This window comes from Sinohyriopsis cumingii, unplaced genomic scaffold, assembly GCF_028554795.1.
Source record: "Sinohyriopsis cumingii isolate HCF-2022 unplaced genomic scaffold, ASM2855479v2 utg002228l, whole genome shotgun sequence".
Lineage (NCBI taxonomy): Eukaryota > Metazoa > Mollusca > Bivalvia > Unionida > Unionidae > Sinohyriopsis > Sinohyriopsis cumingii.
Window position 1 is genome coordinate 256,076 of NW_028316164.1, and position 144,179 is coordinate 400,254.

Sequence of the window (144,179 nt, forward strand, 5' to 3'; positions counted from 1 at the left end):
TATAAGCCAGGTCATGGACAGTGTTATCATAAGATCCCTAATTAAAAATCATAATAACTGTTAACACATGACACTTGTATGGCTCCAATGAATAGTGTTATAAAGATTATAGATAGCAAATAAGTCTATTATTATATTATGTTGAGGGGGAGCATATTGCCTTACGTGTCACCACGCATTTTTAGTATCATTAATCCACATTATGCTTTCTACTGCAAGCTAGAAAAAGTTATGATTCACTTTCAGCAGAAGTTTTAAGTTGTCTTCTTTGCTTTGACAGAAACAGTTTGGTATGGAAGGTATTAGTGGACAACTATAAGCTGCAAATTAACAAAATGTAGCCATTGTACAGTCATATATATATATATATATATATATATATATATATATATATATATATATATATATATATATATATATATATATATATATATATATATATATATATATATATATTACTATAGGACTGTAAGGTGGCCTAGTGGTTAGAGCGTCCGCTTCGGATGCAGGAGGTCGTGGGTTCGATCAAAGACAAAAGACTTACAAAAATGGTACTAAAAGCTGCCTCGCTTGGCGCTCAGAATTAAGCGTTTAGTGTTAGGACTGGTGAGTCTGGTGTCAGGATAATGTGACTGGGTGGGACATCATGCTACACGTCTGCTGCTTGATGCCCCAGTCCTATACATCACTATTAACTGCCACATTGCAGACATCGTAGCGATGTGACTGAATTGTTTATAAAGTTACGTTAAAAATCCAAAATCACCTCACATAACATATATATAACCATAAACATTATCATTCTGGATTATCTGCATTGAAATGAATATATATATATATATATATATATATATATATATATATATATATATATATATATATATATATATATATATATATATATATATATATATATATATAATTTCTGTAATTGTAGCCGTTGCAATATTGACATATTTATCCCTATAAAAATGAACAAAACATGTCTGTATCAACATCCTCCATTGTAAACTCACTTAGAATTTGATTGTATTGAAAGTCTCCCTTTTACATTACATCGAATCTCGCCTTTTCAGGTTCTTTATCATAAGTCTTTATATTGGAGTGATACTCCGGGGTATTTGTCTGAGATCTGGCTCTCTATGATTTTACAGATTTCTGTCCCAGCTGGATACCGTCTCACTTCTTGGTTGTTCTCGGCAACCTTCACCCACCCCGGACGCCAGATAGATCGTTGACTGGTCCCCTTCTGGATCGTATTCTGAGTCGTCATGATCTATAGAGAGACGAATAGGGACAAAATAATGAAATAAGAGAGATCTTCGAATACTATATGCATTCTTACAAGTTCGTGATAAACGAGGTTCCCATGCTTTTTGAACGGGCCTTGAAGTTTATATATTCAAGGCGACAAAAAACCATTTCTGAGATTTCCCAGTCTTGCTTTTTCCTGGTTGTCGAAATACTGCCAAATGTGCTGGATCCAGCCCTGGGTGGTTACTCGAAAGGGACGTCCACACCTCTTCGCATCATACCACGTCACATTTGCAATGATGCGTTGTTTTGAATCAACGTCGCTTATCGACTTGTAAGAATGTACTACCCTTTAAAATTGTTCCCATTTGGGCACTGTTTAATTTTAATTAATTTTAAGATGACCCGTTTATTTTTCAAGAAGCCCAAGCAAACCAAAGGAAGAAAAGGAGCAAGCAGGACCGATTGTCTTGGCAGAAAAAAGGATCCCCACGGATGTGGCCTTCTCTGCCTTATAAATCTGACTTCTGGTCTTCCTCTATCCAACCTTCTGTTACATTCCGCGGCCTTGCGCATGAAATATTTATGGGTTGTCAATTTGCATAACACGTAGTCTGTTTTTGTGTACGGAGAGTACATGTTGTTTTCCCTAAATGTGTAAACGATGTTGGCTCATAGCAGCCATATAATGTTTGCGATCTTAATTTGACTTTCGTGTCTTATTTAGTTCATGATAAAAGCAGCATGTTACTTTGGTTCTTTGCAGGGCTGCCAGTTTCGTCTGGAGAGGATATCTAGTGTCAGAATGGAAGCCCTATTCGACAATTGTGTTTTGTTTGCTAAACTTTGTTTTGCTGGGGGGGGGGGGGGCTTGAACTGATATTTTTACATGTAGATGCTATGTGTGTAGGCTGTAGACGTGAATGTTTCTGTTTTTTGTGGCTCCAATGTTTTTTACGCACTACTGTATGTGTGCCATAGAAGAGTATGTTTCTATTGTGTTCCAGTTAGGAGGTATTTCCCTTGATATTTGGGTTTGGTGCTAGTTTTATTAATTTGTTTAATTAATGTATTTTCAGGTTTACTTCTAGGGAGGAATATTGTCTCTCCGTCCCTGATGTTGTCTTTCTAGATGAAAAAAGTTGTCTTCTTTATTTGATGTCTTCTCTCTTCTTTTTCCACGGTGGTTTATTGTTCTATGCTATTTTTGGTATTGGTGGTATCTTTGTCTTTTGCTTCTTTTTTACGTGATCTTCCTGATTTCTGCTATTTGTCCTCTGCGTTAATCTTTTTTCTCTGCATTGCTATTGACGTAATCCGATTGTTCCTTTGGTTATATATCGCTTAATATTAATATTGGTTTCTTCCTTTTCCCTATTTGTTATCTTGTTTGTTATCTGAATGTGCAATTTTAATGGTTAACCCTTGTTTTTATATTTTTTAACTAACCATTAATATAATTATTATGTATTTGTATTATAATTATTGTTATTATTGTTACGTCATTTGACCCTTACCCCCTTTTTAACTCGACATTTTGTCTATTTCTTTGTCATGGTGTACCTTGTGTGTACGTGTATATAGACGGATGAGTGCTAGTGTATTTCTTAAGCACTAGTTATCACTGTGGGGGAATAATACATCTACTTTCCTTCTCCTCGGATATGCTGATATACAAGGTATGGTGATTAGGTTTTATTGAGATGGCTCTATATGGGGATCGAGTTAATGATTTTTCCATGTTTGATGGTATTTTGTAACTATTCATGTATTATTTGCCTCTCTGTGTATGCACGTGAGTGTGTGTTTGTCTTTTATTTCCCCTGCTCACTTGACGATCGATCTATCTCGATACTTTCGTGTTTGCTTTTGTTTGTTGCATCTGTTGTTTTATATTTATCCTCTTTTATCTACTTTATTAATGAATTCCAGGATTACACACACACACACACACACACACACACACACACACACATATATATATATATATATATATATATATATATATATATATATATATATATATATATATATATATATATATATATATATATATCAACTAAGCAGGGGCACTTGACCTAAAACTAACATGCGAGATGGCGCTATAAAATCCACTAAAGTTAATAATGAAACCCTTAAGCTTTATTGGAAAAACAAATTACTGTCCATGTGTTTCCTCAATTATATCTCTTCGCAAGGTCACGCCATTTTTTGAGAAAGCGCATAAATACTCAGGATTCTGAATTGTTGCGTTATTCCAAGTTGGAGACCAACACTGATGCTGACATGGTTTACAGCGATGCGTAATCAGCCATCTTTAACCTTGATCGTGAGTACGCCTTTTTTTAGCTTATTATCAAACATAATCACGAAAACAAATCTGACGAATTACAATACTTAATGCCTTGTTTACTATAGAGTGTAACTTGACTTTCAGACTTTGAATGACGTTAGTGTGGAGGTAAGTTCGCTTTTGAAAAATGTGGTTTAGCACTGAAAAATATGAAGATCTGAACGTAAACATGATTGAGATGGATGCCCTGTTGTATTGTACAATTAATTTGGAAAGATCTAGATGGTTTAATGTTCCTGTCTCCAAACACCGGATGCGATATTCAACAGTTTTCAAAATTTCTGTCTTAAGAAATCATTACTTGCATTCCAAACTAAGGTAATGACAGAATATTCATAAAAAATGACATTCGCAAGTGACTTATTAAGGTGAGGAATTTGAAATCTTATAGCGTAGCCTTAACCCGTTAAAGCAAGTCTGATATTTAATTAGACCTTTCGGTACAGATAGTAGTACATACATTTCCGGTAGAAAATTTAATTTGTCGCCATTTTTACGTGATGTTAACCACAGCCAGGTAAAATGTTTTTTGGGGGTTTCCGTCCTTGATATTCAACTCTAGAGTATGACCCAGGGAAAAAGTAACATTTTTCTTAGGTTATTTATCTCCAATATTGAGATAGAATTATGTCTAAATATGGGCTTTCAGTTTTCTGGGTGGCATAACTAAACACAAAAATATCATATATATATACGTCACAAATGTACAGGCATTACCTTTCCTCACGATATATGGGTTCGATCCCCGGCCGAGTCATACCAAAGACTTACAAAAACGGTACTAACAGCTGCCTCGCTTGGCGCTCAGCATTAAGAGGTTAGTGTTAGGACTGGTCGGCCCGGTGTCAGGATAATGTAAATGGGTGGGACATCATGCTACATGTCTGCGGCATGATGCCCTAGTGCTAGACATCACTTTAAACTGCCACACTGCAGTCATCGTAGCGATATGACTGAAAAATTGTTAAAGCTACGTTAAAAATCAAAATCACATCACATCACATCCTCACGATATTTTATAGCACATCACTGATACATGTCAACGGGCAATTACAGTCAATTATGTTGTAATCGTCTCTTAAGTGTATGTTGTCATTATGGAAAACAGAATCTATGGTAACTTGACTCCATAGGAAATATATCTTGGATACAGTCTTCATGTGGGAATATCTACTCTAGGTTAATTTTTTTCCCATGGGAAATCAGCTATAGAGAAAAAGACCTCACAAGATGGATATAGATAGCTTTATATGTATTTGCATGTAATTGGTGAGATCCACCTTAACCATAAGTGTAGAAAGACAATCCCAATTAATTTTGCAAGGTTTAAACGTGAAAATTGCCAAGTTTAGTGTCATGTATGTAAACGTTCAAACATTCAGTAACCGCATAAAAAGAACATATATTAACGTTGTAAATGTCACTTACAGTTAAAGGATGTAGTTCCACATCTATGCTTAATGCCATTGTTTATGACCTTAAGTAAATTAATTTGTAAAGTATGTAGAACATGGCTCCGCTTGAAATCAGGCTAAGTCAACTAGAATTGTTTGTATCACCAATTACACATTAGGTTATTTTTTTACAGATAAGGTAAACTGAAATATTTATCTTCACATTAACAAGACCTTCGATGTGTAGCACTTACTGAAAAAAAAGTATATGTCAAACTTTAAATGACATTGCACAGTTCCATTGTCACTGTGCATTTTATGACATAGTTCAGTCTACTCAAACTGTGCTGGCTATATGGGTGAACGATTTTCTTGTGCAACGTGTTGAAATGATTCGATATGGATTTCTCACCCATGCGACAGAGAAATCTAGCTGTTTTGCTAACCTTACTTTTCTTATCTCAGTCTTGTCATCTCAGACCTGTCGTCTCAGTCAAGGTGTCCACGCGCTCAGAACTACTTTTAGAAATAGAAACCCTTGTTGTCTTATATTGTGCCTGACGTAGTTGTACTAAAATCAAACAACAACAACAACAACAACAACAACAGCAACAAATATATAATAAAAGCGTAGTAACTTAAGGTAAATCCATCTTTGAGAACACACCATAAAAACAGTTCGAGAGAGACAAAGACACAAATGCATACGATGTCGAACGTTTTTGGTATTATGCTATTTTGGTTCCACAAAGCATGGTCAATTGTATCTATATGCAGGCTATGCTCAGTACATGTTTCAGGTCAGCGTCATTAAATTTAGCTAAAGCTACCTGACTAGTTTTAAATACTTTGTGCGAAATAAATTATATTATGTTACCTACATTTAATGACGTTGACCTGAAAACTGACTGTGCTACAGTTAGGATAAAATTCTCATTGCTGTGTGGAATGAACTTTAACAAAAAACACTGATCCACGCACATAGACTTCAGACCTGTACACTTAATAGCCTCTCAACTCTCTTAACAACTACGGAAAACTTAGTAACAGCCAGAAATGTGTTACATAAAACATGCTTTATAATAATTTTATTAAGCATCATCGTTGTGCCCCGGTTGAATAAAAAAATATACCTACACTATTTAATGACAAATGTACTTACCAGATAGAAGGAATCATTTATCCGTTAACGCATTAATCCATAAGCAAATTTCACTGTTAGCACTTGCCATATTTCCAGAACAGAAACATAAATGTTCAAAGAACCGTGAACTTGAAAGTTTAGCACATATTTATCTACTAGAGTCCGTTTTTGGATGGTCTGATATGCACGGGGGTAATTTTATAATCAATATTAAGGTCAACTCATGTATGGCACACACCGTTTCACCTCCTCCAAAGAACAGAATAGTTAAATACGATGATGACACTGATCTCTAATTACCCATGAATAATCTACAGAAAGATATTACTCTTCTTTACTGCTTGTACTAAGTGTAACTACAGTAGAGCTGAGTAGCCAATATCGTTCTATTATTTACAATATAACATTTCAAAATTGGAACTGATGAAAATAGAACAGTATCTTGTAATAAATATTAACTATTTATTGTCACTTTTATGTAACATCAGTTTATTAAATGTGATAATACCTCATTAGTATGCGATTTTTTATGTTGTTATTTTTCTTTTCTCACTAGCATAAACTGTGTACTTCGGACGCAACGGTCACACCACAGCCCTCATTAACATATTTATATTCATGCGCCGCATGTAAACATCGGACTTGAACACTAGTGAAGAATACTTTTTTACTTTAAAGGAAACTATTGGGTGAGAAATATAATCTACGTTGGGGTTCGGACCGAGACAACGAAATCCCAGTCGCGGGTATATAATATATGTCTCCCCTCTCGGCAAATAATATACACTCTTGACTGGGATTTCCTTGTCTCGGTCCAAACCCCAACCTAGATTCTGTATATACAGATCAACCTGATGACTTGTTCATCTTAAGATGATATGTCTGTGGTCGAGTGATGTGTTTTTATGTGCTTAAAAATTGGCTGTACTTCTTATATTCAGATTACAGACAGCGATAAACTTATCATACGTTAATATGCCATTTCCTTCCATGACTGGCTTAATATATCGTCAGACAGACTACTGCTAATTGTTAGTGATTTTAATGTAACCTTTTGGATGTTTTCAAGCTTCTCTATTTGATCAGATGTATGACTCTTTTCGGTCACTACACATATTGTGCTGCACTGCATGAATACTTTAAGAAACAATTGCATGTCGTCACATATTAGGAAGGCATTACGATCGTATGTTCAAAACAGAATAAACAGTACAATTTGCTCGCGAAAGTAAAATATTATCTTGAACATGGCCAAGTGTAGGTGCGAACAAGACTAACAAATCCAGCACGCTGTACTAAATATAGTTGCCAGACAACTGCATCGGATACAGACACTCTTTGCTGTCAGTGAAAATGGAAATTATTCACAACACTCACCACTAACACCTTATAGAAATTAAAATGGTGACAATAACTCAAGCTGTATGTAATCACCTTCCTCTCTAATTTTGGGCTATTTTGTTTACCATTTTAGATCTTTCAGTAGCTCATTACATATAACAAAGTAAAAAGAGAAATTCCAGACTTGTTACCCATGTATGACTTAAATACCTTACAGATTACCTTATAGTCGCTTTTGCATAAAGCTAATATATTTTTTTAATCGTTTTGAATTGTGTTTTGATGAAATTATTTTGGTGTGTCATGCAATAAATAACCTACACTTTGTTTTGATTGTCGGTTATTGTGTTTCCGTGCCTTTGCGAAATAATTGAGATTGATTTCTCTGAAATAGACGTATGTTTCTGTGTACTTAATTCTTGTCATTCAAAAGCGGATTAACATCATCGTATCCTAATTAGGTATTTGAACCATCTTAAGGCACATCAAACAATTTTGGTCTTGTTTGGCTCAGTAATGCATTCCACAAAGGCCTTATTCACTACCTCAAATTAGAAGAAAAAAAAAACAGGTTACCGATGTAAAATATAATACAGAGTGGAGACTTTACAAATTGGTGATACACATCACCATTTATGACGCATAATTAGCGGGTCCGTTTCACGAGGTCAAGCTATTCGGAACAAGTACAGAGGGGCAACTATTTATATTAAGCCATTGCTTGATCAGCATTACATTGAAACGTTGATACCTATCCAGTTTCCATGTTTCCAATTAGCATTCACGTTTCATTGCAAGTGAATAAGGAAAGAAAAAATTCAACTGAATTACTTGTAGAACCTGCCAAGAATTAGTGTAGCATGAATGACTAGGCGAATATATTCGTTGTCACCCTTAATAGGTCACAAAAGACGATGACATAGTTTGTGATATTTCATTTAAAAAATTTACAAGACGTATGAGGTCAATGAGCACAGTTTCCTCGACTAATTCATTTTGATGGCATATCAGTATTTTATTCCGATTGTGGGTGATGCATGGTTTATTAATAAATATATTTGCCTTTGGATTTAAAAATAATTCAGACTTTGTCTATAGCTTGCAAAACAGTCAAGTCACCATAACCGAAAAAATATATTTTCAACAAGCAATGACGTCTTCACCATATATGCACGTATAATAAGAATTATAATGGACACAAAAGTTGTAAAATGAAATTCGATCCTTGGGTGAAAATAAACACTATTTAGTCATTCCATAACAAATCACCAACACATTTGCCCAGGTAACCATCTCTTATTTTCATGTTTTGTTCCAGGTATACATATATACAAATAACACATGCATGCATAATTGATGTAATACATTGGGAGGGGTGTAGCTTAGTTTTTATTTTGCACATGCACATTCATCAGCTTGCAATGGATAGGTTTCAAATGCTTGTAACTTTTTATTATATTAGTCCCATACTGAAATGTACCATACTACGTTTATGTGATCATGAAAATTTGAATCTGAGCTCCGATTTTCAATATATCAGATATTTGCATATATAATCACTCTAAAATTAACATTTATCAAATTATTTTCTAGCATAAACTGGAGGTTATGTTCGGCTATAAAGTTGGAAAATAGTGTCAAGGTGCATATAACTTTATCTACATTTTACGCAGAGTCCATGAACATGGATTTCTGTGATGGGATATTTGTTATCGCGGTTAATATATTCCTATGTGGTGAGGTTTCTGCATAACGCGTGATTTCATTCTTGTTACCGTAGCATACTTTAAAATCAGCTCTATACCAAGAGCAAAATGCATATTTATGTCCTTTTGATGTTGATTGTAGACACCGAAATTCCCGTTTCCAATCTAAACTGCTTTTCTTGTGATATTTCTGCTGCGTGTATTTTCTGTATTGACATTGGCATTTTTTAGCATACTGACACACTTTAAACACAGAAGTCAAACGGCATACTGACACACTTTAAACACAGAAGTCAAACGAACCCATTTAAGGCCACTAAAGTTCTTAAATAAAACAAACACTGTAAATTAACATATTTTAGTATGCCTAAGTTACTGTTAATCATACAGGTAAAATAAATGTAATCAATCTCGTCAACTTTAAGCACCAAAACAGAACATACCTTGTGGAGACAATCAAAATAATGTTAAATGTTTATGCTGATTGAGCTCTTTAATAACTTAGCCATAATTAGTTAATCCTTTCGAATTGCTTCTCACGAATAGTATAATCCAACCCCACGTTTACTGATTAACTGACTCCTAGATATCATGTGCTTGTATAAGACAGTTACATTTTCATACTTTCTTCTTAACTGAATCGAAGACCGTCTCCTCTGGTCTTATGTTAAGCGAGCTATTTTGTTGATCTGTAGTTTAATTGATTCAGTGATGTAAATATTTTTTATTACCTCAAAACTGATAATAATATGCCTATTACAAGAAATGTTCCCAAACATACTCAACTGGTACTATAAAACAGGGAGTAGTGATACGTGAAGTATACATTTATGCGCCAAATCCGAAGTAAATACTTATGACAGCATGTGAATGTATGAAAAATAAACGGGAGGGTTAAAATGCTGACGATAATGGAATAAAGCAAGAGAAAATATAATAGTATTATATGGTGGTGTTTAGGAAAGCCCAGAAGATGAACCGTATGATGCTAAAACAGTCATGGCAACTGATTCAAGGCTCGGAGCAGAAGCTGTAAATACAATCCTTTTTATAATTTACATAGGTTACCATACATATATTCAAACATAAAGGCATCCACAGCAATCAATGTGAAATGTTGCAATTATGCTAATATGGTGTTAGTGTTGTCAAGGTCGGACAATCTTGGAGGTACCAGAAAGTGGATTCTTCTAAGAGTTCCAGCCTATATAAAACTGGGTTGGGGACGCAATATTTACAAAATTGTTTACCTGATTCGACAGGATCCATGGGCGTAGTCACGAGAATCAGACACATTTTTTTTTTTTACCATGGTTCTGGAAACAAGAGACGGAAAGGGATCACCCAGGTAGAGAAGATAGAAAGAACATGGCTTGAAATGCCTAACTCAAATTGCTTTTATGACTTTTAGCCCATTTTTTGAATAACTTAATCTGACTATGTTCCACTGAATGCTTTAATATGGATTTAAGACATATTTATCTGTATGAATATTCCCTTATGAAAATGGATTTCTGACGGTACATGATAAATGATTTAATGTGGCTGATATATTTGTCACTTACCTTAAATATAAGGGCTTGTTGATATGGATAGTGTTGAACTGGGTCAAATATTGATATATTTCCTAACATTTATTTGAATGTTTTATGTGCTGATATTAGATACAAAGTTCCAAAATTATATTCTGTGTTTTCTTTAGAGAAACGAAGATTTTGGTGCGCATTCCCTAACTTCAGAAGATGAGCGTAAGTATTGATAATTTCTTGTGAACTTTTAGAAGTGTGTTTTAATGAATCTATTTGTTATTAGTTTTTCTTCCTTACGCTTTTGTCTGCCGTTAGTTTTTATTTGCAGAAATACTTAGTTCCATATTTTGTTTCATTGCCTATCAGTTCTTTTTTCTGAAATGCTGCCATGGTTTATGTAAAGCAACGCCATTTTTTATTTCAAAGTAAAAACAATTTTAATGGACTTTTGATATTTAACAACTAATTAATTATATTTAGTTCCATATTTCGAAATTCATTTTTTAGATGAGTATAACGGTACAATATTGCAAAAAATAATTTGCAAAGACGAAAGCATACAGTGTACCAGTATGAAGTTCTTGCGTTATTAATGCTTGATTTTTGAACATTGTTTTCCTTTTTTATATAAATTTGGACCTTTTATATCAACAGATATTTCCTCATGAATGCTTGTTTCTGAATTAGGTTTGATATTTTATAACCAGTTCATTTGCTAACTGCATGCTTAAATATGATATATTTAATATAAAGATTTTCCATTTTCGGAATCAAAACCTCTAATTCTTTTGCCATTTTTACACTTTCACTAGTCAGTGTTCATGTTCTTTATTCTATACGAGGTGCTGGTTATTGCATTCTCCGATGACTCTTTATCCCCGAATGAATCGATTATGTATTATTTGGTAGTAACCGGTTCCGAGCTATGTGCCGTCAACATATTTCACGACACTCTACATTCGGTGGTATTAGAGTAAATGAAATATATGTTTTTATATCGTGAGTCTAAATAATGTAGATGTTCTACTTACGTTAAAATATACAAAAGGAAAATCTTCAGTTTTGATATCAGATATTTGTATACTCAAAATTACCGGTGTCAAAACTAGAGTTCGTATCTGGAGTTTACACGTTTTGCTGTTATTTCTAAAGACTGACTGTAACTTCGCATCAACAGACACGATGCTGGTCTTTCGAATTAGAATGCGAGATTCGTTAGTAACATTGCTGACATATCTGAATGGGCGAGTTCAAAAGCAAGAGATGTTATGAAGTTTGCTGCCTTTGTTAAGCTGAGAAATTCTATAAATTAAGGAATTATGTATATGTCCATATAAGAGTTCCTTCTTGGTATTTATTTAATTCGTTTAAGAAACTGGATACAAATGACACAGTTTTTATTGAAAGAGATTGTTCTAAAACACAAAAAGGTACAGCCAGCTGTATGCGTGCTTGTTTACATCGAGAGCTTCCATTTGTTTTGAAATGCCGATACGTTGACAGTGTTAGGGACCGACTGGCCTTAAAATGGCGTTGCCCAGAACTCCTTTAAATAATTCACAATAGTTCTAGAGCAATAGCAAGTCTAAGTAACACTGTCTATTTCCACTGAATAATCCTAAGAAATGTTTTTCCTCAAATAATACCTAAGTATAATATAAAACACACCCGCAGACTTGATATCACAACAAAAACACAAGAAATAGGTATATGATAACTGCCCATTCCGAGCTGTTGGATACAGGCAAGGTATCAAGACAAGTAGATTATTACTACTACTAACTAGCTCACAAATCGCAAATGTCTAATATCGTAGAAGAACTCACTTCATTTAAAACATCCGATGGAAATTAACTTAATTTTCTAAGATAATATCCGACCGATTTGTCCAATGAGGAAAAGACCAAATCTCATTAACATGTCCCCATATAACATAATTATTAGTAACTGTCAGCACATGCGTAAGAATCTATATATAGATTATATGCGTTTTTTGTTTTATACAGCATTGTTATATCTATGGGGGGGGGGGGGTGCGCCGTTATATTTTGAGCTTATTTGTAACAACAATCAGCACTGAAACTCGTTGGTCGTGGCTGCAGCTAACTGTTACAAATACTTGTTTCTGCTACCTACCTTTTCTACTGTATATGCTTTTGAGCCACTTAGCGGAGATTGTTTTGTTAATGTTCGGTCTAATGCTCTGTTTGACCCTGTTGCGATGATCTCGCTAGGGTTTACTTCCGGATTATCGCAAGTTTTGCTTCCCGCTGCCAGTGATGCAAAGAAAAACGTGTAAACTAATTAATTGATAAAGCTAGAATCAAAGTTTTTCATTTGTCTGCTTATTCTGTTCCTTAAATCAGTCATGTAACCAAAGAAAATATTATGTTACTGAGGAGAGAGAGAGAGAAAGAAAAAGAGAGAGACAGGCAGACAGACAAACAGACAGAGAGAGAGACAGAGAAGATTAGTAATTTCAAATGGAAAAACGATTTTGCTCCAAGCTACTTACAAAGCTGTAATTGGACCATAAGTTGATAACATTGAGGCATTTATGTAGATCTACATTGCATCAGACTTAATTCAACAGTGGAACAATTTACCAACATAAGTTATGAGTAACCCATCTATAAAAAATTTCAAACCTTGCTTGAGCATATGAACATAATGCTAATTTGTATTATACTACTGATGATCGGTCATGCCAGGTCCGGCATTCTTTATTAGGGACCAAGATGCTGAGATTTACGTACCAATGTATTCTTAAATCATGTTTAAGCATATGTTGCGGACATATTGTAGCAGATGAACCATTTCTATTAGAATGACAATATACAGCTATAAGAGATCAAGTTCGTTTCCTTTTACCATTTTTTCCTTCAATTAAAAATATGTTAAGATGAAATTATTACGCATATATTCATGACAGTGTAAAGCTTCTTAAAGTGGTGGCAACGTTTTGTTTGTCTTCAAATTGATGAACAGAACACAACCAGTGCACCAGTGATGATCTGAACTTCATCATAGTATATATGAATAGGGAAAAGCTAATATCATTGGTTGCTGATAAATAGTTCGATGGTTGTGGTTATCAACAGGCTGCTAAATTGTTTCGTCCATTTTATGCCATATAATGTCGTATTTTTAACCGTTTGTTGTGTGCAAATACTGTGCATCCATTATGTACATGCATATGGATATAGTCAAGTACTTTTGATGAAATTAAGATTAAATTTTATCTTTTCTGTTCGTTTTCCTATTGCACATACTACAGAAGAATGAGACGAATCTGCTCTGCTTCTGGAACATTAACTATAAAGTTCGCCTCTCTTTCATAAAATATGAAATCCATATCATAACTTTGTGAGGTATTGTAATCAATTGCACGTAACAGTAAATTATTTTGTATACATGATCTGGGTCCAGTTTATGTATTCCTTGACTGCCTAGCTTTAGTCAGCATGCAGATTCATACATGTGTTAATGCTAAGAATGTTTTCATAGAGTTGGCATATGTTTGAAGAATGAGAGTTAAAAAAAAAATGCGCTAAATTGCTTATTTCCATTAAACAAATGTACGTTGTAAATGCTTGACATGTCGGCATTTTGTGCAAACTTTGGAATTAAAATATTTAAATTATTTCGAGTATAATTCCTTTTCCTTCATTGTTTCGGAACTCCAGTCGGGGTTTTATGTAATTGCAATAAATATTACCCCAGGAAAGAAAAAGGATACTGGATACACGGCCTAAACCGCTGAACCCGAGCGGTTTAAACCAAGGAGACCAAAAGAAAAAAAGAAAAAAACCCACACAGGCACAAAAAAATATTTTTTTTGAAGCCGATGCATTTTCGTTAAAATAATTACCTTAAGCTGCATATTAGTCACCCAAAATCCTATAATTACTACTATAACAATGACATATCCGGAATATAATTTGCGCATACATAAATTTACATAAGACAACAGATGTCGTTATGCCTCATCGATTTTTAGGTCAATATAAAACAATTCCAGCATCTGAACTAAGTTGAAGCAAACTACTTGAAGCATAATAAATTTAATGGTTTCAATCCTGTAGAAATAGACATATAAAGGTTTGCAAATACAACGGATGTTCTGTTTTATTTGTCTTCTCTGTTGTTTTTTTTTTTTGTCTATGAAAACACTCATTAGGAGTAGAACGGGTTTAGGCTAGTAAGATACTAATTTTGCAATGTTCTTTGTCAGTTTATTGCATGTACATATATGCGACAAACTGATGTTGGTAAGCATGTAGAAGAAGGGTGCATTGTCAGAAAGAACGTGAATGAAAACACAGAGGTCTGTATTATTAACTTGTTTGATGAGATTGTAAAATTAAATGTGTATGCATCAGCCTACTCTCTCCGATAGCGATAGAGTCGAAAGGAAGATAGAGCAAAGAGACAGAATTTCCAAAGTCAGTCGTGCAAATATTACAAAGTCAAGGTTTATGGTTATATAATTAAAACATAGACAAACGTTGTGTTTTTATGCTGGCCAGTTTGGTGACTTTATATTGAATATAAATGATATTAGTGAGCCAACAATTTGCTATGTATTTACAGCATAACATAACTATTTGGACAAAGTCGGTAGAGCAAACTTGCTAAGAAATTGAACAATGAGACATAACGTATAATACAGAAATTAGTTGATGCTGCAACCACCATAAACAGTGGGTAGGACAAAGAACAAAAATGTCCAGCATAAAAAGAAAGAAAATATCAATGTTCATCAATATTAAGCCGGTGAATGCTGTTGGTCTTCCGGAGCTGTTAGAGTACCCTCATACGTTCCTGGCGATCTACAAGACATGTAGACACAGATTAGTCCGGGTCGAGTGAATGATGTCCCATTAAAGCACGGTCGATACCCAGGGGTGTAAGCCTGTGAAAACCACGAGGCTGAAAGAGAAAGTAAAACACACGGTAGAATGGCGATCTTAGAACAAGAGATTGAAGTGTTTACAAAGCTGAGACCTTTCTGCCTAACCTTATGTATTTCTTAAATGCATCTGACAATCGGAAAAGAAATTTTGCCAGGCTCTTAAATCTTCTTTTACCGAGTCGCCTAAGAAAAGCCTATCCCTGCAATACTACTGCGCAAGCAAACTTAAGAGTACCTATGGTGGATTGCAACTCATTGGGAGTAAAAAAAAATTCGACCCACATACAAATTTATGAGCTTGTTACACTTTTATAGTTTGTCCGTGGGAAGGCGAACCTCTATTCTCACAGAATCCAGTTTGTATTCGAGGTACTTCATGGTTGTTGACGGGGATAATGATTTATCCGCAGCCCTAGGAACGCCGATGTCAGCACATACAGTCAGGAAGCGATCAAGCTTATGCGATATGCAACTTGAATAGCAAAATCGTCCAAAATGACTTCTGTGTTATAGATAACTTTGTGTTCGCTATCCATTGACCAGAATTGTCCAAGGTCTCAAATATCAGGCAGCTGAAACTACAAACCAAAGCGTTTGTCAAAATAGTACCTGTTCCGCCACAAAAAAACGAAAACAGTGATAGTACATGGGACAAATATAAAGAATGCAGAAAAAATTTGACATGTCTGTTTTTGCCATAAACAACCTCTACCCAGTTGTTTTTACATGTGATGGCATTATCAATGCTTCCGTAATGTACTGCTGATTGTTGATTTGAAATTCCATCGTTAACCGAATCACCTGGTGGAAAGGAATGGTGATGAATTAGTCAGAAAGCCCCAGGAATTTTCTTTTCGACTAGACACAAGGTCGAAATGTATAAATTCGGAAACGTTTTCGTTCGCAAAAGGCCATGCAGTTCTTTCCGTATCTTTTATTCAGTAAGTTTGGCTTTAGCTTATGCTGATTTCATATTTTTTTCATACTTGTGTTTGCAGTGTCCCCATAAACCCCGCATCGAACCCTTTTTGAAAACCTACAAGCCTGTATTCCTTTGTGGCACGATCAAAATCGTGGAGCCAATATTGCAAGGGTCATTTCTGGCAGGGATAAGGAAAGGATCACCACAATTTGTTGACAAGGTTTCTGTTGTTGTTCGGTTAGTGTTTCGACGTTGTTTTGATCGTTGAAAACGAACATGCTAGTTGTTAGGTCGCTGCTGTTGCTGGCGATATTGTGGAAGTATCTTAAAGGGCTGACAAATTGGTTTGGAACAGCAAATGAATGAGTGCCTCCTAAACAAATGAAGCATGTGTGCTGAAAATTGCATGAAAATCCCGAAGAACAGCGAGCGCTTTTGTCGTAGCTAAAACAAACTCCCTTCGGATACTTTCTGTTTGTAATTTGTGAGGGATTGTTGTGTGTTCTTGTTATGACCTGACTCTAACACAGCCTTCACTTAAAGTTCTAGTTGCGTGTTACACCATTTAGCCTCTCCCTTTGCAACAAATTGTCTAAAGATTTCATGATAGTACCTCCAATCAGCGCGTGTCTCCTGAAGTTTAAGGACAGTTTCCATGTAGTGGGGAAGAGAGGTACTAGCCACGGGATATTTGCCACATAGGACACTAGCGAGCAGTCTCCACGCAAGAATCAAAAGCCCTATTGTGAGTTAGACGGTCGTAATATTTGGAAAAATGCTAAGAAGTTAAGGAGTAGTATTGTGCGTATCCAACTGAAATTTGAAATTCGCATCCTGCTAGTTATTCAGCAGGGTAGAAAAATCAATGCATGAGCCCGCCCATATGTTTGCCTTAATTTCAGCAGGGATTAGAGTGGATGGGAAGTCCGACGAGCTTACAAGTTGTGATTGTGAAAGCCCCCCCACCACCCCGGCAGAAACGATCTGGACAACATTACCTGTATCCACAGCTGTGCTTGTAAGTGAAGCCGTGGTTTCCTCAATGCGCCGGAGACCATGGATGCTGCTGGTGTGTTGTCCATTGTAGCAAGTTGTACAAGTTGAAACCCAGTGTGATGACTATTTTCCGTTGACAACCTAAACATAGCTACCAGCTGATCATATTTGTTATGGTTCTCCTGTGTCACTTGGGTGGTGAGCCTGTCGGAGACCTATTGGGTTATAACATTCAGAAGATGGAGGTCTATCCAAGCTCCTTCACTGGATGTTCCAGGTTGAGGGTTGGCGGCCATTGGTGTTGACAATTGTGCCTTCTTTCTGGACCTATTTACCGTTTATTGGATGTTGGACCATGTTGGTCTGGCTCACTTTACTGCCATTTGCGACGCCGCCTCAGCTTTCTATGCAGGGTGCATTCTGTAAGGAATGCCACAAAAAGTGAAGAATTACATCAATATCAGTGTATTACAACATAGCAATCGTTGGAAATGCATACCCTTATTGTAATATTATGAACATCACTGTTCACTGTAGTGAGATGAGGCACGAACTTTGTAATAGTAAGAATGAAAATGAAACAAGGAACAAAATTTGACCATTTTGAAAAGTACGGATCATAGTTTTGGGATGTGGAATGCAGCATAAAACCAGTACGAACATAATAAGTACAGGCCAGTGGGCCTAAACGAGCTGGACATACAATAGCCCGTTAACAAAGGGCCAAGTGGTGGAAGCAGAAAGCGTAAATGACTAATCAAGTGTAAAGTAGTGGGTTGCGTAACACAAGCACGTCAAGCATGACACTGTTAGCAAACGTAAAGCGTACAGACCCAGCTGTTAAGCACATATGCCAGTGATACGGTTTTCCACCATTTTGCATCCACGGGTTCCAATTCGATAATGCTTGTGGTTTCAGTATTTAACACATTAATAGCTGATGAAAGCCATGTTGCGTAATAACCCGATCCCTTTGCATTCTGAGGTCACTATACAATACAAGTCTAGCGCTTTGGGTCCGCGATCACTCTGAAATTTGAGTACTAGGCATCCAAGGTCGTGTTAATGATTTGTTTGCATATTGATGACCGAATAACCGTTCCGTAAGTGTGTGATGACTTCGTTGAACAAAGACTTGGGCTCGATGTATATTGACATGCCCCAAACAGACTCACGCTTGATGTTTAGCTAATAATACAGCAAAAGGTCCGAAGCGTTATTTGGGCGAAAACGAAACGCCCAGAACACAGAATTTTTGGAACATACAATTTAGGCACATGTTGTTAATGGTTTTATTACGGTTGTGTCAGTAAGAAAGAGTAATTGATTAAAATTGCTTGGGTGTGCTGAATCCAGAGATCCTGTCAACGCGATTACGTTATTAATATAGGAACTTTGAAGGATCATATATGTTCTCGATGTGAAAAAAAATCGAAGTTAAAAAGATATTGCAGGATGAAATTACCAGGAAATCCATGTTAATCGTGAATAAAAAATGCGTGTGTTTGGGCGTGATTATATGTGCGGGCTTGCTGAAATAACTATTGAGGCTTTTGAGCATAACAGAACAGCTGAAATCGAGATTTCGAAAATGAAAGTCACCAAAACTCCGGGCAAAATAAGGAGCAGCGTGGTAGCTATTTACAGACAATACACATATATTAATTTTCCTTAAAATGCAACCGGAAAAAATGTTATGGTGATCACTTACTTCAATCAAACTAGTGATCGACTGGCTATGCGCTGATTTTCAGTTCTAGAAAACAATAAAAGTAAACTAATTATAGTTCGCTTTATTTTCTTTTTTGTTGTTGCCTAGCACCTATTATATTGTATTGTTCATTACCTGATGAGGCATACACTATCACGTGACAGTGACTTTAATAAATGATCACGTCATGGATAATAGAAGGTAATGATCTATACCAATACCCGAATTCCACACTTCTGTCATTGTATAAATTAATGCTGTATTTATCAAACATTCGGATATACATATATGAGCTTCCAAAACCAACAGAAATGTTCGACTTGGACTTTGACTTTTGCACAGCCATATCGACTGCAAAAAAAATGTTAAAGTTTACGGTTTGTTCTTTTGAAGGATGCTTGGTGTGCAAATTGTATCCTTTTGGCCCCTGACCTAGATTATAGTAGGAACAGAACATTTACACTTTTATGTTGATCTTATATTTCCTACAGGTACAACAACCACCATGTGTTGATTACAATCAAATCATCTAAAATTTATCAAGATGAATTACTATATGGATATATTTTGTGTGTTGAAAGCATGTACGAACGTCTGAAGGAATATATGTACGTATCAGTATTTCTCTCTCTGTCTCTCTCTCTGTCACTCTGTCTATCTCTGTCTGTGTCTGTCTGTCTGTCTGTCTGTCTGTCTCTCTCTCTCTCTCTCTCTCTCTCTCTCTATATATATATATATATATATATATATATATATACCGACTTACCTACCTACATACCTAGCTACCTACCTACCCCTCTCTCTATCTGTCTCTCTCTCTTTCTCTCTCTCTCTCTCTCTCTCTCTCTCTCTCTCTCTCTCTATATATATATATATATATATATATATATATATATATATATATATATATATATATATATATATATCGATCTATCTATGTATCTATCTATTAATCGATCTATCTAGCTATCTATCTATATATCTATATATTTATCTATCCATATATCTATCTAAAAGTATATATTTATCTATCTATCTAAATATCTATCTATCCATATATATGTATATATATATATATATATATATATATATATATATATATATATATATATATATATATATATATATATATATATATTAATCTATCTATATATCTATCTATCTATCTGTCTATTAATCTATCTATCTATCTGTCTATCTATATATCTATATATTTATCTATCCATATATCTATCTAAAAGTCTATATATTTATCTATCTATCTAAATATCTATCTATCCATATAACTATCTATATCTGTCTATCTATCCATCTGTCTATTAATCTATCCATCTATATATATATCCATCTATCTTTCCATCTATCTATCTATCTATCTATCTATCTATCTATCTATCTATCTATCTATCTCTATTTGTGTGTCTATGTATGTATGTATGTATGTATGTATGTATGTATGTATGTATGTATGTATGTAAGCATGTATGTATGTATGTATGTGTGTTTATGTATGTATGTATGTATGTATGTATGTATGTATGTATGCATGCATCCATGCATGCATGCATGTATGTATGTATGTATGTATGTATGTATGTATGTATGCATGCATCTGTCTCTCTGTATATTGATAGATTGATCATGTTCGGCAAACTTAATATGTTAGCAATAATATGCATTTATCAATATCATTACAAGAAGGAGGTAGTATTTACCGACTTGTGAAAGGGCAGTACTGATTTCAGTAAATTAATGCATCTAGTGACTATTAGTGGTGCATCTAGCGACTATTAGTGGTGCATCTAGCGACTATTAGTGGGAACTTCACGCATTTTAAGAAGATCATATTATGTTATTATATTGTCCATTGTTAGTTTCTTGGTGAGTACATGTCTCGTAACATTAAACGCCTTTGCTGTTGAGTAAACCTTGTCCAAAATTTATACAGCTGCTAGATATGCCAAGCATTATGTGACATAATGCACACTTCAAGGTAATAGGTAGGAACGTGCAAGTATGTCACTTCTTGTGTATCCATACTTTAACTTCTGAAAAAGGGACACAATATTATATTCAAATAAATCATTTTCCATGCCCAGAGTGGCTCTCGTGTAGTCAGGTTTTTAGATAAAATCTAGGTCTCGAAAAGAAAGAGTACAACTTTGCAGCCATGATGTTAAGGCTGTAACATTAAAAGCACATACAATATTACATAAACTCTGGACAAGATATACATACTGTGTAGGAAGTGTCTAGAAAAACATAGGCAGGCCGCTAGTTAAAATATTCAAGTGATTTTAGCCATCGGGAACACTAGCAAGGAGCAGTGGTATATATCTCGATCATATTAACTGCAATATTAATATTTGAAGAGACCAGACATATTTAATGTTTAGGCAAGTGCTTTATCTAATCATATACAAACAATGTCGATTATTTTCCTCGAAAAAGAAAATGGATGTGTAATATGGTAGCTCAGACAGAGAGACTTAAATGCTATTAAGAAAGCAATTCTAGTTTTTCCACCTCCACAACAAAAATTATATTTAAAACCGAAATCTCCACTTCTGATCCATTTTTGTTTGGTCCTTCATAATAAATAACATAATCAGACATATTTAGTTTGAAATTCTGCTGAAAAGGGCACCTCCCAATTGAGTGGCACAGCTCAGTATATTGTTGGGTGAATCTATGTGTGTTGATACGTTGGGAAATAGTACTCGCATAGCCTGGTTTAAAACACGTATCAGAGGCTATAATGCTATTTCAGGATGAAAGATGTGAGTAATTAGAAGATTATAGATAAATATTGCTGTCTGAGTAGTTGCATGCAGATTACACACGTTATACAGTTTTGAGTAGAAGATCCTTATTGGATACATGAATATTAGAGGACATCAGAAGTTTGGATGCACTTTTTGAAAACGGTCAGTATCAGCTTTGTCTGTACACAACGCAGATAACTTGAGTCTGATCAGATGTTAATGCACGAATAACTCAGAACGTTATTATCAACCGTTTTTACTGTTTGAGCTTATGAAATTTTTTAATAAGGCCTATGATGCATCCGCTGGGCCTGACGAAATACGTTATCGTTATTTGAAACACTTTCCACAAACATCTTTAACAGTTCTTCAGGAAATATTCAATGATTTATGGATTACTGGTAATGTACAAAAATTTGGAAAGAAGAAACAATAATACCAATTCCCAAAACAGGTAAAGATAGCGCAGATCCTATCAGCTATTGACACATTTCACGGACGAGTTGTGTGTGCAAAACAATGGAATGAATGATCAATTCCCTGTTCGTATGGTACTTGGAAACTAACAATATAATATTCCAAAGTAGCTATCGACATGGCCGGAGCACCATTGATCATCGGGTTAGACGGGAAACATTTATTCGCGAAGCATTTATCAAGAAGACACATTTAGTAATGCTTTTTCTTGATATAGAAAAGGTATATGACACGACATGGAGGTACGGGATACTAAATGACTTGCACGATCTGGGTCGAGAAGTCCGTCTGCCCTCTTTTCATATAAATTATTCTCTCAGACAGATTATTCAAGGTACGAATAAGATCCACCCTTTCTGATAAGCACGAGCAAGAGATGGGTGTTCCCCAGGACAGTATTTTATATGTGACGCTTTTCAAAATCGAAATCAATAGAATCACCAAGTGTTTAGCTCCTGGTGTGGATTGCTCGTTATAAGTTGATGATTTTCTATTATGTTATTGATCAAAACACATGCATACAATTGACAGACAACTACAACAAAATATCAACATAATTCAAAATTAGGCCAGTAGTAACGGTTTAAAATTCTCGAAATCTTAAACGGTATGCATGCATTTCAGTCTGGTACAAGGACACCATGATGAACCTAAACTGACGCTGGATGGAACACCTACACCCGTTGTAAGGAAACAATGCTTTTAGTTATTATCTTTGACAGAAAACTGACCATTATTCCACTCCTAAAGAACTTGAAAGCTAAATGCTTGAAATATCCAGATCTACATGAAGTACTAGCGCATACCGACTGGGAAGTTGATAGAGAAGTCATTCTCAATTTATATAGAACGTTTATTTGCTCCCAACGGGAGCATGGTTGCGTTCTTTATGGTTCAGCTAGAAAAGTCCTACTTGAAGAATGCTTGACCCATTTCATCATCAAGGACAAGTTTTCGCTCTAGGAGCACTGAATACATCCCCGTGTATAAGCCTTCTCGCTGGAGCAAATGAACCACCTTGATCACATCGTAGCGAAACGCTTGGAAGTCATATTTGAACGTTCAGCTAGGTAGTCATAGTTGAAGATACTTGATTCTATTTATCAAGTAATAAGACTCTCTCTGTGAGCATTTAAGACATCCCCTTGTGAAAGCATTCTCGCTGAAACGAACGAACCACCTTTATCACATCGTTGAGAATTGCTTTCTGTACAGCAAGCTCTCAAATTAGGATCAAACGCCCATAACCCCCATTTTCGTCTGTTTTCAACCCAAATACAGAACCTTATACGTAGATAAACCAAAAGCCATACGTCCTTTGGAATTAATATATAATCCGGCCTTGGCAGTACCAAAATTGATCTTTCTAAATTTTAGAAAACATTCATCTCCGAAACACCTTCCTGCCTACTCAAACAACTAAAAATACTTTTAGCGCTACACGATGGCAAAAAAATCTGAGAGAAACCCTTCCATCTTCCACAATTCTTATGATGAACTCCGCGCCAAATTTAAGAACTACACAAGAATTTATAGTGATGGATCAACGGATGAAAAGGCTGCTGCAGCCTTCGTTTGTGGAAAACACAGAATACAAGCTCGCATGCCAAATGCTACATTTATATTTTCAGCCGAAATCAGATCAATAGACCTTGCTCTGCAATATATCGAAAACCAACATATTTTAAACAGCATTATCTTCTCCGACTCACTATCAGTACTTCAGTCACTACACAATAGAAAACTGGAGAACCCATTATAGACCAATATTTTCGTCAAAAATACTGAGCTGAACATCTCTCACAATAAAGTATACTGTTGTTTACCCAGCCATATTTTTCGTAAAGCTAATGAAAGTGCAGATCGCACTGGTAAAATGGCCCTATCCCAAGAACCATCTGATTTTAAAATGCTTCATACTGATTTTAAACCTAGTATCAAAGAGTCTTTATGAATGATGTAGCGAATTACAAACTTTATGCGCCCAAGCTTTCCATAGAAGAATGAAATCCTTCCTACAGAACTATCCGTAGAGAGGAGGTAGTCATTGCAAGAATTCGAATTGGTCAGATTTATATAACCCACTCCCACATACTAAAAGGTGACGACCCACCAGAGTGCGTTACTTGCAATGAACCAGTAGGGTGTGTTTCGACCTAAAACCTACGCGAGCTCTGTACTACAACGTGCATGACATGAAGGAACATTTTGATACTATTGACCTGACTTGTATTTTAGAATTCCTGAAAGAACTAAACATTTACTGTAAACTCTAACTGTTATGCCATCACCTTGTTCTTATTTTTGAGCAGCCTTATGGAGTTTATATACCGTTCCTTATTTTCAATACCTTTTCATCTGTCCTTTTATCATACACAATTGCATTCCCCGTTGACCGGGATGCTTTATTTATTACCGTTACTATTTTATCGTTTTATATTCTACCCTTTGGTTTTATGTCGCTGGTCGATACAAAACCTTCTACCACTTTTAAATGATCATACATAGAACATTTTGTATGGCGCTAATAGGCCAATCGTGCTGATGCTCCGTAAAAATATAATCAATCATTCAATCAATCAATCAATCAGTCAATCATAGCCCTCTTAAAAAACGAATAATCTCCATAAAAAGGTTTACAGTATTTCTAAAACTTAAGCTATATTGATTTGTGCATCTAATTCAGTAAAGCTGTTTTCAATACTTGAATTATTTAGCACATTATATATAATATTTGGTTATTCTTAATACCTACCCAAATTTTAAATCACTGCATTAGGAAACACATACATGTTTGACCTTATGCTGTATGTTCATCAAAATCCAGATATTATTGTTCGTTTGTTTTAAAAACACAGTAATATGTAAACAAAGTCTTTCAATTGTATTAAATGAATGCAAAAATCAATAGAGATAATTCTCTGAGAAATAATAAATATAATTTTTTATATTGTATCGTAAATCCCAGATACAATATTTTGTCTACCCTAACATATGTTTATCGGCATTAATTAGGAAATATGGGCATGCTTATGATGTCATCAATTTAGTATTAGTATTAGCAAAACATACATACCTTGTTGTCTGAATCATAAATACAGTGGTTTCACATGTTGTGTAATGATCCTCTGAGCACTCTCATGTTAAATGTTATACATGAGGATGTCTTAATTATTACAGAATTTAGGTCATGAACTTATTTAATTTTATGTACACAGTTCGTGTAGTAGAACATATGCATATACATATACTTGTCTTAGATCAATGAATATGAATAATTCGTGTTGCTTTAAGCATTTCCAGATGAAATGAAAGGCCATTTTATTTTAAAATGTTCATGGGTCACAATATCATTCAATGTATTTTGATTTATGACCGGTCTGCTTTTAACATTCAGTGTTGGTACTATGAACAGATTTAAACAGAGTTCAAATAAACCTTCCATTATTATTTGATGAAGGTGCTATAGCTCTTTTCCTTAACATGTATCATACATGCTTTTAACCATTATCTTTTGTTCATCAGGTATATGTATGTATTTCAGCTTTGGTTTTGAGTTTGTTTCAGTTTAGTCTTGTAGATCTTTTTAATCATCCAAGCCTGTACACATGTAATTATCGACTTTCCAAAATGCACCATGAAATATGACATTGAGTTAAATTCAATTTGCCTCTGTGTTGCATGTGTACCGTGACTTTATTGATTTCTTTTTAAAAAAAATTGCCATTCAAGCAAGCATTGGTGTGCAATGGTAGTTTATACACGAAATGCCAAACGCTTAAAGCAACAATAAAATCTTAAATCCTGTTTCATCATATGGACTTTAATATTTGAAACGTGTACACTATTTCGATCATTAGTCTGTTAGATGTACACATAGAAGCCTGACTACGTGGTCTGTGTGATCATCTGATTTTTAATTATAATTAATGGTCTCAAGTAGGAACAATTTCCATTTTGTGTACTATATCTCAGTTGTAATGTTTGAAGTAACATTCAGAGTTAAACATATCTTTGTAGTGTGTTGCAGTTAGTGAGACTGCTAGCTCAAATGTCGGAAACGTTAGAACAAAAACTCTAGCTATGATCATTTTATTGCAATTGTGCTAGCATTAATTATCAGGGACTTTAGGCCGCATTTCCACTAACCTGCATATGGATGCTTTTTGTTTCTATCGTATACTACATAGTGAAGACATTGGATCAAAGATAAAACCCTGAAAAACACAGAATATATCCAAAACAAACCAGAATAACAAGCTTGTTACAATCTTGCGGCAGGCGTGCCACAAGCTGATTTATAATGTTAGCAACCAACATAGATTTGCAACATAGCAGTATGCTTGTGCAATTTATGTTGCGATCTCGGGCGTGCTTATTTTTCAAGATTGTGCGAGCAATTTTTAAAAGATTGTACATTAAGCATGAACAAGCTTACTTAAGAAGAAAAATGTATGAATGTACAAGTCTGTTACAGCCTATTACTAGCATGCAGAAAGTTTGCACAAAATTAATTCATCATTTCTAATGTCGCACTTTTATATTCTTTCAGGACGTCAAAGCCAAACAAGTGGTAAAGTATTAATATGTTTACGCTATGGTATTGATTAAAAATGCATGTTAACGGTTATTTTATTTTAAGACGGGTCCAAATGTTGCAGAATTTGATTCCATAAAATGTGCGTTATATCTCGGGAATACGTTGTTAAATTTGCAGTTATTCTAATTCGTCCATGTAATACTATTTTGAAACGCCAGATATTTGGATGTTCATTTCCATGTGAATGGACTTTCGCGCACATACTGTGTACAAATATCACCTACTGGGGTCCCAAAAGACAACATAATACAACAATGGAATATTTGTCTTACAGTATCCATAACATAACTGAAAATATCCAACTGATGTTGCGATTGTGTGAAATGGATTATCATCTACCTTTTATGTTTCAAGCTCCTTTTTTACATCAATGCATTGCGCTTTTATCGGAATAATATTCTTAATTTGTGCAATTTTGAATTGTATTGTTCTTGTTTTATCCGTGACACAATTTTATTTTTCACCAAATTATTGATTGACGATTTTTGTGATTATCTATTATGTACTAACATAATAAATTTAAAATCCTCTTCATTGTATTCGATAGCTCTCTTCTTTTTGATTTTGAAAAACTTGCCGTTATTATCAAAATTGCCTTTCATCTGCTACAAAAAGGAAAGGTTCAGAGTAATTCAGCACAAAATATGGTGCTTTGTTCTCAAGATTGTGCGAGCTATTTTAACATGATAGTACAGTAAGCATGCACAAGCATAAGGATATGTAAAGAAACTTTAAAAAAATACGCATGAATGTACCAGTTTGTTCAAACCTGCAGCTCGATGAACGTTCAAACGTTTGAATTCGCCGTTTAAAATATCACTGTATTATATTCTTTCAGACAGGCCTACCAATGGGAATGGTAAAGTATTAGCATGTCTGCTTTCAGCCGTTTAGTACAAAATTGCAGGTGATACGGTGATTAAATTTCTCAGACGGGCACAATAATTTAGTACATTATGATGTTAGCGTTTTTAAGTCTGTGTAAAAGTACGAAAATTTGGTTTAAATACAATTTTTTGCTTAAACCAGTTCTGACTTCTTTCCTTGGATGAATCCATAGAAGCTGGAGATAATTTGGGTCCTACTCAACAAATTTCAGCAATCACTATGCAAATATGCAACAAACCCGTATTTTACTAGATTTGAAGTATAAATGACACTTTTGTAAATATCACTGAGACTAGACAAGCCACAACTTACTTGTCTGCTAACAAGTAACCTTGCAAACGTTACTCGTCCGTAAGAGAAAAAATTCTGACTCGGACAATACGGTCAAAGGATTTCTGCGCCCATGATTATTTCCTAAATATGAACATAATATAGTTCAGTAAAGTTACGTTTACATTTTTATTCTGTAAATTGAAATAACATGCAAATTCATGTGAACATACATTAACAAAACATGTTTCTAGATACAATTTGTGAATTTGCACATGGTCATAAGTTTGATTTATATATTTTGGGAGAATCTTGAACATTACAGATCTTTTGACTTGCAAAAGATACGTTTACTAAACTAAATTTTCTGTAATTCCATTGAGTAATGTGATCCCAGAAACTATCTTTAAAAAGGCATGGGGACCTTGATATTAAAGATCTTCAGCCATTTTAAGTTATTAATATTCACTTTATCTTTTTTTATTTTGCTTGGAAACAATTGTTTAAATAAATATTATGCTCACCATGTAGATCATATTGTAACTACGTTGTGTTTTGAACCTTGAAACATGTAAAACCCTGACAAAAAACCTGAAAAACCTCAAATTTTAAAGTTTAATTTCCGTTCTAACCCTGTTGTGATTACTGATAGGTTTAAAATGAAACTCGTTTAACGATTTCAATTTGAAATATAGGCATCTGACAATTACCTTGGTGCTGTCAGTGCTATTATTATTATTATTATTATTATTATAGATAATTTATAAATTCCAAAGGTGTACTGATATCATTACCACATTGAATTGTCTGGTCCCATTTCGATGTAGCTCAACTGCGGAATTACATGTATTTTAAATTTATTCATGATGAAACAAATACCTAGAAAATTTAATAATAACATTTGAGATATTAAATGAAAGGCCATTAAGCTAATTAGAAACAAATGCAATTGACACCAAGAAATCAAAGTAGATAGAGAACGAACAACTGTTTTTCTTCATGTGCCTTGTCAGATCATAATATCTTTTGCAAACGACTACGAATTCACAAATCCAGCTCTCCCAGGTTTAAAATTTCATGCAATAAAACCACAAGATATATGCATACATTTGTCTTAGTCACACTGATCCCTATTTTTCTGTTCTTACTGTTGACAAAGACAAAGGTTCCAATTTGTCAGTGCTAATAACTTGCCGTCTTCACACAGATAGGTTCCTTTGGTATATAATTGCACTGGTCACGATGACGTTCCTCACAGCGATATAAATATCTTAATTAATGCAGGTCTAGTGCGTGACATAGAAAACTCATTTGATATTGCCGCTTAATTTGTGCTTTGACCGAATACATACTGATAAGCTTTCTTCATCATCTTGTCCACCACATAGGTACTTATGTGACACATTAATGATTTTTCCTGTATCGAACGTCATTTGGCCCTACTTAAGGGAATATTTTCTCACAGTGGATATAGTAGCATCTACTTCGTAAGTATCAATAATGACGTTTCAGTGCATTTTATGCACATGTTGTGCATATTATAAACAACTAATTTATACCAATTTATTGCCTCTGCCCTGGTGAAATACTTGCAGGAAAGTTTTCTATACATGGCTACTCATACCGTCAACATCATACATATAAGTGACACTTCAGAGATTTACTTTTACTTTTACTAGGTAGTCACATTAGCATCCACTTCGTTGGTATTAGAAGCTACGATCTTATTCTCTACCTGTGCATGCCACATGCGCCTCCTTATCAAATAGTGTAACTCTGTACGAACACTCATAAGTTCCTAAAGCAGCAGGTGTGTCACAAGACGTGTATTTTGTCGTACAGATTTAGATGTTGGGTAAAACCAGATTGATAACCACTGTATATGTGTAGTTATTTCTGGTTTTCATTCTTTGAATAACATCAGACTTGCAGATTGTGGACAGAAGTTGGTTTGCCGGCAAGTATATGGGTACTAAATGTATAGGCGCCGTAGCATACCTTGCGGAACGAATACATCATCAGCTTGCACACAAAAGTTCAAAGCCATACTTTGCTGTTAAAAGAGATAGAGAACAACAAATGCCAAATTTGCCATCTCAAAAAATAGAATGGAGCGCCCGATATGTAGATTAACATCCCGTACCCCACCCCAACCTCAAGAACTGGACAGGGCAATGACATATTAGATGGCAATATCCATACATTACTTGATTCGGCCATATAACTCAGATCGCATTGGGTCAACATCACAAATGCCCATACAATATCAGACACCAGGAAAATGAACTTGTCCAGTTCCATTTCTCGCATATTTCTGCTGGTCACTTTCTGTTTGTTATGTCCAGCTTAGTGTTCACTATCCAAGAACCAAGTTTATAAACCCAGTTATCACTGGCGGCTCATTCTTGGGATGCCATGTGAGTAGCGCCCTTGGCGTGTCGTCTGTCTCTGGGGTTTTGTCATCGTCTGCTTTGGCTGTGCAGGCCTATGCGCGAGTGACAGTCCCTATTACAGTTGATGCAGACGTGCTGAAAAGTCTGTGTTTTTGGATTTGCTGACACACTCCACTTTCTGTCACGTTTCTCTGCTGCCAGCTGGCCTCTCCTTGTACCAGCGACTGCTATGCCCTGGCGGACCGTCAGTCTCCAGGTGCCTTCGTCCTTGGCCTGCACTTCCCATCCGTCGGGTGAAATGTAGCATACCTTCATGTCACTCTTGCACACATCCTTGAAACTGGGTGAGGAGAAGTCGCTCTTCTTGTGCTAGTGGCCAGTTGGCCATATAGGATACACTTTGGCATATACCCCCCCCCCATCCTGCATGCGTCGGAAGTGTCCCAGACGTCGAAGGCGGCGTTTGCACAGCAGGGAGTACATGCTGATGATACTTGCACGCTGCAGGCTCTCACTGTGTGGGACACAGTCTTGCCAGCTGACTTTCGGGATGCGTTTAAGGCAAAGTATATGGAAGGAGTTGAGCCCACGCTTTTGCCTCATGTTTGTGCTCCAGGTCACACTTCCATATAGGAGGCTGCTGAAAACGAGGACCTGGTAGATTTTGATCTTGGTGTGCTCTGTCAGCGCGTTGTTTTACCACACCGCCTTCGATTAGTCGTGCCATGTCGGTATTTGCCTTTCCATGACTTCTATCCAGCTCCACATGGAACGAGAGATCTTGCTTATGGTTGATCCCAGTTAAGTAAAGTTGTTGACTACGTCCAGGGTGACTCCATGGAGTTTAATGGAAGGGCAGTGGTGGCATCTTTTGCGTCGACTTTGTCTTTATCAGGCTGATGTTGAGCCTGAACTGCTTACATACATCAGCAAAACGGTTTCCCAGTCTCTGGAGAGCATCCTCGTTGTGGGTCACAAGATTAGCGTCATCCGCAAAGAGTACCTCCTTCGTGAGCACCGAAATCACCTTGCGAGCAGTCGTACCAGATTGAAGTCTTCTGTCGGACTTAGTGCGCAGAAATACGCCATCAGGGGATGAGTAGAGGCGTAGGACAGGAGCGGGGAGATAAAGATCCCGAAAATGGTTGGCGCCAGCTAGCAGTCCTGCATCACGCCGCTGTTGATGGGAAATGAGTCTGAGTAGGATCCATCATACGGACTGTTCCCGTCTTATCAGCATGGAAAAAGATTATCATGCTGAGGAGATTTGGAGGGCAGCCGATCTTCCTGAGAAGTTCAAATCAGCCCTTCTTGCTGACTAAATCGAAGGAGATTGTGAGGACGATGAATATCATGTAGGGTGGATGACCTTGCTCTCTGCTCTTCTCTTGGATTTGTCGGAGGGAGAATAACATGTCTGTTGTCGACCTGGCTGCTCTGAAGCCGCACTGGGATTCCAGATACACACGGTCCGGCTGCAGCTGAGCCTGTTGAGTCGGATGCAGGCGTACACTTTGCCAACGGTGCTGGGGAGCGAGATCCCTCTGTAATTGTTACACTCACTGCGGTTGCCCTTGTGTTGGTAAAGGGTCACAATGGTGTCGTCTCGAATGTATTAAGGGACTGATTCTTCCTCCTAGCAGAGGCAGAGTAACTCATGCAGTAGATGAAGCAGTGTTGGTTCCCACGTTTGATAGCTTATGGTGGGATACTGTCGCTATCTGATGCTTGTCGTTTGGAAGGGAGTGGATGGCTTTGCTGAACTCCTGTAAGTTGGACACAATTTCGAGCTTCTCCATGGTAGGCAGTTTCTGTAAGCTGCTAAGGGCCGCATCAGTGGCTGATGTTTCTCGGTGTGTACAGCTCTGAGTAGTGCTTCACCCATCTGGATATATGTTGTTCACGGCTTGTGATCTTCTCTATTGTCAGAGATTTCGAGCGTGGGGTGGAGTGGGCGACCTCTTTTGCTGTAAGGACTAAGGCCTTTTTAATGTCACTGTCCTTACCTAGTATATTTCTTGATTCGGCACTGCGTTGGTTTCATTGACACAGTTGCTGCCAATACTCGTGCGGGCATTGTCTAAGGATGCGATGGTGTTAATTCGGTCATTTATGAGGTCAACAAGCGTAGGTTAATTTTTGGCATTTTTTTAAGCCCTGAATGTTTTTTGTTTTTGTTCTCGATGATTGGTTCCATCCTTGAAAGGCGTGCTTTGAACGAGTCTTGACTGGGCCGATCCTTCTTTCCGAACGTGGAAATGGCTCTCCTTTCGGTGGCATCATTCATTGCGTTCCACTTGGCTGTGGCATCGAGCTCTGGCAGCTCCTGGAGAGCCTGGTTCAGGGCGGACACATACTTCTCCACCTTGGAAGGGACAGACATCTGCGCAGATTTGATGCGAGGGCGACCTTTTGGATTGGAACTGTTTGGCTTGTGTGGCTGGAGGCAGACCCTGCTGATCACAAGATCATGGTCGCAGTGGCAGTCTACCCTGTGGTAGCGTTTGCTGGAGATAAAGCTATTCAGCGCATAGCGCCTGGTGATGACCAAGTCGAGTTGGTGCCACCAATGAGACCTGGGTTGTTTCCACAACACGTTTTCTTGTGGCTTACACTTAAAGCAGGTAATTGTAACAGATAGGTCATGGTAGGTGCAGAGCTCCTGCAATCTCTGACCATTTTATTTGGTATTTCCAGTGCCATGATGTATGAGGCATATAGGCTATGACTCGTGGTCCGCATCTACTCCGGCATTAAAGTTTCAGAGGAGGAATAGTGGCTCGTTTTTAGGGCATCATTTGGTCCGTTTGTCCAGCTACCTAAATAACTGATCATTTGGTCTTCTGAAGACATGAGGGTGGGGCTGTAGGCACTGAAGATGCCAACATGCCCTGTAGTACTGACAAGTAAGATGGACAAGAGACTCTCAGTGCCACCTGAATGTGGCTCAGACGAGGCCAGGATGGTATTTTATATGGCGAAGCCAACTCCGTGATAGCAGGGCTCCTCAGGTTCTCGACCCTTCCAGAAGAATGTGTACTGTTCATCTCTCTGGATGCGAGCCTGTTTTCCTGAGGGGCAGCTATGCAGACATTTAGTCTAGTGTGCCTCTTCCTGGTGTCGTCCAGTTCCCTAAGGTCGTCAGAGATGCCTGTGCACATGGTGCGCACGGTAAAGCTTGCGAATCAAATAACAGGAGTCTTCATTTTTGGTTTCTTGTTTCTGTATGCTGGTGCTGAGTTTCCGACCGATTGTCATTCTGAGCAACACACTGAGTTCCACTCTATCAGGCAGATGTTGGCGGGACAACACCTTACTGACCGAGGGCTTCTCGGCTTGAGGCGGGTGGTAGTCGACCGGTGGGATGCGATCATCCCTCCCACCGTCGAATCTGACCAATGAAATCCCTTCTCTACACCAATCGTGTGGTGTTTTTAACCCAAAGTCTGCTAGCTTCCGTGCTGTTTCCTCACCCAGGTGCGATGCTGGAGTGGCCCTACCAGGAAGCAAGCTTGGGCGTGGATTATGGATATTCTGGGCTCCCATGACGTTAGGATATCCCTCTCGTCCTTCCTGGTGGGGTCCAAAGTAATGCTGAGCATGATATTTGGCACCAATTTGGATGCAGGAGCTGCCGGAAGGAAGATGTGTTTAACACCCAGCCGCCTTAAAGGTTTCATTTCGAAGTGTTTGTTTGGTCTTACTCCCATAGCCTTTCCTTCCCCAGAAGATATACACAAGGCAGCGGTAGGAGATCAGAGTTTCTTTCACCTACACAATATGTACGAGAATGCTAACGGGATAGGAGGCAGTTTTCATTCCCTTAGACTGGCTCCCTACCAAGGCTAACGAGACCATTATGCACACCAAGTAATACCACCGGGTACTCGGTCGCGCCACACATCAGGCTCTGTGAAATCATGGGGCTCCGAATGAAGTTGATGCTTTTAAATTCAAATATATTCAAGCACACACTCTAATAAAGAAAAATCCTCTTACTTTTAATTATAGATACGATCTGTTAATGAACTATTTACTATGCAGTTTTTCTAATTATATTTTATCTCTGGAATAATTATAGATACTTGATCTTGACAGAAAATGGAGATACCATTTATTAATTAGCTTAGAAAGAAATGTTGAATGGTTTTTTTTTTGCATTCTACGCAGTAGACTAGGGCTCTCTACATTTTATCTGAGTAACTTAGACTTTTACATTAATATCATATTATGATTACTAATGTTTTAATGTACTACATACCAGAATGAAAGCTTTCTAGGACTGTTAATACTAATTTGTTTCTACGAACACGGCCGTTATCTTTGTTACGTACACCAGTGTCTGCTGTATAACATATAGGCTTAATACGAATGCTGCGCTTTTCTTTCTTTGTCTTACATACATCTTGAATACTTGAATAATTGGTTGCAAACTTCATATTATTTTCTTTTAAATTAGCAATTTCAATGAAATACAAAATTATTTAATTTTGCATATGCTGATAAAGAGTGACAATTTGGGACAATCAAAGTTCTTCCAAGCGAGAACTAAAAATAGTTACATTTCCCCATTGTATATTCTAATGATATAAAAATCCAAAGAAAATGATAAAAAACATATAAAACCATCGTAAGGATAGGAAGTCTGCTAAGTGAAAATATAGATTGTTCTGGACATAAAAAGCCTGGTCCTGAACATTTGCCCTCTTTATGTTTAGTTATGGCATGTTGGATCTCAGACAATCAGATCTGTTCAGTACGACTCGAAGTGATCATGAACACTGATAGAATCACTTAAAATTATTTGTAACACTGTTGAATAAGGCATCAGAATGATTTTCCACATGTTGCATATGCTATTTTGACCATGGTACCCTTCAATTCAAATTGGTAGCCGATTGGAGGTTGCCGTATTATTTAATTTAACTTTCTTCCAGAATTTATGTTGGTCTACATTTTAAAATTAATTTCCATCCTTGTATGCCTTGGGCTTTTATTCTTCTTACACAGTGTTAGAGGATACTTAAATTAAGCTCTAATTTGACGTATTCAGTTACTCAGAGGTCCATTACGAGGTTTACGCCACATCAGGTACGCATTCAGATCATAGTCATGCAGTTCTTTGATACAGCCATTCTAGACTGGTATACCCCGGTGATCAAGTTGCATTTACTAAGAATTTATCAGATTTGTAGCTTTTACTGCATCTGTTTATAATGGAATTATCAGTTTCATATACGTCTGATTATTACAGCCATGATCGCTTTGCTTAATATGAATGCAGATGTATGTATAATTCAGTTTTTAGTCGTCAATTAGGTCTCAGCAATTGTTGTTGTATTTCACATTTAACAGTTCACTGGAACAGGAATGAAATCCAGGAAGTAGATCAGCATTAATATTCATTAAGGTAGTACGTTGGTCGGAACCTACTAGGGTGTAATGAGCCCTGTTCGTGGCATAATTTTCAGTCTAACCTACCTGAGAACAAGGGTGTTCTACATAGGCGGAAAGCAATCCGGCGCTTACAGTATGCTAGAAAAGGACTATGCCGATTTGCATGTATTAGAACGTAATAACGTAAAAAGCAGAGACTGATAATTATGCGTATGATTTAATTATTATGACACATGCGGTATAAATGATTACTGCGTGTGATTTTACTCTTGTGACACATGCGCTATCAATGATTACTTCATTTACTAGTTTGTAGAGTACCTGAAAGGAATACGTCAATACTTTTACAGCATGTATGTGTCATATCATTTTCATAAATATTATAATAATGGAGTGAAGAAGCGAAGAAAAGAAGGAATGGGGAGAAAGATTGAAACAGATGAGTAGGAGGAACATCACAACAATAGTGACTCATCCTCTTGTAGATCGGGACATTCCGAATGATGAATCAACTTGTTAAACGGGAATTGCATTAATCAGGCCATTACTTTGTCAACTGCATTGAGCAGAAATTGAAGTTTTTGTGCTGAATATATTAGTTAATTTGGTTATTAATACTTTTTAATAATTTTTTTTTTCTATTGAATCTTGAGTTGTTGGGAGATCGAAATGTGTTAATGCGTATCTTTTTTGCAGTATATATATAAAGCAGTAGCTAGGCTGTGAAATAAGTGGCGTCTCTTCCATGATTGGAAGTAGGTATATATTTTGTTTTAGAGCAGGGAGTTGGTATTAGGTACTTATTATTATTAAACTACGAAGTGAGAGATTCAATCTGATCTTTGTATTTTGTATCTTCACATGTGCACTTAAAATAACCTTACAAGTTACCCAGAGTGCTCCTGAAGCAAACATTGGGCCATTATACATCTTGTCTGAGGCAAGTCAAGTATCTATAAAGCTGGGAAATTATTTAGTGATTGGCAGGGTTTAATAGCTCATTCCAGTCAACTCAGGTAACACTTACACAGTAGCATGACGATGGGTTTATAGTTAATTCAGAGTTGATCTGAACATACATCCATACCTTGTCTGTATTAGTTGTTAGGTTGTATGCATCTTATCTGCTAGGCAAGGAACGGCATTGGTAAGTAAGGAACACCTATTATCAAGGTTTTAAACCTACTTTCCAGGTACATTACGATAGTTGATTTAGAAAATAGAGAGTACTACGCTCGTATATGAGAATAGCAACGGAGGGACAGATGATTAAGGAATTAATTGCCATAAGCCGTTAGAATCTGTACTACGATGGAGAACGACTAGCAGAGTCTGTGGAAACCTGAATCTAAGAAAGGAAAACGGAACGGGAAGCAAAACAGGAAGTGCTAATGCAACAACAAGGAGAAAGCAAAGGGAAGCGATGCAAGAGCTAGCCAGAATAGAAGCTACTTCCAGAGAGAAGTAAAAGGTTGAGTTGACAAGGATAGAAGCTGCTTCCAGAGAGAACGAAAGAGAACGCTGTGCCACTCTCAAGATGGGTAAACTGTGGTTTGAAGCTAGGTCAGCAGATAGAGAAGATGCAAGTTCGAACCCGGAGGGTAAGGTTAGTCAGAATGCTGACCAACTTATTGTTCATTTTAAGACGTCGGGTTTTAATAAGCGAGAGAAATCGATCGATGATTTTCGCATTCAGTTTGAGAAACTCGCCGTCGGTATTCCCAAAACGCATTTGGTGATAAACGTATCTGTATTTCTGCAAGGTGCTGATACGAAAGTTTTCCACAACCTAGAAATGGATGAAGCAGATGATTTAGCTATTCCATCACTAGCTGACCACCGAGATGTATCAAAAACTTTTATTTAATCCACGAAGTCAGCTGAAGCTCACTAGCAGTGCCACGCGTTTGCGTTTTGCTCGATGATGTCCTTGGTTGTTCGAATATACGATGGCTTTCATGAAGCGAATTTCAAGGGGTATGCCTTGATTATATACCGACGAGAGTTAGCAGAAAGGGAGAACAAGATTCTATTTGAGACCGGAAGCATGACTGCGAGATAAGAGCAAGTGTATTCAGGGATTCGAACCTCCAAGAGAACAGACAGATCACGTCCCGATCAGTTGAGCCGCATGATAGAAGGAGAACATAGCCGTCCTTTTGAGAGAATGTTCTGGGGTGGCCCTATGGGGGAAGGACTCATCCCGCTCAAGAGGACGGACTCCAACCACAGAGCAGATGTTTCCAGGCTGGAGAGAACCACCAGTGTGTTATCACTGCAGTCGTCAAAGCCATTTTGCCAAGACTGTTTTAAGGGTAAACTCAATCATGTGAATGTCATTGCCAAGGAGACAGTTGGGTCCGCGGAGACCCGTAAAGTGGTCAACTGCGTGTTCTCCACCACAAATGGATGCATTCATCCGGCCCATGTCGACAAGTGAAACGGGAAGGCTAAACATGGTAGGTTATATAAGTACACTATGCCAACAATATGAGGGACTCGTTGCCAATCGCCATCATTGACACTAGATCACCATATATCAAAGGAAAAATTGAAGCCTCATGTTTGCCGTGATTCTCACACGATTTTGTATTGGGTTGTCATTATGTGTTACCACAGCCGAGACATTCACACTAGTACCAGTGAGCAATGTGGACACCTGGTCCTAGGATTGCTAGGAAGAGTCTACGCCCAATGAAGCTGCGACGTCGCTGGTTGGTAAGATACTGCTAAGTTGAGGAAAATGCAGCAGGAAGATGAAACATACGGAAACACGCATAGCAGAAAACGCATAAAAGAAGTGCAGATGAAGATGTGATGATTGTATAGGTATTAGGCACTGACACACAAAAAAGGGTTGCAGACAATTCAAGCAGGCTGTCGTACTTTAGGCGAAACGAGAGGTGTTAAAGCTCACGCGTTAAGTGATTTTATGGGATACATGGGATTTGCCAAGACTTATGACCGTCTTGTCAAATGATTCAACTGGCCGGCGGTCGAGGGAGATGTTCAGCGATTTTGTCTTTCGTGCGACAAGTGTCAGAGGATGGCGACAAAGACCTGTTTCTGACCCGTTCCTCTCGGAAGTACACAGCTCATCAATAAACCGTTCTGACGTTTTGCATTGGACTTAATCGGACCCATAAAACCCACATCAGCACGTGTTAATCGATATATTTTGGCTGTTACTGATTACACTACACGCTACCCTCAATCTGTCGTGAATCGTAATATCAACTTCGAAAGTGTCGTGGAGGTTCCAGTTGGAATGTGATCTCGATTCGGAATACCTGAGGAAATTCTTACCAATAAAGGAACTCAGTTTATTTGTAAAATGATAGTTGGAATGTAGCAGTCCCAATCCATCCGACAGGTGAATCATCTAATGTCGATTAAACATCTCATACAACACTACCAAGCTCTATCATCCCCAGTGCAACGGATTGGTCGAGTACTTAAACATGACCCTGAGACACACGCTCAAGAAGTTATGTTAATGCTTTCATACGGATTGGGACTGCTACATTCCAACCATGATATTCGCATATTGGTAGGTACTGCACATTCGAACTACAATTTGGGAGAACTATACAAGGACATATAGCCATGCTGAAACAGTTACGGACTTATGACCACGCTGTTGAAGAAGTACGCACTACCTACGAATATGTCACCGACCTACGTAACAAGCTGAAATAACTTTGTACATTGGTAGGGGAAAACCCTCAAGCTTGCGCGGCTTAGTCAAGCTACGTACTACAGCAAGAGAGCTAGACCTTAATAATATGAGATGGGACACAAGGTGTTGTTGCTGTCGCCTCAACAACTAAACAGACTGGAGAGAACTGTATATCGTCAACGAGAAGGTAGGAGGTCAGACCTACTGTCAGTATGTCTTCAGCAAAAGGAGATTTGTACCATACCAATTTGTTGAAGAGGTACTGGGAACGGGAGTCACTAGCTGAATTGATATTTGCCACAAGTGTTACGAAGGAAAGTGAGGGCTAGCGTGTTTGTAGCAAACATGCAACAATTGTAAAAGCAAATAGCCACCTCAAAATCGGCAACAAAATCTGCACGTGGTTTATTATAACGCAGTACAATGTGCTTTAGAAAATTTCTGACGCGCTTATCAAATGTGAGTCGAATTCATATCACATGATCAGTAGCTGACTTGTTGTATTTTATGGCGATACGTTTATTTGGCAAACGAGAATAGCTGGTAAAGACTTGTATGCGGACATGCTGATTGGGAAGAAGTGAACCAGTGGAATGTAGTTTCTTCATCGTATGTATCTTTGTTTCAATTCCTAAATCATAAGTAATAATATGATTTTCAACACAATGTTATATCCGTATTTATGGTGCGTTGATCATTGTAAACATGTTGTGCTATGGTGCAATGGAGAGATGAGTTCGCTAGAAACAGAGTTTATTACACTGTAAAAATACCGTAGCGTCAAAAGGGATGGGATTATACACTTTTGTCTTCTAAGTAATGCTAATTCCAATGACTGCCCATTTACTTAACACCTTTTTATTAAAACAGTATTTATTCACAACACCCACTTTGCAAAACGATGAAACTTGAAGACGTCCTCAAACATTTGCTTCACATTCTAGGTTATATGTTTGTTGTATAAGTATCTCTGTATTAGTAGTATTTCTTTATTGCTGACGTCAAATTAAGAGAAAAAAAAATAGCTTTACGTCTGCGTTTCATTCAGTCAATACTGCAGATAAGAGACACAAACATTTATTTTACCGCATTAAGTATCGTACTATATTTATTGTCTGAAATAACTATTTGCGGAATTTAAATCTTTTTCCACACAAAGTAGATTTTTCAGATTTTTTCTTTCTCATTTATTTTTATTATCATCTTGAAAGCTTGCAAAGTAGTTTTACTTTTATTAATGCACGTGTAAGATATGTTTAAATGTGTTAATTTATCCATAAAACCAATAAGGCCTTCTATAGTTCAGACGTTTCCCAATATCTCTCTCCCTGTGTGTATATATATATATATATATATATATATATATATATATATATATATATATATATATATATATATATATATATATATATATATATATATATATATATATATATATATATATATATATATGTGTGTGTGTGTGTGTGTGTGTGTGTGTGTGTGTGTGTGTGCGCGCGTTTTGCATGTATTATATTATTATCCAGAAAAGGAAATAGCTTTTTCCCAACTTGCAAGGGGAGGGGGATAATGCTTTTCGTATAAACGTAAAAAGGGTGCATTACATACATTATTGAACTTTTACCTTGAGCTATTTTATTACTACCGTTCCAAGTTTTGTTGAATTTAGTAAGGCATTAGGACATACGTTTTACCCATTTGCAAATCATCAATAGGAAATATTGTGTCACATGCCATATAGTTAAGTCCCTGGATAAAAGATTAAACTCTTAATACGAGGCAGTATCTCTATTTTTTTTCTTTCTTCCTGATCAATTTTGAGACATAGTAAAATTTATTTAGGAGCTAAAAGTGTATCTCTTACTTTAATGTGATAGGAAGAAGAGAAAGACACAATGGCTTATGGTTATTTGATTGAATATTTACTAATGTTTAATTTGACTTTATCATGATTTTGTGGCACAAAATGCAATTTAAGGAACATTTACCGTAGTGCTAAGCATGGTAAGTTGAAATTTCAAAATTACAAGAATGCAAAACAAGGACTTCTGTATAAATAAACAAAGATATGGCTCGTAGAGAGTACAGACTGTATGCGAAATTTGTCTCCAATATAATTTATATCCATTTATCTGTGTATCGGCCAATAGATAGATATGTTTTAAATACCATTATATATCTCTATCATACACTGTCAAGCATAATGTATTCTTACAGCTTCTTAACGTTCTTTTCTACAGGTAGGAGAACAACGTAAAAGTTGGGCTACCTAGATTTATACATGCTACAAGTTAACAATCCTTAATGTTAATTAGCTTAAAAGACTACTATTATGGAATTCTCTCTTCAGGGCATGACAGACACAAGTTTAAAATGTTTTTGTCTTGTTATTACAGAAACCTGCAAATCAGTTTGCTTTATGTCAGTTTCCTCTTACAATTTTCTAATCAAATCACAACTAGCCTCGATTAAATCTCGGAAACATTTTTAAAGCATTGTGTTCCTTTTGGTCCATATTATTGCACAATGTCATTTATCTGGTTCAGCATGCAATATGGTACAACTGGTTTTATAGTATATAAAAGATTAAAAGAGAAGGAAAATTTAAGAAGTTTATCACTGGCATAATAACTATGGAATACTAATATACCCTCGAAACTGTTTAGTTTCTCTAAATTGATGTAACATTTGAGCAACAAATAATGTTATTAAACGTGCACCTATTAACAGCCAAGTAGAAACTAGAAAATATTGACGTAGATGAATTTTGTTACCTACATAAGAAAATAAATATAATATCAATTGTGTTATTTGAAAATAAATGGATGCAAGTTGCATAATGTGACAGCACTGATGGTGACCGAAGTGTTAGTTAACTTCTTTACTGCCACAATACTGATATATTTAAAACTGAAAAAATCTTTTACATTTTTGTTAAGATAATGCATGACAAATAAATATAAATAGACAAACACGTTAGACAAACACGTTAGATATAATTAACAAGGCACCTTGTGCAAAAACTGTTATGGAATAATCACTTCAGATCATGATATACAGTGTAATTATATTTGGGAATATGTGTATGCTTATATTCATCGATTTAAAAAATCAAATGTAATGCACTTTTTCTAACATGGCTCTTTTAAATTGTTTCAGAACTGCGACACAGATGTAAGTATTATTACATCAGCTTTCAGTTTATAAATACAAAGAATATATAATGCAATGCGAATTGTAATATATATATATATATATATATATATATATATATATATATATATATATATATATATATATATATATATATATATATATATATATATATATACATACACACACACACACACATATATGACCATTCAGAGAATTAGTTCATCTTTGAAAACAGTGTGTAATACAATAAGAAATTATATTTTTATGCTCTTTTTTGATATATTAGCTGTTAAAGCCTGTAAGGTATCTTCACTGTAGTTATATTGTTTAGAACCTAAAGTATTTTCCAGAGCCTGCTTATATTATATGTGGGTCAATATGGTTGTACATTTGTTTTTTGGAGGGGTACTGTTACCTATACTATTACAATATTATACGTATTCAAAATGTTTACCAGGTATGCTACAACTATCTACACTACTCCAGTAACACTATAAACGTTTGATTTATTTGATCAGACTACAATATATGAGGAGACTGTTTTCTGTTCAGACAGAAATATTTGTATCTATATAAGATTAAATCCCTTTATATTCTTAAGCATCCTATATTTCCGAAATAAAAGACCTTGTACAGTTCACATAATCACAATTATGCTCTTGTTTCGAGATGGACATACTGTATTAAGACATTATAAGAACCGTCGCCTACCGTGTTACATACTGTGTCCAGCTCTTACAGTTTGAAAGATGTTGATGGAGGTTTTGCTGATAACACAATTACAATGGTTATTGCGGATCACGTGAAATTAAACATCCGCTTTTTGGAGCCTTGACTGTAACATTTTAAAATCAGTCAAGCGTTTGAGCATTTTTCAGAAATATTTCAATCATGATCACACTGTAATTAGAAGAATCAGTACTTAAGTAAATATACTAGGATTCAACAAGGTAAAAAGTTGAATTTTGTGTCTTTGATCCAGGCTGGAATGTTTGCAGTAATGATAGCTCATTTACCTATAATGACTACTCCTGTTTAGCAGAGTCAAACACCTAGCTCAATGTCTATGACAAAACAGTGATAATTTTACTATGGTCTATTCTGCTGTGTCATTTCAAAGTCATGTTGAATTTAAACGGTTATATTATAAAAATTCTACTCAGCTATAACTCATCAATAAAATATATTATGTCAAGTCCAGTTATCATAGATAAAGCTCTCAGCTATGTTCTTTCCTTCCCTTTTCTTGCGTGACTAGACTGAGATAGAGGTAATTTTAACAAAGGGAAATACAGTTATATGTATCTACTTATGCAATTTGTATAACTAGCCGTTGACTTCCTTGAAAAAGTTTAACACTTCTAACTTTAATAAATGCAATAAAAGGCATATATTTGAAGAACATACTTTTGGCACCCATATTTGATCACATAATAGTGGAATGTCAGCTGTGTAGTTACAAAAATGGATATCAAATGTTTAATTTCATTTGATGGAAATAGAGATGGACATGTTATACAATAGCAGTTTTGCATTACAACCAAAATAATGAACATAAAATTAGTTATGATCCATTCTTATGATATGCATAATAAATACCAAAAATATTTTGGGTTCTATTTATTTACAATTCTACGTTAATATTTGTATGGAAGAATCATCTGTGTGTGTGTGTGTGTGTGTGTGTGTGTGTGTGTGTGTGTGTGTGAGTGTGGAAATACCTGAATGGTATAGTGTCAAACACTGACGAAGGGAAAGTGCGAAAGTATAATTATACAAGTCTGAGTAATTTCATCAAATTTACTCATTTGACTTGGTTTCATGTACAATATCCTTAACTAATATTTTTTGAAACAGCTAATTTTAAACTCCTACATTAATAGCTTCGCCCAAATAGTTTTCTCTTACATTTTAATATGAAATATTACAATCAGCAGTGGATACGCTGTTGCATGTTTATCTCACGTTCATTTTTTACTTTGCTTTTATTGGGCAACTAATGTCGTGGAAAAGTGTACATTATTTAACGTACATACTTGGACACCATAAACTGGTATTTTTTTGTGCACAATCTCTTCTGGGACAGAGTTATTTTCTTATGTTATAGGTTTTAGACATCAGTCAGTCATATTATCTATTCTAATCTGGTGAAATGATTAATGAGGATATAAATTGTAAGATAACAAAATGAAATCATTTGAAAATTTCATCTTCAAAATATGCACTCAATCTTAAGTTTGCATAAAGAGTGCGTGATCTTATTTATCACGCTGTTCATTATACAATAATAATATTTGAGTTTATTTAAACTTAAATAATTTTAAATATTTAAGTTGATACTCAGTGGTGTAGAGTGGATTGTTCTTAAATGTTTTGTTCCGTCGCGTGCTTACAAGTAATACTATTGCTTCCATATTCATGCAAATTCAGACAACTAGTATTCTTATTATAACTGTTTTGCTGTAAACTTTGCTGTGTTCGATGCAAATTTTGCATTATATTGGCATTTGTGTATGCTCTTTGAAACTCAAACGTCATGCTACCATAGTTATCTGCCAATCATTATTAATGTATTAGCTAAACAATCAGACATTCTGTATGGTGGACGTTTACTTATAACTCATAAGCATTTAGACTTATATGATAATGTAATTCGATGGGACATGATGCTACATGTTTGTGGCATGATGCCCAATGCTTGACTTCACTATAACCTGCTACACTACAGACATCTAGCAATATGACTGAAACATTGTTAAGGCAACATTAAAAATCCAAATCACTCACACACATTAGGAAAAGCATATGTTGAGATTCAGCGGTTTAAGGATATTGCAACCCATACAGTACATTAGATTGAAAATATTGTGGAAAGGTCATTTCAAGTCATGATATAACACTGTGTTAATGTATTTGAAAATGCACATCCATATGGGTATTCTTAAGCATAACCTTGTATTTAACATTTTCTGTGTTTTATCTTGCTTCAGATACTTATCGCATTTGTAAGTGGATCTATCTATCTATCTATCACTACTAATCTTGTCTATGGTCTGAATCTAAATAATAGAAAAAGAAAGAAAGCCCGAAAGTTTTGAAAACTAAAATATTGTTCGCTTCCTGAGATTGAGAGTAAAAATTTATAAAGAAAGTTCTAATATTGAATTAAATCCGAACTGTCCTAAACGTTCTATCACATTTCCTAAGGTATAAAGTGTTCCGAATGAATTTCTTTGGTGATTAAATAAACTCCATTCATTAATCTAGTGTTGTTTCAAGGGTATTAACTATGCTGACGTTCTAAGATTCTTGTTGTATCACAAAGATAAATCTAAAATATCTTTGAATGAACTCAAAATAATCACTAAATGGTGATTTGGATCCTAAAGTGAAAGAGCAGTTTGTAATCCCAGTAAATAATCGAAAGATATAAGTTATATCCTCTCATATTATAAAAGAACTAAAATTGGTTACACTAATCTGTTTTTTAAGATTTGGAATGAATAATTATGTTGATCACTATCTGTGTAACAAATCCTAAGACGCTATATAGGAGCCATGATGAGGATGATTTTCTAAACAACTTCATCAAGATGAACACTTTTAAAAACTCTCAAGGGCAAATGCCAATTAAATATGTCTACCTATAAGTGACAAATATCTTAAAGTATAATATGCAATCATGCTAAAATTTAGCTGTGATCTATTTTGCTTACATAAAAAAATTAATTTGATAGTTGGCCCAAACGCGTACCCTCAATTACATGCAAAGTTCATTTTTACAATACAAGAATAATAGAAATAACACCTCCGCTGATAAATAAAAATGCTTGACACAATAACGTTTTCGTTTATATATTATTAGACTGTATATAATTAGGATAATAACTAAAACTATATAGGAAGATGTTTTCTTTTAAATTATAGAAGATATTTAAATTATAGAAGATATGCACCAAATAAAGCAATTTTGTTCATCTTTACATGTGAAAGTGAAACTGCAAGAATATTATCTTTATCCTGACATGCTTAAGGTCAAAGTTGTATTCCATCAGACTTCATCTTCACTGTCTCCAAAAAAATTGTATTTATTTAAGTAAGTGGGTTTCCGTCACTGTGTACAATGATCTGAGCATTGGCTGAAGTAATGTCCATTTCAAAATTTTGTAAAGGCAGCATCAAAGCAAAACAAATTTATCTCCTTTTTTAGCGCATAGTATAATGTTGGGAATTCTCAGTTTGTACTTATTCTTTTTTCGAAGTATACTTGTTGTTTTCCTTTTGTATAAACTTTTAGGTAGGCATATGCTTTCCTAACCAGACCTGTTTTCATACCTTATTTCCGTTTTGTTGGTGGAAACATGCCTTAGAAGAATGTATTCTTTGCGTAAAGTGACCGGTATTAATATGCTGCGTTACTTATCTAGTATTCTGCAACAAATTTTAAAGCTAAACATTTTTTTTTTCTAGGTATTATTTGCCAGTATATTTCAGGGTATATATTCTGCATATGTTACCTAAGCACGCATTCATATTGTATGGTGCACAATATAAATAGTTCATTAACATTTGTATCTTCTGGAATGAGAAAAAGAGTAATATTGAGATGCATATATTTATGAACGCTACAACCCATACATTAGATAAATTTAAAAGGCAAGTATCATAGAATACTCCGTTTAAAATATGGCATGCCCTGTATTTGTAGTGTTGGATATCCAATACATTACAATTGTCTCACGTCCACTAAAATTACTGTGTTATATCCTTTCAGAACAAGATGGAACATGTAAGTGTTTAGATGTCAACTCACAGCAAATAATTACATATCATGTGTACTTTAAAGTTATTGTTTGATTTATATTAATTTCTGACTAACTATTCATATAATCGAATTTGGTCACACGATGTACATTAAATAGTTCCCAGTTACTGTATTCCTATCAGCCATGTCAAAACTGTAAAGTAGTTTTATATTCAAATTAGATTCTAAGGAGACAAATCTTTTACCAGCCAGAGAATATATTGAAGGTTTGTGTTCCATTGTGGCAACCGTGCTTAGAAAATTGTTTTCCTTGGGTTCTCGGACCCATATTATGGTACTAGTCACTTACGCAATTGCGATACCTAGTATTCAACAGCTGGTGTTACATTATCATTTTTTTCTTTAGTGACCATTGCTTTTTTATCTCTGACTGGTGAATCAGCCATACAATCAACAGGACCGACCAGTCGTATGAAACTCATAGCGAAGCCATACGACGAATCAAAATCGGCCGAGGTTTTCTATAATGTGATCACTACTAACGGTATCGCCAATGGACAAACTGATGTATGCTAATGACACTTCATCATCATTTCCCATGAAGATGATGAAACGTAAATGGCTGAATATGCGGATCTGACAGTTGTAAGGATGATATAGTTTCCATTAAAATTATATCCTTCACTTTCGTTCAGTTTTTCATGTAAGGTCAATGCCTTGTTTGATGCAGACGATGTTGATTTTAGTTCATCATTCGGAATATTGTTATAATGTTTAAGGTTGGAACAAGTACTCGGTACCTTTTGGAGATTTTACAATCATGGTAATGTAATAACTTCTTTATTATACATCACTTGCTGTTGTCACCCCAGTAGAAGAAATTGCAATTAGAGATATTTTCCCCACATTTGCCTTGTATAGATATTGATAAAGTGTTACGATTCTATGGTCATAAACTAGATAACAAACAGACGCAAAACCAACCTGTTTGTAAAACTAAAACAATTGAATTATTATTGTTACAAAATGTATTAGGAACTTAAAGTATTATAATTGCAACCAAAACAATTCTTAAAAAGTTCTACTACAATCCAAACTAATTAAATGTTCCGTATAAATTTTATATCCAGGATTGTACTGGTCTTCAAGCAATGCTGACGTGTGAAGATGGCGTTGTCCAGAATTTATTTTGAATAATGTACCACTGTTACAGCATATTATACTCTCAATGAGCGGTTCCACTGAATAATATCAAAATACAACATCAAATATGTTTGCATCCTTGATGTTAAGTAAGAACACATTAAATAAGAATGGGAAAACTCCAGTCCTATGAATTGAAAGAGGTCAAACGCACATATAGTCACTTCTCTGCATGACAATTTGCAAAATCTAACATCGTAAAAGAATCTCACGGGATTTAACCCATCTAATGGGAAATAACTAATTATTTTATAAAACCTGACCGACTTTCCCAATGGGAAATACCACAAATTTTACTACTGCTGTTATTATTAGTAACAGTAAACACGTAAATAAACATATATTTTTCGATCCTATGCAATGTTACGTTCATGATATCTTAAATTAAAACCTATGCAAGGAAGAAATTTAGCTACAATCACTATAATTTACAGTCATGAATATACATTATAATAGTTATAAATATAAATAACACAGAAAAGTCTTTAATGCAAGGTCAAAGTTATTGTGTGAACTTCCTCTCTACCTGACTTCACTAATATGGTTTTATTTTGTCTACCCCAAAAAGCCACTAGCTATCGTGGATGTTGATATATACGGTAGAACCCTGTTAGTTTTTCGCTTCTGTCAGAAAGTGGAGTTGAGAAAGACATAAAGAAAGAAACACAAAAATAGCCTCATAACTTCCTCCTTGCTCAGCACGATGGTTATGGCCACATCCATCGCAGTGACATTTCTCGACAAGGGCAGGTTCTTATTGTCGATGATGGCATGGTTCAGCAAATTATAGACAATCATTTACTCCTATTTGTCCAAGTACACAAGACGGGTAGGATACTGAGCTTCTTTTTACGCCAGGACTACCGTCAATCATCATTAAAACATTCACACACTACCATTGGCGACCACATGAGGCTCCAAACTCAATACATTTTGCGAAACTTTGACAGACCACTGTTCCAAAACGATGGGTGAACCGTAGGGTCAATGGATTTCATTATCTGAAACCATCTACGTTTGACATCCCACCCTCATGTAAGAACTTATAAGCGATTTCATCAAGGGGAATAATTTGCCCTAGTAAATTCCGTTCTTACGGCTTACAGGGTGCAAACAAATAACGAGGCATCTGTTACGTACAATTTCTTGCTACAAAGTCCAATAGCAACTGAGACCATTGTTAGAGATGTGATGAGTACGCAATCAATATTGAATCCAATGCGTACTAACGTATACCTTTTCATTTGGCAGAATGTATTGTACTTGTTCCTTCCCTAAGAGTTTACAGCATATGTTGCAGAGACAGCGATGTTACAAACATCATTACACCACAACAATGTTCATTACGTTTAGTTTTTTGTATCAAGATATGAACAATCTTACTTCCCTTTTATGTGGTGGATACCCAGAGCAGAAAGTGGATCCGACTTTTGAAGCAAATGAGTCAAATTAGATTCCCATGTGCTGCAGTTAGAAGTTTTCTCCTATAGAATAAAGAATTATACTTTTCTTTGAAGATGGGTGCATCATGTTTTGGACTTATATACCCAGCCCTCAAGCGGGTTACATGTTGAGTCGTGGATAAAAGTACACTTATGAGAGATATTGATTTTGATATTTGCAGATACTTAACTTAAAAAGGCTTGGCTGTGCTATAGAAAAGAACAGAAAGGAATAGGGGCTCTTAGTTTCTTATTCAATGTCCAGATCGTTCGATGTAGCTTTGATCGATTATAATTTGTGTTGAATGTTGGTGGTTTATTGTGCAAATTAATCTCCAGTAAAAACAGCGTCAGTAATATATGATCTTGATAGCTACTGTATTGTTGTGTCTCTCAAACAGAGATGATTTAAACAAGATAAATATCTGCTTCATCCTTTTCTTTCCATGTGAAATGTTAAATGTCTATGGTTTCTTCAAATGTAAAAAAAAATAACCGCCAAATTCAACAAAAGAAACAAGACGTCTAGCATGTAACTGATAAAAATGAAAAGAAACAAATATTTCACTTTCAGGATGTTTATCTCAAATATCTCATGACAATTCAACTGGAACAGTCAATTGTTTTCTCATCATATTTCTTGGTCTGCTCACAGTAAAGGACAAGACGATACATATAGTTTTAGTGTATGTGTGCATGTGTGCATGCGGATATTTTTGGAAGGTACAATAACAGAATTTATTTACGATTCGTGTTAGACTTTCTAATTTCATTTTATGAGGCAAAGATGAAAGCTAACAATGGAAGAGTCAATACAATATATAACAAATATGTTGCGTCTGCGTTATTATGTACAGATTACACACTTGATACTGCTTTGAAGTGATAATCCTTAATTGAGCTATTAATATCAGAAGACAACGAGAATTAGTTCATTATTTCAAAACTGTTCATTTTAAAATATTAACTGATCATATCATTTTGTTGGGGGTTCTCTTGAATCTTAGAGGAAATGTTAATGCCAGCACTTTTCACAAGACACCATGCTGTGTTTATATTTTTTTTTTGGGACTTGGCTTGAAAGAGTCAAAAGGGAGAGAGACGGAAAAAATAAAGAGAGATTAATCAGAAGATTATATCAAGATGTTACTTTAAGCGAAATTCATGCAGTTTACACGCTTCACAAGACTTTGAGTGGCAGATCCGTAACGTATATGTGAAGATTATACGATAAAAAGATTTCATTACTTTATTACCATTGGCAACTACATGAGGCTCCAAACATATTGCATTTAGGGAGACCTTGACAGACTACCTTTCCAAAAGAATGGGTGATCAGTCAATGTATTTCATTATCTGAACCCATCTTCGTGTGACATCCCACCCTCATGTAACAACTTATAACCGATTCCATGAAGGGAAATAATTTGCACTAGTAACTTCCGTCTTTACGGCTTGTAAACGGGCCACGTAGAGAGTAAGAACAAAAAACAGGGCATCTGTTACATACAAATTCTTGTCACAAAGTCCAACAGTAGCTGAGAACTTTGAAAGAGATGTGATGAGTACGCTATCATGTCCAACGAGGACTAACGTATACCTTTTCATTTGGCAGAATTTATGTACTTGTTCCTTCTCTAAGAGTTTAGAATATAGGTTGCAGAGACGGTGATGTTACAAAAATCATTACATCACAACAAAATTCATTACGTTTGGTTTTTGTATCAATATATGAACAAACTTCCTTCCTGCATCGTGTGGTGGATACTCAGAGCACAAAAGTTGAATCTTTTCCAATCCAACACTTTGGTTTATGAGAGTATGGAACCATTAACACATATCAACTTTAAGTCTTTCTCCCAAGCGCATCTGAATAATTATCAATGTGCCGGAGAAGGCTTCAGTAAAAACGTTGAATTTGGAACTTCAGTGATATGATAGACAAAGTCTAAGTTCGGCTTTTGAATCACCAATTGAACCGTTTTGCATCTGTATTTCGCAGCTCAGGATATGCTAATTATTGTAGAAAAGTGTAACATTAACCCTTCTCTTAGCCAGGTAGATATGGAAACGTTCATCATCTTCATTTGGCACCATTCTCACAATCGCATTGTTTTTGGGGAATTATCAGAGTAGATATTGTTTAGGTGAGGAAGTTTCCTACAGCTCAGAGGCCTCTCATGCATCTGTATCCTCTTTCGGAAGCAAATTGTCATATTTATTTCACTTTTCCTCGTGTAGTATTCATTTATTCTTTCAGGAAAAAGAAATGCAAAGAGTAAGTATTAAGATATCTTAGCAAGTCAGTAACTACACAGGATGAATGGAACAATGTCGCTAAAGGATTTTTACTACTGTAAAACAATTACTGGCAATTACTTAAAATGGTACTTTTTAATTCAAACTGAGCTAAAGTAAATACAAAAAGTTTGAAAATAGATGGGTAATTAAAAGTAATTGCTGAAAATGCCAGGTTATGCGAAGCAAAAGAAAATTTGTGACTCAAAATACACAAAAATATATTGTTTCAATGAAATATTACTTAATAACAACAGTAATGTAATAATACTTTTTCAAAAAATATTAGAATTTAGTAACAACTATACTAATTAACATATTAGCAACAATTTTATGAAGTAAATTGTATAATGATCAAATACTTCCTAGTTTATAAGAGAAAAACATTTGGTTATTTGGTAATCAGGAGTTAAAGTTTTTTGGTAAAATAGTTCAAAGTTTACATCATGGGCAAACATACACAGTTGAATAATGTGAAATATTATTTGGAAAATAGACTGGTTTCGAAATTGTGAACACTTATAACCTTTCCATAGGCTTGAAATTTTCAATACATTTCCTAGAATCCAGAAAAATACAAAGTCTTAGAAAAGTATTAGTCATGTTGAACATTCACGTGCTCTTACTACAAAACAATAACACAAAATGAGTTGCCCTCGGACGATTCTAATTATGCAAAAGTCTGTTCCAACAGTAAAGTTGGTGTGTGAACAATAGAGTTCATTAACAGTAATAATAATAATAATAATAGGTCATTCCGAACATTAGCATAAAACTGGCAGTACTATTAAATTCAATAAAACAAAAATTACTGGAAATGAAAAGGTTTTCTTCGTTTTTCATTTAATAAATCAGAATGTATGTGTATATGTACATTTCAGGTAACTTTGCTGATATATAATTCCTAAGCTCAGACTCTTTGAGCTCGAGTTAGGTTATTCATGGTGGATTTCTCTCTAACAATTATATTTTTGTAATATTTCTTTTCAATATTTGCTGAAGTGTGAAATATAGAGACGTACGGGAAAAATAATTTTCATATCTTTTACTCCTATTTGATCACATGTGAAAATATATTCTTGTATTTTTGCATATTAAAAGATATTCGTGTATTTTCACATGTGAAAATATAAGATTTTCCATCAAACCATGCAACACTTAATTGTGTACCTGTAGTAATAAAAACGAGTACTTGGTGAACTAGGTAAAATAAATAGAAAGTGTCTTACATATATACATGGAAATTAGTCTTTGAGAAAAAAATGATCAGACACCAAATGCATATCTCTGAATTTAGTTCCACCTAACAACGATACACTGCCATAAAGACTCGCATTGTTTTCAGATAGGGTCAATTAGTTTCCATGATGAAAAAAATTAGTGTTACAGATTATGTCAGCCAATTATTATCACTATTTTCGGTTACGTTTCCAAATATAATCTTCCTATGAAAGCTATGTATATTTAAGAAATCGTGACCGTGTTGTGTTCATGAGGACCTTAATCTACTATATTTTTATTCTGGATAAAAATGAAATTTTCTTTTTTGATATTAATAAAGAATATCTTTCGTCGTATGGTACCAAACACGATATATTTTCACTTGGGGCTTTGCTACTGTTCAAACTATCAAATTTCTGGTACCACACGATGATATTGTTCCAGTATTAATACAGAAGATAAAGAAAATATGAGATTTATTCAATGACTTTTTACTAGAAATAATGACATGTTAACAGATGAGACAGATAGAAGCTTGAATACATTGAAAGAGAAAAGAAAGTATAAAGTTCTGAAGGCAGTAAATTTTACTCGTAATATTATTAGCATGCTAAATATCTACAAATCATCATATATCCGTCAGGTAAATACATGCAAAATCTATAAAACAAGATGCGAGGCTTCATGAGATGTCTCAAGCTGAATGAAGCAATATTAATATATTGATACCTCCTGATGAGAAATCTTGATCCTGAGTTTAGTATATATCATTATTATATTAAAGACAGGAATTGGCAGACAATGTTAACCCAAGATCTCACAAGATATGATTTCGATGTTTTTGTATATCCACAATATCTATTTGTGTAGGGTATTGCAATTAAAAGACACATTATTTGATACTGCTGAAGTAGCTACACGTTTTGTACAAGCGTAAAGTAATGTTTTTATATGAATGCTTATTTTAATATCAAAATAGCAAAATATAACCATTGTTATAAAACGGAACAACTATTGGTGAAACTGAACAACTATTGATGATATATATATATATATATATATATATATATATATATATATATATATATATATATATATATATATATATATATATATATATGTTCCATTCGAAACATTTCTTTAGTTTTATATCAATATAAAACATGCATTTAATTCTTCATTGAAATTCAAGCAATTGAATACAAACATTGATACATAAATACATAAATAGATACGTACATTGTTTTCATTCATTTTACTGAATTATGTTATACTGGTTGATGCTAAGTATCAAGAGAAAAACAAGCAATTTGTCTGTAATGCGTTTATTAGAATCAAGAAACCTACAGGAGAAAGTAAATTCTGAATTAATTGATGACTAACTATACATAGAGGTTATCTCCTCTTCTAGCACGAAATATTAATTTTGAAAATTTCGGTTACATGAATATCTTTATTTAATTTTAGGAATTGAAAGCCTGACAAGTAGGTTTTCTTTGGTATCAACTTGCTTTACGCATTTTTTTTTCTTTATCAAGATTAAAGCGAAATGAAAAAAACTGTTGTATCTCCTTCTCGTGGAATCATGATTAGAAAATCGATCTATTAGCTCATTTTGCCCCAGCTATTCTGAAGAATTTATTCCAGGCATGCCATTCACTGTATATAAATTTGGAAATAAATATATGTGTATGTAACCTCTTATCGCTGCTTCATTTTTCAGGATAAGATGGCTCACGTAAGTATTCTACAGCGTCTACTCTCAGCCGATAAGTACAACACACTTAGCGTCTACTCCCAGCCCTAAGTACAACGCATATATGCTAAAATTGAAAAAGGATGTTTTATTCTTTTCGAAACATTACCGTCAATATTCGCTTATAAGTCGACCTTTTAGATTCATAAAAATTGTATTGATGCAGGGTAGTAGTCATCTTATAAGAAATATATAGCTAAACATTTTCAAATTTGACTTTATCAGAATATCTTTTTCTTGGGACATTATAATCCTCTGTATGCCCTTAATTATTTTCAAACGTTATTTTGGTATGACGTTAAAATCTCAGGTCCAAAAAATAGTGTTATTGTTTCAATTAATAAGTTTTTGGACACCTGCGAAATGTTTTGTCAACTAATAGATCGATATATTATATCGATCGTAACGATACAAATAGAATGACTTCTTGGTTGTTAAGGGACTATCATCAATTAAGTTTTACATGGAAATTTTATAAAATAATATACTTTGTTGAAATATTTACTAAATGTATTTAATTTGTATCTCTTTTTTCAGCAACTGATAAAACTACTATTCCAGAATGAAAATAACGAACAACAAAACTGTTTGGTTCAACGCTCGAATTCATTGAGCATATTTATTCGTATTACGTCACCCCTGATGGAAGTATATCCGTTTGATTCCAGTCATAGACAACACTTCAAGAAACTAAGTTAACTCCCAAAAATGAAGACGTTACAGAAGTAATGCTGTAAAAATAATTGTAATACTGCATAAACTCAATTTTAATTAGACATTGTTGGCCATAAGCGCTAATACAGCTATGGTAATCGTGCAAATATTATTGAGTACCAGGGAATTAAACATAAAAGTACTTAGCATAAAGACAAAAGTCCCATTTACCAAGATAGTTTCGCCTTTAACACACTTTACTTGCGTGGATTGCTCTTCAGATCCGAAGCAGAATTTGCGAATTATAAACGTAGGACACGCAAAAATATTTTAACGTTTGAGAATTTATTTTGTTAACGAAATCACAAACTAAAATAGAACGATGATGACCTAGTTACATTTTAATTCTGAATTTTAGCTTTTCTTGATAATTAATTCATGGTTATGTGGCAGTCATGTGAATAAATGCTGATTATGTGCCCTATACAAACTGAATATGTGTGCTTTTTCGTAAAGATTACAAAAATATCGAGGATCGATTTTATCATTGAAAAGCTTGAACTCGTAAGCGCGTTTATCAGCTGTAGGTAGAATGCAATCTGGGACAATGCTATATTTTTAAAACATGAATAACGCGAAATCGGCATCTAAATATTTCCTGGAATAAATACTGATATGTAACACTAAGCACAAGTTGTACTGTGTATGTATTGTACAATATCCTGACAATACATCCTGGTATTCCGTGTAAACTATTAATTAAGTAGCCATTTATTACCGTTGTGTAATTTCAAGCGCGGGAAATTGAAAACTATGCACATGCAAAATAACAACAAAAACAAGCACAGTAATGTGAAATAGTTGACTGCACTACTTTGGTTTCTCTAGTGGACGATCCTTTGGTTGGGCATTGATACTTGTTCATCATTCAATGTCATGCTGAATCCCTTTGATTATAACTCTCATCAGAAACATGGTCAGTCGCGGCAATCATTTGATCTGACTCTAAAAGTCAATATGATCAAGTGTCTCTTACATACCCAAATGTCAACCTCAATATAAAGACTGGTCCACCTGTATGAATAGTTAGTGTTTTGTTAAAAATAATGTATTTCTGGACACAGTTAACAGACATCGTGAATTGCTAAGCTTAGCTACTTTTACTACCATAGGGAAAATAATATGTAAACGCAATGCGTACGATGGTGGATTTAAGGTAAAGGTTACATACTTTGCGGAGAAAAACAACAATAGTGTTGCAGAAAGTAAATTTGTGTATGTCCGAGAAATATATGCATGATTAACGGAAAAAAAAACATTTTAGTTGATAGTGCCACACATTGCAGAAAATTAGAATAATGGAAAGGCCTTATGCAAATTGGGTGCTAGGTTTTCACGTGTGGGTTCTACAGCAGCGTGGAAATTGGCAAGCATTCATCAGGAACGCCGTCAAATTGAAGGACATTTCTACTGCTAAGGCTAACGGCTATGCAAAAGTTGATAAACATAAATGATATAAAATTTAAAACGTGGATTTAAAAAATAAAAAATTCGATGAAACATTTCAAATATTATGAATTACATTACATGAATATGAAAAATTTAATGTTTTCAGTTTATTTGTACGTGATGTACTTAGTTATTCAAATGTATTTATTCTACACTGGTTTTGTCATTTATTTTTATGTCCGTTTCCATATAACTCTAACCAGTTTGACTTGTTAATTTACCTCCAAGGGCAAATTGCGGTCACTGACCACGTCATCCTTTGCAGACAGAATTCAATGCCAAACTGAAACCTTAAAATAGGAGAAATTGTCGTTTTGCAGCCGTAAATGGGTGCGGGTGACTTATATTCTAATCAACGTATGAACGGGTGTATTTGGTACATAATATCAAGGTAATCCGATCAGTGTACAAACGTTCGTTTGTATATATTGAAACATACAAGTGGAAATTGACTTCTGCAGGCCTTTCTGTCCAGAGCACCAATAGGCCTTGTCTAGTTCAGAAGGTACCCCAATTTTCCGTTGATATATATATATATATATATATATATATATATATATATATATTATATATATATATATATATATATATATATATATAGATAGATAGATAGATAGATAGATAGATAGATAGATAGATAGATAGATAGATAGATATACGTCATATATGCTTTCTTAATATGCTTCGAAAAGGTGACTCTCTTGGCGATTGTCCTTCGGAATTGTGGTAGTATCAATCACCTTACTGGACCTATGAGCTAATTAGAACTTTGTAGTCTTGTATTAAGTGGATCCGACTTTTGAAGCAAATGAGTCAAATATGATTCCCATGTGCTGCAGTTAAAAGTTTTCTCCTATAGAATAAAGAATTATACTTTTCTTTGAAGATGGGTGTATCATATTTTCGACTTATATACCAAGCCCTCAAGCGGGTTACATGTTGAGTCGTGGATAAAAGCAAAATTTTAAAAGATATTGATTGTGATATTTGCAGATACTTACCTTATATACTCTTGGCTATGTTATAGAAAATAATAGAAAGGAATACGTGTTCTTAGTTTCTTATTCGATGTCCATCGATGTAGTTTTTATCGATTACATTTTGTGTTGGATGTAGGAGGTTTATTGTGCAAATTAATCTCCAGTAAAAACAGCATCAGTAATATATGATCTTGTTAGCTAGTGTATTGTTGTGTCTCTCAAACAGAGATGGTTTAAACAAGATAATTATCTGCTTCATCCTTTTCCTTCCATGTGAAATGTTTAAATGTCTATGGTTTCTTCAAATATAAAAATAAAATTTTAACTGCCGAATTCAAGAAAAGAAATGAGGTCTACCATGTAACAGATAAAAATGAAAAGAAAGAAATATTTCACTTTCAGGATCTTTGTCTCAAATATCTCATGACAGAAGAAAGCAATGTCAATTTAGTACTCAGGGAAATCAAATATGTATAAGTTGGATAATTTGATTATTATGGCTATTATGATAAAATGTTCATTAGTCGAGATTTTAAGCGATGGCAGTTGCACTTTCCTTATCGACATAATACTAAATAGTGAAACTGGAAGACTCAGTTTTTTTCTCATCATATTTCTCGGTCTTCTCACAATAAAGGACAGGAAGATACATATAGTTTTAGTATATGTGTGCATATGTGCATGCGGATATTTTTGGAAGGTACACTAACAGAACTTACTTATAATTCGTGTTAGACTTTCTAATTTTATTTTATGTAGCAAAGATGAAAGGTAACAATGGAAGAGTCAATACAACATATAACAAATATGGTGCGTCTGGGTTATTATGTACAGATTACACACTTGAAATTGCTTTAAAGAGATAATACTTAATGGAGATATTAATATCAGAAGACAACAAGAATTAGTTCATTATTTCAAAGCTGTTCATTTTAAAACATTACCTCATCATATCATTTTGTTGGAGGTTCCCTTGAATCTTAGAGGAAATGCTGATGCCAGCACTTTTCACAAGACACCATGCTGTGTTTATATTATTTTGGACTTGGCTTGAGAGAATCACAAGGGAGAGAGAGATAAAGAGAAAGACTGAGTAATCAGAAAATTATCTCAAGCTGTTACTATATGAGAAATCCATGTAGTTTACACGCTTCAAAATACTTTGAGAGGCAGACCCGTAACGTATATGTGAAAATTATAAGATAAAAAGATTTCATTACTTTGTTACCATTGGCAACCACATGAAGCTCCAAACTTCATACATTTTGTGAGACCGCTCCGATGGCCGAGTAGCGTCCGCCTCGGATACTGGAGGTCGTGTGTTCGATCCCCGGCCGAGTCATACCAGAGACTTAAAAAATGGTACCAACAGATGCCTGGCTTGTCGTTCAGCAGTAAGAGGTTAGTGTTAGGACTGGTCGGCCTGGTGTCAGGATAATGTGACTGGGTGGGACATCATGCTACATGTCTGCGGCATGATGCCCCAGTGCTAGACATCACTATGAACTGCCACATTGCAGACATCGTAGGGATATGACTGAAAAATTGTTAAAGCTACCTTAAAAATCAAAATCACATTAGATCACATGACATTTTGTGAGACCTTGACAGACCAGTTTTCCAAAAGAATGGTGCTCCATAGAGTCAATGTATTTCATTATCAGAACCCATCTACGTTTGACATCCCACCCTCATGCAAGAACTTTCAAGCAATCCCATGAAACGGAATAATTTGCACTAGTAACTTCAGTCTTTACGGTTTGTAAAAGGGTGGCGTAGAGACTACGAACAAGTAACAGGGCATCTGTTACCTACACTTTCTTGTTACAAAGTCCAACATCAACTGAGACCTTTGAAAGAGTTATGATGAGTACGCTATCAATATTGACAAGTCCAAACAGGACTTACGTATACTTTTTCAACTGGCAGAATGTGTGTACTTGCTCCTTCTCTAAGAGTTCAGAATATAGGTTGCAGAGAGGGTGATGTTGCAAAAATCAATACACCACAACAATATTTATTACGTTTGGTTTTTGTATCAAGATATGAACAACCTTTCTACCCGCATTGTGTGGTGGATACTCGGAGCACAAAAGTTGAATCTTTTCCAATCGCAACGCTTTGGTCTATCATAGTATGGAACCCTTAACACATATCAACTGGGTGTCTGTCTCCCAAGCACATCTGAATAATTATCAATGTGCCGGAGAAGGCTTCAGTAAAAAACGTTGAATTTGGAATTTCATTGATATTTTAGACAAAGTCTAAGTTTGGCTTTTGATTTACTACATAAACCGCTTCGCTTCTGTATTTCGCAGCTCAGGAGATGCTAAGTATTGTAGAAAAGTCGTAACTTAACCCTTCTCAAGATATTAGCCACGTAGATATGGAAACGTTAATGATATTAGTCACCATTCTCAAAAACGCATTGTTTTTGGAGAATTATCAGAGTAGATATTGTTCAGGTGAGGAGGATTCGTACAGCTTGTGACCTTCTCATGCATCTGTATCCTCGTTCAGAAGCAAATAGTCATATTTATTTCACTTTTTCTCATGTAATATTCATTTATTCTTTCAGGAAAAAGAAATGCAAAGAGTAAGTATTAAGATAGCTTAGCAAGTCACTAACTACAGAGGATGAATGGAACAAAGTCGCTAAATGATTTTTACTACTCTAAAACAATTACTGGCAATTACTTAAAATGGTACCTTTTAATTCAAACTGAGCGAAAGCAAGTACAAATTGTTTGAAAATAGATGGGTAATTTAAAGTAATTGCTGAAAATGACAGGTTATGCGAAGTAAAAGAAAATTTGAAATTGTGACTCAAAGGACACAAATATATATTGTTTCATGACATATTACTTAATAATAATGATTCTAATTACAATAGTATTTTAATAATACTTTTTCTAAGTAAAATATTTGTATTTAGTAACAACTATACTAATTAATATATTAGTAACGATTTCATGAAGTAATGGCGGTGAGACATACAACTGATTTAAATATAATTAGTTAATCATTGTTGTACCAAATTAAATAAATGTATTCAATTAAATTCTGAGAAAAGAAAATTTGACTAAATAGGTGGATGTTTGAATTTTTATGTCAGTTCGTAAATTCTATAATGATTAAATACTTCCTAGTTTAAAAGAGTAAAACATTAGCTTATTTGTTAATCAGGATTTTAAATTGTATAAAGTTTTTTGGTAAAATAATTTCAAGTTTACATCATGGGCAAACATATACAGTTGTATAATGTGAAATATTATTTTGGAAAATAGACTGGTTTGCAAAATTGTGAACACTTAAAACCTTTCCATAGGCTTGACATTTTCAATAAATTTCCTCGAATCCTGGAAGATACAAAGTCTTAGAAAAGTATTAGTCATGTTGAACATTCACGTGCTCTTACTACAAAACAATGACACAAAATGAGTTGCCCTAGGACGATTCTAATTATGCAAAATTCTGTTCCAACAGGAAAGTTGGTGTGTGAATAATAGACTTCATGGATAATAATAATAATAATAATAATAGTAGGTCATTCAGAACATTAGCATAAAAGTGACAGTACTATTAAATTCAATAAAACTAAAATTGCTGGAAATGGAAAGTGTTTTCTTCATTTTTGATTTAATGAATCAGAATGTATGTGCATATGTACATTTTAGGTACCTTTGCTGATAGATAATTCCCAAGCTCAGACTCGTTGTATTCGAGTTAGGTTATTCATGGTGGATTTTTCTCTTACAATTATACTTTTGCAATAGTTCTTTTCATTATACACTAATGTGTGAAATATGGAGACGTACTGGCAAAATAATTTTCATATCTTTTAATCCTATATGTTCACATGTGAAAATATATTCTTGTAGTTTTGCATATAAAAAGATATTCGTGTATTTTCACATGTGAAAATATAAGATTTTCCATCAAGCCATGCAACACTTAATTGTGTGTGACCGCGAAAGGTGTACATGTAGTAATAAAAACGAGTACTGGGTGAACTGGGTAAACTAAATAGAAAGTGAATTACATACATACATGGAAATTAATGGAAAATAATCTTTGAGAAGAAAAGAAAATGATCAAACACCGAATGCATCTCTCTGAATTTAGTTCCCCCAACAACGATACACTGCCATAAAGACTCGCATTGTCTTCAGGAAAGGTCAGTTAGTTACCATGATGAAAAAAGTTAGTGTTACAGATTATGTTAGCCAGTTATTATCACTATCTTCGGCTACGTTTCACTATATGATCTTCCTATGAAACCTATTCATATTTAAGTAATCGTGACCGTGTTGCGTCGAAGAGTGAGTTTAATCTACTATATTTTTATTCTGGATAAAAATAAAATTTTCTTTTCCGATATTAATAAAGAATATCTTTCATCGTATGGTACCAAACACGATATATTTTCACTTGGGGCTTTGCTACTGGTTAAAATATCAAATTTCTGGTATCACACGATGATATATTTCCAGCATTAATACAAAAGATAACGAAAATATGATATCTATTGAATGACTTTTTACTAGCAATAATGCCTTGTTAACAGATGAGACAGATATAAGCTTAAATACAGTGGAAGAGAAAAGAAAAGTATAAAGTTCTGAAGGCAGGAAATTTTGACTCGTAATATTACTAGCATGCTAAATATCTACAAATTATCATATATCCATCAGGTCAATGCAGATCTATAAAACAAGTTTACAGGCTTCATGAGAGATGACTGAAGCTGAATGAAGCAATATTATTATATTGATAATTACTGATGAGAAATATTGATCCTGAGTTTAGGATATATCATTATTATATTAAATATCCGAATTGGCAGAGAGACAATGTTAACCCAAGATCTCACAAGATATGATTTCAATGTTTTTGTCTATCTACAATATCTATTTGTGTAGGGGTATTGCAATTAAAAGACACATTACTTGACGAAGCTGAGGTAGATACATGTTTTGCACAAGCATAAAGTAATGTTTTTATATGAAAGCTTATTTTAATAGCAAAATATAATCATTATTTTAAAACTGAACAACTATTGGTGAAACTACACAACTATAGATGAAATGTTCCATTCGAAACATTTCTTTAGTTTTGCAACAATATTAAACATTTGTTTACTTCCTCCTTGAAAATTCAAGAAACTGAATACATACATACATACATACATACATACATACATACATACATATATGCATACATACATATATACATACATACATACATACATCATGCATGCATGCATACATACATACATACATACATACATACAGTTTGTTTTCCTTTATTTTACTGAATTATATTATACTGGTTTTATGCTATGCATTACAGTGAAAAAGTAGCAATTGGTCTGTAAAGCTTTTATTAAAATCAAGAAACCAACAGGAGAAAGTAAATTCTGAATTAATTGATGACTAACTATACATAGAAGTTATCTCCTCTTCTAGCACGAAATATTAATTTTGAAAATTTCGGTCACATGAATATCTTTATTTAATTTTAGGAATTGAAAGACTGTAAAGTAGGTTTTCTTTGGTATCAACTTGCTTTACGCATTTTTTTTCTTTATCAAGATTAAAGCGAAATGTCAAAACTCTTGTATCATCTTCTCGTGGAATGATGATTAGAAAATCGATCTATTGGCTCATTTTGTCCCAGCTGTTCTGAAGAATTTATTCCAGGCATGCCATTCACTGTATATAAATTTGGAAATAAATATATGTATATGTAACCTCTTATCGCTCCTTCATTTTTCAGGAAAGGTTCAATCACGTAAGTATTCTACAGCGTCTACTCTCAGCCGATAAGTACAACACACTTAGCGTCTACTCCCAGCCCTAAGTACAACGCATATATGCTAAAATTAAAAAAGGATGTTTTATTCTTTTCGAAACATTAGCGTCAATATTAGCTGATTAGTCGACCTTTTGGTTTAATAGAAATTGTATTTATGCAGAGTAGTAGTCATATCATAAGAAATATATAGCTAAACATTTTCAAACTTGACTTTACCAGAATGTCTTTTTTTCGGAAACTATAATTATCTATATGTCCTTAACTATTTTCAAACGTTATTTTGGTATTACGTTTAAATATCAGGTCGAAAAAATTAGTGTTATTGTTTCAATTAATAAGTTTTTGGACACCTGCGAAATGTTTTGTCAACTAATAGATCGATATATTATATCGATCGTAACGATACAAATAGAATGACTTCTTGGTTGTTAAGGGACTATCATCAATTAAGTTTTACATGGAAATTTTATAAAATAATATACTTTGTTGAAATATTTACTAAATGTATTTAATTTGTATCTCTTTTTTCAGTAACTGATAAAACTACTATTCCAGAATGAAAATAACGAACAACAAAACTGTTTGGTTCAACGCTCGAATTCATTGAGCATATTTATTCGTATTACGTCACCCCTGATGGAAGTATATCCGTTTGATTCCAGTCATAGACAACACTTCAAGAAACTAAGTTAACTCCCAAAAATGAAGACGTTACAGAAGTAATGCTGTAAAAATAATTGTAATACTGCATAAACTCAATTTTAATTAGACATTGTTGGCCATAAGCGCTAATACAGGTACGGTAATCGTGCAAATATTATGGAGTACCAGGGAATTAAACATCAAAGTACTTAGCAATAAAGACAAAAGTCCCTCTTACCAAGATAGTTTCGCCTTTAACACACTTTACTGGCGTGGATTGCTCTTCAGATCCGAAGCAAAATTTGCGAATTATAAACGTAGGACACGCAAAAATATGTTAACGTTTGGGAATTTATTTTGTTAACGAAATCACAAACTAAAATAGAACGATGATGACCTAGTTACATTTTAATTCTGAATTTTAGCTTTTTTTGATAATTAATTCATGGTTATGTGGCAGTCATGTGAATAAATGCTGATTATGTGCCCTATACAAACTGAATATGTGTGCTTTTTCATAAAGATTACAAAAATTTGAAGGATCGATTTTATCACTGAAAAGCTTGAACTCGTAAGCGCGTTTATCAGCTGTAAGTAGAATGTAATCTGGGACAATGCTATATTTTCAAAACATGAATAAAGCGAAATCGGGATCTAAATATTTCCTGGAATAAATACTGATATGTAACACGAAGCACAAGTTGCACTGTGTATGTATTGTACAATATCCTGACAATACGTCCTGGTATTCCGTGTAAACTATATCTGCCGGTGAATTAAGTAGCCATTTATTACCGTTGTGTAATTTCAAGCGCGGGAAATTGAAAAATATGCACATGCAAAATAACAACAAAAACAACCACAGTAATGTGAAATAGTTGACTGCACTACTTTGGTTTCTCTAGTGGAAGATCCTTTGGTTGGGCATTGATACTTGTTCATCATTCAATGTCATGCTGAATCCCTTTGATTATAACTCATCAGAAACATGGTCAGTCGCGGCAATCATTTGATCTGACTCTAAAAGTCAATATGATCAAGTGTTTTTTACATACCCAAATGTCAACCTCAATATAAAGACTGGTCCACCTGTATGAATAGTCAGTGTTTTGTTAAAAATAATGTATTTCTGGACACAGTTAACAGACATCGTGAATTGCTAAGCTTAGCTACTTTTACTACCATAGGGAAAATAATATGTAAACGCAATGCGTACGATGGTGGATTTAAGGTAAAGGTTACATACTTTGCGGAGAAAAACAACAATAGTGTTGCAGAAAGTAAATTTGTGTATGTCCGAGAAACATATGCACGATTAACGGAAAAAGGAACATTTTAGTTGATAGTGCCACACATTGCAGAAAATTAGAATAATGGAAAGTCCTTATGCAAATTGGGTGCTAGGTTTTCACGTGTGGGTTCTACAGCAGCGTGGAAATTGGCAAGCATTCATCAGGAACGCCGTCAAATTGAAGGACCTTTCTACTGCTAAGGCTAACGGCTATGCAAAAGTTGATAAACATAAATGATATAAAATTTAAAACGTGGATTTAAAAAATAAAAAATTCGATGAAACATTTCAAATATTATGAATTACATTACATGAATATGAAAAATTTAATGTTTTCAGTTTATTTGTACGTGATGTACTTAGTTATTCAAATGTATTTATTCTACACTGGTTTTGTCATTTATTTTTATGTCCGTTTCCATATAACTCTAACCAGTTTGACTTGTTTATTTTACCTCCAAGGGCAAATTGCGGTCACTGACCACGTCATCCTTTGCAGACAGAATTCAATGCCAAACTAAAACCTTAAAATAGGAGAAATTCTCGTTTTGCAGCCGTAAATGGGTGCGGGTGACTTATATTCTAATCGACGTATGAACGGGTGTATTTGGTACATAATATCAAGGTAATTCGATCAGTTTACAAACGCTCGTTTGTATATATTGAAACATACAAGTGGAAATTGACTTCTGCAGGCCTTCTGACCAGAGCACCAATAGGTATTGTCTAGTTCAGAAGGTACCCCTATTTTCCGTTTATATATATATAAATAGATATACATATATATATATATATATATATATATATATATATATATATATATATATATATATATATATATATATATATATTGATATACGTCGTAGATGCGTTCTTAATATGCTTCGAAAAGGTGACTCTCTTGGCGATTGTCCTTTGGAATTGTAGTAGTATTAATCACCTTACTGGACCTATGAGCTAATTAGAACTTTGTAGTCTTGTATTAAGTGGATCCGACTTTTGAAGCAAATGAGTCAAATATGATTCCCATGTGCTGCAGTTAAAAGTTTTCTCCTATAGAATAAAGAATTATACTTTTCTTTGAAGGTGGGTATATCATATTTTCGACTTATATACCAAGCCCTCAAGCGGGTTACATGTTGAGTCGTGGATAAAAGCAAAATTTTAGAAAATATTGATTGTGATATTTGCAGATACTTACCTTATATACTCTTGGCTATGTTATAGAAAAGAATAGAAAGGAATACGTGTTCTTAGTTTCTTATTCGATGTCCAGATCGTCCGATGTATTTTTGATCGATTACATTTTGTGTTGGATGTAGGTTTATTGTGCAAATTAATCTCCAGTAAAAACAGCATCAGTAATATATGATCTTGTTAGCTAGTGTATTGTTGTGTCTCTCAAACAGAGATGGTTTAAACAAGATAATTATCTGCTTCATCCTTTTCCTTCCATGTGAAATGTTTAAATGTCTATGGTTTCTTCAAATATAAAAATAAAATTTTAACTGCCGAATTCAAGAAAAGAATTGAGGTCTACCATGTAACAGATAAAAATGAAAAGAAAGAAATATTTCACTTTCAGGATCTTTGTCTCAAATATCTCATGACAGAAGAAAGCAATGTCAATTTAGTACTCAGGGAAATCAAATATGTATAAGTTGTATAATTTGATTATTATGGCTATTATGATAAAATGTTCATTAGTCGAGATTTTAAGCGATGGCAGTTGCACTTTCCTTACCGACATAATGCAAAATAGTGAAACTGGAAGACTCAGTTTTTTCTCATCATATTTCTCGGTCTTCTCACAATAAAGGACAGGTAGATACATATAGTTTTAGTATATGTGTGTATATGTGCATGCGGATATTTTTGGAAGGTACACTAACAGAACTTACTTATAATTCGTGTTAGACTTTCTAATTTTATTTTATGTAACAAAGATGAAAGGTAACAATGGAAGAGTCAATACAACATATAACAAATATGGTGCGTCTGGGTTATTATGTACAGATTACACACTCGAAACTGCTTGAAAGAGATAATCCTTAATGGAGTTATCAATATCAGAAGACAACAAGAATTAGTTCATTATTTCAAAGCTGTTCATTTTAAAACATTACCTCATCATATCATTTTGTTCGAGGTTCTCTTGAATCTAAGAGGAGATGCTAATGCCAGCACTTTTCACAAGACACCATGCTGTGTTTTTATAATTTTGGACTTGGCTTGAGAGAATCACAAGGGAGAGAGAGAGATAAAGAGAAGGAGAGAGTAATCAGAAAATTATATCAAGCTGTTACTATATGAGAAATTCATGTAGTTTACATACTTTGAGAGGCAGATTGAGAGGCAGATCCGTAACGTATATGTAAAAATTATAAGATAAAAAGATTTCATTACTTTGTTACCATTGGCAACCACATGAAGCTCTAAACTTCATACATTTTGTGAGACCGCTCCGATGGCCTAGTGGTTATAGCGTCCGCCTCGGATACTGGAGGTCGTGTGTTCGATCCCCGGCCGAGTCATACCAGAGACTTAAAAAATGGTACCAACAGATGCCAGGCTTGTCGTTCAGCAGTAAGAGGTTAGTGTTAGGACTGGTCGGCCTGGTGTCAGGATAATGTGACTGGGTGGGACATCATGCTACATGTCTGCGGCATGATGCCCCAGTGCTAGACATCACTATGAACTGCCACATTGCAGACATCGTAGGGATATGACTGAAAAATTGTTAAAGCTACCTTAAAAATCAAAATCACATTAGATCACATGACATTTTGTGAGACCTTGACAGACCAGTTTTCCAAAAGAATGGTGCTCCATAGAGTCAATGTATTTCATTATCAGAACCCATCTGCGTTTGACATCCCACCCTCATGCAAGAACTTTCAAGCAATCCCATGAAACGGAATAATTTGCACTAGTAACTTCAGTCTTTACGGTTTGTAAAAGGGCGGCGTAGAGACTACGAACAAGTAACAGGGCATCTGTTACCTACACTTTCTTGTTACAAAGTCCAACATCAACTGAGACCTTTGAAAGAGTTATGATGAGTACGCTATCAATATTGACAAGTCCAAACAGGACTTACGTATACTTTTTCAATTGGCAGAATGTATGTACTTGTTCCTTCTGTAAGAGTTTAGAATATAGGTTGCAGAGAGGGTGATGTTGCAAAAATCAATACACCACAACAATATTCATTACGTTTGGCTTTTGTATCAAGATATGAACAACCTTTCTTCCCGCATTGTGTGGTGGATACTCGGAGCACAAAAGTTGAATCTTTTCCAATCGCAACGCTTTGGTCTATCATAGTATGGAACCCTTAACACATATCAACTGGGTGTCTGTCTCCCAAGCGCATCTGAATAATTATCAATGTGCCGGAGAAGGCTTCAGTAAAAAACGTTGAATTTGGAATTTCATTGATATGTTAGACATAGTCTAAGTTTGGCTTTTGATTTACTACATAAACTGCTTCGCTTCTGTATTTCGCAGCTCAGGAGATGCTAATTATTGTAGAAAAGTCGTAACTTAACCCTTCTCAAAATATTAGCCACGTAGATATGGAAACGTTAATGATATTAGTTAGGCACCATGCTCATAAACGCATTGTTTTTGGAGAATTATCAGAGGAGATATTGTTTAGGTGAGGAGGATTCGTACAGCTTGTGACCTTCTCATGCATCTGTATCCTCTTTCGGAAGCAAATTGTCATATTTATTTCACTTTTTCTCATGTAATATTCATTTATTCTTTCAGGAAAAAGAAATGCAAAAAGTAAGTATTAAGATATCTTAGCAAGTCACTAACTACAGAGGATGAATGGAACAAAGTCGCTAAATGATTTTTACTACTCTAAAACAATTACTGGCAATTACTTAAAATGGTACCTTTTAATCCAAACTGAGCGAAAGCAAGTACAAATTGTTTGAAAATAGATGGGTAATTTAAAGTAATTGCTGAAAATGACAGGTTATGCGAAGTAAAAGAAAATTTGAGATTGTGACTCAAAGGACACAAATATATATTGTTTCATGAAATATTACTTAATAACAATGATTCTAATTACAATAGTATATTAATAATACTTTTTCTAAGTAAAATATTAGTATTTAGTAGCAACTATACTAATTAACATATTAGTAACGATTTTATGCAGTAATGGCGGTGAGATATACAACTGATTTAAATATGATTAGTTAATCATTATTGTACCAAATTAAATAAATGTATTCAATTAAATTCTGAGAAAAGAAACTTTGACTAAATAGGTGGATGTTTGAATTTTTATGCCAGTTCGTAAATTCTATAATGATTAAATACTTCCTAGTTTATAAGAGTAAAACATTAGCTTATTTGTTAATCAGGATTTTAAATTGTATAAAGTTTTTTGGTAAAATAATTTCAAGTTTACATCATGGGCAAACATATACAGTTGTATAATGTGAAATATTATTTTGGAAAATAGACTGGTTTGCAAAATTGTGAACACTTAAAACCTTTCCATAGGCTTGACATTTTCAAAAAATTTCCTCGAATCCTGGAAGATACAAAGTCTTAGAAAAGTATTAGTCATGTTGAACATTCACGTGCTCTTACTACAAAACAATGACACAAAATGAGTTGCCCTCGGACGAGTCTAATTATGCAAAATTCTGTTCCAACAGGAAAGTTGGTGTGTGAACAATTTACTTCATGGATAATAATAATAATAATGATAATAATAGGTCATTGAGAACATAAGGATAAAAGTGACATTACTATTAAATTCAATAAAACTAAAATTGCTGGAAATGGAAAAGGTTTTCTTCGTTTTTGATTTAATGGATCAGAATGTATGTGCATATGTACATTTTAGGTACCTTTGCTGATAGATAATTCCCAAGCTCAGACTCGTTGTATTCGCGTTAGGTTATTCATGGTGGATTTCTCTCTTACAATTATATTTTTGCAATATTTCTTTTCATTATACACTAATGTGTGAAATATGGAGACGTACTGGCAAAATAATTTTCATATCTTTTAATCCTATATGTTCACATGTGAAAATATATTCTTGTAGTTTTGCATATAAAAAGATATTCGTGTATTTTCACATGTGAAAATATAAGATTTTCCATCAAGCCATGCAACACTTAATTGTGTGTGACCGCGAAAGGTGTACATGTAGTAATAAAAACGAGTACTGGGTGAACTAGGTAAAATAAATAGAAAGTGAATTACATACATACATGGAAATTAATGGAAAATAATCTTTGAGAAGAAAAGAAAATTATCAGACACCGAATGCATCTCTCTGAATTTAGTTCCCCCAACAACGATACACTGCCATAAAGACTCGCATTGTCTTCAGGAAAGGTCAATTAGTTACCATGATGAGAAAAGTTAGTGTTACTGATTATGTCAGCCAGTTATTATCACTATCTTCGGCTACGTTTCACTATATGATCTTCCTATGAAACCTATTCATATTTAAGTAATCGTGACCGTGTTGCGTCGAAGAGTGAGTTCAATCTACTTTATTTTTATTCTGGATAAAAATAAAATTTTCTTTTCCGATATTAATAAAGAATATCTTTCATCGTATGGTACCAAACACGATATATTTTCACTTGGGGCTTTGCTACTGGTTAAAATATCAAATTTCTGGTATCACACGATGATATATTTCCAGCATTAATACAGAAGATAACGAAAATATGATATCTATTGTATGACGTTTTACTAGCAATAATGCCTTGTTAACAGATGAGACAGATATAAGCTTAAATAAATTGGAAGAGAAAAGAAAAGTATAAAGTTCTGAAGGCAGGAAATTTTGACTCGTAATATTACTAGCATGCTAAATATCTACAAATTATCATATATCCATCAGGTCAATGCAGATCTATAAAACAAGTTTAGAGGTTTCATGAGAGGTGACTGAAGCCGAATGAAACAATATTACTATATTGATAACTACTGAAGAGAAATATTGTTCCTGAGTTTAGGATATATCATTATTATATTAAATATCCGAATTGGCAGAGAGACAATGTTAACCCAAGATCTCACAAGATATGATTTCAATGTTTTTGTCTATCTACAATATCTATTTGTGTAGGGGTATTGCAATTAAAAGACACATTATTTGATGATGCTGAGGTAGATACATGTTTTGCACAAGCATAAAGTAATGTTTTTATATGAAAGCTTATTTTAATAGCAAAATATAATCATTATTTTAAAACTGAACAACTATTGGTGAAACTACACAACTATAGATGAAATGTTCCATTCGAAACACTTCTTTAGTTTTACATCAATATTAAACGTTTATTTAATTCCTCCTTGAAATTCAAGAAACTGAATACATACATACATACATACATACATGCATACATGCATACATACATACATACATACATCATGCATGCATGCATGCATGCATACCTACATACATACATACATACATACATACATACATAATTACATACATACATACATACATACAGTTTGTTTTCCATCATTTTACTGAATCATATTATATTGGTTTTATGCTATGCATTAAAGTGAAAAAGTAGCGATTGGTCTGCAAAGCGTTTATTAAAATCAAGAAACCAACAGGAGAAAGTAAATTCTAAATTAATTGATGACTAACTATACATTGAAGTTATCTCCTCTTCTAGCACGAAATATTAATTTTGAAAATATCGGTTACATGAATATCTTTACTTAATTTTAGGAATTGAAAGACTGTAAAGTAGGTTTTCTTTGGTATCAACTTGCTTTACGCATTTTTCTTCTTTATCAAGATTAAAGCGAAATGTCAAAACTCTTGTATCATTTTCTCGTGGAATCATGATTAGAAAATCGATATATTTACTCATTTTGTCCCAGCTATTCTAAAGAATTTATTCAAGGCATGTCATTCACTGTATATAAATTTGGAAATAAATATATGTGTATGTAACCTCTTATCGCTGCTTCATTTTTCAGAAAAAGTTGGCTCACGTAAGTATTCTACAGCGTCTACTCTCAGCCGATAAGTACAACACACTTAGTGTCTACTCCCAGCCCTAAGTACAACGCATATATGCTAAAATTGAAAAAGGATGTTTCATTCTTTTCAAAACATTACCGTCAATATTCGCTTATAAGTCGACCTTTTGGTTTAATAGAAATTGTATCAATGCAGGGTAATAGTCATATTATAAGAAATATTTAGTTAAACATTTTCAAATTTGACTTTACAAGAATATCACTTTTTGGGGACACTATAATTCTCTATATGTCCTTAACTATTTTCAAACGTTATTTTGGTATTACGTTTAAATATCAGGTCGAAAAAATTAATGTTGTTGTTACATTTAATATAAGTTTTGAACACCTGCGAAATGTTTTGTCAACTAATAGATCGATATATTATATCGATCGTAACGATACAAATAGAATGACTTCTTGGTTGTTAAGGGACTATCATCAATTAAGTTTTACATGGAAATTTTATAAAATAATATACTTTGTTGAAATATTTACTAAATGTATTTAATTTGTATCTCTTTTCTTAGTACCTGATAAAAGTAATATTCCAGAATGATAATAATGAACAACAAAACTGTTTGGTTCAACTCTCGAATTCATTGAGCATATTTATTCGTATTACGTCACCGCTGATGGAAGTTTATCCGTTTGATTCCAGTCATAGACAACACTTCAAGAAACTAAGTTAACTCCCAAAAATGAAGACGTTACAGAAGTAATGCTGTAAAAATAATTGTAATACTGCATAAACTCAATTTTAATTAGACATTGTTGGCCATAAGCGCTAATACAGGTACGGTAATCGTGCAAATATTATTGAGTACCAGGGAATTAAACATCAAAGTACTTAGCATAAAGACAAAAGTCCCTCTTACCAAGATAGTATCGCCTTTAACACACTTTACTGGCGTGGATTGCTCTTCAGATCCGAAGCAAAATTTGCGAATTATAAACGTAGGACACACAAAAATATTTTAACGTTTGAGAATTTATTTTGTTAACGGAATCAGAAAATACAATAGAACGATGATGACCTAGTTACATTTTAATTCTGACTTTTAGCTTTTTTTGATAATTAATTCATGGTTATGTGGCAGTCATGTGAATAAATGCTGATTATGTGCCCTATACAAACTGAATATGTGTGCTTTTTCATAAAGATTACAAAAATTTGAAGGATCGATCTTATCACTGAAAAGCTTGAACTCGTAAGCGCGTTTATCAGCTGTAAGTAGAATGTAATCTGGGACAATGCTATATTTTCAAAACATGAATAAAGCGAAATCGGCATCTAAATATTTCCTGGAATAAATACTGATATGTAACACGAAGCACAAGTTGCACTGTGTATGTATTGTACAATATCCTGACAATACATCCTGGTATTCCGTGTAAACTATATCTGCCGGTGAATTAAGTAGCCATTTATTACCGTTGTGTAATTTCAAGCGCGGAAAATTGACAAATATGCACATGCAAAATGACAACAAAAACAACCACAGTAATGTGAAATAGTTGACTGCACTACTTTGGTTTCTCTAGTGGACGATCCTTTGGTTGGGCATTGATACTTGTTCATCATTCAATGTCATGCTGAATCCCTTTGATTATAACTCTCATCAGAAACATGGTCAGTCGCGGCAATCATTTGATCCGACTCTAAAAGTCAATATGATCAAGTGTCTCTTACATATCCGAACGTCAACCTCTATATAAACACTGGTCCACCTGTATGAATAGTCAGTGTTTTGTTAAAAATAATGCATTTCTGGACACAGTTAACAGACATCGTGAATTGCTAAGCTTAGCTACTTTTACTACCATAGGGAAAATAATATGTAAACGCAATGCGTACGATGGTGGATTTAAGGTAAAGGTTACATACTTTGCGGAGAAAAACAACAATAGTGTTGCAGAAAGTAAATTTGTGTATGCCCGAGAAACATATGCATGATTAACGGGAAACGAAACATTTTAGTTGATAGTGCCACACATTGCAGAAAATTAGAATAATGGAAAGTCCTTATGCAAATTGGGTGCTAGGTTTTCACGTGTGGGTTCTACAGCAGCGTGGAAATTGGCAAGCATTCATCAGGAACGCCGTCAAATTGAAGGACATTTCTACTGTTAAGGCTAACGGCTATGCAAAAGTTGATAAACATAAATCACATAAAATTTAATACGTGGATTTAAATAATAAAAATTTCGATGAAACATTTCAAATATTATGAATTACATTACATGAATATGAAAAATTTAATGTTTTCAGTTTATTTGTACGTGATGTACTTCGTTACTCAAATGTATTTATTCTACACTGGTTTTTTCATTTATTGTTTTGTCTGTTTACATCTAACTCAAACCAGTTTGACTTTATTTTTCCTCCAAGGGCAAATCGCGGTCACTGTCCACGTCATCCTTTGCAGACAGAATTCAATGCCAAACTAAAACCTTAAAATAGGAGAAATTCTCGTTTTGCAGCCGTAAATGGGTGCGGGTGACTTATATTCTAATCGACGTATGAACGGGTGTATTTGGTACATAATATCAAGGTAATTCGATCAGTGTCCAAACGTTCGTTTGTATATATTGAAACATGCAAGTGGAAATTGACTTGTGCAGGCCTTTCTGTCCAGATCACCAATAGGCCTTGTCGAGTTCGGAAGGTACCCCTATTTTCCGTATATATATATATATATATATAGATAGATAGATAGATAGATAGATAGATACATAGATACATAGATAGATAGAATGATATACGTCGTTTATGCGTTCTCAATATGCTTCGAAAAGGTGACTCTCTTGGCGATAGTCCTATGGAATTGTGGTAGTATTAATCCCCTTGCTGGACCTATGAGCTAATTAGAACTTTGTAGTCTTGTATTAAGTGGATCCGACGTTTGAAGCAAATGAGTCAAATATGATTCCCATGTGCTGCAGTTAAAAGTTTTCTCCTATTGAATAAAGAATTATACTTTTCTTTGAAGATGGATGTATCATATTTTCGACTTATATACCAAGCCCTCAAGCGGGTTACATGTTGAGTCGTGGATAAAAGTAAAATTTTAAGAGATATTGATTGTGATATTTGCAGATACTTACCTTATATACCCTTGGCTATGTTATAGAAAAGAATAGAAAGGAATAGGTGTTCTTAGTTTCTTATTCGATGTCCAGATCGTTCGATGCAGTTTTGATCGATTATAATTTGTGTTGGATGTAGGAGGTTTATTCTGCAAATTAATCTCCAGTAAACACAGCATCAGTAATATATGATCTTGTTAGCTAGTGTATTGTTGTGTCTCTCAAACAGAGATGGTTTAAACAAGATAATTATCTGCTTCATCCTTTTCCTTCCATATGAAATGTTTAAATGTCTATGGTTTCTTCAAATATAAAAATAAAATTTTAACTGCCGAATTCAAGAAAAGAAATGAGGTCTACCATGTAACAGATAAAAATGAAAAGAAAGAAATATTTCACTTTCAGGATCTTTGTCTCAAATATCTCATGACAGAAGAAACCAATGTCAATTTAGTACTCAGGGAAATCAAATATGTATAAGTTGCATAATTTGATTATTATGGCTATTATGATAGCATGTTCATTAGTCGAGATTTTAAGCGATGGCAGTTGCACTTTCCTTACCGACATTATACTAAATAGTGAAAGTGGAAGACTCAATTTTCTTCTCATCATATTTCTTGGTCTTCTCACAATAAAGGACAGGAAGATATATATAGTTCTAATGTATGTGTGCATATGTGCATGCTGATATTTTAGGAAGGTACACTAACAGAGCTTACTTATAATTCGTGTTAGACTTTCTAATTTTATTTTATGTAGCAAAGATGAAAGGTAACAATGGAAGAGTCAATACAACATATAATAAATATGGTGTCTGGGTTATTATGTACAGATTACACACTTGAAATTGCTTTATAGAAATAATCCTTAATGGAGATATTAATAACAGAAGACAGCAAGAATTAGTTCATTATTTCAAAGCTGTTCATTTTAAAACATTACCCCATCATATCATTTTGTTGGAGGTTCTCTTGCATATTAGAGGAAATGCTAATGCCAGCACTTTTCACAAGACACCATGCTGTGTTTATATTATTTTGGACTTGGCTTGAGAGAATCAAAAGGGAGAGAGAGTGATAAAGAGAAAGAGAGAGTAATCAGAAAATTATATCAAGTTGTTACTATATGAGAGATTCATGTAGTTTACACGCTTCAAAATTCTTTGAGAGGCAGATCCGTAACGTACATGTGAAGATTATAAGATAAAAAGATTTCATTACTTTGTTACCATTGGCAACCAAATGAAGCTCCAAACTTCATACATTTTGTGAGACCGCTCCGGTGGCCTAATGGTTAGAGCGTCCGCTTTGGATGCGGGAGATCGTGTGTCCGATCCCAGACCGCGTCATACCAGAGACTTAAAAAATGGTACCAACAGCTGCCCCGCTTGGCGTTCAGCATTAAGAGTTAGTGTTAGGACTGGTCAGCCTGGTGTCAGGATAATGTGACTGGGTGGGACATCATGCTACATGTCTGCGGCACGATGCCCCAGTGGTAGACATCACTATAAACTGCCACATTGCAGACATCGTAGCGATATGACTGAAGAATTGTTAAAGCTACCTTAAAAATCAAAATCACATTAGATCACATGACATTTTGTGAGACCTTGACAGACCAGTTTTCCAAAAGAATGGTGCTCCATAGAGTCAATGTATTTCATTATCAGAACCCATCTACGTTTGACATCCCTCCCTCATGCAAGAACTTTTAAGCAATCCCATGAAACGGAATAATTTGCACTAGTAACTTCAGTCTTTACGGTTTGTAAAAGGGCGGCGTAGAGAGTACGAACAAGTAACAGGGCATCTGTTACCTACAATTTCTTGTTACAAAGTCCAACAGCAACTGAGACCTTTGAAAGAGTTGTGATGAGTATGCTATCAATATTGACAAGTCCAACGAGGAATAACGTATACTTTTTCATTTGGCAGAATTTATGTACTTGTTCCTTCTGTAAGAGTTTAGAATATAGGTTGCAGAGAGGGTGATGTTGCAAAAATCAATACACTACAACAATATTCATTACGTTTGGTTTTTGTATCAAGATATGAACAACCTTTTTTCCCGCATTGTGTGGTGGATACTCAGAGCACAAAAGTTGAATCTTTTCCAATCGCAACGCTTTGGTCTATCATAGTATGGAACCCTTAACACATATCAACTGGGTGTCTGTCTCCCAAGCGCATCTGAATAATTATCAATGTGCCGGAGAAGGCTTCAGCAAAAACGTTGAATTTGGAATTTCAGTGATATGTTAGACAAAGTCTAAATTTGGCTTTTGATTTACTACATAAACTGCTTCGCTTCTGTATTTCGCAGCTCAGGAGATGCTAATTATTGTAGAAAAATCGTAACTTAACCTTTCTCAAAATATTAGCCACGTAGATATGGAAACGTTAATGATATTAGTTAGGCACCATTCTCACAAACGCATTGTTTTTGGAGAATTATCAGAGTAGATATTGTTTAGGTGAGGAGGATTCGTACAGCTTGTGACCTTCTCATGCATCTGTATCCTCTTTCGGAAGGAAATAGACATATTTATTTCACTTTTTCTCATGTAATATTCATTTATTCTTTCAGGAAAAAGAAATGCAAAGAGTAAGTATTAAGATATCTTAGCAAGTCACTAACTACTGTAAAGCGTTTATTGGAATCAAGAAACCAACAGGAGAAAGTAAATTCTGAATTAATTGATGACTATCTATACATAGAAGTTATCTCCTCTTCTAGCACGAAATATTAATTTTGAAAATTTTGGTTACATGAATATCTTTAATTGTAGGAATTGAAAGACTGTTAAGTAGGTTTTCTTTGGTATCAACTTGCTTTACGCATTTTTTTTTCTTCATCAAGATTAAAGCGAAATGTCAAAACTCTTGTATCATCTTCTCGTGGAATCATGATTAGAAAATCGATATATTTGCTCATTTTGTCCCAGCTATTCTTAAGAATTTACTCAAGGCATGCCATTCACTGTATATAAATTTGGAAATAAATATATGTGTATGTAACCTCTTATCGCTGCTTCATTTTTCAGGAAACGTTCGATCACGTAAGTATTCTACAGCGTCTACTCTCAGCCGATAAGTACAACACACTTAGTGTCTACTCCCAGCCCTAAGTACAACGCATATATGCTAAAATTAAAAAAGGATCTGTTATTCTTTTTGAAACATTACCGTCAATATTCGCTTATAAGTTGACCTTTTGCTTTAATAAAAATTGTATTAATGCAGGGTAGTAGTCATATTATAAGAAATATATAACTAAACATTTTCAAATTTGACTTTACCCTAATGTCTTTTTCTTGGGACATTATAATTCTCTGTATGCCTTTAATTATTTTCAAACGTTATTTTGGTATGACGTTAAAATCTCAGGTCGAAAAAATTAGTGCTGTTGTTTCATTTAATATAAGTTTTTGGACACCTGCGAAATGTTTTGTCAACTAATAAATCGATATATTATATCGATCGTAACGATACAAATAGAATGACTTCTTGGTTATTAAGGGACTCTCATCAATTATTTTTTACACAGAAATGTTATAAGATAATATACTTTGTTGAAATATTTACTGAATGTTTTTAATTTGTCTCTCTTTTCTCAGTAACTGTTAAAAATAATATTACAGAATTATAATAACGAAAAACAAAGCTGTTTGGTTCAACGCTCTAATTCATTGCGCATATTCATTCATATCACTTCACCGAGTGTACATTAAAAGTTGCATCACGTGCTGATGGAAGTATATCCGTTTGATTCCAGTCATAGACAACACTTCAAAAAACTAAGTTATCACCGATAATACGAAGACTTTACAGAAGTAATGCAGTAAAAGTAATTTTAATACTGCATAAACTCAATTTTAGTTACACATTAGTGGCAATAACCGCTGATACAGGTACGGTAATCGTGCAAATGTTATGGAGTATCAGGGTATTAAACATCAAAGTACTTAGCATAAAGACAAAAGTCCCTCTTACCAAGATAGTTTCGCCATTAACACACTTTACTGGCGTGGATTGCTCTTCAGAACCGAAGCAAAATTTGAGAATTATAAAAATAGGACACGCAAAAATATTTTAACGTCATAGAATTTATTTTCTGAACGAAATCACAAACTAAAATAGAACGATGATGACCTAGTTACATTTTAATTCTGACTTTTAGCTTTTTTTGATAATTAATTCATGGTTATGTGGCAGTCATGTGAATAAATGCTGGTTATGTGCCGTGTATAAACTAACTGTGTGCTTTTTCATAAATATTACAAAAATGTGAAGGATCTCATTTATCACTGAAAAGCTTGAACTCGTAAGCGCGTTTATCTGATGTAGGTGGAATGTAATCTGGGACAATGCTATATTTGTAATAAATGAATAATGCGAGATCGGTATCTAAATATTTCGTAGAATAAATACTGATATGTAACACTAAGCAAAAGTTGCACTGTGTATGTATTGTACAATATCCTGACAATACATCCTGGTATTCCGTGTAAACTATATCTGACCGTGAATTAAGTAGCCATTTATTACCGTTGTGTAATTTCATGCACGGGAAATTGAAAAATATGCACATGCAAAATACCAGCAAAAACAACCACAGTAATGTGAAATAGTTGACTGCACTGCTTTGGTTTCTCTAATGGACGATCCTTTGGTTGGGCATTGATACTTGTTCATCATTCAATGTCATGTTGAATACCTTTGATTATAACGCTCATCAGAAACATGGTCAGTCGCGGCAATCATTTGTTCTGACCCTAAAAGTCAATATGATCAAGTGTCTCTTACATACCCGAAGGTCAACCTCAATATAAATACTGGTCCACCTGTATGAACAGTCAGTGTTTTGTCAGTAATAATGTATTTCTGGACACAGTGAACAGACATCGTGAATTGCTAAGCTTAGCTACTTTTACTAACAGAGGGAAAAAAATATGTAAACGCAATGCGTACGATGGTGGGTTTAAGATAAAGGTTGTATACTTTGCGGAGAAAAACAACAATAGTGTTGCAGAAAGTAAATTTGGTGTGTCCAAGAAACCAATGCATGATTAAAGGAAGAAAAATAAGTTTTAGTTGATAGTGCCACACATTTGCAGAAAATTAGAACAATGGAAAGTCCTTATGCAAATTGGGAGTTTTGTTTTCACGTGTAGGTTCTGCAGCAGCGTGGAAATGTTCAATCAGTCATCAGAAATGCCATCAAATTGAAGGACCTTTCTACTGCTAAGGCTAAGAGCTGTGAAAAAGTTGATAAACATAAAAGATATAAAGTTTAATACGTAGATATAAATAATAAAAAAATCGATGAAACATTTCAAATATTATGAATTACATTACATGAATAAGAAAAATTTAATGTTATCAGTTTATTTGTACGTAATATACTTAGTTATTCAAATGTATTTATTCTACATTGGTTTTGTCAGTTATTGTTCTGCCTGTCTCCATATCACTCTAACCACTTTAACTTCTTTATATTTCCTCCATGGCAAATCGCGGTCACTGACCACGTCATCCTTTGCAGACAGAATTCAATGCCAAACTAAAACCTTAAAATAGGAGAAATTCTCGTTTTCCAGCCGTAAATGATTGCGGGTGACTTATATTCTAATTGACATATGAACGGGTGTATTTGGTACATAATATCAAGGTAATTCGATCAGCTTATTAACGTTCGTTTGTATATATTGAAACATGCAAGTGGAAATTAACTTGAGCAGGCCTTTCTGTCCATAGAACCAACAGGGCCTTGTCTAATTCAGAGAGTATCCCTATTTTCCGTTTATATATATATATATATATATATATATATATATATATATATATATATATATATATATATATATATATATATATATATATATATAGATAGATAGATAGATAGATAGATTGATTGATTGATATACGTCGTATATGAGTTCTTAATATGCGTCGAAAAGGTGACTCTCTTGGCGATTGTCCTTTGGAATTGTGGTAGTATTAATCCCCTTGCTGGACCTATGAGCTGATTAGAACTTTGTTGTCTTGTATTAAGTGGATCCGACTTTTGAAGCAAATGAGTCAAATATGATTCCCATGTGCTGCAGTTAAAAGTTTTCTCCTATTGAATAAAGAATTATACTTTTCTTTGAAGATGGATGTATCATATTTTCGACTTATATACCACGCCCTCAAGCGGGTCACATGTTGAGTCGTGGATAAAAGTGAAATTTTAAGAGATATTGATTGTGATATTTGCAGATACTTACCTTATTTAGTCTTGGCTATGTTATAGAAAAGAATAGAAAGGAATAGGTGTTCTTTGTTTCTTATTCAATGTCCAGATCGTTCGATGTAGTTTTGATCGATTATAGTTTGTGTTGGATGTATGGAGATTTATTGTGCAAATTAATCTCCAGTAAACACAGCATCAGTAATATATGATCTTGTTAGCTAGTGTATTGTTGTGTCTCTCAAACAGAGATGGTTTAAACAAGATAATTATCTTCTTCATCATTTTCCTTCCATGTGAAATGTTTAAATGTCTATGGTTTCTTCAAATATAAAAATAAAATTTTAACCGCCGAATTCAAGAAAAGAAATGAGGTCTACCATGTAACATATAAAAATGAAAATAAATAAATATTTCACTTTCAGGATCTTTGTCTCAAATATCTCATGACAGAAGAAACCAATGTCAATTTAGTACTCAGGGAAATCCAATATGTATAAGATGTATAATTTGATTAGTATGGCTATTACGATAGCATGAATATTAGTCGAGATTTTAAGCGATGGCAGTTGCACTTTCCTTACCGACATAACACTAAATAGTTAAACTGGAAGACTCAGTTTTTTCTCATCATATTTCTTGGTCTTCTCACAATAAAGGACAGGAAGATGCATATAGTTTTAGTGTATGTGTCCATATGTTCATGCTGATATTTTAGGAAGGTACACTAACAGAACTTACTTATAATTCGTGTTAGACTGTCTAATTTTATTTTATGTAGCAAAGATGAAAGGTAACAATGGAAGAGTCAATACAACATATAACACATATGGTGCGTCTGGGTTGTTATGTACAGATTACACACATGATAGTGCTTTAAAAAGATAATGCTTAATGGAGATATTAATATCAGAAGACAACAAGAATTAGTTCATTATTTCAAAGCTGTTCATTTTAAAACATTCATATTTTGTTCGAGGTTCTCTTGAATCTTAGATGAAATGCTAATGCCAGCACATTTCACTAGACACAACGCTGTGTTTATATTTTTTTGGACTTGGCTTCAGAGAATCAAAAGGGAGAGAGAGAGAGATAAAGAGAAAGGGACAGTAATCAGCAAATTATATCAAGATGTTACTGTATCAGAAATTCCTGTAGTTTACACGCTTCAAAATACTTTGAGAGGCAGACCCGTAACGTATATGTTCATTACTTTATTACCACTGGCAACCACATGAAGCTCCAAACTTCATACATTTTGTGAGACCTTGACAGACCACTTTTCCAAAAGAATCGGTGATCCATAGAGACAATGTATTTCATTATCTGAACCTATCTACGTTTGACCTCTCTTCCTCATGTACGAACTTTTCAGCTATCCCAAGAAACGGAATAATTTGCACTAGAAATATCCGTCTTTATGGTTTGTGAAAGGGCAGCGTAGAGAGTACGAACAAGTAACAGGGCATCTGTCACCTACACTTTCTTGTTACAAAGTCCAACATCAACTGAGACCTTTGAAAGAGTTGTGATGAGTATGCTATCAATATTGACAAGTCCAAACAGGACTTACGTATACTTTTTCATTTGGCAGAATTTATGTACTTGCTCCTTCTCTAAGAGTTTAGAAGATAGGTTGCAGAGAGGGTGATGTTGCAAAAATCAATACACCACAACAATATTCATTACGTTTGTTTTTTGTATCAAGATATGAACAACCTTTCTTCCCGCATTGTGTGGTGGATACTCGGAGCACAAAAGTTGAATCTTTTCCAATCGCAACGCTTTGGTCTATCATAGTATGGAACCCTTAACACATATCAACTGGGTGTCTGTCTCCCAAGCGCATCTGAATAATTATCAATGTGCCGGAGAAGGCTTCAGTAAAAAACGTTGAATTTGGAATTTCATTGATATGTTAGACAAAGTCTAAATTTGGCTTTTGATTTACTACATAAACTGCTTCGCTTCTGTATTTCGCAGCTCAGGAGATGCTAATTATTGTATAAAAGTCGTAACTTAACCCTTCTCAAAATATTAGCCACGTAGATATGGAAACGTTAATGATATTAGTTAGGCACCATGCTCATAAACGCATTGTTTTTGGAGAATTATCAGAGGAGATATTGTTTAGGTGAGGAGGATTCGTACAGCTTGTGACCTTCTCATGCATCTGTATCCTCTTTCGGAAGCAAATTGTCATATTTATTTCACTTTTTCTCATGTAATATTCATTTATTCTTTCAGGAAAAACAAATGCAAAGAGTAAGTATTAAGATATCTTAACAAGTCACTAACTACAGAGGATGAATGGAACAAAGTCGCTAAATGATTTTTACTACTCTAAAACAATTACTGGCAATTACTTAAAATGGTACCTTTTAATTCAATCTGTGCGAAACCAAGTACAAATTGTTTGAAAATAGATGGGTAATTTAAAGTAATTGCTGAAAATGACAGGTTATGCGAAGTAAAAGAAAATTTGAGATTGTGACTCAAAGGACACAAATATATATTGTTTCATGAAATATTACTTAATAATAATGATTCTAATTACAATAGTATTTTAATAATACTTCTTCTAGGTAAAATATTAGTATTTAGTAACAACTATACTAATTAACATATTAGTAACGATTTTATGAAATAATGGCGGTGAGACATACAACTGATTTAAATATAATTAGTTAATCATTATTGTACCAAATTAAATAAATGTATTCAGTTAAAATCCGAGAAAAGAAATTTGACTAAATAAGTGGATGTTTGAATGTTTATGCCAGTTCGTAAATTGTATAATGATTAAATACTTCCTAGTTTATAAGAGTAAAACATTAGCTTATTTGTTAATCAGGATTTTAAATTGTTTAAAGTTTTCTGGTAAAATAATTTCAAGTTTACATCATGGGCAAACATATACAGTTGCATAATGTGAAATATTATTTTGGAAAATAGACTGGTCTGCAAAATTGTGGACACTTAAAACCTTTCCATAGGCTTGACATTTTCAATAAATTTCCTAGAATCCAGGAAAATACAAAATCTTAGAAACGTATTAGTGATGTTGAACATTCACGTGCTCTTACTACAAAACAATGACACAAAATGAGTTGCTTTCGGACGTTTCTTATAATGCAAAAGTCTGTTCCAACAGGAAAGTTGGTGTGTGAACAATAGACTTCATTGATAAAAATAATAATAATAATAATAATAATAATAATGATAATAATAATAATAATGATGATGATAATAATAATAAGTCATTCAGAACATTAGCATAAAACTGATAATACAATTAAATTCAATAAAACTAAAATTACTGGAAATGGAAAAGGTTTTCTTCGTTTTTGATTTAATGAATCAGAATGTATGTGCATATGTACATTTTAGGTACCTTTGCTGATAGATAATTCCCAAGCTCAGATTCGTTGTTCTCGAGTTAGGTTATTCATGGTGGATTTCTCTCTTACAATTATATTTTTGCAATATTTCTTTTCATTATACACTAATGTGTGAAATATGGAGACGTACTGGCAAAATAATTTTCATATCTTTTAATCCTATATGTTCACATGTGAAAATATATTCTTGTAGTTTTGCGTATAAAAAAATATTCGTGTATTTTCACATGTGAAAATATAAGATTTTCCATCAAGCCATGCAACACTTAATTGTGTGTGACCGCGAAAGGTGTACATGTAGTAATAAAAACGAGTACTGGGTGAACTAGATAAAATAAATAGAAAGTGAATTGCATACATACATGGAAATTAATGGAAAATAATCTTTGAGAAGAAAAGAAAATTATCAGACACCGAATGCATCTCTCTGAATTTAGTTCCCCCAACAACGATACACTGCCATAAAGACTCGCATTGTCTTCAGGAAAGGTCAGTTTGTTACCATGATGAAAAAAATTAGAGTTACAGATTATGTTAGCCAGTTATTATCACTATCTTCGGCTACGTTTCACTATATGATCTTCCTATGAAACCTATTCGTATTTAAGTAATCGTGACCGTGGTGCGTCGAAGAGTGAGTTTAATCTACTATATTTTTATTCTGGATAAAAATAAAATTTTCTTTTCCGATATTAATAAAGAATATCTTTCATCGTATGGTACCAAACACGATATATTTTCACTTGGGGCTTTGCTACTGGTTAAAATATCAAATTTCTGGTATCACACGATGATATATTTCCAGCATTAATACGGAAGATAACGAAAATACGATATCTATTGAATGACTTTTTACTAGCAATAATGCCTTGTTAACAGATGAGACAGATATAAGCTTAAATACATTGGAAGAGAAAAGAAAAGTATAAAGTTCTGAAGACAGGAAATTTTGACTCGTAATATTACTAGCATGCTAAATATCTACAAATTATCATATATCCATCAGGTCAATGCAGATCTATAAAACAAGTTTAGAGGCTTCATGAGAGATGACTGAAGGTGAATGAAGAAATATTAATATTTGATAACTACTGATGAGAAATCTTGTTCCTGAGTTTAGGATATATCATTATTATATGAAAGATCGGAATTGACAGACAGACAATGTTAACCCAATATCTCACAAGATATCATTTATAAATATGTTGGTTAGGGTGATTTGAGCCATATTTGTAGACTACGTCACTTAATCATGTGTAATACCTGGTGAGCTTCAATCTTTCTTTCTATCTGTCTATCTATCTATCTATCTATCTATCTATCTATCCATCTATCTATCTATATACCTATCTATCTATATATCTATCTATTTATATATCTATCTATCTACCTACCTACCTACATATCTATCTATCTATCTATCTATCTATCTATCCATATATATATACATATTTGCGTGCATGTCGTTTCATTTATGTACCTTTTGCTTAACCAGTCAGGGATATTGGTTGGTGGACCATACGTATAGCTCATTTGAAACACTAAAAAGAATGAGATTCAGATAATATAGTATACGTCAACCTCATACAGTAGATTGGTTAAAAGGCCACTTATAGCCAAATTAAGTCATGGTAAACACTGAATTGTGTAGTGCGGATATGAGCATGAATAACATACCATTTGTTTCAAACAAATAAGGAAATTATATTCCACTTTTTCTTTTATTTCTTCTTATATGATTGATTTATACTATTTCAGGCAAGCAAATAAAATGTACGTATTTATATATCAATGTTTTTAGTTCCTATCTGTTTCTGACTCTCCCACTCTCTCTCTCTCTCTCCCTCTCTCCTGTATATCTGTTTCTCTAAAAAAAAGACGCAGCCACACACACCCACACAAGAGCTCATACTCAATAATAACACAATAATTACCTGGGATATACACATTTGCTAGTTTTTCAGTATGAAAACAATTGTCCATTTTTCTGTAATTAATATAACCTGCTAAAACTAACGGACCGCCAATATTCATGTTTTACATGCATGCATGCCAACATACCAACATACACATATAAACGTACATACATACACACATACATACATCCATCCATCCATTCATCAATCCATCCACCCATCCATCTATACATACATAAGTAAATAGTAGTCAATTCCTTGCTAAACTATTCATAGTTATTTTAATAATATAAAATGCTTGATAATATTTTTAAGTCAAAACTGTGCTCAAATATTCTTTCTTAGTAATATTAAAATATCTCATTAAAATAATATAGTAGGAATTTTAATAAGTAACATATTACTTAGTAATACTTTCGCTAAGTTATTTTAAGAACACGCAGAATAATCTTAAATATTAACGCCTTTTCTACCAATAAAACTAGTAGATTTAGTTAAACAAGTAATTTCCAGGGAATGGGTTACATTGAACATGTTCTTGCCAGAAAACTTTTTCTTATAAATAAATAAATCGCAGTATCAGAAAGTAAATGTTTTGCTTATACCCTTAAAATTACGAGTGTAAATTCAAGAAACTATGTTAATACTGTAAAATTACAATATGTATGTGAACTGTGTCAAATATTACTTCAAAAGAGAATGGTCTCACAATAATTGGAACACTGATAACCTATTCAAAGGCCTAGAATTTAATCTTAATTTCCAGAGGCTCTTATAGTATTGACGAATAATTGTCCTGCCAACAATTGTGTGTGTGTGTGTGTGTGTGTGTGTGTGTGTGTGTGTGTGTACCATCTGACTGCTGAAATCATGAAAACGAAAAAAAAAATACAACCATGACAGGAAACTTGCAGTGAGAGCGTATTTTAGTTTCCAATGTATAGGACAGTCTAAATGTTACATGTTCTCGCTATATATATAAAACAGCGTTCTATCTATCTATCTATCTATCTATCTATCTATCTATCTATCTATCTGTCTGTCTGTCTGTCTGTCTGTCTGTCTACCTAGCTACCTACCTACATACCCATGTACCTACCTACCTACCTCCCTACCTACCTACCTATAAGGTGGTCTAAGGTTGACATTGGCGTGGTGGGAGTGGGAGACAAGCGCCCCAATCCTCAAGAAATGCATTTACGGCTTGCGTCTCTGATTGCCACTGTCAAGTAAAATCCAGCTTCTGGCCTTCGCGAGTGGCTTAGATTTTGAAGTGTGGCAGACCAGTGTTTCCACTAACAGGAGAAGGGGTGATGGCTGGCCACTGGTGCCTTAAAACCAGATATTTCGGGCAAATATGACTCGTAAACCTTGGACTTTAGCTCATCTAGGAGACGGAAAACTTCGTTCACAAACTCCTGCTTCCTTGTGGATATTCCCACTCATGGAAATGGGTACGGGAGTAAACCCCGACTGAAAATAGGGAGACGGAGTCCCTAAGGCGGTCTGACATTGACATTCCGGCAACTCCTGTGACGCTGTTGATGCCAAGCTGTATCGGCATTCGTCGTTCCCTTGCTCCAACCAGCTGAGTGGATAGGGGGATCTGTTGTATGGACAATAGCTGATTCTCCATACCATCCTGCCCAGGCTTCGTAGCTCCACTGGAGAGGACACTCCCACGTCATCCTACGGCGACGGCACAACACGAGAAGTAGCAATTTATCGGTTCTAAGTCAAAACTCAAAAATCAAAAGAGTACAGCTTGGCGCCAGTGGTTATTTTTAAAGATGGGGGAGATCGCCAGGTCTCACTCGACCGCTACAGCCCGCCTCAAGCTGGGCAGCCCCCAGTCAGTAAGGTGCTGCCCACCATGACCTGCCTGCTTCACTGGGTGCGTGGAGCTTAGAGAACTATCTCGACAAATGGCCCACAAAACTCAAAACCAGGAAAGACTCCAAGAAGAAATAATAAGACTCAAGTTCTTCGTTTTACAACCTGGAACATCAGAACAATGTGTCCTGGATTGACCGCTGACCTACAAAAGATCGACGATGCACGGAAGACTGCTGTTATTCACAGAGAAATCTCCCGACTGAACATCGACATTGTCTGACTCCAGGAGACCTGATCGGCTGGCAGCGGCACCATCAGGGAAGCCAATTACGCGTTATTTTGGCAAGGGAAGCCCTCGGATGAACCTATGCACCTAGGCAGCACGGTGTAGGCTTTGCCATAAAGAACACGCAATCGCCTTCATAGAACCTCCATCATCAGATGCTGAAAGAATCCTTGCCCTCCGGCTGTCAACATCCTTAGGCCCGGTCAACATCTTCAGCGTGTACGCTCCAACCCTCTGCTCCACCCACGAGGATAAACACAAGTTGTATGAGGCTTAGAATCAGGCAGTATCAAGTATCCCCATCAATGAAGCTTTACCTTCTAGGAGACTTCAATGCCAGAGTAGAAGCTGACCGTGAGGCTTGGTCCACCTATTTCGGCATTTACGGAAGGGGCAGGAGCAACGCGAATGGTCAGCGACTGCTGGATATGTGCTGCTCCCACATCCTATGTGTGACCAACACTTTCTTCAAATGCAAGGATATCCAACAGGTGTCTTGGAGACACGTTCACTCCAATGGCACCATCTAGTCCTCGTCATCACCAGGCGTGCAGAACTGGCCAGTGTCCTTCTCAGCCACAGCTACCACAGTGTCGACTGCAACAGGGACCATTCCCTCGTGGCCAACAAGGTGCGATTATTACCCAAGAAGCTGCACCACGTCAAGAAGAAGGGTCAACCACACATCAACACCTATTGTGCAAGCAATCCAGAGAAAGCACAGCAGTTCATCAGCAAACTGCAGGAATCTCTCACTAAAGTGACACCTGATGACACCATTGACTCAAAGTAGTCCCATATCCGTGACTCTGTACAATTTAGCCATCGCAGTTTATTAGAAGAGTGAGCGAAAGAATGTCGACTAGTATGAGGCAAACTGGGAGGAGATGGAGCTCGTGACTGAGGCAAAGAGGAAATCACTCCTGGCATACAAGGCTACACCTAGCCCCAGAACACTGCAAGCCCTCAGGATTGCCACAAACAACGCCCAGAAGACATGCCGCCGCTGTGTCAACACCTACTGGATAAACCTTTGCAACAGCATACAGACAGCTGCCGACACTGGATATGCAAGCGGAATGCATGAGGGTATCAAGAAGACAACAGTCCCCCACCTCCATGACCGCCCCTTATAAGTCCAAGACGGGCGAAGTCATCACAGACCACGTGAAACAACTGCAGCGATGGGTTAAGCACTAACTCGAGATATATGCAACCCAAAACAATATCACTGACCCTGCTTTGTAAGCAATTCCAGACCTGCCTGTCATGGAAGAGCTAGACACACAGCCCACCCTGGAAGAGCTCGGAAAAGCCAGCCATTAGCTTGCCTGTGGGAAGGCCCTTTTTAAAGCGACGGCATTCCACATGAAGTCCTCACGAGCGGACAACAATCACTGATATAGCCCCTACACATACTCCTCTGCCTCTGCTGTGAATAGGGATACATCCCACAGGACATGCGTGACGCTAACATCGTCACTTTGTACAAAAGCTAAGGAGACCTTAGCAACTGCAACAACTGTCGGGGCATCTCCCTCCTCAGCATCGTCGGAAAGGATTTCGTCCGTGTTGCCTTGGCGCGCTTGCAGATCCTAGACTGCCGCGTCTACCTTGAGTCCCGGTGTGGATTTCGAGCCGGCATGTCAACTGTAGACATGATCTTCTCATTGCAGGAGAAGTGTCACGAACAGCAGATGCCCCTCTACATTGCCTTTATAGACCTGACGAAGGCCTTTGACCTGGCTAGCCGGAGTGGACACTTCAGACTTCAGCAGAAGATCGGCTGCCCTCCCCACGTCTGCTTGAAGACCTCATGTCTTTCCACGATAACATGCACAGCACAGTGTGCTTCAGTGGCGGAACACCAGAAGCCTTCCCAGTCATCAGCGGAGTCAAACAAAGCTGTGACCATGCGCCGACGCTCTTTGGCATCTTCTTCTCCATGCTTCTCCAGAACGCCATCAAGGAGTGCAGCGAGGTAGTGTAAAGCCATACCAGGGCTGACGGCAAGCTATTCAACATCGCCAGTCTCCGTGCTAAGACTAAAGTCACAAACGTATTCATCCGTGAATTGCTCTTCGCTGACGATGCAGCCTTGATATCACACACGGAAGATGGACTTGAGCAGCTGGTATGCCACCTCTCCCACGCTTGTAAGGAATTTAGACTTACCATCAATTTGAAGAAAACGAACGTCATGGCGTAGGACGCAGACTCCACTCACTCAGTCACCATCGATGGGCACAACTTTAAAGTTGTCGAGAACTTCACATACCTCGGATCCAACATCTCCAGCTCACGTTTCATTGGTTCTGAGGTGAACGGCATGATTGCTAAGGCAGCAGCAGTGATGGCCAGACTTGACCAGATGGTCTGGAACAACCCCAACTTCACCAAGAAGACAGAACTGCGTGTCTACCAAGCCTGGATGCTCAGCTCACTCCTCTAATGAAGCGAAAGATGAACTCAGAAGCTTCCACCTGAGATGTCTGCGGCACATTCTGCACATCCAGTGCCAGGACAAGGTACCCAACACAGAGGTTCTAGAACGCGCCAACATGAGCAGCATATTTTCCATTCTCTGTGAGAGGCGCCTTCGCTGGCTCGGCCATGTCAATAGAATGGACCCAGGCCGCATTCACAGGGACCTATTATTATATGGGGAGTTAGCAGAAGGTGAACGACCGACTGGACGACCACATCTGCGCTAGAAAGAGGTTTGGAAGAAGGACATGAAGACGGCAAACATCAATGTCAATGGCTGTGAGAGCTGTGCAAACAAACCTTCAAGCTGGCGTCTAGCTGTTAGTTCAAAAAGCCGAGGAATTCAGAAAAATTAAACAAACAGAAAAGAGAACTAGAAAGAAGAATAAACAAAAGCTTTTACTCTGGAGCTACACCATCGTCTCCCGTAGACGGACGAATGCCAAGAGATTCAAGAACAATGAACTATCATATTGTAACATGCAGGACACCTTAATTGCATAGCGGACACCAATCCTGCAATAAATCATGTTTTTTCCAGAGTGGAAGATAATTTAGCAATGAACAAGTACAAAGGGTAAGAAAAAAAAAATCAGACCTCATTCATTTACTTATAAAGGAGTGTCTTCGCATTTCCGGACTGGCTCTTTTACAGTATCGTGAATCTTTTGATGACTCAATAGGTCATGTTCTCGTCGATTCAGGTTTGCATTTCTATTCTAGAGACCATGGACTTTGCAACAGACTCATTGAACAAATGGGTTCTCTCTAGTTTCTCCTGCTGTTGATCTGGAAGCCAAACAAGGCATTTCAGTTCCACCTCAGGAGATGAAACAATCAAACAACTGTATGACTAGATTTGTATTGCATAGCCCAGATCATCCATCATATATGTATACCATAACATGACATTCAGGTCGCGGTGCTCATTTCAAGCTAGTAGGAGCGCGTCTACAAGGTTACTGGCCTCAGAAACAGAGTCACTTCTACATCAGCAACTAAGAAATTAGAACCGTGCTCCTTGTCGGTCAGGGATGAATAGATCAAATCAGTGATCATTAAGGCAAGGTCTCTTCAGACAACTCGTCTATGGCTGAATATCTCAGACGATATGGAGGGACCAGTGCTTCTTTTTCTGTATGGAAATTTGGAATCATTTCAGACAAAATTATACTCCATTTTCGTCACATCTTAAGAGATAAATATTTTTTGCAGATTGTTTGTGGTGAACAGGCAAGTTAGTTCCTACTGAATGGTCCATGCTGCCAGCCAATGCATAGTCCTTGTTCAGTCTATACAGGAAGTCTGTAGTGAATTTGTTTACCACGAGACTGAAAAGGCTCCCGTTTAATATCGTCCCAGTCCTAGACGAACGAGCCTGGGCAATTGACGCCATCAGTATGAGCTAGGACGGGCTGACAGGCTCTTGTCTTACTAAATAAACATTTAAGAATGATTCAGCGTATACTTCAGATTATCCGAATATCTACAGCTTGTATTATCTTGATGCCACCTCAATGGCCTCATTGGACTGGGCTCGGTAACCTTCAAGAACTGTTGATAAACTGACACTGTGCTTTACCTTAGTGGAAGAAACTACAGTTTCAACAGAAATGGTCTCATCTTCCCAACATACACCAAATTATGCACCTTCACATTTGGCTAATATGCAGTGATCTATTTGCCAGGCATATTATTTTTCAAAGACGTTTCTGACTGCATCATAAATACCTGGGTAAGAGTTACTACGACGATATATGATTATGTGATGGAATATTGCAGTAAGAAATGCAATAAACTTAACTGCTTCTCTTTTTCTCAAATTGGCAGATTTTCTTCTCTTTATTTTTCATCAGATAAATGAAGACATGTCCCAATGGTCAGAGACAGAGATCCCCAGTCTGTGTCACATCCGCCCAGGAAATTATCAGAGTTGACTCTTCTCACCATTAAGTCACTTATGTTCTATATGCCATCTTTGATGAAGAAGGAAGGATATTATACAGATTAAAGGGCTCAGCTGATACTTCAGTATTCACCATGCCTATCCGGAATCTCACACAATTAAAATAAAGTTTTGGTCACTCACTAAGAGATACATAATTTTGATAGGATTTAAAGAACATTAACAAAGAGCTACCTCTTTTATTTCGTGTCTCTCAATCATTTCTTCTTAAAGGGCACTATAAAGTTTGGTTTAGCCATTCCACAATATTGCTCGTTTTACCTTGAGCCGTTCTCGGAATGGAGCCATGCTAATTTCCCTAGTTCAATAGTAGTTACAATCCAACCAGTGACACAGTCTGCTGCTGTGATAGACACTTTTTATGAAAGTGAATACATTGTATTTCTTTTTTAAGTCATCAACATCCCACCTTACTTATAGATTCTGCTACACAATAATTACTGATATAAAATGTAATGTGGGACGGAGGAGTTGGCAAAATTTGAATCGTGTAATCTATACATCTTACTAGTAGATGCCCTTCTAACACTGCTCTCATCGCCGTTTATAGCAGTCATTGTCATATAAAATAATGAAGAGCTGATGCTATGAATAGGCATAAAGTCAGACTGGGTCTTATTTCAGAAAGTAAAGAAGAAGGTCAGTGCATTAAGTATGGGCAATGACATTTTTCATAGCAGCATAATGGCGATAACTAACTGAGACGGGTAAGCATTTCATTTTAAAATAAATTTAGCATGCCACCCCCAACAAAAAAATACTCCCATTGGTTTACACCTCAAGGCTTGATGTCTGTCTGGTTCTAAACTAATGTTGTGTTGATCTAATATCCATCATGGCTGCAACACTGGACATCTTGAAAATTGTATTATCTCTACTCCTAGTGTTTTCCATAAAACACTTAATGTATAGATTATTCTAATTGAAACTTATGCTGAAGTCATTTCCAGTATGGTTATCTAGAAAATCATATCGCACCTCCTGCCGAAAAAGTAGCATTGCTTTGTGGTTTTCACTAAAAGGCTTCTTATCATGTATATTTGGTCCTATTTGGTTCGGTGCTGCTTGCGTACCTAGTATGGCAACCACATAAGTCAATTTGTAACTATTTTACTGCTACTCAAACAACAATGAATTTTCCCAAAATTATCTCCTTTGCCCTCAAGCTGGTCCTAGACGAAAATGATTCTTATCTGAATCCAATATATTTGCCATAACGGCCATCTTGAAAGTCTTCTACTCTGTGCTGTGTTTCATCTAAAAGTTATATTGTCATATCGGCACTACTCATAAATAGTCTAGCATATTGACAGAGTATTTTAATCACAAGACTTCTTGTTAGGTTTAGATTGTCCAAGATGAAAATCATACTGATCTGGCATGCGATGTGGCAGCAAGAGGGGCCGAACTGAAATAGTTGTTATCTTTATATCTATCGTATGATTGCCATATATATATGCGATTTTCTTCTTATGATGTCTACTTAACCCTCAATGAAATGATTCGGGTCTGAGGACATATATGGCGCCATGGTGTCCATTCGAAAACATTGATAGTTAACCTTCTGTAGTCGATGGTCAAATAAATTAAAATCACTGAACTTAAAGACTTATTATAACAGCTAGTTGTTGCTAAATGAAAATAATATCAATCTGATGGTGTCTGGCCCCTTCGTCCAACCTAGGGGTGGAAATACCAAAGAGTTAGTCTTACCTTCTCATGATCTGTGTCATAGAGAAGATGATTAGCGAATCGCGCCTTCAAAAAAGGCTCGACAGCGATTTCTTTCTAATATAACTCGTGTCCATCTTTCATACCTACATCGCTGAACTGATTCTTCTCTGACAACTTTTATCATGTGCACGAGTCAATGGTCACTGTGCCTTAATATCACTTTTGAATAGCGGCAAAAACAGATCTTGAAGCAAGTATGAGTTAAATAAACGAGTCACCTTTTCTATTTTATATGTTGATCCTTATGAGGCAGACGAAATGATCTATACTCGGGAGGTGAATCGGATTGGCATTCCCTTGCCAATGTCCAATAATAGTTGTTATGAGATATAATGACTACCATTCACGAGACGTGAGTGTTCCTCCTCCCTGCCACACCATGGTGACATGGATGGCCTTCCTAGGTTTAAAGGAAGGACATATATGTTAAGCCAGGCATACAAAACTGAGAAGTCGGGACCAATCATCCCCGATATGTTCTTGGAAAGATCAGAAACGTTCGTATTAGCCTGTGAAGTCGGGATGAGGACATCCATATCTTATCATGATCATAACGACATGGGATTTTCACTACAAGTCATTTTATGAAGTCTATTGGGGTCTAAATGAACAGGATACGGCTTGCACATTCAATATGGGCGCCAAAGCAGCCATCTTGAAAACTTTGTTTCTGCTACTTATATTGAATGGCTGCATCAACATGGAATGTTTCTAAAACACTGCATATGATGTATTATTTTGCCGTTCATGAAAATTGTGCCCCACACCAAATATCCAATACGGCTGCCACAGTTTTCACCTTGAAAATTATGATATCACTACTTTTTCTTGAAGGAAAGGCCATATCATTATGAGGTTTTTATTAAACTACTTCCGGTTAGGTCCAATTCGTTGCTATTAAAAATTGTGCTTTTTTGAATTCCAATATGAGCATATATTCCGATTTAATTTTCTTTGTTATTTCGAATGTCTGCACTTCAAGACAAAATTAGATACCTTTGTATTTTTATCCTATGGAGCTTATATTTATAAGAAGGATGAACAGTTCAATATTGTATGTGAGAAGCCCACTCATCTGTGATTGATTGATACTAAAGTTTCGGTTTTATATAGTAATCACGTCTATTGGCTGAGCAGGAAGTTTGCAGCCAGTCAATCTGCTGTTTGTGCTTCTTGACTGATTGTGTGCTTGATTTCAAAGTAATGAGTTTAACGTATGATTTATAAAGGTATGATATATTAAACCGATTCTTTCTCTGACGATTTTTAATTTTCAAGGTTTTTATTTTCAAGGATTGCAACATAAACATAAAAATAATATTGATAATACGTTATATATAGCCTAAACTGAATAGAATGAATTTTAGATGACCTGAAACTATGTTCCTCTTTTTCCATGTTTCTCAACTATTCTTGTAAAAGCCTGATAGTAATTTCATTGCTACAATTAATACTGCTTCAATATAATCTAACAGTTCTCATTCTTTTATGTATTTTTGTACTTGCATACATAAAATCTTTGTAACTTTCTTTCGTTGAATTGGTTATTAAGTAAGCACAAACTTGTATTAATGCCTTTGTTCATCGAAGTTGGGCGGAACTAGTATTTTAAGTGTTAGGTTGTATGTGTTATCAATGGGTTCGTCTAAGTCTTCATTTTATATAAGTATTGTAGCATGCATTGCTTTAATTACTGTTTTGTTTTTGTCACGTGAATAAACTTGACAATCCATGACAGGCTGTCAACTTTAATATTCATTAGCCAGTTGTGAAAAAGAACTGAAGAAATATCATGATTTAAAGGCAATGGAAATTTTAATCATAAAAATAAAGGAATGTTTTGCCAAGTTATGTATCGATAACGTTAGTGGGGCTTGAATATTTTCAAAGGCGCCCCAGCACTCTGTATGAACAGCATCAATTAGTCGGTTAGTACCTTTTAAACAATGAAAAGGCATCATAACTTGATTTATTTTCTAATACACTTCACTTCTCTACAATGTGAATCAATATATCGATATTATAAATCAAGTTATCTAAAACCTATTAACTATATTCAAAGCAGTGAAGTAAACATAGTTCAACAAAGCAAATACAAGTCACCTTGTCTCAATATTAGTTTGTTCCACTCCTGTTAAATCACGCTTATTTGACCCTTTTAATATGATACTAGTTATATTTATTTTAATAGTAGTAATACAAATCCTGCTACTATGGCATTTCCTTCTTTTTCTGTTTCTATAACGCCCATTCCTCCATTAATTTGTATTGGATGGTTCTAGAACAGTAAATAACAATATCCCTGTTTCACCACAGTACCACAGTCCACATACGGAATATCCACCTGATTTTCCATAGAAAATCGTATGATCAAACGTGATCTTCCCTCAGTTGTGATTCAAAATTAAGCACTGTCATTCACCCAACGTTTTTGTTCAATCTAATGCTAGTCTGTTTTATCCTTTCTATATTTTAGATTTTTCTGATTTTTTGTGTTTGTTTTGCAGTACGACTCTCTTGGCAAAGGGTGCCACTTGTATCCCATTGCTTTGCTCTGGTAGTTATCGTCTGCCCTCTTTTGGTTTCCGGGTTTTGTTTTTTATGATAATTGCTTCCCTTTCAGAGCATTATGTTTCAAAATGTGGAAAAGTGGTAGCGAAAGATTTTTCGTGAGATTGGCTTCCTACCTGAATAGCATGAATAAAATATGTATGTACGGACGGTTGACATTTGTTTTGTCTGGTGAAACTACAAGTAAGATATGGCTGAGCGTAGATGTACGCACAAGGAGAGGAATAAAGGCCATTATTTTGACTCATTTTCCTTCCGTTGTATCGATTGTTCTGAATCTCTTTCCCCTCATTATTGGATTGATTCTTGTTTGGCTACTGGGTACTATTCACTGTTCACCCGATCTGACCTTTAAATACTTCTTGCCATACAATGATATTTCGATTATCATTTTGGGAAGTGAGATTCAGATCGACCCAAACACTACCACCACCACCCACCAAACGTTTCTATGATTACGGTAAATTCTGGTGGAGGTATGGAGTTAGCCTATTCTTGCTGGATTATGGTGGTATATAGAAATAATATCCTGTAGTCGCTATGTCCCCTTATGATTCGTATGGAATTTGGAAACCAACTACTCAAGAGTTTTATGTTCATTTCCCTCCACAAACACACCTATCCACACAAACACACACATTCACAAATATATTAGTGCTATTCAAGGCCTTAAGTTTTAAGTGAAGATATTTTGGAGACCTTCCCTCGGCCCAGATTAGGAGCTGTTGGGTTAGGTGTTGAAGGACAGGGCAGTCTGGACATTTGATTGGGTGGTTAATTAAGGCTACCGCCATTTTACAATAGACTTGAGCCTTACACCTTGAGGCACTGACGTCGGAAGTATTCTGTATAGTCGTGAGACTCACAGGGGAAGCTTTGTGTCCAGATCTTATGTTGCTCAAACACTTTATTATGGTCGCGGAGAGTACATCGAAGTTTATCTGTTGACAAGACTACACGTCTAGCCTTGGTTCTAACATCCAGATTCCTTCCCCCTACATTTTGGATACTTGGGTGACAATAGTAAAAATGTCAGCAGGACCCTCAGACCACCTCCCGGATAAAAGCTTTGAGAGTCATTGCAACAGGAAGCTCAGATTCCTCATTATCACCTCATATGCGTGGAGGCGATTGTAAAAATGATGATGTATGATCTTTCTATGTCCGCCGCGCCAGGACTCTGCATTGTAAACGTCGAAAGTCTTCTTGTTTCAAAGCAAGAAGTTTCTGTGCTCTGTTCCTCTTCAGGTGGAGATCCTATCATGACTCGTCCCTCCATAACATCCCTTCATGTGAGAGGAATAACAACAGTGGTGCCTGGCAGCAGCTGTTGGCCAACCAAACAGTCCAACAAGCACGTTCTTCCCGACCGGGCTTTGGAATCTTCACCCATGTTGTTTGAAACACGCAGTCTTAATAGTCCCTAAAGCAGTCACATTTCATTGTTCAATTGTAGCGGTCCTTTGAGAGAGGAGATTTTGTACAAGGGCAAAGGCAGGAAACCTTCTGACTTTACCCCTTTCGTCGAAGATGAATTGCGAGTGCCAGGGGAGTAGCATCATCTCATCTTGTGTACCTTGCTTGCCAACATACTCTTAGGAGCCAGTATTGTCATCACTTCAATTAGTTTGTAGAGCATCACGAATAATCAATGGTCCATTCCAACTTAAATAATATCTGCTATTTTTGTTTCAGGAAACACCACCCATTACTGTGGATCCCAATCTTCTTTTGCTAGTCCAAAATGGTTCATATAAGGGGAATTCCTCCTGCACAATGGCATATTTCAGAGGGTAGTGAATAACCAGATCTCTATTCTCTCCGGTGTAAAGGCAAGGAATTTTTGCACATACTCAAACTTCTGTGTAAATTAATTTATTTTGCAAGAGCATAAAACAGAAACGACTTGGCATTGGTCAGAACGACATAAGACATATCATCTGACGGCCCTTGAAAATATTCAGGATACGCATGTTCACATCCAACCATACAAGACACGCACAACAGCGTCAATGTTGCATTGACCGTGAAGCATTGTAATTTCAAATTATTCCGCTGGGCCTCAACTCTAAGGCCTAAAATTAGCTATCAAAATCGGTGAGGGGTCGGGTTGAGGCTTTTATGGAGTCTGATTCTCCATGAGTCTGATAAGCAATATCTTCGAGATCGGCTTTTGAACGACACATCTCTATTTTGGTCCGTAACGGCTTGGATCAGTCTTAATCTGAATCTGAAAAATTTGGATCTCACCCTCGCTCGGGACTTCATATATATCTATATGGGGCGAATTTATTTCCACGCCATATGCAGGATAGAGAATTCTTCTTCAGACAAGATATACAAAATTGTGTTCGTCGTATCTTTCTTCTATCGAAGACCTCATCGGCTCACCATTAGATCTCTCTCATGAGAACTTGTGACTCGGTTTTTCGGGGTAGTTCAACTTATGAGTTTACTTCCGTCCTGTCTAACTCCTGCTCCTGCTGAAATGTTGAGAATTATTTAATAATCTATCAGCTGGTATATAAATTTCACCACCACCTGACCTGGTGTCTTAATTTTCGTGTATGGTTGCACATATGGCGAATCGGGACTAGTTTATGACGGGACTCCCAATCCATACCACCAAACCCAATTCGTTTCAGTATACTGGCGCATCAGTTTTAGGTTGGGAATCTGGTCTGGATCCAGAGTGTGCAGTTCTTTAATGAATCTTTACGAAAACAACTTGGACATGCTGGCAGTGTTTCAAGTCGTTCAGGGGGAATATGAACCTGATGAGGCACCATTGCATAATGTTCACTTCAGGTTATTAATGGCAGTGCACCTCAGGCAGCAAGAATGTACACACAACCTTCTCACTGCACGAACATCGAAGGTCTCCTGTGATGTGCAGTCCTGGCGGAGATTACTCTCTGGTCTGCAATATTTCAGGCAGGAGGACACCAAGGAAATTTCTCCAGAAATAATCCTGGAGTCTTCACAGAATGGTCTCTGAACCAATTGGTTGCTGTGTCATTTTGAAGATTCGAGACACTTGGTGGATTCCTTCATGAGGAAACTGAACAACAAGATCATGTTGCTTCTCCCCAGTTCTAGATCAGATGACCTGGAAAGTGACAAGCTTCGGTATAAAATAGAATTGCCTGTTTAGATACATCTTCTCACCAGTCAGAATGACTATACTTGTGTTCCAACATGACAGGATGTCCACTTCTTAGATCATGCTAGTAACCCGACCTCAAAGGACACGGTTCAAAAGTCCACTAGACCTTTTGCCTGCAGCCAGACGAACAAGTGAGCTTACCACATATCATCCTGATGTATCACACTACGTAAATTGTATCACTGAATATTGCTACAAATCATAGCTTCATATAGATCTATGTGCCCTTTGTAAAGCTTTTCACATAAATTACTTATTATATCGTGAGCTCTCATTAATCCGTTGCTATCACCGCTAGTAGGATCAGCTTCAATGCAAGTAGATCTAAAGCAAGTGCGTGATATGTTCACGTGGAAATAATTCTCTTATCATGTATAAAAAAACTAGTTTATGAGATAATACTGAGATGTACATGCAGGCATCATCTGCGACGTTCCATTCTACTAACTATACGTTTCTCGTTTTCAAAATATGCACATGAACAAGTTATGTTTAATATATGCTTTTAAGTGTACAATAGTTTTCTCTTGGGAAGTAGCTTCAGTCAGAATTCAAACATATAGTTTCATCAGAAGATATCCGTGTCACATACAGTTTTAAAAGAAATCGTATTCTTTGCTTCTTATGCACACAGACGCATGGTATTTAGATTTCAATATGTCCAAACTGAATTAAACCACCAACAAGAGGCGCATACGGGAAAGTAGCACCTAATAATGGATGCCAGTTTGAAGTGCGATGTGTGATACTTAGCGTTGAAAGGAATGAAAACACATAACAATCTCAAGGATAACATTGAAATAATTGTTTAGTGTAACATTTTAGTAAATTTAAAATATTAATGTACCCAGAACAACCCGTTTTACATAAGACAAGAATTGATTACATATCATAGCTATGCAAAATTATTGATGCATCTTTTCGAAAATGAACTGTTCATGTCTTGTACAGCTTATGCAGAATTCAGAGGAAAACTACATGTGAGAGGGTTTGACTGGAAGTTTTTTCTGTTTTTTTCAAGGCATTTTATCTTATTATCATGGCTTCCTAATAACTGAATTACTACAATCATAATACATACAGGGTGATTGACAAGAAAAATAGATGTTACATGAAAGTGTTCACCATGAATCATCTGTATGTGTGTCCTCTTTGGACAATGCTTTTGGGGTCCATGTTAATGAGAAAAAGTCATGTCACTTATTGTTACCCGAATGGTGAGATAAATATCAAGTGAATGACGTCATTCGAGAAACTTTGTACATTTAAATATGTCTGATAATTATTATAATAAGAAACATAGTTCAATCAAGTAACAAAACAGTCGAAAATATCGCTATTGGTAGTAATAATGTCATCATCACGATCGTCATTATTAGTATTATTATTATTATTATTATTATTATTATTATTATTATTATTATTATTAAGATGAATTATTGAAATAGGTACTATTTAAAATGAAAGCGTGAGCACACAGGGTCAGATACATGTACAATCCCGTGCAGAACTGGCCTCTGGTCACACTACACGTAGCTGAAGTATACTGTTCACCGTACGATTCGTTTTAAGATGGGTAGTGTTTTGGAGCAGTGGAGGTGTCGATCAGCTCCTTCATCCAGCCATACAAGTCTCTAAAATTTAAATAAAAAACAAACATGTAATTTAGTATATTATCTCTGCCAGAGAAATGTGTGTTATTTTGCCTATTCATATTGCACGAACTGGGGACCAATTAAGGGCTTGTGTATAGGAGGAGAGCCCCCAAAACAATCAAGGAGGCAGAAATTATACACAAGAGTCAAAATCGGTATATAGCCCTCTCAAAAATACCATATCACATCATATTACGGAGGAATGGGTGATTAACTCGCAAAATGAATAATTTACGTGGACGAGTAACTGTCAATTGAAGCTGACAAATCCAATTCCGGCTATAATATCTGTACTAACGTCCACGCCTTTGCAAATCATATGACAGAAAAGGAAGGTATGAATGACGAAACCTTTATAGAGACGGCGGACAAAATATAAATGTACAGGTAGAAATAAGAAATGAAGTTAAGAAATTTTATAAAAGATTTATATCGAAGAATGCTCCTTTAGATGAGCTTCAAAATAGAATTGAATTGCAGACAAATCAGAATATGGTCTTGTGACAGACGACTGAGAACTTCACGGAGATAGTGTATGAAATGGAAAAACGATTGAAGGTAAATGAAGAAAAACTTGACCAACAACACGCATATTTCTGTCGAGAGTATATTGTATTGTATGGTGTGCCTGAAAACCGTGATGAGTAGTGTGAAGATACAGAAAAAAGGGATTTTAGGGTATGTGATGGATAAACTTAGTTTACATTCAGAGAGGATAGAAAGAGTTGAAAGAGACAGTCGAATGAGATTAAAAGAAAGCCCAAGACCGGTGGTTGTCAGGTTTTCAAAATATAACGACACACAATTCTAATGTAACGCCGTAGAAAACAAGGAAAGAAGCTCAGGAAGCAGCCATCAGGACCACAGCTGAGTATGAAGCTATAGAAACGGATACCTGTTAAATGTACTGATATTAAATGTACACATGGTTAATCACATGATAATAAATATATTATGGTCAATGTGACGCCAGATTTAATAGACCTCACATAATCAATAAATTACAAAGTTCATATATTTCCTTGTTTGAAAATGTTCACGTTTAAACTAAATGTCAGAATAAGGATTCATTTTTGCCTCACCTACATATACATTGTGATTAATATAAATACTTGTTTCAGAAGCAAAAGCAGTCTTGTCATGGACACTATTAACATTGCTTTTGTAAGGTTTAAAAAGTGGAACATCACTCAGCAGAATCCTTCTAACAAGATTACTGTACAACAAAATATTTTCATCGTGCTCATCTGATTATATTTATTTACATTATTTATTTGCAGATAATGCTTTTGGTCACCTTCACCATCTTTAGTTCCGACATCTTCTTAATCCGACAGCTCTGGTGGTGAAAACACAGCTTGAAAATTGGTGACCATACATACTTGAATAATGAAAATTGTAGAAACTTTACTTATATCTGGTTACATGTATATTAACCAATGTACAAAACACTCCACTTAGTATAGTCACATTTACACACTCGGCGCAACGTACCATATCAATTTGCATGGCAACAGTTATCATATCTGAACGTGTCTAATAATACAATGAAAGTCTCTCTGAGATATACAGAAAGAATTCAGTTTGCTTGTTATCCCCAAAATGAAAATTACTTTTGCATTTTTTATAAAGTTAATGTTATAACTTGCACAACCGTTCTTCTACCAGAGTAAACATATACAGATGCCACTGTCTTAGGAATTCAGTAACTTTACAATTCTGAATGCGTATAACATATGTATCTTCTTAGATATCCTTGACGACTGCATCTATGCAGAATAAACCATATCAGCCATTTGCAGGAATATAAATGTGTTTGTAACGTGTTTTCAATTCCGCACTAAAGTGACAATTGTTAATTTTGATAATAAGATGTTTTCCAAAATCAAGCCTGTTACAGGACCGAGAATCATTCAACGAAACATTGTCTCTATTTTTCAGTTGCAGCTAGGATATGCTCTTAAAGATTTTTTTAACCAAAATGCAAGTTTTATTATCAACAAACTATTGCCAGCCAAACCCGTATATTCTCTATTTTATGTTCACAATTTCTAGATTGGTTCGCATTCTTCCATATCAATAATGCGGTGAGTTATAATGCTGCCACAGCGGTCATGTTGACAATCATGTTATCTCTTCTCCTCCTGAATTGATAGTCAAGACTGCATGGGGTTTTCGCATAAATGACTTCTTATATCTTATGTTTAGTAACAAAGTCAAAATTGTGATGCTCCGATGTCCAATATGGCCAACCGTGAAATATTGTTACTTCTGCTTCCCCTGAAAGAAAATTATATTGACATGACGAATTCATCAGATTACCTGTTATATGATCTTTAGGATCAAAATAAAGTTGTGCCGATTGGATGTTAAATATGGCCATCGTAGTGGCCAGCTTGTAAACCTTGTCCCTATTAAACATGAAGGAATAGTCATCTCAACATTGGCCTGTCACTGGAAAAGACTTCGTATTATGTCTGGTTGGTTCTAATTTAAAATAGTGCTGGTCTGACGCCCAATATGTCCTTCGTAGTGTCCATTTTCAAAATCATGTTATCGCTACTTCAGCCGAATGAATGGTATGCATAAGTTTGGGACTTTCACTGAAACATCTTATACTAACTAATTGGTAAAAATTGAAATCCCGCTGGTCTCAATTCCAGTATGACAACCACGATAACCATCCTGAAAACTTTATTTTCACTACCTTCCCTAGAAAACTGGTGATACCGGCACTGCATTTTCAGAAAAACACTAACAATGATATTGTATTGCTCCTAGATGCAGGTAAAACCTATTTTAATTGCTTCAGTTAATTTTATATACAATTATCGTGAGATAATAAAGTTTTTTTTATTGCACATCCTTAAATTATTGCGTGTTATAATTATCTCTCTCTCTCTCTTTCTCTCTCTCTCCCTCCCTCCCTCCCCCTCTCTCTTTCTCTCTCTTACTCCCTGTGTGTTTCGAGAATTTGCCTTAGCTGAATAGTTTATTAAGTAAACATTTGACATTTCTGGATGTCTTCATTTCATCAAAAGTGGTCGGAGATAAATCTAAATGCAAATTTTTCAGTGTAAAGTCCGTGTTACTTTGCTATATATATATAGTGTAAGCACTCGTTTTATTTCAATTCGTTTATTTATTCATTGTTTATTTAGTTAGTCACGAGACAACACTAGAGGACCTACACCAGCTTGTAGCTTGCAATATTCAGTAACAATCAGCAAAAAACACAAACTGCACATGTATCACACTGTAACAGCAGTGAACATGTTACTTTAGTAAGTGAAGGAATATTTTACTTTGTTAGCTAAAGCCGATGAGGGAGGGGGTAGCATACTTTTATGATGTCAAAATAACACATTTGTTTTGTTTAATGAAAATCAGATAACCTTTAGCGAGATAATATATCGCTCCACCTACTTTAGCACGTCATATTACTTTATATTAACCTCTACAAACATTCGGTATCTCGCAAAGAAAAATGTTACAGCTAGGTTTATTAAAAACGATTCTCATTTTCCTTAAAAATATAACTCTAACAAAATGTGCAAACTTATGCTGCAGGAGACAGTATTTATAATTGTACTTCACATTTATATGACCAATGTGTTTTATTTATTTAAATCATTAAAATCAATTTCCAGAGGATTCAATAAATACTCATGGTAAATGAAATTGACTTCAAAATATGTTTTGTAGTTTGCATACAGTCACAACGTAACTAAATTTAACTAACATTTATTTAAGATGGCATTGAGCTAAAAGAATTAAGAAGATACAGTAAAATCGTAAAAAGCTACTCTTTATACCGTTGTTTTTAATAATGTCAAAGCTATGCAATTTTCATGAGATATGAACCTAATCTCATTTGATGGCAGTGTAAACATGCTTATATCATGCTTAATAAAAATTCCACGTTGGGTCTTTGCATGATGCATAAATAATTAAAATGTGTACCATCTCTTTATGCTTTTGTCACAAAATTACATTTTACTCATGCGTGTCACATCACTGTGCCTTTTTGGTACATTAGAAGGAAAAAATCAATGAAAGGTTGTTTTGTCATTTAATTGTGATCTCGTTCATTCCAGTAATATAAATTTGAAAATATTCTTAAAAAGTTGACCGTTGAACAATTATAGCGTAGGAGTACTTTCTCTGGTTGCTACTTACAGCAACTGTATAAAGCTCATTTCAAAGAAAATGGATGCGTTTCATCAAATTTGAACTTTGGCTCACATAATCATTATCTTGATAAGTAGTTAGTCATCAGACCAGTCTATACGCCAAACGAAAATGAGCTGTGGATGTTATATGGCAGAAAATAGGATGGGAAATGGATCTTTTCTATCTTAAAAATGAAAGATCGGGAAAACGACAAAATCAGCCATAGTAAGGACTGAAATAGGAAACGATCAATTATCTGAGTAGATTTGAGACGATGTTTGCGTTGTCTTTTGGAGGGTTAGAACCAACAAAAAAGTATCATTTTTTAATTGCAAAAATGTATAATGTTGTGTGCAGGCTTCTTAAGAAGAAAAACAAAAACAGCATGCAGCAAAGCGAAGTTGAGAGGTTCCCCACTAATTTTTAAGAAACGTTCAATTGCATTTTTTTTGTTAAGTTCGCATTTTGTATTGTATTTGATTTTTTTCAAAATTATCGGTGGGGCAGGCTTTTCTGCATAAACAAGAATCCCCCGTGATGCATTCACTAAAACTGATTAGCATGCACACAGTGTGCCTTGAGGGATGGTTGCAAAGTCAGGGGAGGGATAAATGCCATTTTTTCTCCTTGTCATGACTCTGTTCTAAGGAATTGTCAGGATATTTTACCCTATTGGTGAAGAATAACATCCTGAATTTTTATTGACTTCATTGGTTTTGAAATCGTCTAAGACCAAATTGTCTCTCTCAACGTCATTGTCGTAGAGAACGTGATTGACAAATTGCGCCATCCGGTGAATGAATAATACTTTTACAGAGATATATCTGATATGGTGTCTTCCATGAGATTTTCATCAATAGACTCATTATTGTCTTGTGACCAGTTACTGGATGTGACTCGCTGCTAACGGAGCTTCTGCCTTCAACCACCGGACGGACACTGATTAATGTGGTTTCATTATTGATCTTTGAATGGGAATCTGGCAATTACAGCTTTCCCGTTTGTATGTTGCTGGTTAATTCCATTGGAAACAATGAGTCTGCCTATACTTGCCAGAGTAGGAGTTCGATTGAATTGACACCCTCTTTTTTCCCTTATAGTTTTGAGATATTGTAATTAACCCCATTCAGGAAGTCAGTTTGATCAACCACGATCAGCACTGTGTCCTGTATGACCGTCCTTAGATAATATGAGGAACAGTTTTCACTTACTTCAGCATCCGATTCGGAGCAAATGACACTGTTTCTACATTGGTGGATTCCAGTGAGTTGAGCTGTACCCTAAACTTGCATGGAATATATAACCCCTTCCATATATCCGGTCACGTCGTAGTGGATGATATCTACTAGGCTGATGAAGCAGTAAATGCAGATTGCAGCCACCTTCCCTCATTTGTGTGCCATAAAGATATGCTCAATGAGGACAGAAAGGTTTTCATAAGTCTGATGATAATCCCAGGGAAGGAGTCTCGTGTAGACCTTACGTTTATTCTTCAATATACCATGGCCATGGAGTTTACACAAAAGTCTACGATGGAACAAGACCACTTGTTCTGCAACTATCTATAACGCCCTCTTACTTGCATAAATGTCCCAGATTCCATTCCACTTTGTTCGCTAAGGTGTCGCAAGTGAGGATATTAGCGGAGATCTGGGATTGTAATTTGCTACTAATAGACAGGTGACATTTCGAAAATATCCCACATCCTAAAGTAAACCAACTGACCAAGTCCATCCAATTGAAATTAATTTAATTCATTTAAAAACCAACCGGACCATACCATCTAAAATTGAAATTATCCCAAAGTTTTCAACATGATTTGTTATTAAGGCTGGTAAATAACTACGTACACAACTATGTATAGATGCTACGCACTTTACGCTCTTAATATATAATATGGCATTTTATTACCTTTTAAACAAAATTAAGTATCTAATACTTTGAATATAGGTGATTAACAGTCATAAACTAAAATTACCCAAAATATAGATACAGTCATGTACCGAAAGAAATAAATATTGAAAGGTTCTTGCAATTAACTTAACATTATCATACAATTCAAACACACATGTTATGGCAATAAACTTACACGGGAAGATATCTTATGAATAAGATAAAAATATATCCACACAAAAGCAATACAGAGCTTCTATACACGTAAAATTGCTTCTGCTATCAGGTAGCCTCTTCCCCTGATATGCTCAATGTCGATGTTGTGTTCCTGAAACATCAATCTCCACCACAAATATCTCTGATTTCTGTTTTTCATTTTGTTGAAGAAAGTGAGGGTATATAATCACTTAATACAATAATTAGAGGAGCATTTGAATTAATGGACACTTCAAAGTAACATACACTTGAAAGTATTGTAAAGCCAAAATTACAACCATGAACACGGTATCAATATTATAATAATTTATTTGTTTATTGTGTCAGTTAAAATAGAGCACGTTGCAGGATCAAACTATTTTTGTCTTCTTCAATTAACACGCCACCCACCCCAACATCACGTGCACATCAACATACATCCAAAATGATTGGCTGAGATATGGAGTTAAAAGAACTAGTACACTTTTAAGTAAAGGCCTTAATTTTCGAACGCCTCTTGACATTTCTCAGAGCAATAAAACTAGCTTTTCTTTCACAGCAAATTGGTCACCTGCTCAGCGATTATGGAAACATTTGACTAAAGTCTTATATAATATCCAGCCATACCCAAACATCGCTTTATTTGCTTTTTACTGATAAGCGATGAGACTTCAGAGAAAGCCTTAACCGTAGCTAGTTCAGGTTTAACTTGACCATGTTCCGGAATATGTCCTAAAATATAATATAAGCTCGGAAAGACTCACTTTTTTAAACGTTAATTGGCGAATTTGCCTCAATCAGTCGAACGAAGACTTGTAGTTACTTGTGATCTTTCCAACTAACTCTGTATATAATACGTAGCAACGCCATCTATACCAGATGTTACCATGTTGAGTAAGATGGAATATTTCAAGATAATATTGCATACCAAGTGGCATTAATTCATATAGGTAGAATCTATCTGAAGTTACAAAGGCAGACGTGTATTTCCTTTGCAGGTTTGTCATGCCTTCATTTCATTTATGAGTGAACCTTTCAGAGTATTCTGAAATCGGAGTCATAATCAAAGACCAATCACTGGATCCTATGTGGAATTTTGTTTTCTCTTTTAACGATTTTAATGGTCCACGAAGAGCATGTAAAGATGCAAGTTCCAAAATCTTAATTACTCTTGAAATGACATCCAAACAGGAAACAACAATAAATGAACATTCACCTCCCAAACGTTTCTGGAACCAAAGCAATATGAGCGAATCGCATTCTTTAAAGTCTGATGCAATATTTCTCAGGTCCATTAACATTCGGGATGGCTTGCTAATGATTTACATTATTTGACACATATTTCATCCATAATTTGTTGAATAATCCCCGATATGAAAACAGAACATTGATGAGAATGGGCAAGTAACCGGCATATGCAGGAATTGGGTGCAGATGAGCCATAGGTGTCTTCTGAATGGGTCACCCTACCATTTGACCAGTGTGACAAGATGTACAGTATCTGTAAACATCACTTTTAATTTTTGTCCAATAACTACTATATAATATTGTGTGATAAGACTTACTGACTCCAAGATGATCAGGCCAGAGTTTCCTACGATAAACTAAGAATATAATTGCCTGTCCATACGACGTAGAAACAATGATTTGATACCTGGCGGACCACTTACCATCATCAGGTAGTCATCCAGTTTATCATAAGGACCCCATCTTTAAAAAATGATACCCATTTGGAACCTCTGTAGAATTAGTTTTGCTAATAGCTCTCTGAAATAAACAGATCTCATGACTTTTTACCTGTTCGACGAGAAGTGATTTTCGTTTGTCGCCCTGATTAAAACCAGCAAATGATTAGTATAGAAAGGATAACAATGATATCAAAATATTTTAATTATTCAATATCAGCAGAAAACGTGACATCATCAAAATTCTGGACAATAAATGTGTCAGACAAATGAATAGTTTCCCAATCAACTTAATTCGCAAATGCTCCTATCGCCAAATGTATGTATGTATGTCTGACATGCAAAATTTCTCTCATAATTACTCACTGGTATCACAGTAAGAGCATGTATCATTACTTACTGGAGTCTGTGCTAATGAAATGCAAACCCTATCATCGCAATACTTCCTAATATGATTAAAAGTAGATGTCTAGAGTCCTACGTGCCGATCTAACATGGACTGATTAAGCTTCATGCTTATTGGTGGCAAGAATACAAACTCTTTTAAGACACCTTTGATCAAGTAATTTCTACAATTCGTTCAAATTTCTCAGTTTTTAATAGATGCTCATTTAAGCGCTTAATGATACTGTGTTAACCACGTATATTATTACGCACGTATCACTGCGATATAATACCTATATTGGTTTTACTAAATGTAACCTAATTATGTTCCATATCACTCCAACATACAGAAGACAATAAATTTGCGGATTTCAGATATGGATGATTCCAAAATAATTATCAAATTTGCCAGTAAACATTTGACTGACATACTAGTATGTATTGGAATCTTCCAAATAATGTGAAAACTTGGTGCAAGTACATCCATGCACTTGATAGACAAAATGTTGAATAATATCATAGTTTGCCACCTATGTTTATCTTGAACAAAAGATTTTGAAATGTTTTTTTCCCACATTCTACAGTGTGTAATTTGTGTATGCTCTAACACATATCTGCAGTTAGCTTTTTGTATGTCAAAAGACGTCAATAGGTCTTGGATTAGAAAAAAATTGCTCCTCAGTACAAGAACTCGAAGACGGAATGTTCAATTACTGTGATTCTGTACCTCAGATAAATGCATACTAATGCAGTACATTTCATATCTTTTTATTTTGCCTTCGATTTCATGACAAGCTTTTAACGCGGAAAAATAACCCATACAAATTTCTCATGCACATTGATATCATACAGTTTAACATAAAATTAAAACACGTTGACCGTCCTTGAACATTAAAAGTACAGAACTATTCAGCATGTGTTGTGATGTGATTTGGATTTTTAACGTAGCTTTAACAATTTTTCAGTCATATCGCTACGATGTCTGCTATGTGGCAGTTTATAGTGATGTCTAGCACTGCGGCATCATGCCGCAGACAAGTAGCATGATGTCCCACCCAGTCACATTATCCTGACACCGGGCCGACCAGTCCTAACACTAACCTCTTAATGCTGAGCGCCAAGAGAGGCAGCTGTTAGTATCGTTTTTGTAAGTTTTTGGTATGACTCGGCCGGGGATCGAACCCACAACCTCCCGCATCCGAGGCGGACGCTCTAACCACTAGACCATTGGAGCATATTCAGGAACATACAAATGTTATTCTAATAGAGGATGGTATTGGTGACAATTACACTATGAACATGACCATAAGTTCCGTTTATCTTTTTCTATAACCACGACGAAACCTCGAAATTTTGTTTATTGTATAATTTACTTCCACTTGATATATGAAACTAAAAAAATAATGTATCATGTATTTTCAAACCGTTCATTCGTCTTTAGACTAAAGCTTGCACAGGAGTAGGGTCCAATTTTAATATTCTAGATGAATTCTGTACTTGCATATACTTTCCTGGCAAATATATGGTGGAATTGCTAATGGCTATTTGACAAGTAATTTAACAGAACTATCTCATTAAAAAGTGAAACAAAATTGTTAAAAAACACTACAACCAATTTAAGTTCTTCTGACACACAAACTATCTGCGCGTATTGTCCTGAGAACGTATGCATTCTTGAAATTTATTTAATAGAGACAACGCAACGAAGTGAGATACAACCTGATATCTAAACACGATCAAGAAAAAAGTGTGCGATATAGAGTGCTGTACACGCAAACCAAATTTGTTTGTCTTATTTTATTTAAACAACATGCACGATGACAGCCATTATAGTGACATATACCTTTGGAGGCAGACCCATATTGGCCGCGATTCGAAGCCCCGGTGACAGAAGAGATGGCAGTGATATGTACAGACCACTCGGTGAACCATTACTCCCCATTTAGTATTTATGTACATCACAGTTACAACAAAATAAATTGCGGGATTGGAAAAATTATTTTCTTCAGGAATGTCAGCGGCGTACACATGAGAAATAATCGAGTATTAGAGCGGAGGAATCACGGCCAAGTGTTTCAAAACTAAATGCTTAAACGTCATACCCAAATTATTTTTTTTTTTTTGGTTCAAGTGGATGAATGTAATGCTTGGGTATTTGATTTAGCGAAGATTAAAAACAGAATGGAGAAAGAAAGTATGTTCTTTTGCAATGGAATAACCTGAAGTAAAATTGACAAACCAATGCTGGGAAATCAGAACAATACAAATATCCTGCACCATATTATTAGTTAGTTCTATTACATATAGGAGAGTAATAACATACCAATATATTCACAAAACATGTAGGTTTTGAGATATATTGTATTACACATCTTCTCTCCAAGTTTGCAAAACCAGCAAACCTCTGGGAAGAAGAGATTGCTTTATTGTAGTGTATCTTCATATGTAATAATTAGATTACAGGCCTGTATAGCTTAATTCGAACCTGATATGATTTTATGCTAGCTTTTATCTTGGTCAGATGATATAATTTTGTTTTAACAGGGATTGTCTGATATTATGTTCAATTTTCTGTCTTGTGGTATCATTTAGCTTGGAATTTATTGCATGATTATCATTCTTTAGTCTATCTGCCAGAAAACATGATTATGTTGGGAATGAACTGCAAGATAATTCGGTCAGATGAATAAATTCTGTTACGAAGTCAGTGGACGATGATGATGATATTTATTTATCTCTGATGTATCAGAATGATCTTTGGGATGGAATTACGCAGTACTATCGTCTCTGGATAGGTCTGATACAGGACTTATGCTAGAGATAATATAATATTATTTCTCTGGGTTGTCTGGCAGCAAAGTATATTACAGATATGTCTTTGGGTCTCTCATGTTTGTCTGTGTGCATAACAATAAAACTCTCATGGTGAAGAATAAAATACTAATTGATGCTGGTCTGTATAATCACGTAAATATGCGTGGAATTTATTGCACGGCAATTCTTTATTTTGACATCTCTTCAGAAGTGGTTTTGTGATTGAATTTGTATTGATTATGTTAGATATCATAACTTTGTTCGGCCTTTTTTATTACAAATTGATTGGATAATTATATGATGTCATGTTGATAATGCAAAATTAAGTTTGAGGAAAGTACAAAGATTGCGTTTTGTTTTTGAACTTGCGGTATATAATGGCACACTTTAATTATTATAGCAAAAAGCTGCTGACCTGACTGTACTGAAACAGTATGGTGCAAGTGGAAGCAAGATTAGATACTCTAAAATCATTTAAACTTTTGTTTGCCAATTTGTTGATACGTTTAACATCAGATTGCATACATTATTTATTAATCATCTTCGTTACATTTTTCATTACATTCCGTGAAGACAAGTTAATTCTGTAAAAATCGTTTGTGAAGCAACCATGAATGAATTCATTGGGTGTACTCCGTTGCTTTCAAGAAAGCACTGGAAATACGGTAGTCTGTATAAAATGATAAACGTACAAATGCGCACAAGATGTCAGCGAATCTCGCGAGACGGGAACCATGCAATGTGATATAGATCGAAAGCAGGGTATACTGAATATATAAGTTTAAGCGAGTGCATTCATGTATCTCACTGGGTAACAGGGCTTGTGTTGCTTGTGCATGAGAAACATGTCATACCTCACAGATTAACATACTATTCCGATTGATTATAAAACTTAAACGAGTAACTCTTTTCTACATATTTGAAACTCGTTTTATAAAATAGGCTTATACTACTAAATCATCAACTGAAGCTTATTTTAAATTGCAATGCCAACAATAGCTATAAGGGAAAAGACAAATATTTTATATCTTTAATATTTATGAACACATTCTTGTTATTACTATGTTAATTATGAGAGAGAAAACAGCTGACAAATATATACTCGTAGAAGGTGTCACCTTGATACAAATGACCAGGAACAACCCTGGCACGGGTCCGTTTCTCTGGAATATATTCAAATTAAAAACTCCGTTTTGATGAGTAATACATAGTACTATGAACGTTATTTCTTCAGTTCTATCCCAACGAATATTAACGAACTATTTCGATGTTTTACACATGATAATACTACAGCGAAAAGGGGTCTCTGATAAGGAACCAAAAGTGCTAATATAAATAAACTAGTTACAGTGACAGCTATAAAATGATTGGACCTAATTATAAACATTGTCATAATACAAGAGTATGTCTTGGACATTGAATTATAACGTCAATGTGTTGGGGTGGGCCAGATTTGATATGATGCATATCCAACATTTTCAACCTTGAAAGCATCAAATAGCATGCACGTTATATCTGTATTCATGCATTTAGCAAATATAGATAACGAGCACTGTTTTGAATGTGCTTGAAGCTAATATTCCTTAGGGCTGTACTGCTCGAAAATCTCATTCTAATCAAACAAACACTCTGCCCTCAAATAATTTTAAATATTCGTATGGTTCTTATTATTGATGTTAAAAATCAAATTTGACCTGCACGTTGAAGATGTGTTGCAGATTTATCTGTATCAAAGTACATAATCTAAATTAGTGGCAGCAACAAAATGACATGTAAACATGATTCAAGTAAATCCTTCTCATAGTGTTTTTTGAAACGCAAGCGGATATTGTTTATTTTAATAAATATTCACTGATCACATTTACTTGTTACCTAGACTTGAAGGGCTACTTTTGAATTATTTACACCGATCATTTTCTATCAGCGGTGAAATACCATTTAGATTTGACCAATAAGTCTGGTATATGTGACTAATATAAAATAAATAGATCTAATATTAAAACAAACATAACACGACCAAGGTAAAAGGCAAAGCGGTTCCCATGAATTGAATATAAGACCATTTCTGTATTTAATCTGCATGTAGCGCAATATTACATTGTTCCTTAATGTTGATTAGCCAGCTCAACAACCGTCCCAGTTCTTTTAGTAACCTATTATGGCTGGTAGTCGAAGTAATAAGTATTCCATTTAAAATGTTGTCGATAATTTGCTCAAAGGATACAGAAAATTTATTCCTTCTTAACATCACAGATGTTGTCATTTTAATAACTTTTATAATTAAACCTTTGCTGGATGTTTCAGTAAAGGTACACTATTAGAAAAGATCGCGAAGAGATACGTTAACTACCCTATTATGACATGTTTCGTCCGCTTGAAAATTTCTCAAAATATGTCCGTTTTCACAAAGTGAATTGTTACATTTCAGAAACTTTAATGCATTCAATACGTCATTATCAGACCATTTCGAGTAGAGAATATCATTTTTATGTTCTTGTTATTGTAAATATCATATAAATTATTGTAAGGACTTGCCATAATATGTCTAATAAATAAATGAAAATGCGGGTGTAATTCTCTTTAGATGGATCCATTAGCGTTTTAAAATCATCAATTTATTCATAGTTCATTATTTTATTTGAAGTGAGGTAGTCTTATATATCGAATTTCAAGAACCTACACGTTTTTTCCCCATCAAATGGATTCTTTAATTAGGTTTACAGATCTTTGATATGTTTCATTTCATTTCCGCTGACCTCTCTTTATTTATATGAGGACGATTTAGGAATATTAGATTTTGTATAATTTAATTTAAATATATCTTCTGCATTATTCAACCTGTCAAGAGGCTGCTATATTTACTCCTGGTCAAATAATCATATATATATGCTACCAGGTACCCTGAAGCCGTATCATTGCCTAGTATCAAACAGAGGGTGGCCGAAGCGCTAGTGGATATATTCAGTAGGGTACGAGTGCCGGAAAGAATTTTAACGGATTGCGGAGCCCAGTTCACTTCCGACCTCATGGGTGAAGTTAGTAGGCTGTTATAAATTAAGCAAGTGAACACGGCACTGTATAATCCATGTGTAACGGTCAGGTAGAAAAGTTCAGTTGTTCATTGAAACAGATGTTACGTCGAATGTGCGCGGAACATCGGTAAGACTGGGATCGTTATTTGAATGCTGTGCCGCAAGAAAGTTTAAGGGTTTCGCCCTTTGAATTGCTGTACAGAAGAACAGTACTGGGTCCTATGCGAATCCTACGCAAATTTCGGATAAGTGATGTCCCTGAAGACGAAGCAAACACTACTTACCAGTATGTGCTCGATTTGCGCGCAGAAGCTAGAAAACACGTATAAAATGGCACATGAAGAGCTAACAAGATCGCGTCGCAAGTATGCTAAATGCTACTATCGTAAGACGCACAATAGGAAATTTGTTGTGGGTGATCAGGTTTTAGTATTTTCAACAAGTACTAATAAATTAATGGTTCAGTGAAAAGGTATATACGAGGTAAAAGAAGTCAAAGGTGATATGGACTATAAAATCGATATGAATGGTAGGTTGAGTATATTTCATGCTAATATGCTAAAGTTGTACGTAGAAAGTCGCGAGGACGCGATAGAAATATTGGTATTGAATGTATTGTGTTCAGAGGTTATCGAAGATGACGCGATGATGGGAGAACTTGAGATAGATGTTCCATTGGAATATCCCTTGCATAATGAAAGAGAAGGGTTAGATCAGGTGAATGTAAGTGCAGAGTTACTGAAAGATCAATTTAAACAGATCAAAGAGCTCCTAGGAAAGTATTCTGATGTTTTTCACCGATAGATCAGGATGCACAACCCTAGTAGCGCTAACAATAAAGCTATGTACATCTGATCCAATTAGGATTAAGGGTTTCCCAGTTCCATTCAATTCGTTAGAGACAGGGGATGAAGTGGTTAGAAAAATGTTAGAATTGGGAGTCGTTGAACCGTCTAACTCGCCACATTCATCACCCGTTGTCCTTGTCAGGACAAAAACGGGACTAATCATTTCTGTATTGTTTTTCGTCAATTAAACAAGGTGACTTTGTTTGATGCCGAAACGATGCCGAACATAAAGAATCGTCTTGCGAAATTATCAGAGCACCGATAATTTTCGAAATTTGATTTATCGAAAGGGTATTGGCAGGTACCAATTTTCGACGAGTCCCGCCGATTGACGGCATTTACTACACAGAAAGGGCTGTACCAATGCAAGGTGATGCCATTCGGATTAGTAGGAGCCAGCACCACATGCTGTCGCTTGATGAGCAGATTACGAAAGGGCTAGGTGTGCGTTGATAGCCTTGTGGACGACATTTTTGTGTACACGAATACTCGGGAGGAACATCTATCCGTTCTGGCTGAAATTTTCAGAAGACTCCGTGAAGCCAACCTCACGGTGGGACCCACTAAATTCAGTATTGGCTATACTGATGTAGAGTGCCTGGGTCATATGGTCTGCTCAGGCAGGCATCTGAAACCTCACCCCAATCAATGAGAAGCGGTTATAAAATCACCTCAACCAAATAACAAAACGCAGGTTCGATCTTTCCTAGGCTTGGGAGGTTTCTACAGAAAGTTTATTCCTAATTTCGCTGCCATTGCTAGCCCATTATCAGATCTAGCAAAGAAGGGGCAACCAGATAAAGTATTATGGGGACCATCTCAGGAGAAATTGACTAGTGCGCCTATTATGAAGCTACGTTATATCAGCAAACTTTTTATCATAAGAACCAATGCTTACGATACTAGGTTATGAGCAGTTTTGTTGCATGAACAAGACATGATAAAAATGCCTGTAGCCTATGCCAGTAGGATGTTACTGTCGAAGGAAAAACAAAAGTACTCAGTGATTGAGAAGGTATGATTAGATGCAGAATGGGGGATTGGTAAGTTTCGTGCCTATCTTTTTGGGAGAGATTTCGTTCTCGAAACGGACCATCAACTATTGTTGTATTTAAACAAAGCTAAGGTAGTTAACGCTCGGTTGATGCGTTGGGCGGCAACACTTCAACCCTATCGTTTTCGAGTTAAGGCAATTAGAGGGGTCTAAAACATAAGTGCGGATTATTTGAGTAGAATGTAAATAGAAAATCTAGATTACTGTATAACCAGCTTAGATATTGTAAAGCAAGGTCAATAGTTATTTTCTTTTATTCTGTGAAAGCAAAGCAAATGTGTACATTTTTCTCGTAGGGTGAGGTATCTACAGCAGAAGATGTGCAAGTCCTTAAGTAGACCGCTCACTGACAAGACGTTCCGTAATGTGAAGATTTTGTCTTACGGTGAGGCATTTATACACAGAAGATACAGCCATACATCATCTGTGCGCTGAACGTATTCGGTTTTTCCTATCCAGAACACTTCGCACGTGCGACACAGGATGAACAGACCTCACTGTTTAGAAATGTTGTATAATATAAATAAATCACCCTCGGGTATTGTTGGACAAAAAATAACACAATCCTAGTACATGTATTTAATAAATAAAGGGAAATAATACAATTTCGTGACACCTTACACTTATTTCAAATTACTTAATAATCCATCTCGTGTAACTAACACAACCAAAACGATCCGAGTGTCATTTGAAAGCAAATTCGTAATGCACAAATTGATCAATTTTATATATTACTCTTTGTCCTCTATTGAGAAACCACCTCTCTGGAGATTCTGTAATTGTAATAACTTAGAACTATAAACAGTTTTATATTTTGCTGTGTGCATTGAAAAATAATAGATTAATGTAAATATCTATGGTGTGATATTGTTAATAGATATCTCAAAACATAAAACATAAAATGTGATGGATAAATGAATAATATATAACACTATGTTATTATATGTGTTTACTGGATTTATCTACATGTAATATCTGCACTATAAACAATTTACTTTTATCTGCTTCATTCTTTCTTCCCTTCACGTTTTCCTAAATGATCATAATTACATAGTCGTTCCGATACGGGATGAAGATTCTAATTGACACAAATGTTACACTCTTAAATAACAATTAAATAATCAAGTATGACACAATGCAGTGGTTTTTACAATCATTTAGTAATCGATAATTTTAGTTTGTTTCTTAGAGAAGGCATTTTTTACAGGAAGGGGGTGATGTTGATAAAAAAAAATTAAATTGGCGGCTTGGTTAGCTTTTTAAATTACTAAGTAAACAAGATTATAATATATGAGTGATATAAGCAACTATCTTGTCTCTCGTTATCAAATTATATTGTACGCAGGAAGTGGTGGTTTTGGACAGAAACTTATCAGGTAAAAAGGTATTATTGTACGAGTACTAGATTTAATAGGACCAATAAATAATGATCCTAATTCGTGCAGTAAGAAGACTTCAGCTATTACATAAGTCATATCGTGACTTGCTGACATTCTCTTTTTCATAACTCTAATAAAAATAATTATGACAATTTAATCTCTTTTTTATCCTACACCTGGTTTCATAGCTGTAAAAATCAGAATTGTGATTTCCGGTTATTTGACCTTCAGTCCTACAAAAGTGAAACATCTGGGAAATTATTTACAAGCAAATCAATGTGTTCATCACGCACGAAGATGCACACTGCTTGCACAGCAAACAGAAGTGTAAAATATGGGAAAATGTTTACCTGTATCTCCAGTATGTTATCATATTTCAAGATTTACCCTGACGACTCATTCAGGTGTGATATATTTGGTAAATTATCTAGCCGGAGATCAAATTTGTCCACATACATGAATATTCATACTGACGATAAATTCTTCAAATGTGAAATATGCGGGAAATTATTTAGTAACTAATCTAATTTGGCAAGGGACTTGATCTTAGTACATACTGGTGACAGACCCTTCAATTGTGGAAAGTGAGGAAAATTGTTTCCTAAAATCAAATTTATCATCAGACGAGCATATACAATAGCGACAAATAATTCCAATGTGAAATGTGTGGGATATGTTTAGAAGCAGGTCATAGTTGTTATCACACTTGAAGAAACTCAGTGCTAACAAAACATTCAAAAGTGAAAAATGAGTTAAATTTGTAAGATTTAAATATGAATTGTCATGACACATGCAGATGCACACCGGTGGTGGAAAAAAAAACATTCGAATGTGCAATCTGCGGGAAGTTTTTTAACCAGATGTCAATTTGCTTTTGTACATGGGAATATACACATATGTGCAATAGCTAGGAAGTTTGATTCAATACAGGATGATACATATATATATTAGAAAATCATCCAACGACTAATGAGGGAAATTGTTTAGGCAAATCTCAGTTTGTCATCACGCTTGAATATCTACACAGGTGACAAAACATTCAAATGTTAAATATGTGGGAAATTGTTTAGCCAGAGGTACAATTTGACATCACACATGGGAACAAATCATTCATTTGAGTAGGATGCTGAAAATGTTTAAAAATGACTCCAATTTGTCATCACTCTTAAAAATACATACTTGTGATATTATGCTTCATCTAAATGTGAAATGTATGTGGGAAAATTTAGCCATGGTTCTTGATACATTGAAGATGCATGTTGACTTCAGATGCGAAATCGGAGCGAATATATTTAGTTACATATTGCATTGTCAAGCACAGTCGTGGTGACACGCCGTTCAGACGTAAAATATGCTGGACATAGTTGAGTAATAGTTATTATTTCGAAGCACTTGAGAGTGCACATTCCTCACAAACCCATCAATTGTTATTTATGAGGTAAATCGTTTTAAATGAAATCTGATTTGACGAAGCAAACGGAGATCCATAAATTTGACATGTTCAAATGTTTGCGTGAAATATAATTTGGTAAATCACACGAAATTATATCATAAAGGCAAATCATCACAAAAACAATCTTCGAAAAATCGTTTTGCAATACATATAATTTGACTAAACACATTAATATGCACAATGGTGACAAACAATACAAAATACACTGATGAGGTAAATCGGTTTATGGATCAATTATTTTATCTTGGGAGGAGTAAGGCTATGATTTGTGGAGAAAATAACAAATTTTTTTGTTATCTTGTTTGGAAACGAAGACCTCTACATCCATTGTATTAGCTGATATGGAGGACAGAGGCCGGTAGTTTGGAAGACCATACATGTATAGCCCCAACACGTTTTATAATATTGTTTGCCCTTATTTTTCGAGAAAAGAATAAGCAACTATGTATATTCATTGCGTTAGATGAAATGGATAATATTCTTGAGATGTAGGAAAACAAACTCCTAGTTAAAAGCAAATTCGAAGTTCCCGCTCCCAGAAAACGAAAGAGTTTATCGCTTACATGAACGTGATTTGACAAAACACGTGAAGATAAATATTGCTGATAAACTATTTAAAAAAATGGGAGATGTGTGAAAAATTGGTAAGAGTGTAATTCGAGAATGCACGCAAGGTGCAAACCCATGCAAATATGATGTGGTCGCTAGATTGTCACTGTATTTGGAGCAGACGTATTGGTGACATGACACCCCCATGTATGATATTGACACATTAAGTTAGTGTTTACCGTTATGCTGTAAACTCGCTATTTGCGCGTTAAATGATCACGGTATAGATGAACTTTTATTGTGGTAGCTAAACCGTTATTTCTTCAGTGATGCTAAATGTAATACGAAACTATACAGTATTCAACGAAAATAATACAGCAAATAATTTGGAAGATGTAATGCTTTACTTATGTTAATGTCATACGTCGAACAGTCAGTACATTTCAAATGTAACACAGTCTGTTTAAATATTTGCACGTCATACAGAAAGCCCGAGAAACATACTATTTTATAATTTTATCCTGTTAAAAATTTTGAAAACTGCACTATGTTCCAATTTTATAGACTGCCTAGCAAGTCCCTATTTCTTTGGGAAGGTTTTTAAAGACTTATATAATTTGATGGTTAACCTGTTGAACACGTTAAAAGTAGTTGAAGGATGACTAGGTATCGCACATTATATTAACATCTTATCTAAACATTCACAAGAGCTTTCTGAATCAGAGTTCATCGATTCTAATTGCATGGCGAGACAGTATTAAAGACATTTTAAATTTGCATGACACAATAACATGAACTTATGTAATAATTTGTAACACTGCTCTTAACCTTACACATGCATCAACTTTTAATGACGTATAAATCTATATCAGGAATGAGCGTCATCAAGTCTTTTCATGACACAATAACATGAACTTATGTAATAATTTGTAACACTGTTCAGCTCTTAAACTTACACATGCATTTTAATGACGTATAAATCTACATCAGGAATGAGCGACATCAAGTCTTTGCATGACACAATAACATGAACTTATGTAATAATTTGTAACACTCTTCAGCTCTTAACCTTACGCATCCATCAGCTTTTAATGACGTATAAATCTATATCAGGAATGAGCGTCATCAAGTCTTTCACGTATAACGTCCGTTAATATTTATTACGTTTTGAAATCGAGGGTAAACATTTTTAGACGCTTAAGAGTGTAGTGTTTCATATACAAGTCACTGTAAATTGCAATCTAATTAAACAACCCATCTGGGCTAACTTAGAGACTTCTTTTTTCTGGTCACCATGTTTGATGTGATACCGGAAACCTTAATTCAAGAGTACCGTGTTTTCTTGTATTTATAGGATGAGCAGAGCACAACTGAAGTTTGGTTGCGCTTACACAAGTTTTGTTTGGTTCAGAGTAAAATGAGAGTTTAAACATATGCATTAAAACGATATATGTATAAGGTAACTATTATTCTGTAGGGACCACAACATTATCTTCAAATCGTTTAAAAGGCGACTGAGTCGCACATTATTCCTACTTAATTTTGAAATATGAACCGTTCGTTTTTTATTTATATCATTCTACAGGGGTAACCCTATTGCAATTACAATTGATCACGTTTTTATGCTTTATGCTGTGGATGTGTTTAAATACAAGTAAGTCTACCATGTCATGTGTTAACGTGTTTTTGAAAACTAATTTTGCGGCCGATAAAATATATTGCCACAAACAAAAGGTTTTATTTTCGGATGCAGATGTATAGCTTGATATGTTTGAAATGTACAAAGAATTAAGAGAAAGGACAGACAGTATTATTAAGATCTGAGCTAAATAGTCAAATACAGAGGACACACATTTGTTTTTATTTCTATGTTTTCGTGATATTCGTCAGCTAGTTCTTGGTTCAAGGTCCTCAAAATATACAACCTTTTTACTTTTCCTTCCAAATTTGAAAACAATATGTTTCTCTCTTTATTCATTAACATATATCGTAAAACGCGATGATGGAGAATATTGTTTTTTATAGCGTGTCTATAAAATATCAAACTAGTAATTTCCAGTAAAATGTGAAATTCTAGTAAGAAATTATTATCTGGCTCTATGAAACCATCTTTAGCACGAGTTCTGTCATTGAATAGTACTATAAAACCTGCGTACTATTGTGCAATCCTTATATTTATTATTGCTACTTCAATCGCATTAATTTCAATTGTGTTATGACTGTGGAGGGACAGAAAAATGATTACAAATAGCTCACATCAGTTATCGGGTGAAATGAACTATACTATTGTCTTTCACAGAGTATCCCAGCATCAAAGTTAAATACAATACACTGGAAAAGAAAACTGGGAAACACTATTTTATTTGGCGTTTTCTTGGGTTTCAGTTCTGCAATGATTATATTGACGCATACAATCAGAAGTGTCACCGCTCCGGTGGACTAGTGGTTAGAACGTCCGCCTCGGATGCGGGAGGTCGTGGGTTCGATCTCCGGCCGAGTCATACCAAAGACTTACAAAAATTGTACTAACAGCTGCCTCGCTTGGCACTCAGCATTAAGAGACTAGTGTTAGGACAAGTTGGCCTGCTGTCAGGATAATGTAACTGGGTAGCTACATGTCTGCGGCATGATGCCACAGTGCTAGACATCGCTATAAACTGTCACAATGCAGACATCGTAGCGATATGACTGAAAAATTGTTAAAGGTACGTTAAAATTCAAAATCACACACACACACACTCACATTCAGAAGAGACGTTAATTTTCGCAAAATAGAGTAATGTGTGTAGAGTGGCTTTTATATGGCAAAACAAGATTATTTACGACCGTATCGCTTGTGTGGCACAACCAGTAGCAGTGTCCGTACATTTTTAATATTTTTACATGGCCAACAGAGCGAATGCGGTCCATATCCTATTGTTGCATTTATTCTCAACCATTTTTCTTTCTTCTTTAAACTAAATTTCATGTTTAGTAACATAGCAATTTGAAAAGAATTGAAGATAAAATGAAAATATTTATCTTTGATGCTATAATCAAGCTTTATATATTATACATTTTATATTGTTAATTAATAAGAATAGTTCCCTGCAAGAAAAGTTACGATATTGGACTTTGCTTTATCCCTAAAACTGGTTTTGCTGAAACAAACACAATATTAAACAAATTTCACATCGCGTGCAAACAAATTTACATTATTGTATGAAGGATGCGGGGGGTCGCGGGTTTGAACCCCCGCCAAGTTTTACCAAAGGCTTATAAAAATTGCATTATGGTGTCAGGATAATGTGACTGCGTGGGACATCATGCGACATGTCTGCGGCATGATGCCTCAGTGCTAGACATCATTAGAAACTGTCACACTGCATACATTGTAGTGATATGACTCAAAATTGTTAAAGCTACATTACAAAATCCAAATCACACACGAACACACACTTGATCATCAAATAATTCATTTATTATAGAACTAATCTTATTCGTGATCATCTTTCAACTGGTTTGCTTGTTAGTTCATACGTCACATGAACTAGTTTTATGGAGAAGTAATGATTGTTTCAAATCTAATTATTATAGCGCTGAGATAGTAGATAATTCATGAAATAAATTATGTGACGGATTTTCATAAGAACAAAGAACTTTAGTATTTCAGTTCTGGGACATTGAATATAAACAGGAACCTGCATATTTCTGCACACAACACCGACAGAGGTAGTTTTGTAGTAACACCGAGAAGGAGATGTAGCTACTGTGCGTAGCGGCATTATGGTTGCTTCTCGATTTTATTGTCGATGATGTGTGAAGCGACGACCAAAGAATCAAAGCTAGGAGGATATATTTTCCAACGTATTTGTAATTATTGGAATCGGCATCTGTCTACTTTACGTGTCATTTGATCGAACATGATTTCGATATTCTACAGGTCGTTGTTTTGTTTTGGTCACGCGTTCAAACTGAGAAAAGTAATTGGTTCCTTTCCACGTACTTGTCTGGTAATATCAGCCATTTTGGATGTGCGATTAGGTAAACGCAAATTGGCAAATGTGTATTTCTTTTCAATGCGAACCGAAACTCCAATAACACTGGTTCTTTCTTTGTGGTGGTAGGTGGCTTTCCAAGTAATCAATCTCGCAGCATCACTTCGTTTTCGGGAATCACTTCTTTGAGTGCACATATAATGACACGACGGTTTCTATTTATTGTAAGCTTTCTCGAAACTTGGGAACACATCAATGTACTTGAGGGTGTGTTGGCATATAATATGTTTTCAGATACCTTCTATTAAAGTATTTTGAAAACGATCTACTACTATGGCTTTCTTTTATGTTTTTTTTTAGCGGTGCAATGAACAATGAATGTCTTGTTTTCAATCCTTTTAGAAAAGGCTGGTTTTGGTAATCGGTGGATTTATCCGTTTGCCTTCGTAACGGATGACTGCCATTATGTTTTTAAAACCAGGTTTAATGATTCTGAACATATATGTGAAGTGAAAAGAACCACCGAAGTTGATTATGGTAATACTTTGAGAACAGAATCAAAACACTTTGTAATTACGATTGTACGCCGCCAAATGGGACATATCACCTACATCTGCTTACTAGTGATGATAGATTCATCCCATCTTGGTTTGACGTCTAGGAACCCTTCGTTTAGTGGTTTGTGTAACGTGTACATCAAATTGTATTATAATCATCGTTGCATATAGGATAATTGTACACTTTTAAGATGGGATTTCGCAAAACTGTACTATGTTTAAAGTCATGTAACTAGCAGCGTGTGCAGGATTATAGTAAATCCTAGCTTAGAGTTTGTCCGTAATGGGAGTTGTCTGTGGTTACACCACATTAAATCACTCACTGTTCGATAATAGTCTTAGATTCAAGCGGTAATGGTTTGGATGAGGTTGTACATGTTTGAAGAATAACTGGAGTAGTAGTCGACTGTGGAGCGATGACTTTTTTCTTGATGTCTTTTTTCACAACTGTCTTCTCCGCTTTCTTTCTTCTGCAACAGAAAATGCCGACATTATCAGTTTGACCCAAGCTTTGATTTGTTTTCCTTTATGGACATGAATACCAGTCTCTTGCATATGTCCAGTGTCAAACGAGATAATTTCTGCTTGCTTCATTTTTGTGGTGGTCATTTACGAGGTCATCCTACAATTGATTCGCATATTTTTGGATGTAGCATTGATGTTCCAAATCCTCCATTTGGTAACAAAATACGGAACCTTTCGTTCTAGCATACACGTGTGCCATAGAGTAATTGGCGAAAGTAAGATGATGGCAATGAGAGCAATGAATTTGTTACTTTCCCTGCGAAATAACGGTTTGGACGCTAAACGGACCGGCATCTCTGCGATATATTGTGGTACTTCCGACTGGTAACTCTTTGGTCACATTTCTCCCAATAGTATTCGCGTCCAAGAAATCATGTGAGAATAGTAATGGCTTCCAAATACAGTTTATGATGCACGTGAATGAAATTTTTCGTCTTTGATATTGGGTCCTCAATTAACGTGGGCTCTGAAAAAGACTTAATGTTTTCTTCATTTCAGGGATGTCATGTTTGTTGAACATGGTATTCTGCTTCGTGTCAATGCTGAGGTATGGTCGAAGAGTGCACTTCAGTAATATTTTTCCATTGCACTGTGCCATTCGTTTCAGCAAATGTGCGACCGACGTCGATAGCCACGTCTAAGCAAAATTGGTCTTGGGAGTTGTCAGTTTGGAGGACGCTTTGCTTGATACTGTGAATGTTGTCCACCGATAACATTTTTCTTCGTCCACACTACTACTTGTGGTGAATATGGTTCACGTAAAGCGTGGATTTTCTATTTGTCACGTTAAACTCGCTATATGATTGTTGATTGTTTGGTATATGACTTTGAAAGATCTTAATTCTGCAGGTGTACTAAAAAGATCGAGGCTGGAGATTTCAAACTGGCTTGGTGGACGATAAGTCTCAAAAGATAGTCCTCTTTAGCTTGGCGTTGTCGCTTCAATCTCTCTAACAAGAAGTCATACACATTTGTAATGAAACCAGCTGCTTTTGCCAATGGCGTAAGCCGTGGTTCAAAATTTTCTTGAAGTTAGTTTTGCGTCCCTAGAATGTGAGCATATGTCATTCTTGATGGTTTTCATCCCACTGGTAATTTATATGTGTCGTTGATAGATTCGGATACAATTTATTGTATAAGCTACAACTATCACATGTGGGCCTCTCACTATTCAATCATGTCATGATCCTAATGCTGAAGCCAAAATACTCCACCACAGAAATATTACATTAAGTCTGGTTCTACTCATGACCATTTGATTTGATGATGAAACAGATAATTCGGTTTCACTGCGATGTATAAGTTAGTTACCTCCCTTTCTGACACGTGATTACTTCCCCAAGGAAGGTATTTTACTAAAACGTGTATAGCTCAATGAACAATGTCATTGTTTAGTCTGATTGTACGGAAATAGTTTGCAATGAATTCATACAAAATTGTTTATTTATATAAAACAATACCTTCTAGTGGTTTTAGTTTGTTTAAAACATTTTGTGTTGTCCTCATTTGTAACCTTAGTTACTATTATCATGAAAATATGAAACGAGTTCATGTTTTTACTATGCATTATGAAAATACATATTGCCGAATGGTAATTCCTAAAAATAAAGGGAAATAAACCATATTATGCTAATATATATCTGGCAATATCTTCTATTTGCAGCTGGTTTGAGTATTATCAGGCAATATCCCAACAGCATTTTAGATAATTAAAATTCATACCTTATTATTCAGTTTCAAATGGATCGACAACTTAATGTAGTGTTGGAGATGGCATTAGTCATTACAGAACAGTTCTGACTGCCAAATATTAAAAAAATGGTAATGCTCGGGTTTCGTAGAAGGAATATCTAATTCAAGTATTACCATCCATCATGTTGAAACAAATAGTAAGATTAAAAAGACAAAAAAAGTATCCTGATTAAAAGAAAATCTCAGCCCCCCATGTACACCCAGTCACCAACACCGCCACCACAACCACCACCACCATTGAATGCTGGTTGCCTAATGGGTCATGCAAGTGTAGTTACCTGATCCCAGATGTAACACTAGTACAATTCATTTCCTATTCATAATCTTCTACAAACGTACATGTAATGAAAATACTATTTGAATATCCATAATACCTAGAAATCACGCACAAGTAATGAAAAGGCTAATTAGATGGACACAATGACTGCAAAACATTTATTAAATTATGAAAACACTAGTTAGAAAGACACAATGCTTGAAAAACACGAACGAGTCATGAACATAATAGGTTGATAGACACAATGCCTGGAACACACTTACAATTCATGAAAAGGTTAGTTAAATAGACACAATGCCTGGAAAACACTTACAATTCATGAAAAGGTTAGTTAAATAGACACAATGCCTGGAAAACACTTACAATTCATGAAAAGGTTAGTTAAATAGACACAATGCCTGGAAAACACAATTCAAGAAAAGGTTAGTTAAATAGACACAATGCCTGGAAAACATGAACAAGTCGTGAAAAGACAAGTTAGATAGACACAATGCCTGGACAATACGAACAAGTCAAGAAAAGACTTGTTAGACACAATGCCTGGGAAACATATACAATAAGGATTAATAAACAAATCACTTATAATAATTGCTTTTCGCAGCATGTTTACCTGACTTAATTTCCAATGGAAGAAATAAATCAGATATTCACAAAATATTTCACTATCTAAACTGCTATTATAAAAATTAACCAATCATGTGATAAAGTGATCAATGTAAGGCATCACAACAATCGTTGGATCAAGTACAAGAATGGGGATTGTGACAATAACATCGTTGCATGTTTTAAGTGGTTTCTCACTGAAAGATGTATAATACTCATGTTAGACAATCTGATTATTGGTTCTGTTCTAGCATTCAGAGTTATGAAGCTTCAAGAAATATGAAACTTGGTAATGTAAAATGCTGAAAATCATTGTTATTTTCCAGTTCAAAATGGGGAACAACTCCATTTATGGTCAGAGCAGGGTAATGAAATTTAATTGATTACTTTCCTTAAACAACTGTCCTGTAACAAGCTCAGTCAAGATCACCAATTTAACTAATTTGATACATTGGGGCAAAAGGGAGACAAATATTGCATTTGTCACAACAAACTGTAGCGGAACGTCATCTAGATTCCCGGTTATATTACCCTGAAGCACTTTCAAATGATTATTAGCCCATACAGTATATATTTACTATATATTTATTCACTTTCTGAGAGGTGAATATGAAGCTTAATAAACCAGGAAACCCTAATGTTCCATACAAAGCTGAGTATGGTAGGCTTAAAGATTATACAATGTTAACCACAAAAATGTTTCTAATTAATTACCCACCTGTAGTAAAGTAATTTCTAATTTTTTTCAGTGTGAAAGAAATGACATTTAAACGAAACTGACGGTGCGTAAAATATTAAAATAATATCTAATACGTAATTTCAGGATCTCATCTATGCAGATCAAAACATGGCCTACATGAAACAACTAACAGAGACCTGTTTTTGTGAGATACAGAAATAATTTTGCGACAGTGAAATTATGAGAACATTCTAAAAGAGTGCGATGAATACAGTAAAAACGCATATTTTGTAAGTCTGGGCTGGGAAAGTTTTAAATAAGTATTTGAATTATATTATTCTATGTTTGTTTTGTATGCCTATTTATTTTATATTGTCCTTGCTTCTGATAATGTTTTATTTGGGTGTTTGGGTGATTAAAGCAGCTCTACCGTAAGTACTTTTTCTCCTGTTGTACATTTACTTTTGATTTGGGGTGTCGGTATCTTCCAGGAAATAATACCATGGCTCTGCTTTTAAAATTTATGTTTTCAGTCCATATTATTTTGCCATTATTGTTTTTATGACGTTCATATATACACCCATGCATGCATACATGCATACATAAATACATACATATGTACGTATGTACGTACATACATACATATATACATCCGTGCGTGCGTGCGTGCGTGCGTGCGTGCGCGCATGCATGCATGCATACATACATACATACATACATAAATACTTGAATGCATGCATGCATGCATACATCCATACATCCATACATGCATACATACATACATATATTACTTTAAATTTTATAATTAACGAATGGCCTGGTTTAGCGTTGAATCTAAATGAACCTGAATTTGTAAATGTTTAGAGCAATCATTTTGTGCTATAATGTGCTCCAGTGGGTGGTTTTTATGTAAGTGTAACAACAGCGAACTATACATAGCTATAGTAATGCATTATATGAACATTTCTCTCTCTCTCCCTCTCCCTCTCTCTCTCTCTCTCTCTCTCTCTCTCTCTCTCTCTATATATATATATATATATATATATATATATATATATATGTGTGTGTGTGTGTGTGTGTGTGTGTGTGGTTAATCGGTATAGACCCAGACTTACAGTTTAGTAAAAAAAATACCTAAAACATAAGCTGTTTTTTCACTGTGGATATTGTTCCAGTCACACATCGGAGACCCTGATCTGCCGACACCTTATGCTACGACAGACATGAATCTTCGTTGTTTTGAGATAGCCTTTATACTATTAATTAGTTTGGAGCATATACGGTAAACAGCTTTAAAAAAAAACTAAGGTCACAACACCAAAATCTTTGGCACACCAACAGAGAGATGTTAGTAGTATATGGGGGCAATTTAGTCACAATGGAACCATAATGTTAAAATAGGGGGTTTGCACTTTGGCAGCAATGGGAATTTAACATGGGAATGGGACCTGGTACTCAATGGGAACTGAACATTAGTGACGTTATGGGGTTTATAGTGTCAAAACTATTATAGGGTAAAATGCATTTATAGGGATAAAGGTTGATAGGGACAAACATAGACATACCGAAACAAACAAATAAACAGCCGAACAAAGAAGATGGAAACATACAGAAAAGAGGCCAGTTATGTTCCAAAGAAAGACTCACAGATAGAAGGAGCTACCAAAAAGAAAAGTCTATTGTATAGGTACAAAACATTTATTCAAATATATACATGGGTTATCTGGCTTGTGTTTTGGTCTAGGTGCTATCCATTTACTGTATAAAAATCTGAACATGAAACAAACCTATTTAAAAATTATTTAGCTCTTGGCTATAGTAAACTATTTTTTTAAATTATAGTTCATGCCTTCAAAAAACACATAATATACAACTTATTAACATTTCATAAAAGAATGTCATTTTCTTTCAAGCTACGTTAAATGGTCAGTCTGTAGAAAAAGCTAAACCCAGACAAGAAACAAACAAGTCACTAATACAAAGTTTATGTTTCTCTCTTTGTCCATCATTCACGTTGTTTAAAATATGGTCAGCTACCACTTGTGTTCCAGCGTAGATGTTTCACATCACGTACTCCCTTTCATTCGTAAATATGCTGTTGTATCCATCGAGCTAAGTACACCTTTCGGTAAGCAGATCAAGTGCACCCATTCTCTTCTTCCCATGGAGGTACATCGGTGATGTCAATTTTTATCTCATCATCTGCACGGCTTCAAAATCCCTCACAAGTTTGAACGAAGTTAATATAGCAGGTGTACCAAACCCGAGACATACTGGAGAGTCCAAACTGTCGTGATATATAAATAGGCTTAAAGGACCTTGATCTTTGACTTGGCACTGACGTTTGAGTTCATCTAACAGTGAGTCAAATAAGTCCATAATGAAATCTGATTGCTTCCTTGGGTGGAATGTCAGTCGCAAAGTCTTTAACTTTCACCTTGTAGGTGTAAGTTGTCTTCCTAAATTTTCTCGAAGTCGCTGTCTGAGACATTTGGATGCTAAAATACTCCTTTAGGTTTACTGAATGTTTTTCCTTTTTGAAGGCACTTTGCTATATAACGGTATGGTGGTGAAAGGTGTCATGATATTCTACCACGAAGCGATGTTTGTTCCTTCTCTTTTTTTCATCTGCGTAGAGTGATTCATCTTGCTCGGCTATTGTCTTTGCAATGAAGTGTTGGTCTTGAGAGTCGTCCACTTTTTATACTGAGTGATATCAGCGTGTCCATAAGGTAAAGTCTTGTAGTCTGGAAGTTGCACTGATTGCATTTAGTTTTCTATGGCGTTAGTAAAAAAATAATAAGTAGTACTGCATTGGTGAAGTGATCGTGAATCACAGCATCGCACTCGAGTTTCCCATTGGACTTGAGTCTCTCGCTCGACACTTGCTGTGTGGAGTGATTCATCTTTCTAGCTTGACGTTTGTAGCCACAATGAAGTATCGGTCTTGGATGTTTTCACCTTTAAATGCTGGCCAAAATCAGCGTATCCGTACGGTAAAGTGAAGTGGTTTGGAAGCCTCACTAGCTTATGGTACACGATTTGATACAGTTTTTCCAAGGGTCGACTGACGATTTGGTGAGTGGCTAAACGTACAATCTTGTGTCGTTCGTACTTGGTCACTTTAAAATTTTGATCCTCTGCAGACTGCAATGCTTCTTTCAGCACGGCATAGTTCACCACTTAACTCGTTCGATGATTTAGAGAAAATCCTTTTACTTTACACTCGGTGTGCACTTCTCCTAGCTTGTCCCGGTATTAGTAGCCGTAATTATGTGGACCGCCACTAACAAACTTTAATATCTTGTCGTCGGGATACTAGTCCGTCCAGGCGACTAAACGGTCTCCTTCAATGTTAGGCTGACGATTATCACGGTGATCGATGTAGATGCAACTGTGTGTGTCAAAATACGGAACGCGATCGCCTAATTTGTGTAAGACTTACTATATAATTAGCATGGGCTGTCACGTAGGCTGCAAAGATGACATTTCCAAATTCGTCGGCCTGTACAGACTCAAGTTCTTCTTCGTAATTGACTAAGATCAAGTCTTCACGAACTACGTCAATGAGTTTCGTGTATGTTTGTTGTCGTGAATCATCTGGAAGTAGTGGGAAGTTTCTGTCAAATACTCCGTCTTGGGTAAACACGAACGTTGTGCAATTTTCGCCAACAAACAATTCAACATAACTTTGGCAAACGATCGCCTTCCTTCATTTTTCTAGATGTGGTCTAAAGTGATGCCTTCCTTTCCTGCTCAAAGTATATTTCTTTGAATTTCACTTGATCCTCTGGAGTTTGACACCATGAAGAACAGCCACTGTCTTCTTGTTTCAGTTTCAAAAAGGCATACACATAGTCCGAGAAAATGCCTTTCTGAGTATCGTCATCCTTGTGGTACTGTTCTGTCTTGGGAAAGTGGTAAATTTCGTACACTTCTGACAGTCGATATCCCTGGTCCAGAGCTTGAAACAATTCCACGCTAACCCACGATCCCGTGAATGCGCGTTCTTCCTGATTGTGATGATAAGGTCGCTCTTCATTGCATGTTTCGGCACAGGTGCGACACAATGGAAACATCAGTTTTCCTTATCAATGGTAAAAGTCCGTGGGAGGCAAGACATTGCACGAGATCTATCCTTCGTATTATCGAATGTCGACCCAGGTCGATGTGTTCCATCAATAATTGCGGGTGCCCTATGGGAAAGTGACAATATTTGCACACGTAAGGATATAGTTGTAATGAGCATCAGGCAAATGTGGCAGAACGGCGTGTCGATTGGCTTCGGTATTGAAAAAATGCGGAAACTAACCTTTGGCCATTTCTGTCATTCCAAACGTTTTAGGCATTTTGCTCAATGACATGGCCAAGTAACTCATAGAATCTTTAACCGCACTTGACCAACTTGCATGGAAATGATTTCGTCAACGTTCAAAGTGCTTTGTTCCGTAGAGTATTTTAGAAAAAAGTGTCCATCATATCCCGAGAAATTGTAACCTTCTATGTCCTCTTGATTCCATGTCTCGTCGATAGGTCTAAGATCCCTTGGGCAAAACCGGCCACCGCGTTGGGTCTCCGAAAGATCTTCTCACGTCCTCCAGGAATCGTGTTACAGTGAGCGAAATGGCAAAAAATCGCTTTTTGGATGCACTTCTTGCATGCTCGATGAGCCACGCAGAAATTAGGAATGTGAATACCGGTCTCTTGCTTGCATTCGAAATCGAAAAAGATGAAATTCCCTTTCTTCTACTTACATCTTCCTCCTCCTGTTTGTATTGGTATTTTTGAATGTAGCATTCATGTTTCCACGATATGGTGACAAATGTAACATAGTTGTTTCCTGGACAAATGTGTGCCTTTGTACAATTGGTACGAATGCCTTGTCCACAAGTAGGGCACACTTTTAGGAGTTGACAAACACTTTTCCTCTGTGTTGTTGGTAACTGGTAGGGCTGACAAAAGTTCTCACAATAATAACTGTATTCGAGGAATACGGTGACATTGGTAATGGCATCGAAATGTTTATCGTGATGATAGACGTGAATATATAATCCCTCTTTGAAAATGTTGCTTCGATACAAGAGAGGTCCGCGCACTTTTTGAGGCTGTATTTACAACGTGTAGCCTGGAACCAATACATATTGCAATGTTTGCTTTCAGAATGCCACATGGTGTGTATTTGGATAGGCCAGCTTACTGTAACATGTGTTCTGCTTCTCTTTGTTATTTGGCTTGGTCCGATCGTTGAATAGCTTTCCAGGTTTTTTTTATTGTGTCATGTTGTTTTTGTTATCATACGTTAAGGTCCCATTGTCATTAACGTGCCCCCATATACTACTATGTTTAAATTTTTGGACATGATATATAGTAGTCTGATACAATACTGTCTATCTTATCGGCATTTTGCACGGGGGTTGGTGACGACAGGTGTGTTTGAAATTACGTATTGATAGAATTACTAATTTGGAAAATCGTTGTGAATGCTTCATTAAATGAAATATAAGATTCATATATAAAGAAGAAGAATTCAAACAAATGTAAGGTCAAAACTTGACTATTGTTCAACTATGTAAAAGATTTTAAAAATATTGTCAAAACACTGTTAAGACCAAGACTGCAATATTGTTAAACAGTGGTTGGACCCAAAACTATCAAACACACAGCGAAATGATAAATGCCACACTCTGGAGTACGACTGATATTTCATACAAGGCAAGTGTTTCCGCTGTGCTCTGTAGCCTTGGTTAATAACTTCAGAAAGAAACCGGTCTGGTTCCAATCTGCAAAAATGTATATTCTGTTTTGGCCACAATAATTTAACTTGACAAAAGACTTTTAAAATTCAACCGTTATCTAAAATTTGGAAACACTAAGAAAACATAACAGTAATATTATCTGATTGTAAAATCACCACACTTAGAGTGTTTTTTTTTTTAATTAGGAAATGATTTCCACTGAAGACCATACTTGCATAATTGTCGATACATATTATCATAATTTGAAATTTTCAGCTATTTGCAAACTAATATTTTAACGATTTCTAATTATCATGCTTTCTGATTTATTTCCAAATTGTTTCGCAAATGTTTTAATGATGAACTCTTACACGAACGTTACTCAGAGAGTGAAGTAAAATTATGCCAGTATATTATCGGTGTAGCTACATTTGTGTTGTTCATATGCTAAAATTGCCACAATCTACATACCCATTCCTGCAATCAGTTAACACAATAAAAAAGCAACTCAGCATTATTATAATGGGGAAATATTCCAAAGACAGAGGGTACACAATATGACTGATGCCAATGCATCATACCCATTTTATAAGCCGTACAGCTACATCCCGAATCGTTATTATTTTGATGCCACATGGTCTTACGGGTTACCACCTTCGTTAGTGCATCCTCTGTCAATTGTTTACCCTCCGTTGATGATTTTCTTTACCCGAATTGAAAAGCTGTTAGATGCTTCCATGAGTAGTAATTAAATGGGTGTTTTGCCTCATTGGCTATTCTATGGGTCCTCAGTCACCCGTTCTAGCCACTTGCCCAAATGACAAGCTATTCACCTCGCAACCTATAGATGTCCGTTTAGTTTTCGTCGAGGGGTTGCTAGATGTGTAAACACACATAACGTGAGTGTGTCAGTAGAGGGGAATTCTCTATCAAGTACGGCAATCCGTGTTCCCATATGGTATCGAATACGGTCAAGCAGCACTTCCGTACTACTCTAGCGATGTGAAAAGTAAAATACCACAGCAAGAGAGAGAGAGAGAGAGAGAGAGAGAGAGAGAGAGAGAGAAGACAGATAGATACATACATACATACATACATACATACATAGGTCGATAGATAGATAGATACATAGATAGATAGATAGTAATGATGTTGCTCAGAAAGGCAGGTACAATTGATGGTAGCGAGAGCTCAATACATGCGTGAAGATTGCTTTTTTAGTCGATTTTTACTGACTATAAATCTCCTACCACACTGAATTGTTTTGTACTTAAAGCGTCTTTGATTTTCCTTTTGCGCCAGAATATTCTCAAACTCGGTCGCATTGATTATTTTATGTGTGTGTGATTTGGATTTTTAACGTAGCTTTCACAATTTTTCAGTCATATCGCTATGATGTCTGCAGTGTGGCAGTTTACAGTGATGTCTAGCACTGGGGGCATCATGTCGCAGACATGTAGCACGATGTCCCACCCAGTCACATTTTCCTGACACCAGGCTGACCAGTCCTAACACTAACCTCGTAATGCTGAGCGCCAAGCTAGGAAGCTGTTAGTACCATTTTTGTAAGTCTTTGGTATGACTCGGCCGGGTATCGACCCCACGACCTCCCGCATCCGAGGCGGACGCTCTAACCACTTGGCCACCGGTGATTATTTTTATCTGCTGCTAACGTTAATGATGTTTCTCATGTATCAACATTCCCATTCAATCCCACCTACCATCACTTTGAGTGATGACATTCAAGTATGATCGAAACTCGAGCACTTTTAAGATGTGACGTTTAGGTCTATCAAAAGCATATTCAATAAGAGAAGTTAAAATAAGGCGGTCTTTTGCTAAGCCTTTTACAGTGTAATATTCTTCTTTGATTAATATTATTGCAATTGATTCACGTGGTGGTACGGGCACGTGATCGATTTATAATTACACATACTATCTTACTGCAATATTGGCTGTATTAACATAGTTTTCTCGATAGATGCAACCGACACGCCCCTGTCTCTGATTCTACCGTTATTAGTGACCACAACCCTGCTTCTTTTACCATAAAGTAAAACTTGACAATAACGTAATTGAATGTCTCGGTTTGACGTTCTCACTTTGCCAGATATTCAAAAATCACAAGCTCATCTAGATCGACACCACCAATAATATGTATGGTAAACTCAGACGAATCCGCTTTGGTGGCAAATCGGCTCGGATGTACGTCATTACCGTGTCGTCGAGCAGAGTAACGACCGTAAATGTTGAAAGACATGGTTGCATAATATCAAACATACTTTAATGTGAAATCGACATGTGTTTGCGTAGTCGGTGTACGGTCCAGTGCATAAAACGCTTCAACGACATGGTGATGGCATATGGGACAATCCAACCGTGTTTGCATTGGCACAGTTGAAGAAAACAACGTATGTTTACAATCCTTGGGAAAACAATTAACAACCTCAACTGGCGATGCAAGTACATACGTGTCAAAATAAAAACTTTGTTGAGGTGTTACCATGTGCCCGACCCAGTGAATGTCATGGCCTGCAGATGAATCCAGGTTTATGACGCCAGTTTCGTATGAGCCTGGCATCATCGATGCAAATTCATCTCACATATAAACACAATGAAAATGTTTGATTGATTTTGTCATTTAGAGTAAATCGAGATTAGTCAATGACGTGATCTTCTGCTACCTTGTAATCGAATACCTCTGCCTCAAGGGATTCCTCCTAACCTAGCAGCATTTGCCACCGCTTGAGCCGCTGCTTCTAACAATGCTTAAATCGCCGAAAGGAATGAAAATATTCATCCGGGCTTTTGTAAATGTGTCACCTATTACATGGAAAATGTTGATGATACTGAAGTGGATTTGGGTTTGGCTGCAGTTGGGTTAACCACACGAGGACATTTATAGATAAGTTTTCAGGAGACAGATTCATTTTGTCACCACAGTTGTTCTGTTTGCGTGTTTGATTTTTACCAGCTGACTTTTGTTAAGGCCAACCCTCACGTCGTGATATGACATTGTTATTCAAATACATAACAATTTCAATTACGACTTTTCCCCAGGTGCATCGATGACTCTTGTCTGATCACGAGGACCTTCCAACAACGATTTCATATAAAGTATCACAGCATAGCACTGATAACCATTAGCAGCGTTACCAATACGTATATGAACGTCCATGACAAAGACGGACTGGTTGAACAAATGCAAGTGTTCCAGTAAGAATAAATAAATCTGCAGACGCCTGTCAACCTTTTGATACCGGTCGATGTACGACAAATAATGTGATATGCCCGTGCATAGCTGACTTCTCAGACGGTTCTTGATGGCCTTTTAACCAAAAGGAGACATCAGTCACGTCGAAGTTCTAAAATATCATTTTATTCTGTGCAAACCGTCAAAGTAAGTGGCTTCCTGAATGACGGAAAAGAAATCGATGGTTGACGACAAAGTCGTCTCGGTATTGTCACCGCTTTTTAATAGTATTTGAATATCTTTGAGCTCATTATAACATACAGTTGTTCATCGGCCGGCGGCATAATTACACACAACCAATGCCAAGATAAACGTTGTAACACCATATTCAACAGCAGTTGAGTTTGCCGGATCTGGTGGGGCCAATGATGAGTGCTGAAAAGAGTTTAGAAACACGGTTCCATCACCAATGCTTGGCCGCTTTAGGCGTTGATTGTGCGAGGAAATCGATGACACTGAAAGCATCTGATAATTTTCTTTTGCTTAATGCCGTAAAATAATTGACTGTCGCTATGATACGACCGAATCTTCATATTGCTTACCATGTCGCGCGAAAAACAAGTACCAGAACTCCAACTCGAGTTCAAACACATAATGGAAGAGTAGCAGTTACGTGTAATTGTGCTCGATGAGGAACAAAAAAGTTCACCTTTGTAGGGTCCAGTTTGAAAAATGTCACAGGCGTGGGCGATATTGCGGCTGCATTAACAAGTTACCAGGGACACCGTGGAGTATATAACTGAGCGAAAATAATCTTCCTCGATACAATTAATGTGGACCTGGTTCGGGGCTGGCTGGATCTGCAACTAGATTCTCACAGCCAGAAAAAGACTGGCGAAGCACCTATCAATTGCGCTGGTACTGTTTGTTTTAACAACATGAACTTGCTTATAAAGCATCTAATGATATCCATGGACATCAACGTGCCTATATCGATCTGATTCATAACTTACATGCGATTAATCTAACATTGGAAAAGGAATCGCACTTTTTGTCGTCATAGGTGGAATGAAAGCCAGCCTTGCATTGTGAGGCGATGGACAAAAGATAGCTCATTAAAATTAAAAGTCTTGCTAGTTTAAACAATGGACATAAAGAGCTGCATATAATTCAAAATGTACTGCAGTGCACGTGGGTAATGGAGAGGTAAGCCGCTGTGGAACTATTCGATAGTGCTGCCAAATTAGCTCTTGGGATTGCCCGAGCATGGTTGGCCGTGCAATCGCTGTGGCAAATTTATTTACCAGTACCAATAAATATTTAACTGGGTTGTTTCGAAGTTCAAACACCGAATGAGGTGCATCAGGCAGATTTGCTCTTTCTTCCACATGATCGTTTCCGTGAGTTTGAGGTTAAGTTGCGCATATACAAGTACGCGCTCACGATTGTCGATGTGCGCAGGCGATACAAACAAGCAGATCCCTGATGTTCATAGATTATGCCAAATCGTATGCCACATATATCATGACCAAGCTATTTTGGAACGATTTAATGGCATTCTTGCAGAACGGATATCCGGTCACCAGTACCCGCAAGAATTGCTGATGGGGTAAGAACAGTCTGCCGAATGGGTAACCCGACTTCCATGCGTCATAGAAGCCATAAACAATGAAGTACGTGCACGAAGAATTTAAAACCAGCCAATGTGATTTGACAAAAGACTGTCACGGTTACTCCGAGAAACGATTTCACAACCAGCACCGTCCCAACTGCTCAGTGACAAGCTTGTTCGGTATTTGCATGTACCTGGAGAGATGAAAAGACACAACTCTGTGCCACTGACCTGATATGGTCCTTCGAGGAGTTGACCATTGCGGAACGGATTGTCACTCCAAGACAGCCAAAACGTTACTGTTTGATACCGTCACCGAGCGGATAAATACATTCTAGACGTCCATTTGTGCTAGAGGAAACGCAAGTCGTTTCAGCAGATACAGAACTGTCGCCAGAACTTTTGTTGCTACGTCATTAACCAGTATCTGTCGAAATAGAAGTCAATGGTGAATGTTGTGTCTGTGCACGTCTTTTTTCATATAAATCCACTAAAATCAACACAGGGACAACGGATTCATCACGGTCCGAACGTATAAATTATTGCTATCGAGATACATGATATATCTGTTCATGGTACGTGGATGTATATCATAATATTCTACCACGAAGCGATCGCTCGATAAACAGATGCTGATCAATGTCCGTTAGCCGTTCCAGCTCGATTTTGGCCTTTTGCAACAAGACGTTACAGCCCATACCCAGTATCGAATAGTAATGGGCCGGATCGAGCGTATACAATTGCATGTTCGTAGTCGGCGGCGGAAGTGTCTTCGCCTAAAACCAATGTTCGCGTGACAACAACGAATTGAACGCTTCAATCGTGGCAGCTGAGTTTCGGCAAATGTGCTCCAGCCGTTCATGTATTTGTACGGATACACGCCTTTCTCTTAATCAGGTTATTATTGATGGGACAATATCCACTAGTGATTTAGAAGTTCTCCGCCGTCATAATACTCGCTAACTTCTCTAAACGAGTTCATAAACTGGATCAAATTGCTGAACTGCAATTGTCTCAGCCGAAAGGTCATGCATTGTTCCAAGATGTTGGTGATCACGCTAATCTTTGAGTCGGATGCCAAGGCGTATGCTTTCATGATCAAGTCGCCATCGTATCCATGCAGGTTATGATGCACCATATGAATGTTTGTGTTGTTGAGATACATTCTCAACTGTAGATTGCACACATTTTATGTGGCACTTGTAAACGCGCCAGTGTTATGACAGTGATCATAAACTAGGGTAAAACTAGGGCATCACAGGAAGTAAAATGTTGTTCACAATTCCAGCTATGAGTGGCTTCAGAGAACTAATCAATGCAATCCTTCGTCAAATCTGCGTCTGCTGGTCACTCGATCTATTCCTTGTAACTTCGATCTAGCTGAGGAACACCTCCAATGTGCCTAGAGTAATATTAGGACGATAAAGGACTATTTTGCCATCCAGTCGAACCACAACAAACCCTGCAAGAAAATTGTTCTGAAACATGAACTGTCTGGTTGATATCAGGCATATGTGTATTGATCAGCAGAGCCGCTTTCCTATGCTACATTCAGGCATCCGGAATTCGCGTAGATGATATACGGGACATTCATATTTCGCTGCACTGCTGTAAATTTGACAGTGTTTTAACAGGCTCGGTATCACTGAGCTGAGTCTTTTGATGGATAACTCCGCAGTAAAAGTCAAGACTGTTGAACAGTTCTTGAGTGTTAAATACATTCATGCAACGGATATATCTTCCCATGCCGGTTAAGCAGCCGACCAATACTTTTTTCCATATATAATGCGTTTTTAATTTTACTCCTCATCAACAAATCAATTTGGGTTTGGTCGTTCTGTGTTTACTGTGACTGGCTGGCTATAGCCCCCACAAGATTCTCCACTCAGGACAACGATTATCAATATTCTTCACATACATCTATGATCTTGATGGGACCCTGTTTGGTGCTGCTATGTCACTAGA

At 35.6% G+C, this 144,179-nt stretch overlaps 2 long non-coding RNA genes across 2 annotated transcripts; both read left to right on the plus strand.

The window, feature by feature from the left end:
• Positions 1–3,455: 3,455 nt before the first annotated feature.
• Positions 3,456–47,680, plus strand: LOC149770895 (uncharacterized). The gene is made up of 7 exons (XR_016418444.1): positions 3,456–3,583; positions 10,895–10,940; positions 27,060–27,080; positions 27,946–27,966; positions 42,894–42,908; positions 45,881–45,895; positions 47,665–47,680. It is a non-coding gene; the product is annotated as an uncharacterized LOC149770895 (long non-coding RNA).
• Positions 47,681–50,357: 2,677 nt separating this feature from the next.
• Positions 50,358–87,977, plus strand: LOC149770896 (uncharacterized). The gene is made up of 10 exons (XR_016418446.1): positions 50,358–52,578; positions 55,543–55,557; positions 61,297–61,314; positions 64,497–64,511; positions 70,243–70,260; positions 73,462–73,476; positions 79,183–79,200; positions 79,640–79,654; positions 85,075–85,092; positions 87,235–87,977. It is a non-coding gene; the product is annotated as an uncharacterized LOC149770896 (long non-coding RNA).
• The last annotated feature ends 56,202 nt before the right edge of the window (positions 87,978–144,179 follow it).